This window comes from Aethalodelphis obliquidens, unplaced genomic scaffold (genome assembly GCF_003676395.1).
Source record: "Aethalodelphis obliquidens isolate GAN/ISIS:26980383/991018 unplaced genomic scaffold, ASM367639v1 scaffold56, whole genome shotgun sequence".
Lineage (NCBI taxonomy): Eukaryota > Metazoa > Chordata > Mammalia > Artiodactyla > Delphinidae > Aethalodelphis > Aethalodelphis obliquidens.
In genome coordinates this window covers 10,405,414-10,549,592 of record NW_020838000.1, presented here as the reverse complement: position 1 = coordinate 10,549,592, position 144,179 = coordinate 10,405,414, and the positions used below count along the sequence as shown (strand labels likewise).

General features: G+C 42.4%; 3 protein-coding genes, 1 long non-coding RNA gene and 1 pseudogene across 9 annotated transcripts in view; 1 reads left to right on the top strand and 4 right to left on the bottom strand.

Moving 5' to 3' along the window:
* Positions 1 to 11,458, bottom strand: part of COLQ (collagen like tail subunit of asymmetric acetylcholinesterase) — a 65,165-nt gene extending 53,707 nt beyond the window's left edge. Inside the window, exon 1 of the mRNA XM_027086584.1 lies at positions 11,263 to 11,458. Coding sequence (XP_026942385.1) covers positions 11,263 to 11,368 — 106 coding nt within the window. The 5' untranslated portion in view covers positions 11,369 to 11,458. The remainder of the gene's footprint in view (positions 1 to 11,262) is intronic.
* A 25,413-nt stretch (positions 11,459 to 36,871) lies between these two features.
* On the bottom strand, positions 36,872 to 83,772 carry HACL1 (2-hydroxyacyl-CoA lyase 1). Of its 3 annotated transcripts, none has more exons than XM_027086576.1 (17): positions 83,562 to 83,678; positions 83,304 to 83,408; positions 81,063 to 81,103; positions 79,692 to 79,772; positions 78,527 to 78,599; positions 77,149 to 77,226; positions 76,096 to 76,190; positions 74,383 to 74,495; positions 70,527 to 70,662; positions 66,539 to 66,644; positions 64,261 to 64,344; positions 63,216 to 63,317; positions 53,625 to 53,779; positions 53,050 to 53,208; positions 52,117 to 52,224; positions 51,010 to 51,196; positions 36,872 to 38,395 (listed from the first exon to the last, which is right to left on the bottom strand). In XM_027086576.1, exons 1-17 carry the CDS (start codon positions 83,649 to 83,651, stop codon positions 38,084 to 38,086), a joined length of 2,025 nt encoding a protein of 674 aa, XP_026942377.1. In that variant the 5' UTR covers positions 83,652 to 83,678; the 3' UTR covers positions 36,872 to 38,083. The 3 variants fall into 3 exon arrangements, with proteins under 3 accessions (XP_026942377.1, XP_026942379.1, XP_026942380.1); XM_027086578.1 differs by lacking the exon at positions 36,872 to 38,395 and adding an exon at positions 42,444 to 42,601 and having other exon boundaries at positions 83,562 to 83,772; XM_027086579.1 differs by lacking the exons at positions 36,872 to 38,395; positions 63,216 to 63,317 and adding an exon at positions 42,444 to 42,601.
* On the top strand, positions 83,730 to 143,921 carry BTD (biotinidase). Of its 4 annotated transcripts, none has more exons than XM_027086581.1 (4): positions 83,730 to 83,833; positions 126,402 to 126,666; positions 131,148 to 131,297; positions 139,638 to 143,921. In XM_027086581.1, exons 2-4 carry the CDS (start codon positions 126,406 to 126,408, stop codon positions 140,808 to 140,810), a joined length of 1,584 nt encoding a protein of 527 aa, XP_026942382.1. In that variant the 5' UTR covers positions 83,730 to 83,833; positions 126,402 to 126,405; the 3' UTR covers positions 140,811 to 143,921. The 4 variants fall into 4 exon arrangements, with proteins under 4 accessions (XP_026942382.1, XP_026942381.1, XP_026942383.1 ...); XM_027086580.1 differs by lacking the exon at positions 83,730 to 83,833 and adding an exon at positions 83,864 to 83,957; XM_027086582.1 differs by lacking the exon at positions 83,730 to 83,833 and adding an exon at positions 83,944 to 84,021.
* On the bottom strand, positions 107,969 to 111,292 carry LOC113609391 (zinc finger FYVE domain-containing protein 1 pseudogene; annotated as a pseudogene).
* LOC113609397 (uncharacterized) lies at positions 129,869 to 142,959 on the bottom strand. Its single transcript, XR_003428615.1, has 2 exons — positions 142,853 to 142,959; positions 129,869 to 130,077 (listed from the first exon to the last, which is right to left on the bottom strand). It is a non-coding gene; the product is annotated as an uncharacterized LOC113609397 (long non-coding RNA).
* Positions 143,922 to 144,179: the final 258 nt, after the last annotated feature.

Below are 144,179 nucleotides of genomic sequence, written 5' to 3'. Positions count from 1 at the left end.
TTCACACGTTTTAGAGCCCTATGTATTTATTCCATTTTTCCATTAGGTTGTTGGTCTTCCATTATAAATTTTTTAAAATATATTTTAAAAAGCATCATTTTATGATGACTTGCAGATATTTCCCCCAGTTTGTTTTGACCTTTTGACATTGTTTTTTTAATTGTTTTTCCCATACACAAATTTTTTCTTTTTATCTGGTAGAATCGATTGTAAAAGCCTTTTTTGATGGCTTCTGGGTTCCCCCCCCCCCCTAAAATTACCCCCCAAATCCCTCAAGGTTTCTTCTAATAATTTTATGCTTTCATATCTTATGTTTAAATCTTAATTGATTTGTGCTTAATTCTGGTATAAGATGTAAGTTTGTTTGTTTGCTTGTTTTCCAGGAGATGTTTTATCTGTGACCTAAAGCAGGAAACACAAACATTCTCTAAACTATGAAACCTGCAAACGTCAACTATCACAACACTCGGTAACATGAGTAACATGCACGGTGGGAGTGGGACTTGAACCCAGATCAACTTATCTTCACTGCTCTGTTCATTCAAATGCCAACCACCTGTGCACCCCAGATACTGCTACCGTGACCCACTTCACTTCTCATTTATTATTTCATTTGTGTGTGTGTGTGTGTGTGTGTGTGTTTGGCTACACCATGAGGCATGTGGGATCTTAGTTCCCAGACCAGGGATTGAAACTGTGCCCCCTGCATTGAGAGCGCCAAAGTCTTAACCACTGGACCACCAGGGAAGTCCCATCCATTTGTGTGATTTTAATGTCACAAACAGACTATGCGCTCCTTGTGTTAGTTTGTCTTCTGAATCTTCTTGTTCAATATAATAGTTAAGTATATAGTAGGAGGTGCAATAAAAATTGGTCATTTGATTGATGGGATGTGTATCAAAAGCTATATTTATCAAGTAATAGTCATAATTAATTTAGAGACAGAGACAGATTTAAACATGCTAATGATGAGGATGAGGATGAGGATGGTCTGAATCCATTCAAATGGATTTGATTGCCTCATGTAGGAAAAAAAAATCAAACAAAATGCCAAGTGGCAGCAGATGGGTATGCGGCCAGAAAACTGAACATCTTTGTCAAGTCAGCCACCATTTGCTGGCATTCTGTTTGACATTTTCATGTTTAATAATCTGCCTCTGATTTCCCAAGAGGACCCACACTGGCAGGCCTGGTGATTTGACATTGCTGTCCGTTTGGAAGGGCGCAAGACTGTTATTCCATGCAAGGCAGATGCCACGTGGACAGAGGGCCCCGTTCTCCTGACTCGGATGAATTGGATATGGGAAGTGACTTGTCTACCAGCTGGATCCACGCAGGGTTGCACAACTTCCAGTGGGGGGAATGCCCTCAGGCTGCAGCGCCCTGGGGGCTCCTAGTGTGCTCACCCTGTCTGGGGAGGTGAGAGCTTTCTCCCTCACAGCTCGGGGAGGCGTCTGTGGGTGGACTTTGTCCATCAGCTCAGGACTCAGTAGCTAAGGCATCATCCTCAGGTGTGAGCCCGTGCTTTCCAGATCGTGCCCTCCCATGCTTCCTCCTTTGATTCTCAGCACAGTCCCTCGAATTACTCTCTATTGTGCCCCCCTTTTCCAGATGAGGAAAACTGAGGCTCTGACAGTTAAGGTCCTATGGAGCTGGGCTTCTGAGCCCAGACCTCCGGTTCCGAAGCCCACACGCTGTGATGGTTCCCGCTCAGTGCAGGCTTTCGATGGAGACTCTGAATTCTGCAACTCTGCAGCACCAGGAGCAAACCTCTCCAGCCACTGAATAACAGCAGGTGGAATTATAGTAAAAACGAATCATCCCGGGAGAAGGCAAGCAGCCTGGATTCCAACACTCTCACTGCCATTTGGCATAATGGTTGCAACCACTGACCGAGAGCTTAACTATGTTCCAGGCACAGTGCAAAGCTCTGTACCTACTACACTGCCATCTGATGAGGCAGGTACTCTTACTAACCCCATTCTACAGAGGTGGAAACCGAGGTGCTAAGAAATCAAACCAAGACCACTTGGCCAAGATCACTCAGCTAGTGGGTCACAAGGATGTCACTCAAGTCCACAGCTGTCTGAACCTGAACCCCATGCCTTTTCCTGCCACGTCGTGAGTTCTCAGGTGCCAAGGCTCAGAAGAGAAACATGTGCTGAGACCCCTTCTTTGTGGAGGAGCTAATTCTGTAAATTAGCAAGTGACTTGCGAGCCACAAAGTCAAAGAAAGTCTACGGCTAAGAGGATTTTTGGAATCTGGTCCATCCCTTCATTTTACAGATAAGAAAAATGAGTCTCACAGACAGCAAATGGCTGGTCCAACAGTACACACGTCCTAGAGTCAGTGGCAGGTCAGAGAGAGAGCCCAGGTTTCCCGAGTTCCACCTCAGTGCCTTAGCACCGCCACTGTTTCCTCTCAGGGAACATCAGTAAACAGGCAGGTGGCCAAGCCCGCTGGCTAACCGTCCCCACGCCGCCGCCTTCTAGTTGGACCTAGGCTTGAGCAGCAGGCCCCATGCCGGTCAGGCAGGCGCCCTCTCGCTTTCCTGACTGCGCAGCAGAGGAAGCGCAGGCTGGACAGTCAACTCGGATACTGAAGGAAAAAAAAGAAAAGAAATCATTTACTCAGACACTTTGGGGAAAGCGCTGCCAGGGCCTGAATCGTCCAGACAGCCTTTCGGCCTCCCGGTGTTCACTTCGTGGGCAGCCACGGAGCGTGGAAGAGCGCCACCCAGACCCAAGGCCTTCGCTCAGGACACTCGTGCCCACCGTTGACTTTCTCCGCCACGACCTGCCCGACACAGCTCTCAGGAAGGCGGACAGGAGGGAAAGGGTTGTCCTCATTTGGAACGCCCCTAAATCCTGAACACTAACCTCAGCAGTGGAGAATCTGGTTTCTGGATGACCACAGAGGATCTGGAGGCCTTTTGGGGGCCACCCTGTGAGGTCCACCCCAATGCAGATGATCTCAGAAACCGAGCCAGTTCAGTGTGGGCAAAAAGGGCAGCCTGGTTTGAACTCTCGACAGTAATGACACACCTGGCAGGCCCCTCATACCTCCTCAAACACTTGAAGAAACCCCGAGTCACAGTAAAGTAAGAAAGCCCCAGTCCGTCAGGTAGGCCTCCACAGGTGGGATGGCCACCATCACCCATCCCCCTTCTGCCTGGGTCCCCAAGACCCCCATGCCAGGTCTCAGAAGGTCCTTCCTGGAGCATGTGTCCCAAGAGAAATCTACCAGCTGCAGCAGGAAAGCTCCAGTGCTCTCTCCAGTCTTCTCAGAAAGATACCAAGAAGACCAGGTGAGCGGTGGCAGGATGCGTGAGGAAAGGAGCAGGGAGACCCAGGAGGGGAGGAGCCTGTCCAGTTCCCATTCACAGTTCCTTCTTTTCTTTCCTCTCTTTTTTCAGACCTCAGCTGGTTCACGGTGCAAGCCCTCAGCAGCCACCAGGCCTCCTCTGCAGCTGTCGCAGCTCCCAGCACCTGCCTCCCGCTTGTGCTTATGTTGGTTGCCGTGGAGACATAAGGGCGGGCTTGAACGGAGTCGAAATCTCCGGGCTGGGCGATGGAATAGGGCCAGGTGCATTTTTAAAGCCATCTGGGAAAGCTGGTCATCATGAGAAGAGCCTCCTTCCCTGGTCAATGGGTCCCTGCTTTAGGGACTGGTTCACAAATGCAAAACGGATAAAAGCTGAGCCCCTCTTTTGGCCTTAACCCACTGGATATTTTAAGCAAAAAGTTACTGTCTGTATTGTATTTGGGACTTTTGCCTTTTGACACCAATGCACCTTAGGGGAAATCATGACCTCCCGGCATGTGTAGAGACAGCGTGGGGTCCTGAACATAATGAGAGAAAAGGTTTATACATCACATACCAGGCACTTTTTTACAGTTCTTTGTGTTCATAATTAGCCCACTTAATCTTCACAACTGCTTTGTGAGTGAAACCCTACTCTGAGCCCCGTTTTACAGGCAGGGAAACTGAGGCACATAGAAGGCACTTTGCCTGCCCAGCATCACAAAGCTAAGGGAGACACAAGATTTGAACCCAGAGGTCCCCCTTCTAATCAATAGGCTGTTCTGCCTCTGCAATAGTTTGGGGCCCAGAAGTCCTGATTTGGAAACTTGGCCCTGGCACTATGTGACCTCAGGCAAGTGACTGCATCTCTCTGAACGGTAGTTCCCTCTTTGGTAAAACTGGGGTACTAATGTCTTGTGAAATTGTTGTGAAGATTAGAAGTCAGGTACGTAAAGAGTCTAGCAAATAAGCAGTGCTCTATGCAAGGTAACTTTATTAGTGTTAGTGGGGGCTCTCTTAGCTACTGGACCCCAGTTCTGGTATCACAGCAGGGGGGTGCCGAGCTGTAACCGCCGCTGCCCAGAGGGGGCGGGTGGGCAAGCAACTGCAAAAGGGCCAGCAGGACCACAGCTGCTGGGAGATGTTGCTGCTTCCCTGCCATAGGCCTCCGCACTCGCCAGGCCCCGTGGGCTGCCAGCTCCGGTCACAAGCACCTGTACTACCTATGCCAGAAGGCTTCCCCAGTCGTGGAAGTTGCCTGGGGAAGCATGTCCGCAGGAGCTGGTGGATCAATATCCCAGTCCCCTGTCTCCCTGAGGTCCCAGGAGATCTGAGCCCCAGCTGCCCACAGCAGGAATCGGCTCGTGAACTCCCCCAGGACTGACAGCCTTCCCTTCCCTGTCTCGGTTTCCCAATGCCCTACCGGGATCACCTCCCAAGCACACCACTTGCCCCCAAATCCTTGTCTCAGGGTCGGCTCTGGAAAGGGATCCAAATGACGACAGTATTCATGCCTGTGCCTCTGATCCTGATGTCCTTAAAGAAAGCACTCGGGGGACACTTAACCCAGTGCAAAAGGCAACTGTAGGAGAATAACTGATTAATGGCCCCCAAAGAGGTCCAGACCCTAATTCCTGGAACCTGTAAAGGTTACCTTATACAACAAAAAGAACTTTGCAGGTGGGATTAAATTAAGATATTTAGGAGGGGGAGATTATCTGGGTGGGCCCTAAATGTAGTCACAAGTGTCCTTATAAGAGAGAGGCAGAAGAAGACTGACACGGAAGAAGAAGACAGTGTGACCACTGAGTGGCCATAGGAAACTAATACAGGAACTCAGGGGCAACCGTGAGCAGTGGTCCTCAAAGCGTGGCCCGTGCACCTGCAGCATCAGCAGTGCTTGAGATCTTATTAGAAGTGCAGACTCATGGGCGCCGCTCCAGACCCACTGCATCAGAAATTCTGGGGGTGGGCCCAGCAGTCTGTCTTAACAAACCTTCCTGGCAGGCCCCTCACAGAGGCCCCTCATACCTCCTCAAACACTTGAAGAAACCCCGAGTCACAGTAAAGTAAGAAAGCCACAGTCTGGGGGGGCTATAATGTTTAGGCACGGCGTTAGAATCACCTGGGGAGCTCTCAACACTCTCAGTGCCCGATCCCATGCCCTGGAGAGTCTGATGAAATTGGTCTGTTCAGCCTGGACACTGGGCTCCTGTAAAGCATCCCAGGTGATTCTCGTCTATCCAGGGCTGAGAACCAGTGCTGTAGTTTGAGAACCACCGATCCAGAACATTAAGTTTCAAACTGAGCTTTGCAGAGTTTGGGAAGTCTGGAAAAATGCCTAGACTGCTAAAGAAGGATGAGGCAGGGTCCAAACCAGCAGGGCTTCTGACCCAGATGGTCCAGATAGGCAGAGGTAACGAGGAAGGCAGCCCAGGTGTGAGACGGGCACGTGCAGTGGGGACTCGGGAGCTGCTCCATGCCAGTCGCTGTGGTGTGGGTCAGGACTGCCAGGTTGCCCTGGTTTCCAAGAGGTTTTTTGGTTTTTAAGAGTCATCAGAAATATATTTTAAAATTTTGTTCAATCACTTGAGTTTTAAATGTTAGCAACTAAGGCAATTTAAAAAAGTTTTCTCTCTTTTTTTTTTAAGTACTGCAATACGATGGCTGAGTACAGCTCCACGTGAAGACTGGACTCGGTCCTTGGGCAGCTGGTTTGCGAGCTCCAGCTCTACTGTAAGGGTCTTTCATTCACCCCTTGAGCCCAGCAGACTAGTCTTCTCAGGGTGATGACAGGAACTCCATGTGGGCAGGATGTTTTTGTCTGCTCACTGCTGCATCCCAGTTCCAGGTACCAGAGTTGGGACTTACTAAGTGTTTGTTGAATGAATAAGTGCTCATAGCAATCCTGTGAGACTACTATACCCATTTTACAGATGAGGGAGTTGGGGCTCACACCACAGTTACAGTGTGAGCGTCCCACAATCACCCAGAGGCAGGATTTAGACCCAAGGCTCCCACAGCAGGGACAACCGTGAAGAGCAAATACACTGCAGCTATGAAAAAGCTTGGCAAGATAAGGGGTTTGGGGGCACTTGGTACCAATTATAAGAGCAATGCAAGCAGTAGTTACGACGTGAACTGCGTTTCAGGAAGACGGGTCCCCAGCCTACTTTGTGACTCACACAAGTCAGAGGGGTTTCTGTTCCTTCTGGATCTGTGTTGTTTTTGTATGGTCGTGGGTCTGAGGAAGGAAGGCTTGGGTGTGGTGAGTGACAGTGTCGGTGCTTGGCCTGGATCTCTGGAGAGAAAGTCCTTATCTCTCACACCCACCCCTCTGTGAGCTGGAGAGGGGTCCACTGTTTCATTCAGAGGCTTGGGGTGGGGTGAAGTGGGCAAGCTGGGACCCCTGGAGGGCACTTTAATTTAAGAAGCCTCTCTGATTATATTATCCAGAGGAAATATGGGGAGCTAAATCGGAGGAGATGCCTGGGAAGTACATTACAGAACATTAAACAATAGCCGACCAGCATCAGACACAAATAAATGGCCCATAATCTACTGCCAAGAACATGATTGGTCCCAAGCAGTGGCCTGGCTGGCTTCCAGTCAGGGGAGTACAGGGCTGGACACCACGTACTATAGGCCACAAAACGCCTGCCCTGGTCACGTCCCAGCACCCACAGGAGAAGATTGCGGCACCCAGACAGAACTCATAAGCTTCCACAAGATCTCACCCTCCAGGACTGGAGGTGGGTCTTCTCTCCATCTTGTCCTGAGCCCTGGACCCAAACATCATCGGGAGAGTTCCTGCCTGCCTGAGAAATCCCATGTTGGAGAAGGGAAGCCACGTGTGTCTGTGGGCATAGGGTCGTTTGGCTCACACTCCTGAAGACAATGTCTGTGAAATGGGGTTCCCCTGGCTCCAGGAAGCCTCATTCCCCAAAATGAGCAGGTTTAAGCTCATCTCACTAGAGCCTTCTTTAGCTTAGATCTTTAACTCCTGTTACAATACAAGTACCTCCAAAGAAAGATAAACCAGTACCCTGGCAAGTCATGCACCCTTTAGTATGAAGTCCTTGTCTCAATCGTTTGCTGAGAGCTTCAGGCACTGATGTCCTGAAGAGAAGGCAGGAGAGTGCAGAGGATAAAGACCTGAAGCTGGGTTTTTGGAGGCTGGGGTACAGGACCTTAAAAGCTACTATCACTGTTTATCCATGGCCATAGCAGATTTGGTCTACGTTGGTAAGAGCCCTGGACTTAGAGTCAGCGGGCAGGGTTCCAGTCTCCAGCTCTCCCCACACGAGCTGTGCCATCTTGGGCAAGTCACTTAACCTCTCTGAGCCTTCATTTCTCCATCTGAAAATCGGGAGTGAGGCCACCCCCATCCTGGGTGCTGTGAGAGACTGAAGTGTGCAGAAGGCCTTTCATTCTATAAATATCACTGTCCTTGGGTCTGTGCCACCACATTCTACATCCGTGGATGGACCCTGGGGCTGAGTCAGTGCACAGACCGCAGCGAGTCCAGTCAGGCCCGCCAAACCCAGGCCAGATCAGCTGACCCTTAGCTGATCCACAGACACATGAACTTCAACAATAAACAACTGTTGCTCAGCCACTGAGTGTTAGGGTGGTGTATCGCCCGGCAGGGGTTAAAAGACATCAAAGTTAGGGCTCCTGACACTTTAAATCTTAGGGCCATGTTCAATAGAAATTAAGATATATGACACATCTCTGCCTTCTTAGGCAAAATGAAGTGAGTACAAGTCTGTCTTCACTGGGTCATTTCCGCTCTCACAGTGCAAACCAGTCAACGAGCGAGTGGTAAGTCAGTGGCGCCTTCAGGGGATACATACAGAAGGGAGGCTCTCGAAATAGTTGCAATCGGCTATCCTTTCCCCTCTCAGAACTATTCCCTGGTTCTTTGCCATTTTTCTTGCAATCAGTTTTATCAGCTGCCTTTGTTGTTCTTGTTGTCACCGTGTCTATCTTAAGCAGCAGTCCTCTCCCCAAACTACTGTGCTGCAGCTACGTCACCGCCCTCAAGAAGCCTGCTCACTGAGCTGCGAGGATGATGTCCCACTAAGAGTTCACAGGCTGGGGGTGAGGGCCTGAGCTAGTTTTCTCTGTATCCAGGGCAGGTGCTTCAGTGCTGGGATTGCTATCATCAATTTTGGTCTCTATGATGCTTTTTGCTCCCTCCTCCACTCGGGGACCCGATAGCGGAGGCTGCCAGGCAATGAACATCTGACCCAGAGAGCTGTGCTGTGTCTGGCGTTGCTGGAATCCAGTCTCTTCTGAAGAGAGTGAAGGAAAGAAGCAGCCCACAGGCCTGTAAGAGCGCTTCCTCCGTCCCAGCCCGTCTCTGGGGCCTGCGCTGCGCATCCTGCTTGTCTTTTGTCCCCTGCAGCCACTTTGCACAGTGCCAGGCGTGCAGTAGGCGCTCACTAAGCTACGGTGGGTGGGATGAAAAGACTTCCTGGTGGCACTTTTCACTATGTGCACAGGGCTGGGCTTCCTCAGAAGAGGTAAGAATCTATGAGCTTCTGAATACAGACTATTTCACATCAGATTGTGCGAAACTACTTTGAAAGGATTAAAGTTCTCCCGTGTTAAGGAACAGTTCCCGTTTCAGGGCATAAGTTTATTTCTGAACTGTGCTATCAGGAAGCCCTGGCGACAAGAAGAAGGGGACAAAGCAAAGTGAGAAGCAGGAGGAAGCAGATGTCTTTTTTGCTCTGTTGAGCGGACACCTTAGTGGTTCCCCCCAGAGCTACCCCACTGTTTTACCAAATGTTTAAAGAGCACATTCCCCACCAGAAGACCTGGATGTAGCAGTTTACCAAGAAGTGCCTATGGACAGGTGGGCTACCTCTTCTCAGTTCCCTCTCCCTTCACTCAGCCAGGGGCTGACCCCCATGACTGCATCAAGGGGCTCCCCTGCCCCGGCTTCCGGTTGGGTTTGGCCGTGAGAGGCATTGCCAAGAGGTGGTCGGATTGGAGGGGAGAGCGGTTGGGGTATTTCTTCTGCGCTTGCTCTCTGCTTTGGGTCCCTTGTGACCAAGGCTCCTCTCAGCCGCCCCTCCTCCAAGGTCCCAAATCTCCCCAGGATCCAGTTCCCCACTTGGTCCTCTTGTCTCCTCAAGCCCCGGGGTGGTAAAGGCTTCCCTCAGCTGCTCATTGCTCAACCTTCCTTCTTGGCGCCCCTAAGCCCACCCACACCCCTGAAAGCGGGCCCCTCATTCCAGTCTTTTCTTGAACCATCGGAGTTACTTCTCCTTCCTGCTGTTACCCTGACTGGAACAGTCTGTACCAAGTCTTGCCTAAGAGATGTCTAAGCTATGCCGAGGCTCTCTCGAGGGCAAGGAGCTCAAAGAAAATCAGAGGTCCTCTTCTCTCCAGCTTTCAGAACTCATTAGCCATTGTGGCTGTATCTAAATTAAGTGGTACAAAATGATGGCAGACTCCAATCTACAGATGAGAAAAGTTTTCATTCCTTCATGCACTCATCCACTCACCAACTATTTACTGGGCATCTACCCAATATTCCCCCACGTAACTAGTGATAATGGCCAAGACAGACACAGTCCCTGCCCGCGTGGTGCTTACAGTCTACCGCCAGCCACCTGCCAGAAGCCAGAGAGCCCACCAGAGGCAGGGCTGGGACCAGAAGACTGAGTTTCTTTGAGTCCTGAGCCTTTGGCAGATCCTCCAAGGAAGCTATGGCCCAAACAAGGTTAAGAACCACCAGGCAGACCAAATTAACTATGAAGCTTCCCCCCCTGAATAATGACCCACTCACTCCCAGAAGCTTGGCGCTCTCAGCCTGAACCGGGGGTGGGACATGCCGGACCATCCACCTTTTCTGCCCCCCACCTCCAACATTCTCCGCAAACTGCCTGCACTCCTCCCTCCCGTCACACGTTTATAATTAGCCCCACGCCCTCCTCTGCGTCCCTCCCTCAGGGCCCACAGATGCTGGCAGCTCCACGGGTCACTGAGCCATTCTTATGAATGGAGAGGGCTGGGGACTGCATCCAGAGCTGTGCCCTCCCTCCTGGAGAGCCTGCGCCCAGCAAAGGCGGTGGGAGTGAAACTTCTGTCTCAACTCAAGTACCTCGGAGCTGCGTGCTGGAGGGTGTGACGGAAACGGCTTTTTCTGGGGAGAGCCAGGGGTGACCGAGGAGAACTGAGGGGGGCTGTGATGGGACCGGTTGCCAAGCCTGGGGTCTGTCCGCCCCCCTCAAGCCCTCCGGAAACATCCGAGTTTCCTCAGAAAGCTTTAAAGAAGCCGTGCGGGTAACCCAATACTTCCCCGGGCAGGACAAGGGCAAAGCCTGGAGCCCTCAGGAGAGGTTGCCAGGCTGGGGCGGAAGGAGCCCTCTCCCCACCCCCAGCGCTACGCCCAGCTCCGGGTCCACCTGCCCCCTGCAGCCCTTCCACCTCCTCTCTTCGCTGAGGCCGAAGAGAAGCCCACCTCGGGGAGAAAGCCCAGCAGGAAAGCCCACGGGGCCGGAGAGACGGAGACCTTGTCCTGAGGCTGCAGGGGCCCCCGGACCCGGCACAACCAACGGGACTCCCGGTCAGCACGCTGCACAGCATCCCCTGTGGGCCGAGCCCCCCGCGAAGGGTTCAGGGGTGTATTTATCGAAATGTCTGGACGACTCACTTGCCCTCCTCTCTGCCTCTGTTAAGCTCCCCACAATTCCCGACCCAAACGCAACCCTGCAGCCAGTGAGGGGAAGAAAGAGTCTGTTCAAGGGTCTCTGGCTTTGAGCAGCTGGGCGGGGACAAGGACATAAGGGGCGTCCCAACGGGGGCTGGCCGGGTGACCAGAGGCTGCTGGGGCCGGCTCCCTCCCAGCCTCCCTCCACCCCGAGGGGAACGGCTGCGGAATAGCCCTTCTCCCTCCCCCTGCCCGACACAGGGGAGACAGGGAAGTTGTGGTCCTGCTTTACCTGCTGAAATCGGAAGCACACTGGTGAGGAAAGTGGGCTGAGACACGATGAAACGGAAGAAAAGCTGAAGATAAATTCCCAGGGTCACTGGATTCAGGACAACCATGCTGGCTGCGGTCTGGAAAGTGTCAAGTTCTCAACGAAGGGCTGCAAGGAGCCTCGCTTATCTGTGCTTTGTCTTCCCCACGCTGTTTGCCTCTCTCTCCCTCTCTCTGCCTCTCTCTCTCCGTCTCTCTCTCTCCCTCACTCTCTCTCCCTCTCTCTCCTTTTCCCCATGCCTTTACCAAGAAAGAATGCCAACCATTTCCCACTAAACCTTCTCCGTACTACACAGGGTTATATTTATCTTGAGCACTGGATCAAATGCCGTCATTAAAATTAAGATATCTGAATTTTCTTCTGTGGTGACTGAGGTAAGAGGCCATTGAAGAGGTGATTAAAAAGGCAGCCAGATCTCGAATGTCCACTAGAAGCAGTCCTCAAGGGCAGACAGATTTCCTCATTGATCATTCACCAGTGCCTATCGCCTCGCAGCTGAGGTGTCCAGCAGCATCACAGAATCCATTCAAACCTCTGGATTCAAACTGAATTTCCGTGGAGACAATTCCTTCTGCTGTCACTCTGTGACATTTTTACCCACTGGGGGACAAATGTAAAACTGACCCTGGATTTTTTTTTTCTTTAATCATCCAATAAAACGCGGAGGTGTGGGTGGGGAGATTTTATAGTTTCCAAAACAGCTTTCTCCATAAAAAGGTGTTTATCTCTCTCCAGAATTTGCAGCCTTTATCCCATGCAAAGCAGCGCATGAAAAATGAAAAGAGTCAATGGATTGCAAAGTGAATGATTATTGATCAAACTGCATTTGGGAAACAACATCATTGACTTGACCTTTGGCTAGACAAAATTCTTCAAATAAAAAGTGTCACATCCTTCGATGAATCCTCTTATGAGTTTATAAAGACTGTTATAGAGATCCTTAGGTCTCTCTATATAAATAATTAAAATAATAACCCACATTTTGCTTTGATCTACATAACATACTCCCAGGGCCTCATGGGAGCTAATTCAGAAATGGTGTGGTAGCTCCTGACTCTGGGGTCCAGTAGCTGAGCCTCACTCTGGGGGAAGGTGGGGTTGGGGGAAAGCATAGGATGAGGTGATACCCACAGCGCCAGCACCAGAGGGGCTTGACTCCAGCTCTGCTGTGACCGTGGACAAATTGCTTGATCTCTCTAAGCCTCAGTTTTCTCATACAATGGAGGCGTTCCCCTTTAAAGCCTTGTTGGAAAGGTTAAATTAGGTAACGCGGGATGACTCATACATGAATTTAAAATTGTGTATAGAGACAGCCAAAATAAAACCCGTGGAGCCATGGTAAATGGGCGGCAGATATGGCCACCAACAATCTCTCCCATCCCTGTATGTACACTCCACTCTTCCCAACAAGAGGCGGGGTCTGTTTCCCCTCCCGTCCAGTCTAGGTTGGCCTTGTGACTAGCTTTGACCAACAGAATGTGGCTGAAGTGACACTGTGCCATTTCCAGGCCTAGGCCTTAACAGATCTGGCAGCTTTTGCTTTTGCCTTTTCTTGGAAACCAGCTGCCACATTAAAAAGTCTGGACTATTGAATAGGCCACAGGGAGGGGAAGCAGCAGGCCCCTGGTTGTCTGGTCATCTCAGAAAAGGCACTAGAGAGTGAGGTCCATTTGGATCATCTGGCCTCATTCAGGTCCCCAGATGATGGCAGTCACAGAAGTGACCAGGGGAGACCAGCTGAAGAACTACACAGATGGACGCAGCCCAAATTACAGATTCATGAGCAAATGAGATGGCTGTTGTTTTTGCCTTCAGTGTCCTGAAGCCACTAGGTCTTAAGGTGATTTGTTATGCAGCAACAGCTAACTGATACAGGATTTATAAGAAAAGCATGAAGAATATACTTGAGTTACATTCAAAATTAACAGGGCAGTTTAAAGAGGGGGTACGCCATGTCACTGTTCCCAAAATTTTTAACAGAAGGATCGTGATTGTTGGCCAAATCCAACCAGGGAATTCTCAGGCTTGTTCTCATTAACTCTGGAAACCTCTGGCCCCAGCAGTGGGCTTTGGGTGGCTTGGAGAAGATGCAGGCTACGTAGGGGGAAGCTAACTTTCGAGTAACTTGGTGCCGGAATCTGAACTTTTACCGTCCAGCTCTGATTCCTCCTGTGAGAAGCAAAGGGATTTCTCCTTCTCTCAGCACACAGATTTCACCACTGACTGTGCAGTTGGCACAGATTATGTCACTATGTCCTGCCCGTGACACCTGCTGTTATTGGTTTTGAACTGCTTCTAAACCACCGTATGTTGCTATTTAACCTGTGTTAACGTCTCTAAAGATGAGAGACTGGGTCTTCCCTGGTGGTCCAGTGGCTAAGACTCCGCGCTCCCAATGCAGGGGGCCCGGGTTTGATCCCTGGTCAGGGAACTACATCCCACGTGCTGCAGCTAAGAGTTCATGTGCCACAACTAAAGATCCTGCATGCCGAAACTTAAGGCCCGGCGCAGCCAAATAAATAAATAAATATTTTTTAAAAATATATGGGGGACTGTTCCAGAGCTCTGTGCACCCCTGCAGGCCCCAGGACAGTCCTCGTCACCTAATAGATCCTCAACAATGTCAGTTAATGTGATCCAATCACACCATTGTAAGATGAAAAGAAAGTAGGAAAAGTGACATAAACTTATGCTCCAGCCGTACTAAGCTGTGGGCCAGGGCCTTGTCCAGGGAGGGCTGGGGCGAGCGTGGAGACTGTGGACAGTGGCCTGCACACAGGAGGCTGAATGTACATTCAGGCCACCGGGGGGAAGTCACTACTGATGTAAAGTTACGACGGGAACCTGTACCCTCTGGGGAGGCCCCAGCACAGAGGTATTTATAAGCCCCCAATATTTATTAAATCGTGTTTTGTAAATTTCCGTGTCCCATGGACCATGTGTTTTATGAGCCTATTTCACATCAGGTTACCTTAACTGACTGAGGCAGAAATTATTATCTCTCTTCAAACCCTTCTGGAAGGGCTCTGAATCTTTCAGAATCTAATAACACAAGCTATTAGATTTTTCCAGAAAGAAATTATCTGAGATTTGTGAAAGGCTTACACCAATAAAGCCAATCAAAGTTAGAGCCTTCCACCCCAAGCCTTGTAGGTGGGGGGGATACTAAGAAACAATCTGGGGTCCCCATCACTTAACACTTAACATGCACATGCCATTTCACCCAGAGATTCCACAGAAATACTCATTCAACTGCCCAGTGGTTTAGATGCAAGGATATTCATCACAGCCTCAGATTTGAAACAGGCTTTCACTCCATTCAGTGAAACATTATACAGTCTTTACAAAGAATAAGGTAGTCTCTGCAACAAATGATGCTGGAAAACTGGTCTTCCATATGCAAAACAAACAAGAATGAACCATAACCCTTACATTGCCCCCTACATAAAAATTAGCTCAAAGTAGATCATAGACCTAAATGTAAAAGCTAAAATCATTAAACTTTTAGAAGAAAACAGGAGAAAATCTTAGTGGCCTTGGATTAGGCAAATATTTCTCTTTTTAAAAAAATTCTATATATTTAAGGTGTAACAACATGATTTTTTTGATGTACATATACATTGTGAAATGATTACTACAGTCAAGCTAATTAACATATTCATTACCTCACATGGTTATTTATTTTCTAGTGAGAACACTTAAGAAGTACTCTCTTAGAAAATTTCAAGTGTACACTACAGTATTATTAACTATGGTCACCATGCTGTGCATTATAACTCTAGAACTTTTTCATCCTACATAACTAAAACTTTGTTCCCTTTGACCAATATCTTCCCATTCCCCCCTTCACCCCTAGTGATCATCCCTGCTTCTGTGAAAAAAGATTTCTTAAATAGGACACAAAAAGCACAAACAATAAAAGAAAAAAATTTTTCATGGACTCATCAAAATTTTTAAACTTCTGCTCTTCAAAAGACAATGTTAAATTGAAAAGACAAGCCAAAAACTAGAAGAGAACACTTGCAAAACACATATATGATAAGGGACTTGTATTCAAAATACATAAAGAACTTTTACAACTCAATAATAATGAAATGACCCAATTAAAATAAATGGGCAAAAGGTGTGAATGGATACTTTACCAAAGAAGATACATACATGGCAAACAAGCACATGAAAATATACTCATCATTAGTCATTAGGAAAATGTAAATAAAAACCATAGTGAAATACCAGTACATACTACTAGAAGGGCTAAAATTAAAAAGACTGACAATTCCAAGAGTCGGTGAGGATGTGGAGCAACTGGAACGCTCCTAGTTGCTCGTGGGAATGCAAAATGGCACAACCATTTTGGAAAACAGTTTGGCAGTTTCTTATAAAGTTAAATATATACTTACTACACTACCCAACAATTCTACTCTTTGGTATTTGTTTAAAAGAAATGAAACATATTTCCACCCAAAGACTAGTATGTATGTGCATGTTCATAACCACTTTATTTGTAATAACCAAAAGCTAGAAACAACCCAACTGGCCATTAACTGGTGACTAGATAAACAAACTGTGTACAAGGCAACCGTAGTCAGTAACATGTGATGAACTGCCGAAACGAGGGACATGGCTGAATCTCAGACGCATCATTCAAAGTGGAAGGAGCCAACACAAAACGCTAATCCTACTTAATTCCATGTACACAGCCTTCTGGGAAAGAGAAAACTCTAGGGATGGAGAACAGATCAGTGGCTGCCAGGAGTTAGGGTTGTGAGGAGAAAGTTGACTGCAAAGGGAACTTTTGGTGGTGACAGCAGTGTTCTCTATCTTGACTGGAGTGGTTGTCTCCTATGTCAAAACACAGCAAACTGTACTCTTAAAAACAGTAAGTTTTACTTTATGTAAATTTTCCCTCAGATTGGGACTTCCCTGGTGGTCCAGTGGTTGAGACTCTGCACTTCCACTGCAGGGGGCATGGGTTCGATCCCTGGTTGGGGAACTAAGATCCCACAAGCCACGTGTCACAGCCAAAAAAAAAAAAAAAAAAAATTTCCCTCTATAAACGTGACTTTAAAAAATAAGAAAAAGATAGTTCCCATTTATGCACTGACATGGAAGCTTGTCCATGTTGAGTGAAACTGGAAAGTTGCAGTGAATCTGACCAAAAAAGCAAATCTATTTATCAATTATGTATATGTGCAAAGAGAAAGGCAAAGAGAACACCTAGAACAATGTACACTACACACTTAGGGATGGAAGCATGTGGGCTAAGGGGAAAAAGAGGGAAACTTTCCTTTTCAATCTTATACAAATAACACCTTCTTAGCCTTCTATACCTTTTAAATTTTATACAAATCATATTTGTATTAGTGGAAATTTTTACAGTGAGCATTACTTACTTTGCAATTTAAAAATAAAAGGATTTTTTTCCCGAAATCGAAGTCTTGGCTATCTTAGGAGTACAGAAGAAAGAAGAAAGGGAAAAGGTGTCTTTCCTGCATGTCCAAGGTCCAAGAAGTCCCTGCCGACGTGCTGAGCGGGGCAGACAGACCATTATTGTCTGGTCCTGGCAGAGAACAGAGCTGTGAGCCTGGTCTTTCTGGCCCAGCATGAAGGATGATTCACTTACACGAAGGCCACGGCCACCCCCGCCAGCAGCTGCGCCAGCAGCAGGCAGACAAGACAGGGCAGCTGGGAAGCCCGGGAGAGCCCTTCCTCACAGCCCTGTCCCGCAGCAAAGGCTGAAGTCGGAGCCAGAACTGATGGAGCCTCGCAGCGCAATGGAAAGCTCGGCTGAGAAAGCTGCTAGTAAGTCTAAGGCGCCTAGCCGGACTCCCCCAGGCCGTGAGCCCGCTGGTCCTCTCCAGGGCAGGAGGTGTGGGTGCCCTCACTTTCAGGGAAGAGATTTGCACTGGGCGGGCCTCGAGCCACTGAATCTGGAGTGCAGTCACAGCAGTGACAATAACCTTACAACACAGCCTTCCCCCAAGCTGAGCTGGAGGTGCACCGATTCTAACTCCGTTTTTAAAAAGCAGACGAGTTTAAATAAATTGAGAAATGCGGCCTATTGTATGTCCCTCTTGGCAATGTATACTATATACTAGCATACCAAAGACCCTGGGAAGTTCTGCAGAAAAGAAACCCATTTACTTTGCTTTTTCCCCTAAAAGGACCTTGACCCCAAATCTATTTTTATTTAATTCCTATTATTTAATCCCCCCTTTTACTTCTGTTTTATACAATAAACATGTCATTGGTGTGCTAAATAAATAATTGTGATGTAGGGCTTTACTTTTTTTTTAAGTGAATATATACATGTTTCTGTAATAAATTTATTTATTATTTATTTTTGGCTGCATTGGGTCTTCGTTGCTGCCCACGGGCTTTCTCTGGTTGCGGCCAGCGGGGGCTACTCTTTGTTGTGATGCGTGGGCTTCTCATTGCAGGGACTTCTCTTGTTGCAGAGCACGGGCTCTAGACATGTGGGCTTCAGTAGTTGTGGCACGTGGGCTCAGTAGTTGTGGCTCACGGGCTCTAGAGCACAGGCTCAGTAGTTGTGGCCCACGGGCTTAGTTGCTCTGTGGCATGTGGGATCCTCAGGACCAGGGCTCGAAGCCATGACCCCTGCATTGGCAGGCGGATTCTTAACCACTGCGCCACCAGGGAAGTCCTAGGGCTTTACTTTTTATAAAATCTTGTTTAACAGTTTTTTGGTTTTGTTTTTCATTTGACGGTCACGAGCAAGGCAGCAGGACTAAAGTTAATAGTTCCTGTTTTACAGATGAGAAAATTGAGGCTTCTGTGAGGCTCCAGGGGCAGCAGCAGAGATTCAGGCCACTGTCCGGCAGGCGGAGCAATCACTGGCAAGACTGGACCTGAACCCCTCACGCTGACACCCTCTCCAGATGCCACGGTTGCTCCAAGGCCTCAGGCCAGACTTGCTCCCCAAGGGAATATCATCAGTCAACCTCGTCTCTACCAGACTCAGCTGTGGGTCCAAGAATCATTCAGCTATGAAGAGGGGAAACCACATTCTTGGTAGGGAAATGGGAAGGTCACAGCTTTAAGACAGGAAGTCAGAGAGGGCTCGAGATGCTGGAGGAGACCCCCAAATCGTCTGTGACAACCAAGGATGGATGGAGCTTGAACTGAAGCCCACAGGCAGGGAAAACATCCTGAATCCTGAGCAAAGCCAGTTTCCTGATGTTACATATTTCAAGAATCACAGAAATAAAAGAGCTCAAAAGAATTGTTAAGTCACCAATGGCTTACATGTAATAAAATACATACCTACACAACAGACCTCGGCTCCACTCTCGCAGGTGGGGTGGTGGGTCTGCCTGAGGTTTCCCAGAGGGTGAGCCCTCAAAAACATAGCTGACATTCATTTCATCGTCTACTAGCCAGACCAAATGCATGTTCCTAGTTTACTGTCTGTACTGGCCATGATATCTTTATTGCGAGAACGTTATCACTCCCGACCCCGTCACCTCCCCGACCTCATACCCCTCCCCAGCACCAATACCCTCCCACCTCGGATTCCAAGAGATTGGATGGGGTGGGGAGGAAGGCCGTGCCATAATTTGACCTGGTCCAAGGTAAAGGCAAAGCATCGGTCTCAAAGCTTGGATCTAGTCTCTGTGCAGCTGAAGGTGGAGATCGAGGGCATGGGGCTGTGCTGTTTGCTGAGGCCCTGGAACAGGACGGCTCGCTCCTAACACACTGCTAGGCCAGGGCTGCCCAGGACTCCACAGGGTGGGAAAGGAGCATGGCCCCAGCTCTGTAAAATTATGCACATGCCCACCCCTGTTGTGGGAAGGGACATCTTGGCCAATGCAAGCAATACCAGCAGCTGCTGAGGGATGTTTGAGAACCACAGACTTTAGGAAAAAATAACCTGAGAGGCAGAGCAGAACACCCACAGGCATGGCAGCCCCTCGCCGCTTTGGGGTTTGCGTTCAGTGAGGCCCTGTGGTTCGTGCAACCAGGAGGTTCCCCATCCTGCAGGCTGTGTGGGAACAAACTGCGCAAACCGGGGCCTCAGCACGTGCCGTATTTAATCCCCTCCTTAAAGTCTTAAAGTGCTTTAAAAATGCTCAGCCACAGGGAAAGGGCTAACTGCAAGGCCAAAATATATACCTACACAATCTGGGTTAAGAGAGCAGTGATTTTTTTTTTTTTTAAGCACTAGAGAGATTAAAAAAAAAATGTTCCATGCGGTTACCATGGATTATGTGATAACCTGTTTCCTTATATACAGTTACCAAATGTTTTGCAAACACACGTGTCCTTAGGACGTGGATGGACAAGGCTAAACTGGAGAAGATGGAAATGGAAAAAAAATGATTCAGGAAGGTAAGAGAGAGGTCAGAGGGTTTATTCACTCAACAAATAATTACTGAGTTCCTGCTGTGTCCCATGCAAAGATCTAAGAGTTAGGGATTTAACGTGAACTGAATATATAAAATTCCTTGCCCTCAGGAAATTGCAATCTAGTGAAAGTGTCAAGACAGCCAAGAAGCCTAGTCCAGGCGTAGTCCAGGCATTCAGCGTGATGCAGAATGGAGAGAGAACTAATCAGGGAGGGCCTCCCTGAGGAGGTGACATCTTGGCAGAGACCCGAGAGGACGTGGTGTGTCTCAGGTGCGGAAAGGAGGCCCCTGTGGCTGGAGTAGAATAAGCAGGGGTGGGTGAGGGAGAAAGGGTGGGAGAAGCCACAGGGGCCAGGTCATGTAGAGTCTGGGCTTTGTTTTAAGGTGGAAGCCAGTGGAGGGTTTTGAACAGAGGAGCAACAAGCTCTGACTCTTGTTTTAACGGGATCACCCTGGCATATAAATGGCAAGAAAGGGACTCAGAAATGGACGTGGGAGGATGCAGGAGGCCCCTTAGGAGGGTCCTGAAGGTGGAGATGAGGGAGACAGTGAGTAACGACCAGATTGGGTGTATTTCTAGGGTGGAGTGTGGCCGATTGTGTTTTCCCAAGGCAGCTGCACCAATCTGCACATGTCCTACACCTCCTCGTTACAGTGTGATGCTGCCACACCTCTGCTGAGCCCGGACCCCTAGCCTCTCCTCAGCCCTCTGGACGGCTTTATCTTTCTCACATCACACTGGCCCCAGTCAAAGGCCTCCCCACCCCCCAGGTCTTTATAAAGTTACTAGAACCGATGAAGGGCACATTTCTCACAGATGCTGGGCTGGTGTAGGACAAAGTAGAGACTGGGCAGGATAGAAAAGCCTTTCCTCGGAATCTGCAGAAGTGCTGAGGAGACTTGGAGTGACCAGGACTGTGGAACCGGGGTCAGAGGTGATCTGGGGAGGGCCCACCGCTGTCTAGATTACAGGAATTTGGCAGGAGGCGTGCCGGAGCCGATGAGGAAGGTAAGAGGTGAGATTTGACTGTAGTTCTCAGGGAGGGATTCATGGAAGACTCTGAGGCCTTTCTGATCTTAAGGGATAAAAACACTGATGCCAATCACCGGTCATCAAACACCTATTATACTTGCATGCCTGTTCTTTCTTTCTTTCTTTTTTTTTTTTTTTTTTTGCCGTACCCGGGTCTCCCACTGTTGTGGCCTCTCCTGTTGCGGAGCACAGGCTCCGGACGCGCAGGCCCAGCGGCCATGGCTCACGGGCCCAGCCGCTCTGTGGCATGTGGGATCTTCCCGGACCGGGGCACGAACCCACGTCCCCTGCATCGGCAGGTTGCCTCACAGCAACTCTGGGAGGTAGCTGTCACTCCCTGCATGTTACAGATGCAGAAACAGAGGCCAATGAAGGCAGCTTAGGTGACCTGCCCAGGGCCACAGAGCTAGAACACAAGTACCCCGAAGCCTGCATTCTATACACCACCAGCCCCAGTTCAGACACCACAGGGAATGGGGAGGCACCTGAGGGGACCGGCCCGGGCACAGGGTGGGTGTGACCATGGCCCTTCGGGGGCCAGTGGCAGGGCCTCATGGCCAGAGAGTCCTCAAAGGAAAGGGAACAAGCTAAGATGCTGGATGCAGATCTTGGTGGCCTGGAACACAGGCGGTTGCTTCCCAGTGTGAACGGCTGGGCGATGCGGGAAGATTCTCCATGTGTGCAGGGCATTCCAGCTCCTGCTGCGAGCTGCCAGCAGGGAATGCTGGCCTCACGTTTCTCTCCTATTCCACCTATTCCAGAATCCCTGCTCTCCCCTCCACTGGCAAAGGCCCCCTCCCTGCATGTCCAAATCCTCCCAGATCTCCCAAGTTTAAATGTTCCCTCCTCCATGAAAACTCTGCCAGGAGGGATGCATTTGCTCCTGGGACCATCCCCGCTTGTTCCCTCATTTTCATTCTTGCACTTAGAGGGCAGTGTGCATGGTGGCAACAGCACAACGGTTTCAAGTCAAACGGTAGCTGGTTGGAATCCCGGCTTGGCCAGTCAACAGCTGAGGAAACTTTTCAGAGCTCAGGAGAGATAACATCCCTTATGGGGCTCTGAGGAAGGGTCGGGGCTGAACCCTGAGATTCCCTGTACTAGGAACAGCCAACCTCGGGACTCACCTCTCCCCACTCAGGATCTGACTAGGGGGCTGCATGCAAGTCTCAGCACCCAAGTGGGAACTGGGGACACTTTATTAATTGTGGTAACAACCAAGATGGATTCTGGCAAAGGCTGAGCTGGGGAATGTGGGTCAGACCTGGAAGCCACAGAGGGTTCTTCTTCCTCCCCAGGGAATTGAGACGACCAGCCCTTCTTTGGGCTTCTGCTCCCCTCCCCTCCAGAGACAAGAATGAGGGGTGGGGGGGACAAGGCCAGACCTGGTGAGCAGCCCCTAGGAATTCTCAGGAGGCCACAGAGCTGATCTTTAAGGCAGAGTGAGCCCATCCATGAGCAACACGGCCCTGTGAGGATCCTGGGTTCTGACCCATCAGACCGATAACTCCTTTTTTTTGGAGGGCATGGGCACATGGCCTTAGAAGGAGTGGCCCAGGGTATAAGTGTGGGAGAGGGGTCTCCTCTTCCACACTATGGATTCAATATACCACTTCTATCCTTTTTTTTTTTTTTTTGGCCGCGCCATGCAACATGCAGGATCTTAGTTCCCCAACCAGGGATTGAACACTTGCCCCCTGCATTGGGAGCGTGGACTCTTAACCACTGGGCTGCCAGGGAAGTCCCTCAATGTACCACTTCTAAAATGCCTTATACAATGCCTTGCCATGTGGTAGGAGACATTTAAACTATTCAAAAAGAAGAATACTTATGTTCGTGTGTATGTATATGTGCTAATATAAAGGGAGTTCTACTCTGTGCTTTCAACCTTGCAATATAGTTATTTTGATACATGTCTTATTTCTCTGAGTAAATTATTAATTCCTTGAACACAAGGCCCATGACTGGTTATTCTCTTTATCCGCCCAAGTGTCAAATCTGACACACAGTAGACGTTCAATAAACATTAAATGAACTAATGAATGGATTTCCATGGTATATGCAAAATGGTAAACTACATTGCAAGATATCCAAAATCCCTAAGAGTAATTCAGCCTGGGTCAAGATTCCCCTTGCAAAGTCTCAGAACAGACTTGCCTCTTGCCAAGGGAAATGCAAGTTTGCAGCTGTAGAGGCCTTAGCTGTAAATGAAATGACATGTGTAAGGCACTTTCACACAGTCTGGCCTATAAATGTTAGGTTCCAGAGCCCCCTGTGTAAGGTGAGGGCTGGGCGAATGCATTCTCCCCCCACCTCCCCCAGGCTCTCTCCACCATGTGCCAGACACCTCCCACATCAGGCCTGCACCTAGCTGGGAACAAAACAACTAGCTCTGTCCAGCTCTGGCTTCCATGCCTCAATGCCATGTCAACAACTCCTGAAAAATAGTCTTCAGAGGAGAAGATGCTGACATATCCTCAGTTACAGTCTGTGATTCTGCACATGCTGTCTGGAAAATGCATTAGTCCAGTATATTCATTTGCTAGGGCGGCCATAACCAAAAGACCACAGATTAGGTGGTTTAAAGAACAAACGTATTTTCTCACAGTTCTGGAGGCTAGAAGTCCAAGATCAAGGTGTCTGCAGGTTTGGTTTCCTCTGAGGCCTCTCTCCTTGGCTTGTAGATGGCCACCTTCCAGCTGCATCCTCCCATGGCCTTTCCTCTGTGCATGGACATCCCTGTTGTCTATGTGTCCAAATATCCTCTCCTTATAAGGATAGCAGTCACATTGAATTAGGGCCCAGCCATAAGGCCCTATCTCCAAATACAGTCACAGTTTGAAGTACTGGGGGTTATAGCTTCAGGATATAAATTTGGGAGTGGATACAATTCAGAAGAACTGGATTCAAGTCCATTTCCTGGTTGTGTGATCATAGGCAAGTTGCTAAGCCTCTCTGAGCTTGTGCTTCCTCATTTGCAAACTGGGCTCCGGGGTTTTGCGAGAATGAAAGGAATTACCATGTGGCAAGTGCCTGGCACACAGCGGGTGCTTAAGGAATGCTGGTTTCCCTCTCAGCCTATATGTGGGAATGTTTAGACTCTTGTATATACAAAACATGTTGCTTATGGACCTGGTGGGGTGGGAGGAGAGGACTGCTCATGGCTTCTTTTAGTCCTGTACTACCCCATGAAGAAAGAAGGCTGCTACAGAGCAGATGCATTAGGACGTTTTCCGACCACTGTGATGGTGCAGGGCACAGGAAACAGATCAGGGGTCAAGCATATAAGAGAGCATCAGTAACTCTCTTTAGGTGTGGGCACCTAACACCCCTTGGTGTTTGAAATGGATGAGAGGTTGAAGTTTTGGTATAGATTGAGCTGGACTTTCTAAAGCCTGAAAATGAGAGTTGGTTTATACCTGAAACTGACAGCAAAAGCTATGATTCCTGTTTGAACTATTGCCTGGGATCTGTGAAAGGGGGATGTGATAGAGCTTGTTTAAGAACCTAAAGCTTTCTGGGACTTCCTTGGTGGTCCAGTGGTTAAGACTCTGCACTCCCAATGCAGGGGGCCTGGGTTCAATCCCTGGTCAGGGAACTAGATCCCGCATGCCACAACTAAGATCGCATATGCCGCAGCTAAGACCTGGAACAGCCAAAAACATAAATAAATATTAAAAAAAAAAAAGGAACTTAAATCTTTCAATAAACTGGTTAGGGGCTTCCCTGGTGGTGCAGTGGCTAAGACTCCACACTCCCAATGCAGGGGGCCCAGGTTCAATCCCTGGTCAGGGAACTAGATCCCATATGCATGCCCCAACCAAGAGTTCGCATGCCACAACTAAGGAGTCTGCGTGCTACAACTAAGGAGCTGGTGAGCCGCAACTAAGGAGCCCATGAGCTTCAACTAAGGAGCCCACCTGCTGCAACCTAGACCTAGCACGACCAAATAAATAAATATTAAAAAAAACTTTTTTAAAACCTGGTTATTAGCACTTGTTATTTCTTGTATCTTTGTTGTCTTGTGTCCCTTAATACCCCTCAAAGTACCAAAGATTCAGATCTTTCAACTTTTCCCGCAACACAAGAGTCAATTTAAAGCATTCTCTTAATTGAGTTTTCCCCTTTGAATAAAACATTATATCTCACTTGATTTTACCAATTTTCCACAGAAAACCTCTTACAAAGCACTTTTTAAAAAGCATGTTAAAATAAAGACCATATATGACAAGCCGACAGTTAACATCATACTAAATGGTGAAAAGCTGAAAGTTTTCCCTCTACTATCAGGAAAAAGAAAAGAGTGCCCACTGTCATCATTTCTATTCTATATACCACTAGAAGTCCTAGCCAGAGCAATTAGGCAAGAAAAAGTAATAGAAGGCATTTAAATTGGAAAAGAAGAAATAAAATTGTCTCTGTTTGCAGATTACATGATATTACATAGAGAACACCTTAAAGACTACACAAGCTATTGAAACTAATAAACACGTTCAGTAAAGTTGCAGGATGTAAAATCAACATAGAAAAATCAGTTGTCTGTTTAGAATTAACAATGAAATATCTGAAAAAGAAATTAAGAAAACAATTACATTTTCAATTGCGTAAAATAAAATAAAATACTTAGGAATAAATTTAACCAAGGAAATGAGAGATCTGTACACTGAAAACTATAAAACACTGATGAAAGAAATTGAAGAAGACACATATAAATGGAAATATATCCTGTGTTCATTGATTGGAAGAACTAATATTGTTAAAATTTCCATGCTACCCAAGGCCATCTAAAGATTCAGTGCAATCCCTATCAAGATTCCAATGGCAGTTTTAAGAGAAGTAGAAAAAACAATCCTAAAATTTATATGGAACCACAAAAGACCCTGATAACCAAAGTCATCTTGAACAGGAAGAACAAAGCTGAAGGTATTACATTACCTGATTTCAAAATATATTACAAAGCTATATTAATCAAAATAGTATGAGACTAGCATAAAAACAGACATGTAGACAAATAAAAGAGAACAGAGAGCCAAGAAATAAAATCCACACATTTATGGTCAATTGATTTCAAAAAAGTGCAACAACACACAATGGAGAAAGGACAGTTTCTTCCATAAATGGTGTTGGGAAAACTTGACAGCCACAAGCAGAAGAATAAAATTGGATCCTTATCTCACACCATATACAAAAATCAACTCAAATGGATTAAAGTCTAAAACATATGATCTGAAACTATAAAAATACTGGAAGAAAACATAGGGGAAAGGCTTCTTGACATTGGTGCGTGCAATCCTTTATTAGATAAGACTGCAAAAAGCATAGGCAATGAAAAAAAGATAGTCAAATGAGGTTGTATTAAACTAAAAAGCTTCCGTATAGCAAAGGAAACAAGAAACAGTGAAGGAACAACCTATGGGATGGGGAAAATATCTGCCAACCATACATCTGATAAGGGATTAATATCCAAAATATATAGGGAACTCAAACAACTCAAGCAAGAATACAAATAACCTGATGTTAAAAAGGGCAAGAACCTGAGTAGATATTTTTCCAAAGACACCCAAATGGTCAACAGGTATATGAAAAAGTGTTCAACATCACTAATCATCAGGGAAATGCAAATCAAACCACAATGAGATATCACACCACACCTGTCAGAATGGCTATTATCAAAATAATAAAAGTTGAAGTGCTGACGAGAAAAAACCCCTGTGCTCTGTTGGTGAGAACGTAATGTACAGCCATTGTGGAAAACAAAAACATTCAGATCACAGCAACAGATGAACCTGGAGGACATTACGCTAAATGAAATAAAAGAAGCCAGGCACAGAAAGACAAATACTACAGGACCTCACTTATATATGGAACCTAAAAAAGTCAAAATTCATAGAAGCAAGGAGTAGAATGGTGGTTTCCAGGGGGTGTGGGTGGGGTAAATGGGGAGATGTTGGTCAAAGGGAACAAAGCTGCAGAATTATGCAGGATGAATAAGTTCCAAAGACCTAATGTACAGCATGGTGACTAATATTATCAATACTGTATTGTATACTTTTTGAAATTTGCTAGGGGAGTAGATCTTAAGTGTTCTCACACCACCGCCCCCGCCTGTTCAAGTCTATATTCAGATGGCCCTAACCTGTTAATCCTGATGCATCCTCACACGGGGCTGGAGATGTGTTCCTGCTCACCACTGCCCTTCCAGCTCTGAGTACAGGCATTTTTGGTGCCGTAGTGCCAGGCAACAGGGAGGGGTCCCCTGTCATGCTCACGCGTGTATCTATTCCCACCGCTCCTCCCTCTGCCCCTGCAGGGGTGGACTGTAGTTGAAAGAGGGGGAAACACACAGAGACCCCAGTGATTTAAGGTCCTCCTCTTCTGAGGGCTCGAGTGCAAGTGTGGGTGATGAGAGGGGTAAAGGGCAGAAGCCAGGGCCATCTGAGTCACACTGTGGGGCAGGGCGGGGCGGTGCAGGGGGCCTAGTCTCTGCAGTCATCTGAAGGCCTGGCTGGAGTTGGAGGCTCTTCAGAGACCTCAGTTCCTGGCCACACAGACTTTTTCACAAGGCTTTGTGAGTGTCTTCGTGACACCTCAGCAGGCTTCCCCAAGAACGAGCGATACAAGAGTGAGAAAAAGGAAAAGGCCATAGCCTTTTGTGACCTAGTCCTGGAAGTGACACACTGTCACTGGAAGCAAGTCACTGAGTCCAGGCCACAGTCAAAGGAAGGAGAGTTAAGCTCCACCTCTTGAAGGCAGAGCACCAAAAAAACTGTGGCCATTCCCCCACTATCTGCTCTTCTTTCGTCCAGCCTGTGCTTTCCAACCTGCTCTTTCCTTCTCAGAAGGCTTCTGGGTTCCTTGTGCATCCTCGCCAGCTCTCCGCCCTGAATCTGCAGGGGGCACACAGCTGGTCCTTCTCTTGAGCTTAGCACTCTTTCTCCAACTATGTGACATTGTCGCCCAGAACCAATTCACACCCGTCTTCCCCCTCCTGACACCCTGTGTTTTGGAAATGAGGCACACCTGAATAGCAGAAAAATGGGCCAAGTTTCCTCTCTTGGATGCCTGGAACTAAAAACTTATGAATCTGGGGTAAACAGGTCTAACTTGAGCGTGCGTCAGATCACCCAGAGGACTTGTTAAAACACAGATTTCTGAGTTTCCAAGACTCAGAAGTCTTGGAAGTTGGGTGGGGATTTGCAGTTCTTATGTTTCCAGGTGCTGCTGCTGGTCCATGGACCACACTTTGAGAACCACTGGTCTAAGGGTTAAGTTAGCAAAATAAGTGTATCTTCAGTGACTGAATTATTAGGGTACACTTACTCAGATGACCGTTTTCTGCAGGGAAATTTGGATAAACTTACAACTTCCTTGGAAAATTCTACTTTGTGACAGTCTTCTTCTGGTCTCTTATCTTCTCCCTACGTTCCTGCCCTCCCTTTAAACATCACATCCACCTTAAAAGCATACATAACCGTATTTTAAGATTTCCGTTTGTAACTATATTTCAGTTCATCGGCGTACAGATTCTCAGAATTGAGGCACTCTGGAAGAGGCCTGTGGTTTGCAAATTCAAAAACATATTTTGAACTGAGGTCAATTTAAAATATATATCATTACTTCTTTTTGGCCTTTCTTACATGCTCCAAATTTCTTTTACCATCCCCCCACCCCCCGCCTTATATATCAGTTTCAATTGTCTTTATAAAAGTGAACAGCTCTTGAATTAGGAACTTCACAAACTCAAGGCAACTGATAAGTCGTAGCATCCAATATTCAAATGACATTCTAAAGTAATTTTCCTTTTTTTTTTTGCGGTACGCGGGCCTCTCACTGTTGTGGCCTCTCCCGTTGCGGAGCACAGGCTCCGGACGCGCAGGCTCAGCGGCCATGGCTCATGGGCCCAACCGCTCCACGGCATGTGGGATCTTCCCGGACCGGGGAACGAACCCGTGTCCCCTGCATTGGCAGGCTGACTCTCAACCACTGCGCCACCAGGGAAGCCCAATTTTCCATTTTTATTCCTGCCCTATTTCAGTCAGTCTGGGAGATTCCTGGAAAGAACTTGTGCTAAAAGCATTTCCATTTCCATTAGTAGGTGGCTCCATAAGTAGCCAATTTGTTTTATTTTTCTGTGGATCGTTCTCAACCCTATTTGCCCAAGTTGAGTCACACTGTCAAAGAAAGCTTAAATGGTTTCTATTCACAGAGCTCAAACTTGTTTGTCCTGGTGTGCAATTATAAACACATTTAGAGAAAAAGGAAAATAAAGCCATACCAATATATACTATTTTTCTGTCAGTGACCTCTCTTGTCTCCAGTCTATTTTTATTTAAAATGGAGTCCAGCTTTTAAAGAATAATGAATGTAAAGCGTTTATTACATAATAACTTAGAGGCAGGATCACTATGTATTAAAAGACCTACTGGGAGGCAATTTTCCAAGTTAAGGCCCCAAAGCCAAGGTCTTTGAGGAGCACTTCCTCCCCCACGTCTGCAGGTCTCATGAACGCCATGTCCTGTTCTGGTGAGTTCCTTTATACAGGAATTTGTGGAGCAGTCTCAGCTGCACACACTCAAACACGCGGCCACGCAGATTATCGCTGAGGAGCTGGATTTATCCTCAGGTGCCTGTCGCTCAGGGCCCTGAACCCTCAAACCTCAGCCCAAAGTCAGCCTGGTGGCCCCATTAGCGGCTCCAGGGCTCGAGCTGCGTCTCGTATCTTTTCTCAGATGAGGAATCCAGAGGCTCACGTTTTCCACACGCAGGGTTAGCGAAGTGAATGGTACTGTGTGATCTATTTCTTTCTCACTTTATCACAACTGTTCTCCATACTTTGCCATTATTGTCTTTAGGAATCCTGAGGTTTCCCCCCCTAAAAGCCCAGTATTTTGCAAGATAATCAAAATGGAAAAATCAAAACATTCTCATTTAAATTCACAGGCCCATTGGTTCTCTTTCAAATCTTTTTTCTTTTAAAATTGTCCCTTCAAGATAAAACCATACAATATGTGACCTTGGAAAAGTCCCTTGATTTCCCCGAGTCTGTTTCCTTATCCGTAATATGGGAATTACAGATAATCTGTAATATGGGAATAATAATAATCCCTCCTTTCAAAAGATTGCTGTGAAGATGAAATAAATTATATGTATGAAAGTTCTTAAGAGTTATGTAAACTTGATTATCATTACCTCAAATTCAGATCAAAACAATACCGATAATCAATATTAATGCCGCCTGGGAATCCCCTGGCGGTCCAGTGGTTAGGACTCAGAGCTTCCACTGCAAGGGGCCCAGGTTCGATCCCTGGTTGGGGAACTAAGATCCCACAAGCTGCAGGTTGCAGCCAAAAAAAAAAAAAAAAAAATAAAAAAAAAGAAAAAAAAAACCCTATTAATAGCTGGCTGAAACAGAACAGCCCTCACTGTTGCAGATTTCCTAGAAAAGTTATACTAAATACTTACATTTTATCTATTTTCTCTTGCACATTTTTTTCTTGTTTTCCCAAAGCCCCCCATTCCTTCAGTCAGTGGCATTCACTACCTCAGAGGATGGGTAAGTCTGCCAGGTCTGGGGAATCCCCAGCACAAGGGGCCTGAACCCCCAGGGTGTGGACCCCGACGAGAAGCCACATCCAGCATGGCACCTGGTGGTAGCATTACAAGGTCTGAGGGAGAAGCCCAGGCAGCTGGGCCTGAGAGAGGCCTGCAGAGACCCGGGCATCCCAGCACAGTGTGGGGAATGCGGCCAGAAACTCCCCATGGTCCCGGAGGGAAGCCGAAGGGACTGAGCAGAGGGCAAACTGGAAGAGCTCTGGCTGTCTGTAGAGAGTGGATGCTATCTGCAGATTAGCAGGGCCTGAGGCTGAAACACAAGGCAGATGAAGCCTAATGATGGAACGCCATGAGAAGAGAGGACAGTGGTGGCAGCTGGCCTCCGAAGATGGCCCCCAATGAACCACACCTGTGCCGTCCCCTCCCACGCTGAATCTGGGTTGGCCTCTTACTCCCTGTAACCGACAGAGTGCAGCAGAAGAAATGCTGTAACAGCTCCAGGCCTAAGTCTTAAGAAAGCCTGGCAGCTTTTACTCTAGTTTTTGTGGAAGTCAGCCACCGTGTGAGAAGCCCAGGTCCCCTGCTGGAGAGAGCAGCCCGTGGAGAGGCCCTAGAGGGGAAGACACCACTGGTGGAGAGAGGCCATGTGGAGGAGTGCCAAGGCACCAGGGTTGTCCTCCTGACAGCTTACGACTGTCAGGTACAAACTGGCCTGACAAAGCCAGGTGTATTGAGCCACTGCAAAGACAGACCACACCCCAGAGGAATCATGGGGCAACTCACCAACAAAAGTAAAGCAGAGTTAGCATAAGGTTTGGGGGAAGGGTGGGGTTTAGCGGAATACAAATGAAGCTGAGATTTTTGTTTGTTTTTAATTGAAAAACCAGTTTACTAAACTGAGGTCATCAAAGAAACTCAGTGTAAAGTGGCATTAAGAGCCAACAATTTTCCATGCCAAGGGCTTGTCTATCATTTTTAAAACTGAGATGCCGTATTCCACAGACGCAAAATTCACATACCATAAAATTCACCATTTTAGAGTATACAATTCGGCGATTATGGTACTGAATCAAAGTTTTGATAGGCTCAAAGCAAAGCAGGCTCCGTGTAAAGGATTCCACATCTGCTCAGGACTGCGAGATGGACGCCAGGGTCATGTTTCCTCAGACACTAAAGGGTTATGTTAGACGGAAAATGCCGTGTCCAGAAACTCTGCACCTGAGGAGGTGCATCTGAGGTTTGCCCAGAAACAAACCAAGGCTTTTTCTCTGTGTCCAAGTGACTTGGCTCCTCTGGGCAAAATCAGGGCGTGTCATTCTTACTGATGAAAGTTTCTGATAGTCTATGATTTTAGAAAACAAAGTTACTCAGGAATAACAAAGATGGTTGTTAGGCCTTTCCCCTTGCAGTGAGTCCCTGGATGGAATATATTCTGTCAATTCTGCATATCATTCAATCCATGTCTCATACTCCAGCCGAATGAAAGGCTGAGCAGATTTTTACATTCTTAGCCAGAGCTAATTTTTACTTTCTCAGAAAGAGAAGGCAACCCAGACCTTCCAGCTCAGCGGGGCCTCTGGGACCCAGGTGCAGCTGCTGTCAGACCGCAGCTGCTCGAGATCTCAGGTGAGATGAGAAGAATGGACTGAGCCCCATCAACCCACCAAACTGTGAGAGAGAATGTCCTGTGTTTACCCACTACATTTGGGGATGGTCTGTGATACATAAATAGATTACTGAACAGCCATGCCTGAAGCAGACCTCTCCTCTGATGGGAGACCTAGATCACCCTCAGGGAAGAAGAAGCCCGGGGAGAGGCGTGAACCTCAATTAGAGGAAGCACTTAGTCAAAGGAGACTTGAGTGTTACCCTCTGGTGATAGAAGTTAGAGCACAGTTACCTCTGGGGGATGTAGGGTTGGGTGGAAAGGGCAGGAGGGAGCCCTCTGGATTGCCGGGGGGAAGTGTTAAATATCTCAATCTGGGCAGGGCTTACATGGACGCGCACGTACATAACAATTCACTGAGCTGTACACGTAAGACAGCAAGCAGAACTGGAGCTCAGGAGCTAATTTCTATTAGAGTAACAAAGAAAAGTTAACTAGTTCTGTGAAATGTATACCTGCCGCAAACAGGCTGTACAAGTGAACACAAGGAATTATGACAGATGCATGAAGTAAATAAATATTTATGCAGGGAAAAGGTATTAATTATGAGTCTAAACACTGACTGAAAAAGATGCCAAAGAGGAACATGATTGAGAGCAGGGAATTTAAGAAGAATATAAAATTACAAAATTGCTGGAATATTCACTCACACAATTCCTATTTTATGAATTAAATTAGAAGTAGGCTGTACCCTCTTCAAGATCACTGTCACTGGAATTAGAGATGGAAGGAAGCTTTGAAATTGTCTTTTACTGGTTCTCAAACTGGTCTGCACACTGGCATCACCAGGGGAGCTTTAAAAGACACTGATGCCTGGGTCCCACCCTAGAGATTCTGATGTAATTGGGCTGGGATGTGGCCTGAGAACCAGGATCTTTAAAAGCTCCCCAGGTAAAGTAAAAAACGATCCCTTTTAAAATCGCATCAAAAAATATATGAATAAATAAAGGAAGTGAAAGACTTATATGCTAGGAACTATAAAACACTGATAAAGGAAACTGAAGATTATTCAAAGAAATGGCAAGATATCCCAGGCTCTTGGATTGGAAAAATTAACATTGTTAAGATGGCCATACTACGCAAAGCAATCTACAGATTTAATGCAATCCCTATCAAATTACCCATAACATGTTTCACAGAACTAGAACAAATAATCCTAAAATTTATATGGAACCATAAAAGGCCCAGAATTGCCAAAGCAATCCTGAGGAAAAAGAACAAAGCTGGAGGCATAACCCTCCCAGACTTCAGACAATACTACAAAGCTACAGTAATCCAAACAGTGTGGTATTGGCACAAAAACAGAGATCAAAACATAGATCAAAAACATAGATCAATGGTACAGAATCAAGAGCCCAGAAATAGACCCACACACCTACAGTCAATTAATCTTTGACAAAGGAGGCAGGAATATACAATGGAAAAAAGACAGTCTCTTCAGCAAGTGGTGTTAAGAAAGCTGGACAGCTTCATGTAAATCAATGAAGTTAGAACACACCCTCACACCATACACAAAAAATAAACTCAAAATGGCTTAAAGACTTAAACATAAGACATGACACCATAAAACTCCTAGAAGAGAACATAGGCAAAATGTTCTCTGACAGAAGTCGTACAAATGTTTTCTTAGGCCAGTCTCCCAAGGCAATAGAAGTAAAAGCAAAAATAAACAAATGGAACCTAATCAAACTTTATAAGATTTCGCACAGCAAAGGAAACCATAAACAAAATGAAAAGACAACCTACGGACTGGGAGAAAGTATTTGCAAATGATGTGACTGACAAGGGCTGAATTTCCAAAATACACAAACAGCTCATACAGCTTAATTATCAGAAAACCAAACAACCCAATCAAAAAATAAGCAGAAGACCTAAATAGACATTTCTCCAATGTCTATTTAGGCACACAGTCACTATAGGGACATGGGGACTTCTCTTATCACAGTGGGACAAAGCTAGCTCTGTGACTCCATGAGGGTTGGGGACCAGAGGCAGAGGGTTGGGGGTCAGATGGCCAACAGGCACATGAAAAGATGCTCAACATCGTTAATAACTATAGAAATACAAGTCAAAACAACAAGATATCACCTCACACTGGTTGGAATGGCCATCATTAAAAAGTCTACAAATAATACATGCTGGAGAGGGTGTGGAGAAAAGAGAACCCTCCTACACTGTTGGTGGGAATTGTAAATTGGTGCAGCCACTATGGAGAACAGTATGGAGGTTCCCCAAAAAACTAAAACTAGTGTTGCCATACGATCCAGCAATCCTACTCCTGGGCATATATCTAGAGAAAACTCTAATTCCAAAAGATACATGCACCCCTATGTTCATAGCAGCACTATTTACAATAGCCAAGACATGGAAGCAACCTAAATGTCCATCGACAGATGAATAGATAAAGAAGATGTATACACACACACACACACACACATATATACACAATGGAATACTATTCAGCTATAAAAAAGAATGAACAATGCCATCTGCAGTAACATGGATGGACCTAGAGATTATCATACTAAGTGAAGTCAGAAAGAGAAAGACAAATATCAGATGATATCACTTATATGTGGAATCTAAAATATGATACAAATGAATTTATTTACAAAACAGAAACAGACTCACAGACATAGAAAACAAACTTGTGGTTACCAAAAGGGAAGGTGGGGGAGGAATAAATTAGGAGTTTGGGATTAGCAGATACAAACTACTATATATAAAGTAGATGAACCAAGGTCCTACTGTATAGCACAGGGAACTATATTCAATATCCTGTAATAAACCATAATGGAAAAGAATATGAAAAAGAATATATATGTACATAGCTGAATCACTTTGCTGTACACCAGAAAGTAACACAACATTGTAATTACTTCAATTTAAAAAAAACTTAAAAAAAATAAAATAGAAGCTCCCCCGGTGATGGCAGTGCACTCACCACTAGGGTTGAGAACTTAGGGGTCAATTTCAACCACTTTTCACAATTTCAACCACTTTTCACTTTGCACACGGAGGTCCAGTGCAGACAAATGCTGTGAAATATGCATTAATTGGCCGTAGCCAATTTTCTCTGATGTGCCCTAACAGGAGAGAGCTGTGGCATGGATAATGCCAAAGAGTGAATAATCTAAAAATAATTTGTTTGGTTTGGGAAAGCAGCACGTGACTTCCCGGCCGCAGACTGGCCTGGCTAATTCAGTTTGGCTCAAATGAATGCGCCTTTTCCTGATTTTACACTGACAGCCCAGGCCTGTGCTGAGCTGTGGAAGGAAGGTGGCCAAATTAAAAGCTGGCTGTGGCCAGTTTCCCAATGGGAACAGACAAGCTGTCAAAGGTACACAGTCACTACAGGGACATGGGGACTTCTCTTATCACAGTGGGACAAAGCTAGCTCTGTGACTCCATGAGGGTTGGGGGCCAGAGGCAGAAGAGGGTGTGAAGGGAGAAGAGTTAATGGTGATCAAAGCACTCTTTTGTACAAGGTTTCCTGCTAAGCATTTCTGTAAACAGACATGCTCCAGGCAACTCTGAGTTAGGTGTTCTATTTCCTCCCCCCATTACAGAGATGAGGAAACTGAGGCTCGGAATGGTATAACCACCAAAGCAGAGCAGGGTGGAAATTCAGGCTTATCATCCTCTGCCCAAGAGAAGAGTCCCGGCCCAAAGCTGAAAAATGAGCTGTTGATGGACCTGGGTCAGATCCTTAGATTTTAAGTCTTGGTGAATGCACTTTGGCCCCCTTATTTTTCAGCTCTAACAGTCTTACGGCAGCAGTAGAGAGACCTCCAGAAGTGCCCTGCGGCAGCAGAACTGACAGAGAGCCCCAGTGGAGGTTCCCTGAAACCTGTCTCTGGCATCTGTGCTGAACCTGCATCACCCAGGCACCATGTGGCTCCCCTCCCATGTCTGCGTCCAGAAGGATGTGAACGGGGGGGCCCTTTCCCGGGAGACATGGATCTCGGATAGAAGCCTTGCCAAAGCTTCCTTGGACTGTGTGGCAACCAGGGTGCTCCCACCCAACCTTCCCCCTGTCCTCCTTTCCTGGGGTCCCGTCTTCATCGCGTCTGATGGCCCTCCCAGCCTTCCCAGCCCCTCCCATTTCCTCTCACACAGATGTTTCCCTTAATAAAATTCTCACGTTTAATCCCATCTTCGCATCTGCTTCTCAAAGGACCTGGACTGAAGTAATGCCTCTCCCCACTGGTGCCCCAGCCATGCACACATCACCATGGGTGGAAGAGGGAGCAAAGGAGGTCACCTTCTGCTGATTCACCTGGGGACCCTGGCCTGAGATTCTGAAGGTGCAGATGACAGAGGCAATATGTTTGCCTTCGTCACTGGTCTCAGTGCCAATGAAGGAAGGAAGTCGAAGTGGCAAGTAATTGACTAGCACTCCCATTTGCCCTAATTCAACTGCCAAGAAGTCACTTTTTGTTGCAGGTGACCACAAGCACAAACAACAGTTTGGATTTTTTCCCCATCTTGTTATGTCCCTTGGGGAAGATATTCAAGCCCTGCACCCTCAGTAACTCCTTGTGGGGAGATTTTCTTGCCATCTTTTGCTCCCTGTGAAGGAAGAGAGCACGTAAACGATATCCTGATTCTAAAACACCTAGAAGGAAGTGGTCCACGGTCATCAGTATCATTTAGCATTGTTCTGGAAGTACTAGCCAATGCCACCAGATGAGAAAAAGGAAGAAGAGGTTAGAGAGAATTCATTAAGGTACGGAATTAGTATACAAAATATGCAAACAATAGCCAAATATAAATATAGTGGAAGATAAGAACTTATTTACAATAGTGACAAAACAGAATAATGTCTACGAACAAGTTTAACAAAAGTTGTGTAGTGCCAATAGGATGAGAATTTTAAAACTCCACGGAGGAACAAATACTTTAATAAATTCAAAGATACCTTATTCTTGAATAGAAATAAAAGTTTAAGATCCAATCATCCAAATATTCATATTTAATACAATATTTAATACATATCCATTTAACGTCACTCTGTATTAACCACATCTTATTTTCTGTAATGCTGATGCTTTGACACCTGGGCCTTGCTGACCCCAGGGACTGCCCCTCCCAGGTTAGCTAGTTCCCTGTTGGCAAACAACTCTTTTTATATGCAAATCAACCCTGAGCCCATGATCCCAACCTCCCTCTTTATAGTGCTCTGTATTGGGCTCTCACATTCCAGGCCTCTTATCTCCCTGCCCTAATCACCACAGGGTCAGGTACCAGATGCCTGGGGCAGCCCCTGCACCCTGGAGCCCATGGATATTGTTCAAACTAGCCAATCCTAAACCAGCTTAATCTGCCTCACCTGTTTCTTTCCAAGGAAAGCACGGTAAAGGCTTCCGCTGTAAGTTGCCTCTTTCTCTGTGCCCGGAGACCACCCTCACCCTTTCCCCATGCAGCCCTGCACGGTGTGGGACCCTCTCCTCTCCAGAACTGTGAGTAAGAAACTATCTTTTCTAGGCAATCGTCTCCTGATCTGTTGGCCTTGCTGAATGTGAAGTCCTTCTATTAATGCACTAAATTTTAAAATGTACTCCAATGAAAATACTAGATTTTTTGTGCTACTAGAGTTAATACAGAAAAATAATCAAATGAAGATAAGCATGAAAGCTCTGAAGAAGAATGACGTAGGCAGAGTGGTGGGGAGAGGGCACAGCTGGACGGTGGGCGAAGGGCAGGGGGCGAGAATGGCACTGTGAGTTATGAAATGGAGTTAGGAGTATAGTGGATGTAAATATCAGTGCACAGCACTAAAGTGTGAAAGAAGTATTTCTCTCCAGTAACTCAACTTTACTTTTGACCTCCATTTGGAGGAGGAACTTGGCCCAGTTCCATCAGGGCCTCGAGGCCCAGACCCCACCCCTACACGGCTCTAAGGACGGTGGGGCTTGTCTAATCCAGGCACCAGGGCTGGGCATTGATCCTCCGTGGCTCACCTCTCCACGCTGCACCCTCAGAATTGTTTGCTGCGGCTTTTGTGATATAACCCCCGCCCCGGGGCCGCCACCCCTGCAAGAAAATGTCCGTGATGTATATATCACGATTCTTCAAGGGGGAGCCCACAGAGGAGCTTGCCAAGCAGCAGGAGGATGCAGGCCCTGGAAGATGAGGGGTGGGTGACATCTGGGCACACAGGCACTAGGTCGAGGTAGGAAGGGAGATGGGAATTCGATGTGCGTAGTGACGAAGGTACACGCAGGGTGCTGTAGGAGGGCTGGGAGAGAGGATAGCTTCACGGAAGAGGCGACAACATGGCTGATACCACATGGCAAACGGCGGGGAGCACACAGAGCTCAGGCTAGGGGGAAAGCAGGTCTGATTTCCTGAGCCCTCCCTGATCACTGGGGTGAGGAGGCAGTACCTGGGAACACGCTGGGACCAGGGAATGAGCCTCAGGACGAACCAGGTAGCTGTAGATGAAGCACTCCACAGAGCTGGCTCCAGTGACCCCTGGGAAGAAGATCATGGATGAGGCCATCTCTGGATATTTCCAGGCCTGAGTCAAAATTTAAAGTGTTCCCTTCAAACTTTGAAACTGGAGATCCAGGGGTTTCTAGCTGTGCCTTTTCTCTCTGCTCCCTAACTGCAGGGTTAACCACACAACCTGGATTCGCCATGGGTTCACTAACCAGCTAGCCTCTCTCCTAGAAGAAAAGGCCTTGGAGGGGAGGGACGATCCAAGATAATCCAGTGAAAACCAGAGGCTTAGGCAGCCTTGCCTGTCAGATCTGAACCCAAGGCGTACTTTAATCTGCACCTTATCTTTGGGAGGATTTCACAGGATCTTCAATTTCCTTTATCCACATTACTCCATTATTCAGATGAGCAGCAGCAAATGCAACCAGAAAACACCAGATGATTCAAACTTCATCTGTATACATTTCACTCTCCACAGCAGTCAGCAGAGTCAGTTTTACCAGTTTCTCAATCATAATTCCCATCTGGAATTTAACTGGTTTCCAACTTTCTTAGTACACTCATATGAAATTCCATCCTAGTCACTCTAAGTTTGCATGTATCAATACTTTAATAATCATGTGCCACTTCTTCATGGCAGTGCACTGCTTCCCCACTGCCTAGAGAAGTGTCTTAAAAACAGTAAAGGAAGTTGGTGCAGCCACTATGGGAAACAGTATGGAGGTTCCTCAAAAAACTAAAAATAGAACTACCATACAATCCAGCAATTCCACTTCTGGGTATTTATCCAAAGAAAATAAAAACATTAATTCAAAAAGATATATGCACCCCTATGTTCATTGCAGAATTATTTACAATAGCCAAGGTATGGAAACAACCTCAATGTCCATTCATAGATGACTGGATAAAGAAGATATGGTGTTAATATATACAATATACTACTACTCAGCCATACAAAGAATGAAATCTTGCCATTTGCAGCAACATGGATAGATCTGGAGGGTGGTATGCTAAGTAAGTCAAACAGAAAAACAAATACTGTATGATTTCGCTTACATGTGGAATCTAAAAAACAAAACAAATGAACAAACAAAATAAAACAGACTCATAGATACAGAGAATAAACTGGTGGTTGCCAGAAGGAAGGAGGGTGGAAGGATAGATGAAATAGGGGACAAGGTTTAAGAGGTAAAAACTTCCAGCTATAAAATAAATAAGTCATGAGGATGTAATGTACACATAGGGAACATAATCACTAATATTGTAACAACTTTGTATGGTGACAGATGGTAACCGGTCTTATTGTGGTGACCATTTCATAATGTATAAAAATAGCAAATCACCATGTTGTACACCTGAAACTAACACAATATTGTATGTTTCTTATAATTCAGTTAAAAGTAGTAAAGAACAAATACATTTTTGGAAGCAATATTATTTTCATTTTCCTTTGGTGTTCGAAATCCTATTATTTCTTTGTAACAGATCTGAGAACTTTTCCCTAAGGAAAACATACTCAAGTGACATAATAAGCTGAGCTACTTCAGAGGTGCATATGTGAAATAACCATAGAAAATATCCACTGAGCTATTTCCAAACATCATGAATTCTCATTCAGCTATTATCCAGTGAGCAGGTGGCTGTTTAAGGAAATAAAAACACACAGCCCCTGTCTTCCAGGAAATGACTCATTCTATTTGGGAAATAAGACCCATTTACTTGCAAAGTGAAACCACACTGCTAAACAGGACACAATTCCAGCCAACATTCTCCTCTTCTCTAAAGTTGCATCTTCCTAAAACACAATGGCATTTATGGAGTGCCTTCTATATACCAGGCACTGGGCTTCTGGATAACTTTTTGAACCCCTAGACAACCCCATGAAGTATGAAAGGTTTGGGAAAGAATATCAGTAGAGGAACTAACCTGGTAAGTCATTTCCAAGCCTGAATTCTCAGCATTCCTAAATTAAGAAAACAACCATAATCTTTCAAAGTTCAGTTTTTATGAGGCACTTGAGTATTCAACATACTAGGATCCCGTAAGAATGTTCCTTATTAAACTAGGGGATACAAAATATTTACCAGTAAACTTTGACTATCAACCAACAGCTTCATTTTAGAGGGGCTTATTCAATATCTTATCCTTCTAAGGAAAGATCCCATTTATAAAGCAGGCAGTCAGTGGACAGTGCTCCTGGACTAATCTGATCTTTGTTCAGACTGACCTCTGCTGGTCAGTCTATTAACCTGCCAACGTTTTTTCTCTCTTGAGATAACATGACTAGAGAAGGAGCCTTTTCCCCAAATTACATCTAGTATCCAGATTTATATAGTTCAACTCACAAATGTTCATCAAGCCCTCAACCTTTCAGCAAAATCTTACGTAGCACTTGGCCGCCAGAGGCCAGTGTCCACGGGCAGAGTAGGACACTGATGAGATTACATAAGCCGCCCACTCTCTGCCCTCCTTGGATCTTCCCTATGCTCTTCCGCAGCCCAGGCTCTCTAGTCTGTATCTCAGAATACATAAGAGGACCTGCCAGGGGGCCTGATCTCAAGGGCCTGTCAGGCAAAGCCACAGCTCCCTGCAAGTATCTCCTGGGTTCCCACCTCGAAGCTGGAGTCCACAACATTGTGGAGGTCACTCAGGCCCCTAACTAGCCAACGGATATAAGTCTGATATGTACGGTACAGTCAAACTAGCTGAACTTGGATATAAAGTCCTATACTCCAACTCATCTATAAAACTGCAGATAATAAACAAGAATGACTCTGAAAATAGGTGATACTTTTCCATTTCTAATATTTTCTTAAAACAATGTCTGTTTCTGGTAATACAATTACATAATTATTTTTACTTTAAAATCTTATAAAAGTAGGAAAAACATGAGGGAAATAAAAATTACTTAAATCCCATCACCAAGTTATATTAAAATTTTGGTTTATTTTGTGCCCACCTTTTTTCTCTATGTATGTATTTGTGTATGAGTAAAGATGTATATCCTGACCTGGACCCATCCATTTTTGTAGCTGTGATTATTTTTCCATTAATAAATATTCATTCTTTAACATAATTTTTATTTTATGATGTTGACAAATCATAATTTATATAACCAATGTCTTATTATTAAACATTGTGGTTGTTCCTAAATAAAACTATGCTGAATGTCCTTATATATAAATATTTGACCAAATGTTTTATTATTTCTTTAAAATACATTCTTGAAATAGGCCCACTGGGTCAAAAGTTATGGGGTATGAACATTTTATGATTGCAAATACAAGCAACGCTAGAATTCCTCTATGGAATTTGTACCAATTTCATCTTCCGCCCCAGCACAGCACTCCTCTCCTCACTTCACCCTCACCAAACACTGAAAATTATAATTTAAAAAGTGCTTTGCTAAGTGGCTGGGGTAAAAAAAAAGGTTTTTCTATTTAACTTACCTACTCATTTGTATTCATACTCATACTTTTATTGATCATTTGTGTTTTTCTGTTAATTATGCATTCATGCCCTTTCCCCATTTTTCTACTAGTGCATTAATATTTTTCTTATTTATAAGAGTTCTTTACATATTAAGGCTGTTGATTCTGTTGGTCTCAATGTGGTACACATAAACTAAGGTTGATAATCCAAATATACCCTGAAATTATTAGTTTGGGTGTGGTGTGACTTCTCCTTTGGCTTAATAAGTTCTTTCCTGAAAAAACTAAACAGAACAAAAACCCAACTCATAAGATGTAGAACAAGCCCCAGTAAATACTGGGTAGACTAAGGTTGGGTAGACTAAGGTATGAAGTGGTCAACGGATAAACTATGAAGGAGAGATAGTCTAGGTACTCCAACTTACTGAACATGCCTCTACATTGCATAGTTCTGAAGCTTTTTTCTTCGAAGATGTTATTGAAAGATATGTGACTTTAAGAATGGATTTCCTTAAAAGAATACTGATGTGTCATTCAATAAACCAGTTATGATGCTATTTAATAAACCCCTCTTTCATCTGTAAATGGTTATTTCTGTCGTAGAATACTGGTATCTTTTTATGGTTTTAATCAATTCCTGCACTATAAAATGTCATTTAGAAATGTTTTTTATTTTTCTTTGCAGAACAATTTTAACATTATAGTAATTTTGCTGTGGAAAATAAAATTCCATCTTACAGGAAAGAGATGCCAAGTCACTCATTGGCATCTTTATTTACATATTAGAGCGGGTCAGCCAGTGAAAATCCTAGAAAAAGAAAAGACAACAAACATTCAGTCAAAAGAAATAACTGTGTCAAACTATATCCTGTTTTGCTTGCTCTAAAATCTAAAAGTCCCATTATAACCACACTAGCCACAGTGGTGGTAAAGTGAAGTTTGTCTTTGGTCTAGAGCTTTTCCCAAAAAGGAGCTAAAAATCCATTAATGAATCTTGCTGTCTTGTCCTACAAAACAACCTAACATCACTTTCTGGATCTTCCCCCATTAACAATAATCAGGGCACAAAAAAACTAGAGTCTGAAAGAACCAGAAGTACATGCAAAAGAAGAGAGGAATTTACAGAACAGAAATTAGAGTCACAGATGTAGAAAAAAAACTTATGGTTACCAAAGGGGAAAAGGGGGAGAGGGATAAACTGGGAGATTGGAATTGACATATATACACACTATTATATATAAAATAGATAACTAATAAGAACCTACTGTATAGCACAGGGAACTCTACTCAATACTCTGTAATGTCCTATATGGGAATAGAATCTAAAAAAAGAGTGGATATATGTATAACTGATTCACTTTGCTGTACAGTAGAAACTAACACAACATTGTAAATCAACTATACTCCAAAAAAAATTAATAAAAAAAAAAAAGGGAGAGAGGGAATGAAGGAGGCCCAAAGAGGACCACGAGCTCCCATGTCTAAGAAGAACTTGAGGAGAAAAAGCAGTGCATGGAAGCCTTGCCCAGGACTAAAACCGTCCTACCCACGTGGCCTGGACACAGGCAACTGCAGAGATTAGGTCTTCCCTGTATTTATAGCAGGAAGCAGCCAGCTACACCATGAATTGATGACAAATGGTAACCATTTATAGTTTGTTCTCTATATCTGTGAGTCTGTTTCTCTTCTGTTATATTCATTTGTTTTATTTTAGATTCCACATATAAGTGATAATATACAGTGTTTTTCTTTCTCTGTCTGACTTACTTCACTAAGCATAATATCCTCTAGGTCCATTCGTGTTGTTGCAGATCATGAAATTTCCTTCTTTTTATGACTGAGTAGTATTCCATTGTATATCTATACCACATCTTCTTTATCCATTCCTCTGTCGATGGACACTTACGTTGCTTCCATATCTTGGCTATCGTAAATAACGTTGCTATGAACACTAGGGTGCATGTATCTTTTCAGACTCACAGATACAGACAACAAATTAGTGGTCACCAGTGGGGAGAGGGACAAGATACGGGTATGAGATTAAGAGACGCAAATTACTATGTATAAAATAAATAAGCTACAAGGATATATTGCACAGCACAGAGAATATAGCCAATATTTTATAATAACTTTATGAATAATTTTATAAAAGTATAATCTATAAAAAATATTGAATCACTATGCTGTACACCTAAAACATGATATTGCAAAATCAACTATACTTCATTTTTAAAAAATGACAAATGGTAATGGACACACAATCAATCAATGAAAAATAAACAGTTTAGAAACGATAATATATGGGGAATTCTACTGGAATGAAGATAAATAATGTTGAAGTGGTAGATGCAAAAAATACAAGGATAATCCTCATGGAATTATACAAGAGGAAATAAGAACTTGTATTCTCCAGCAATAGCCCCCAAATTCATAGAGAATTCAGAGAATAGACCATTAGAAGCAGATCATTTAGACAGGCATTAGCAGAGAAGGGACAATCAATTAGGGCCCTTCCGTGACTAACACAGGTCTCAAGTCTATTTTGTCTGTGTGTTCTGAATGTGCTTACCAAGCCCCTTGTGGCTTTAGTTTCCTTAGTGCTCTGATGCCCTGATGCCAGGAGGAGGGCATTCTGGTTGCAAAACTGACATCCCAGCTATTGAAAAGCATATACTCAGCTACAGATAAAATGACATGCGATTTTAAAACCTACCTATTGGGTGTCTAGCTTGCAGAAATCATTTCAACAAATAGTTTTTTTCTTTTTCAAGGCAATCAGTAAACCCACAAAGGTACTGAGTAGGTTCTGAAAGTTGTTAATCCTACCTGAAAACAGCCTGCCTGCTTGCTCCACATAAATCCCTGCTAATGCCACCTACGCCATCACCTTTCTGGCCTAGCCTTTCTGTGCTCACCATCCCCATCACCATGCTTCTTCTTAAGTAGCTCTTCTCTCTGCTATGAGAAGAGCCTGAGAGGCTATGCCAGAGCCTCTCTCTCTCTTTCTAAATTTTAATTGAAGTATAATAGACATACAACCTTATATTAGTTTCAGGTATACAACATAATGATTTGATATTTGTACACATCGAGAAATGATCATTACAATAAACCTAGTTAACATCCATCACCATATATAGTCACAGAAATTTTTCTTGTAATGAGAACTTTTAATATCTATTGTCTTAGTAACTTTCAAATATGCAACACAGTATTATTAACTAAAGTCACTATGCTGTGCATTACATCTCCAAAGACTTTATAACTGTAAGCTTATACATTTTGACCCCCATCACCCATTTTGCCCACTCCCCACCCCCCAACTCTGGCAACCACCAATCTGTTTTCTGTATCTATGAGCTTGGTTTTTTTGTTTGTTCTAGGTTCCATAAGAGAGATTATATGATACTTGTCTTTCTCTGTCTGACTTAAGTCATACAGCATAACGCCCTCAAGGCCCATCCACGTTGTTGTAATGCTAAGATTTCATTATTTTTTTATGGCTAAATAATAATCCATTGTGTATATATACACCACATTTTCTTTATCCAGTCATCCATTGTAGACTGTTTCATATCTTGGCTACTGTAAATAATGCTGCAATAAACAAGGAAGTGCATGTATCTTTTAGAGTTAGTGTTTTAATTTTCTTCCCATAAATACACAGAAGTGGAATTGCTGGATAACATGGTAGTTTTGCATTTAATTTTTTGAGGAAACTCCATATTGCTTTCCATAATGGCTGCATGTATTTATATTGCCACCAAGAGGGCACAAGGATTCCCTTTTTCTCTGCATCCTTGCCAACACTTATTTCTTGTCTTTTGATAACAGCCATTCTAACATGTATGAGGTGATACCTCATTGTAGTTTTGATTTGCATTTCCCTGATGATTAGTGATGCTAGCATCTTTTCATGTACCTGTTGACTATCTGTATATCTTGTTTGGAAAAATGTCAATTCATATTTTCTGCCCAGTTTTTAATTGGATTGTTCTTTGCTATTGAGCTAAATGAGTTCTTTATATTTTTTGGATATTAACCCCTTATCAGACAATATGATTTCAAATATTTTCTCCCACTCAATAGGTTGCCTTTTTGTTTTGTTGATGATTCCCTTTACTATGCAGAAGCTTTTTAGTTTGAGGTAGTCCCGCTTTATTTTTGCTTTTGTTGCCTTAGCTTTTATGTCAAATTCAAAAAATTATCTCCAAGACCAGTGTCAAGGAGCTTACTGTCAGTTTTCCTCTAAGAATTTTATTGTTTCAGGTCTTATATTCAAATCTTTCATCCATTTTAAGTTAATTATTGTGTATAGTGTAAGATCGTGGTCCAGTTTCATTCTTTTGCATGTGGCTACCTAGTTTTCTCAACACCATTTAATGAAGAGATTGTCCTTACCCCACTGTATATTCTTTTCTCCTTTGTCATAAATTAATTGATCATATATGCATGGCTTTATTTCTGGGATCTCTATTCTGTTCTATTGATCCATATATCTATTTTAATGCCAACACCATATTGTTTTGATTAATAAAATTTTGTATTATATATTTTGAAATCAAGTAATTTAATGCCTCCAGCTTTGTTCTTTCTAAGATTGCTCTATTTGAGGTCTTTTGTGGTTCCACACAAATTTTAGGATTGTTTGTTCTATTTCTGTGAAAAATGCCATTAAAATTCTGATAAGAGATTGCACTGAATCTGCATATTGTTTTGGGTAGTATGGACAGCTTAACAATATGAATTCTTCCAATCCGAGAGCATGGAATAGTTTCCATTTCTTTGTGCCTTCTTCAATTTTTTTCATTAATGTCTTATAGTTTTCAGTGTACAGATCTTTCATCTCCTTGGTTAAATTTATTCCTAGGTATTTTATTCTTTTTTTTTTTGCGGTACGTGGGCCTCTCACTGTTGTCGCCTCTCCCGTTGCGGAGCACAGGCTCCGGACGCACAGGCTCAGCAGCCATCGCTCACGGGCCCAGCCGCTCCGCGGCAAGTGGGATCTCCCCGGACCGGGGCATGAATCCGTGTCCCCTGCATCGGCAGGGGACTCTCAACCACTGCGCCACCAGGGAAGCTCTATTCTTTGTGATGCAGTTGTAAATGAAGTCGTTTTCTTAATTTCTCTGATAGTTTGTTGTTACTGTATAGAAACACAACAGAACTCTGTGTGTTAATTTTGTATCCTACAACTTTACTGAATTTATTATAATAGTTTTTCAGTGGAGTTTTTAGGGTTTTCTATATATAATGTCATACCATCTGCAAATAGTAACACTTCTACTTCTTTGCTTCCAATTTGGATGCTTTTCATACATTTTTCTTGCCTAATTGCTCTGGATAGGACCTCCAATACCATGTTGAATAAAAGTGGTAAGACTGAGCATCCTTGTCTTGGTCTTGATCTTAGAGGAAGCTCTAGCTTTTCACTGTTAAATATGATCTTAGCTGTGGGCTTGTGACACATGACCTTGATTATGTTGAGTTATGTTCCCTCTATAACCACTTTGTTGAGATTTTTTTTATCACAAATGTTGAATTTTGTCAAATGCTTTTTTCTGTATCTGTTGAGATGATCATATGATTTTTATCCTTCATTTTGTTAACGAAGTCTACCACTTTGATTGATTTGTAGTTATCGAACCATCTTTGCATACCTGGAATAAATCTCACTTGATCACAGTATATAATCCTTTTAATGTTGAATTTGGTTCGCTAATGTTTTATTAAGGATTTTTACATCTACGTTCATCAGGGATACTGGCCTGTAATTTTCTTTTCTTGTGGTATCTTTGTCTGGTCTTGGTTATCAGGGTAAGGCTGGCCTTGTAAAAATGAGTTTGGAAGTGTCCCTTCCTCCTTTAATTTTTGGAAGAATTTGAGAGGAATTGATATTAATTCTGCTTTTAATGTTTGGTAGAATTCACCAATGAAGCCATCTGGTCCTGAACTTTTGTTTGAGAGGTTCTGATTACTGATTCAATCTCCTAACTTGTAATCGGTCTGTTCATATTTTCTATTTCTTCATGACTCAGTCTTGGTAGGTTATATGTTTCTGGGAATTTATCCATTTATTCTAGGCTGTCAAATTTATTGGTATATAATTATTCATAGTAGTCTGTATGAAATTTTGTATTTCCATGGTATCAGTTGTAATGGCTCATCTTTCATTTCTGATTTTATTTATTTGAGTCCTCTCTCTTTTTTTCTTGGTGAGTCTAGCTAAAGCTTTGTCAATTTTATCTTTTTAAAGAATCAGCTCTTAGGTCCAGTGGTCTTTTCTATTGTCTTTTTAGGCTCCATGTCATTTATTTGTGCTCTGATCTTTGTTATTTCCTTCCTTCTACTAACTTTGGGCTTTGTTTTTTCCCTAGTTCCCTCAGGTGTAAAGTTAGGTTGTTTGATTTTTGTTGTTGTTGTTTTTTGAGGTAGGCTTTTACTGCTATGAACCTCCTTCTTAGAATTGCTTCTGCTGTGTCCCATAAATTTTGATATGTTGTATTTCCATTTTCATTTGTCTCAAAGACATTAAAAATTTTTTCTTTTGATTTCTTCTTCGACCCCTCAGTTGTTCAGTGGCATGCTGTTTTATCTCCACATATTTGTGAATTTTCTAGTTTTCTTCTTGTAATTCATTTCTAGTTTCACACCACTGTGGTTGGAAAAGATGCTTTTAATCTTCTTAAATATATGAAGATTTGTTTTGTGGCCTAACATATGATCTATCTTGTAGAACATTCCATGTGCACTTGAAGAATGTGTATTCTGCTGCTTTTGGATGGAATGTTCTGAATATATCTGTTAAGGTCATCTGTTCTAATGTGTCATTTAAGGCGAATGTTTCCTAACTGATTTTCTGTCTGGATGAGCTATCCATTGATGTAAGTGGGTATTAAAGTCTCCTACTATTATTGTATTGCTGTCTATTTCTCCTTTTAGATCTGTTAATATTTGCATATATATGCACTCCTATGTTGTGTGCATAAATATTTACAAATGTTATGTCCTATTGTTGGACTGACCCCTTTATCATTGTGCAATGCCCTTCTTTGTCCCTTATTACAGTCTTTGTTTTAAAGTCTATTTTATCTGATATAAGTATAGCTACCCCAGCTTTCTTTTGGTTTCTATTTGTATGAATTATCTTTTTCCATCTCTTCACTTTCAGTCTGTGTCCTTATATCTGAAGTGAGTCTCTTATAGGCAGCATATAGATATGCCTTATTTTTATGCATTCAGCCACTCTATTTATTTTGATTCAAGAATCTAATCCATTAATACTTAAAGTTATTATTGATAGGTATGTACTTATTGCCATTTTGCTGTTTTCTGGCTGTTCTGTAGTTACCCTTTCACCAACATCCTTGATATCTGTCTTATAGAAACAGAATTTCAGTAGAATTCTATATATTTCATAGTTTCCAAATTAATTTATATTTCATTGATTGTCCAGGTATCTGTTCTGCCCATTTGTCCACTGCCTTGTTCAAAAAAGAAAAAAAATCTAACAGCAGATACATGTATAAAGAACCAAGACAGAAAATACTTGAAAAAAAGTAAAACACTGAAAACAGCAGCTGATATGTAAGGTGCAGGCATGGAGGCCAGGTATGTAAGAGAAAGCAAAAGTAGCTGGATCAGAATCAGAGTACAAAGTATGAAAAGCAACTTAATCTGGGATGGGAGAGGAACATACTACACACTTTGTCATTTATTTTACTGCTACAGTCTACACCGTAGTTTTGCTTTAGAGGCCAAAGTACCTAACTCTGAATATAATTGCATAAGTTACCCTACTATAGTCTCATATCCCAATGTGCTTCCTCCTCCACTCTCTGTCTTCCAGCCACTTCGGCTTTCTTTCAATTCCTTGGACTTGCCGTGCTCCCTCCTGCCAAAGAGCCTTTGCACATCTTTTCCCTCACTTCTTTGCTGAATTTGTCCCTACTTATCCTTCAGCTCTCGGTTTAAGCATCACTTCTGAGAAGTCTTCCTTGTGACTCCAATATAAACTGAATTCCTTTGTGGGGTTTTTTTGTTTGTTTAAATTTACTTTATTGAAGTATAGTTGATTTACAATGTTGTGTTAATTTGCTATACAGCAAAGTGATTCAATTATATATGTGTGTGTGTGTATACACAAACACATTCTTTTTCATATTCTTTTCCATTATGGTTTATAATAGAATTTTGAATATAGTTTCCTGTGTTATACAGTAGGACCTTGTTGTTTACCCATTTTATATATAATAGTTTGCACCTGCTAATCCTAAACTCCCAATCCATCCCTTCCCAACTCCCTCTCCACCTTGGCAACCATAAGTTTGTTCTCTATATCTGTCTCTGTTTCGTAGATAAGTTCATTTGTCATATTTTAGATTCCACACACAAGTGATATCATATGGTATTTGTCTTTCACTTTCTTACTTCACTTAGTATGATACCATCTAGGTCCATCCATATTGCTGCAAATGGCATTATTTCATCCTTTTTTATGACTGAGTAGTATTCCACTGTGTGTATGTATGTATGTATGTGTGTGTGTGTGTGTGTGTATATATATATATATATGTATATATATATATATATATATATATATGCTACATCTTCATCTGTCATTGGACATTTAGGTTGATTCCATGTCTTGGCTGCTGTAAATAGTGCTGCAGTGAACACTGAGGTGTGTGTATCTTTTCAAATTATGGTTTTCTCCAGATATATGCCCAGCAGCGGGACTGCTAGATCATGTGGCAAATCTGTTTTTAGTTTTTTGAGGAACCTCCATACTGTTTTCCACAGTACGGAAATTTACTTTCCCATCAACAGTGTAGGAGGGTTCCCTTTCTCCACACACCTCTTGGGTTCCTTTGTTTTATGTTCATTCAGAACTGGGTTTCTTTTCTTCAGAGGAATTGCCTCACTCTACTGTGATACATTCAGTTGAGAGGTGACTGGACTGCACTCTCCTACTGGACAGTAAACTCCATGAAGTGAGGTCTGAGCCTGGTTTGCTCACTACGCTATTCTTAGCACCTGACACAGCACAACTAACACATACCTCAACAAATATTCATTGAACAAACAAATGAAAGTGACAAGCTCAGAAACAGTTTAGACAGAACTCAGTAAATGACAGGGTGTTCTATTTGGTAGATACTCTTGGGGGTGGGAGGGGAGATGCATTTCTGCTTTCTGCTTAGCAATCATCTTTACCTGAGCTTTCCGCATGGCTTGCGGCTCAATCATGATGTTGATAAGAGAGGGTTTAGTTGTGTCTGCCAGGCTCTGCCTCAGGGATTTCTGGAGTTCTTCTGGTGTTTGTACAAAATACCCTTTGCCTCCAAATGCAATCATGACATGCTCGTAATGTGAGTGTGGCAGAAGACACATTGGAGGGGCCCTGAAAAAGAAGGTCACAAGTCAATAGAAAAAATTCTCTAAAATAATTTGTGGAAAAATTTCATCTAAAATGAAAGGCATGCTTTTATATAAACTGAGATGCCAGTATATTAAACTTTCCATACATTTTTTATTGTATGTATAGCAATGTGCAACAGAACTTTCTGTGATGATGGAAATTTTTATATCTGTGCTGCCCAGTATAGTAGTTACTAGTGACCTGTTGCAGTGAGCACTTGAAATGTGACTAGTTAAAAAGAGGAAGTGAATTTTTAACTTAAACAGCCACATGTGGCTAGTGGCTGCTATACTGGGCAGTGAAGGCTACACCATCAACTATTATGAATCCCCCCTCCAAAAAAAAGAGGAGAAAAGGAATGGTTACTACAAAACAGCAAATAACAACAAAACAACAGTCAGCGAGGCATAGCAAACATACCCACAGCCTGCTCCCCTGGGGCTGACTAACAGATTCACAACCTCCTCATCCCACAGCCAGACACTATACTGTCTCAGTTTGGCTCTGTCATCAAATGACCAAGATTTAGCTAAGTGGTAAAAGGAAGGAAGACCTCTATATCATAAACAATATGTAAGCATCTATATTCCTACATGGTGTAGTAGGAATAGTAGGACTGGTAGCATTTGCAATAAGCCTTTTCATTAACAAGGCTTAGACATGAAACTCATTCACCTGAGCCTTCAGTGGCTCCCTGATCATAAACTATTCATTGAAGTGCCAGTCAAGGATGGTTGTGCAAAAAGGAACCACGCAGACAGGGTTCCTGTCCTTTAGAGCAGCTGACCATGAAAACAAGCAATACTGACACCACAGAAGCAGGTTTCCAGTATAGCAGACTTTTTAAAGAGAGATTAAAATAGTTGAGAAAACATAAATATACACTGTTCTGGGTTACTTACACTGTAGTAGCATCTCCAAATTTTAACATTTCCTTCCAAGTATCTGTATCAAAACCTTGGTAAATTCCATTATTATTCACCACCAAAAGTATGATTGGCAAGTTGTACCTAAAATTGAGAGCAAAATATAAAGGAAATCATTTTTCATTCTGAAGCAATTTCTTTTCATTGGATTGAAATTTTAACTTGAAAATGAATAGTTTTCTATAAGCTTTTTTGTAATATTACGGTAAGACCAAAAATTAAGCATTTGCTATCCTAATAAAGACTATCAAATTATTAACAGAAACATCATGGAGCAGTAGAAAGAATGCAAGGTTAGTGGTTGGCAGACCTGGTCGCACCACTATGCAGCTACGGACCTCAGGCAAATGACTGAGCTTTTCTGACCCTTGGTTTTCACAGATCTGGGAGTTAATAAGAATGACACCTTCCATACTTAATTCCCTCTGAAGCACTTGTTCCTCACAACTGTCCTATAAGGTAGGAACTAGTACGACTCCTATTCTTACCTTAGAGGAGACTTAAGTTTGGTTAAGAGACTTAACCCTAGTCACCTGGGTCTGATGTGGTCAAGCCAGTATTTAAATCCAGGCCAACTGACCCAGAGGCCGTTCTTTTAACCACCAAGCTCTGCTATCTCCCTGCAGAAAACAAGCTTTTATCAGACCAGAACTTTTCTTTCAGTGACCTAAAAACTACTCCCCAGTTTTGCAGGTTTTGGGCATATGGTAGAGAGATCATGAACATGCTGTCCTGGATGAGACAGACCCCAGGGTATTTATACTAGTATTCTCAGGACACAGCACAGTGCCATGCATGGGGCACCTGGCACATGGTGAACGCTTGGTAACTATTTGTTAGGCAAGTGGGTCTTGGGTATAATTTTTCATATTTTGGAGAAAGAAATGCTGACTCAAGATGCTGTCTTACCTGCAGATGGTTTCCACTTCCATGCCAGAAAATCCAAATGCACTGTCTCCTTCCACACAGATGACCTGCTGCCCTGGGTTTCTATCTTTAGCCACTAGAGCAGATGCAATGGCAAAACCCAAACCGACTCCCATTGTTCCAAAAGTACCAGCATCAAGCCTGTTGGGGAACAGAGCTAAAATGAAACCCTCTGGGGCATATCACAGATGGTGGGGTTGGCAAAAAATCTAGTCATTTTTACATGGCTCATGGAAAAATAAAGAACAATAAAACATTCTCCTTAATATTAAGTTTTTAGACTGTGAGGAACTAATTTGTTAAGGATAAGCAAATGAACGGGAGAAATCACTCATGATTTCTTGGAAGACTGTGAATATATCCTCTGAACACTGAGTATACAAATTACCACATGATCTCAGGACATACCAAGCATAGAAACACTACAAAACGTCACCTACGAATACTTTTATGAAGTATGTCCTTACACTGGCTGCGTATAATTTTCAAATGTTTTCTCAATCTGCTTTTTGTAGTTTCTAATTTAACACATTCCAATTCATTATAATTGCCTTTACCTGTGACGAGGAAGGTAGTTTTGAAGCACAGTGCGCCCAATATCCATAGTATTTGCTCCTTCGCTCACCACAAAACAGTCTCTGGGCAGTTGTTCTTGAATGTGGTAGAATACTGTGTAATAATTCATAGGCAGGGATTTTTTGAAAGCTAATTCCTAAAATATCAGAGGGAAATAGAATCAAATTAAATTAATATATAGTGAAAATAAACAGCATCAATAAGCTACTTTCAAACTTACTTGCAATAGCCAAAGGCTATGAAATTCCCAAATGGCCACTAGATGACGACTCTGAGAAGCTAATTGATCTGTCAACCGTCCTAGGGGACAGGCTAAGAAAAACGGGTCCCAGTCCCAATTTGGGACACGATCAAATAAGGCAGGAAATATCCCTCTTCCTGGAGATCCACAACGCACACTAGCATATTAAAGACTAAGACGTCCTATAGTAAAGATAGCTGAAGACACTGGGTTAAGCAAAACTAAACAGTCTTATTTGAGCACTTTCAGGGAAACACTGCCTTAGAAAAAGTGAAAGTTTTATTCTAGAATATTTTCATCTAAAATATGACCCTATATTTAAAATTAAAAGTGAAGTTGGGGTTTTAGAAAATCTAATCTTTCCCCACATGTACTGGAAAGAGGATATGCTTCACCCACTACTCTGGAGGGTCTCTAAATGGAGGGGAAACAGAAAGGTTATTGTCCTTGTCTAGCCAAATGCCTTTTAGAGCTTCAGCAGCAAAGCCCCACTGTCTCTTCACCTGTACTACTTTGGTCTGCTAGAGATTATACTCAAGATGGATGAGGGACCCTCCTATACTCATGCACCAGAGAAAAGAGGCAAGATCCTTCCATCTTAAACTAAGGTGATTCCTATGGAAAAGAAGGAATTAATCACTATACCATTCAGGAAAGAAAACTGAGACTGGCTCCTGATAGGAGAGAGTCATTGATTAAACTTCCAAAAAAGAAAGAATCATATAGAGACAACTCTACTTGTCTGGAAAATGCAAATTTATTCCAAGACGACTGATATATTAGGGAACAATATGAATATAGCTGGAATTTTGTATTTGCTTATGCATGATTCCATCAGTTAGAAACACTACATGAACACAGAAAACTACACCCAGCTGAACCAAGATGCAGAGGAATACACAAAACAGCAAAAAAAAAAAAAAATCAGAACAGCTGGAGAGGAACTTCAAGATGGCAGAAGAGTAAGACGTGGAGATCACCTTCCTCCCCACAAATACATCAGAAATACATCTACATGTGGATCAACCCCTACAGAACAACTACTGAACGCTGGCAGAAGACCTCAGACCTCCCAAAAGGAAAGAAACTCCCCACATACCTGGGTAGGACAAAAGAAAAAACAGAGACAAAAGAATGGGGATGGAACCTGAACCTCGGGGAAGGAGCTGTGAAGGAGGAAAGGTTTCCACACACTAGGAAGCCCCTTCGCGGGTGAAGACTGCGAGTGGCAGAGGGGGAAGCTTCGGAGCCACAGAGGAGAGCACAGCAACAGGGGTGCGGAGGGCAATTCCCGCACCGAGGATCGGTGCCGACCAGCACTCACCAGCCCGAGAGGCTTGTCTGCTCACCCGCTGAGACGGGCGGGGCTGGGAGCTGAGGCTTGGGCTTCGGTCGGATCACAGGGAGAGGACTGGGGTTGGCTGCATGAACACAGCCTGAAGGAGGCTAGTGCGCCACAGCTAGCTGGGAGGGAGTCCAGGAAAATGTCTGGAGCTACCAAAGAGGCAAGAGACTTTTTCTTGCCTCTTTGTTTCCTGGTGCGTGAGGAGAGGGGATTAAGAGCGCTGCTTAAATTAAATTAAATTAAGAGCACCAGAGACGGGCGCGAGCCGCGGCTAAAAGCGCGGTCCCCAGAGCCGGGCATGAGACGCTAAGGCTGCAGCTGCCGCCACCAAGAAACCTGTGTGCGAACACAGGTCACTATCCACACCCTCCTTCCGGGGAGCCTGTGCAGCCCGCCACTGCAAGGGTCCCGGGATCCAGGGACAACTTCCCCGGGAGAATGCACGGCGCGCCTCAGGCTGGTGCAACGTCATGATGGCCTCTGCTGCCGCAGGCTCGCCCTGCACTCCGTGCCCCTCCCTCCCCCCGGCCTGAGTGAGCCAGAGCCCCCGAATCAGCGGCTCCTTTAACCCCGTCCTGCCTGAGTGAAGAACAGATGCCCTCAGGCGACCTGCACGCAGAGGTGGGTCCAAATCCAAAGCTGAACCCCAGGAGCTGTGCGAACAAAGAAGAGAAAGGGAAATCTCTACAGGCAGTCTCAGGAGCCGCAGATCAAATCTCTACAAGCAACTTGATGTACCCTGCATCTGTGGAATACCTGAAGAGATAATGAATCATCCCAAATTGAGGAGGTGGACTTTGGGAGCAATGATATACATATTTTTTTCCCTTTTTCTCTTTTCGTGAGTGTGTATGTGTATGCTTCTGTGTGTGATATTGTCTGTATACCTTTGCTTTTACCATTTGTCCTAGGGTTCTGTCTGTCCGTTTTCTTTTTTTTTTTTTTAGCATCGTTTTTAGCACTTGTTATCATTGGTGCATTTGTTTTTTGGTTTCCTTGCTCTCTTCTTTCTCTCTTTTTTTTTATTACTTAAAAAAATTTTTTTAATAATTATTTTTTATTTTAATAATTTTACTTTTTTTAATTTTATCTTCTTCTTTCTTTTTTTTCCTCCCTTTTATTCTGAGCTGTGTGGATGACAGGCTCTTGGTGCTCCAGCCAGGCATCAAGGCTGTGCCTCTGAGGTGGGAGAGCCAAGTTCAGGACACTGGTCCACAAGAGACCTCCCAGCTCCATGTAATATCAAATGGCAAAAATCTCCCAGAGATGTCCATCTCAACAACAAGACCCAGTTCCACTCAATGACTAGCAAGCTACAGTACTGGACACCCTATGCCAAACAACTGAAAGACAGGAACACAACCCCATCCATTAGCAGAGAGGCTGCCTAAAATCATAATAAGGCCACAGACACCCCAAAACACACCACCAGATGTGGACCTGCCCACCAGAAAGACAAGATCCAGTCTCATCCACCAGAACACAGGCACAGGTCCCCTCCACCAGGAAGCCTACACAACCCACTGAACCAACCTTAGCCACTGGGGACAGACACCAAAACCAACAGGAACTACGAACATACAGCCTGTGAAAAGGAGACCCCAAACACAGTAAGTTAAGCAAAATGAGAAGACAGAGAAACACACAGCAGATGAAGGAGCAAGGTAAAAACGTACCAGACCAAACAAATGAAGAGGAAATAGGCAGTCTACCTGAAAAAGAATTCAGAGTAATGATAGTAAAGATGATCCAAAATCTTGGAAATAGAATGAAGAAGATACAAGAAACGTTTAACAAGGACCTAGAAGAACTAAAGAGCAAACAACAGTGATGAACAACACAATAAATGAAATTAAAAATTTTCTAGATGGGATCAATAGCAGAATAACTGAGGCAGAAGAACGGATAAGTGACCTGGAAGATAAAATAGTGGAAATAACTACTGCAGAGCAGAATAAAGAAAAAAGAATGAAAAGAATTGAGGACAGTCTCGGAGACCTCTGGGACAACATTAAACGCACCAACATTCGAATTATAGGGGTTCCAGAAGAAGAAGAGAAAAAGAAAAGGACTGAGAAAATATTTGAAGAGATTATAGTTGAAAACTTCCCTAATATGGGAAAGGAAATAGTTAATCAAGTCCAGGAAGCACAGAGAGTCCCATAAATCCAAGGAGAAACATGCCAAGACACATATTAATCAAACTATCAAAAACTAAATACAAAGAAAAAATATTAAAAGCAGCAAGGGAAAAACAACAAATAACACACAAGGGAATCCCCATAAGGTTAACAGCTGATCTTTCAGCAGAAACTCTGCAAGCCAGAAGGGAGTGGCAGGACATATTTAAAGTGATGAAGGAGAAAAACCCACAACCAAGATTACCCAGCAAGGATCTCATTCAGATTTGATGGAAAAATTAAAACCTTTACAGACAAGCAAAAGCTAAGAGAATTCAGCACCACCAAAACCAGCCTTACAACAAATGCTAAAGGAACTTCTCGGCAGGAAACACAAGAGAAGGAAATGACCTAAAATAACAAACCCCAAACAATTAAGAAAATGGGAATAGGAACATACATATCGATAATTACCTTAAGTGTAAATGGATTAAATGATCCAACCAAAAGAAACAGACTGGCTGAATGGATACAAAAACAAGACCTGTATATATGCTGTCTACAAGAGACCCACTTCAGACCTAGGGACACATACAGACTGAAAGTGAGGGGATGGAAAAAGATATTCCATGAAAATGGAAATCAAAAGAAAGCTGGAGTAGCAATTCTCATATCAGACAAAACAGACTTCAAAATAAAGACGATTACAAGAGACAAAGAAGGACACTACATAATGATGAAGGGATCTATCCAAGAAGAAGATATAACAATTGTAAATATTTATGCAACCAACATAGGAGCACCTCAATACACAAGGCAAATGCTAACAGCCATAATAGGGGAAATTGACAGTAACACAATAATAGTAGCAGACATAAACACCCCACTTTCACTAATGGACAGATCACCCAAAATGAAAATAAATAAGGAAACACAAGCTTTAAATGATACATTAAACACGATGGACTTAATTGATATTTATAGGACATTCCATCCAAAAACAACAGAATACACTTTCTTCTCAAGTGCTCATGGAATATTCTCCAGGATAGATCATATCTTGGGTCACAAATCAAGCTTGGTAAATTTAAGAAAACTGAGATCTTATCAAGTATCTTTTTTGACCACAACGTTATGAGAGTAGATATCAATTCCAGGAAAAAATCTGTAAAAAATACAAACACATGGAGGGTAAACAATACACTACTAAATAACCAAGAGATCATTGAAAAAATCAGAGAGAAAATTTAAAAAATACCTAGGGACAAATGACAATGAAAACACAACCATCCAAAACCTACGGGATGCAGCAAAAGCAGTTTTAAGAGGTAAGTTTACAGCAATACAATCTTACCTCAAGAAACAAGAAACATCTCAAATAAACAACCTAACCTTACACCTAAAGCAATTAGAGACAGAAGAACAGATAACCCCAAAGTTAGCAGAAGGAAAGAAATCATAAAGATCAGATCAGAAATCAAAGAAAAAAGAAATAAAGGAAATGATAGCAAAGATCAATAAAAATAAAAGCTGGTTCTTTGAGAAGATAAACAAAATTGATGAGCCATTAGCCAGACTCATGAAGAAAAAAAGGGAGAAGACTCAAATCAACAGAATTAGAAATGAAAAGGAGAAGAAACAACTGACACTGCAGAAATACAAAGGATCATGAGAGATTACTACAAGCAACTCTATGCCAATAAAATGCACAAACTGCAAGAAATGGACAAATTCTTAGAAATGCACAACCTGTGGAGACTGAACCAGGAAGAAATAGAAAATATGAGCAGACCAATCACAAGCACTGAAATTGAAACTGTGATAAAAAATCTTCCAACAAACAAAAGCCAAGGACCAGATGGCTTCACAGGCGAATTCTATCAAACATTTAGAGAAGAGCTAACACCTATTCTTCTCAAACTCTTCCAAATATAGCAGAGGGAGGAACCTCCCAAACTCATTCTACGAGGCCACCATCACCTTGATATCAAAACCAGACAAAGATTTCACAAATAAAGAAAACTACAGGCCAATATCACTGATGAACATAGATGCAAAATCCTCAACAAAATACTAGCAAACAGAATCCAACAGCACATTAAAAGGATCATACACCATGATCAAGTGGGGTTTATCCCAGGAATCTTCAATATATGCAAATCAATCAATGTGATACACCATATTAACAAATTGAAGGAGAAAAAACATATGATCATCTCAATAGATGCAGAAAAAGCTTGTGAAAAAATTCAATGCCTATTTATGATAAAAACCCTTCAGAAAGCAGGCATAGAGGGAACTTTCCTCAACATAATAAAGGCCATATATGACAAACCCACAGCCAACATCATCCTCAATGGTGAAAAACTGAAAGCATTTCCACTAAGATCAGGAACAAGACAAGGTTGCCCACTCTCACCACTATTATTCAACATATTTTGGAAGTTTTAGCCACAGCAATCAGAGAAGAAAAAGAAACAAAAGGAATCCAAATCGGAAAAGAAGAAGTAAAGCTGTCACTGTTTGCAGATGACATGATACTATACATAGAGAATCCTACAGATGCTACCAGAAAACTACTACAGCTAATCAATGAATTTGGTAAAGTAGCAGGATACAAAATTAATGCACAGAAATCTCTTGCATTCCTATACACTAATGATGAAAAATCTGAAAGTGAAATCAAGAAAACACTCCCATTTACCACTGCAACAAAAAGAATAAAATATCTAGGAATAAACCTACCTAAGGAGACAAAAGACCTATATGCAGAAAATTATAAGACACTGATGAAATAAATTAAATATGATACAAAGAGATGGAGAGATATACCACGTTCTTGGATTGGAAGAATCAACATTGTGAAAATGACTATATTACCCAAAGCAAACTACAGATTCAGTGCAATCCCTATCAAACTACCACTGGCATTTTTCACAGAACTAGAACAAAAAATTTCACAATTTGTATGGAAACACAAAAGACCTCGAATAGCCAAAGCAATCTTGAGAATAAAAAACGGAGCTGGAGGAATCAGGCTCCCTGACTTCAGACTAGACTACAAAGCTACAGTAATCAAGACAGTATGGTACTGGCACAAAAACAGAAAGATAGATCAATGGAACAGGATAGAAAGCCCAGAGATAAACCCACACACATATGGTCACCTTATCTTTGATAAAGGAGGCAGGAATGTACAGTGGAGAAAGGACAGCCTCTTCAATAAGTGGTGCTGGGAAAATTGGACAGCTACATGTAAAAGAATGAAATTAGAACACTCCCTAACACCATACACAAAAATAAGCTCAAAATGGATTAAAGACCGAAATGTAATGCCAGACACTATCAAACTCTTAGAGGAAAACATAGGCAGAACACTCTATGACATAAATCACAGCACGATCCTTTTTGACCCACCTCCTAGAGAAACGGAAATAAAAGCAAAAATAAACAAATGGGACCTAATGAAACTTAAAAGCTTTTGCACAGCAAAGGAAACCATAAACAAGAACGAAAAGACAACTTTCAGAATGGGAGAAAATATTTGCATATGAAGCAACTGACAAAGGATTAATCTCCAAAATTTACAAGCAGCTCATGCAGCTCAATATGAAAAAAGCAAACAACCCAATCCAAAAATGGGCAGAAGACCTAAACAGACATTTCTCCAAAGAAGATATACAGATTGCCAACAAACACATGAAAGAATGCTCAACATCATGAATTATTAGAGAAATGCAAATCAAAACTACAGTGAGATATCATCTCACACCGGTCAGAATAGCCACCATCCAAAAATCTACAAACAATAAATGCTGGAGAGGGTGTGGAGAAAAGGGAACCCTCTTGCACTGTTGGTGGGAATGTAAATTGATACAGCCACCATGGAGAACAGTATGGAGGTTCCTTAAAAAACTAAAAATAGAACTATCATACAACCCAGCAATCCCACTACTGGGCATATACCCTGAGGAAACCATAATTCAAAAAGAGTCATGTACCAAAATGATCATTGCAGCTCTATTTACAATAGCCATGACATGGAAGTAACCTAAGTGTCCATCAACAGATGAAGGGATAAAGAAGATGTGGCACATATATACAATGGAATATTACTCAGCCATAAAAAGAAACGAAATTGAGTTATTTGTAGTGAGGTGGTTGGACCTAGAGTCTGTCACAGAGAGTGAAGTAAGTCAGAAAGAGAAAGACAAATACCGTATGCTAACACATATACATGGAATCTAAAAAAGGAAAAAAAAATGGTCATGAAGAACCTAGGGGCAAGATGGGAATAAAGACACAAACCTACTAGAGAATGGACTTGAGGATACAGGAGGGGTAAGGTTAAGCTGGGACAAAGTGAGAGAGTGGCATGGACATATATACACTACCAAACGTAAAATAGATTGCTAGTGGGAAGCAGCTGCATAGCACGGGGAGATCAGCTCGGTGCTTTGTGACCACCTAGAGGGGTGAGATAGGGAGGGTGGCAGGGAGGGAGACACAAGAGGGAAGAGATACGGAGATATATGTATATGTATAATTGATTCACTTTGTTATAAAGAAGAAACTAACACACCACTGTAAAGCAATTATACTCCAATAAAGATGTTAAAAAAAAAATCAGGAACAACTTTCTCACAATCAAAGAGAAAACACTATCCATATACAAAGACTTTAAACAAAAATTGCCAAATCCTGCAGAAGTGGCTCATTTTAGTGCTAACAGTGGATGGTTTGGTAGTTTCATACATTACTATAAATTTCAAAGCCTTCAGCTATCAGGCAGAGCCATGAGTGCAGATAAGGAAGTTGCAAAAGAATTTCCAGCAGTGATACAAAAGTTAATTGAAAAAGAAAGCTACAAATGGTCTCACTAACATAAAATGAAATGAAATGAAATGAAATAAATGTGAGGGGATGGATGTGTTAATTAACTAGATGGGGCAAACTCTTTCACAGTGTGTTTATCAATGCACCATGATGTACCTTTAAATATCTTACAATTTTATACATCAATTACACCTCTACAGGGACTTCCCTGGTGGCTCAGTGCTTAAGAATCTGCCTGCCAGTGCAGGTAACACAGCTCTAAGCCCTGGTCCGGGAAGATCCCACATGTCGCAGAGCAGCTAAGACCGTGCATCACAACTACTGAGCCTGCGCTCTAGGGTCCGTGAGCCACAACTACTGAGCCCACGTGCCACAACTACTGAAGCCCAAGCACCTAGAGCCCTTGCTCCGCAACAAAGAGAAGCCACCACAATGAGAAGCCCGTGCACCACAACGAAGAGTAGCCCCCACTCACCGCAACTAGAGAAACCCCACGCACAGCAACAAAGACCCAACGTGGCCAAAAATAAATAAATTAATTAATTAAAAAAATTATACCTCAATAAAGTGGAAATTAAAAAAAAACGAAAAAGGTGGCTATACATTAGATCAAATTTTCAGTTTTGATGAAACATCTATTATAAATGCATGCCTTGGTGGACTTACATCTTACAGGACAAACATGCCCCAACATGCCCCAGGATTTAAAGTTCCAAAAGATCTCTTGTGATTTGGTGCCAAGGTCAAACTGAGGACAAGGAGCCACACCCATCCACACTGGCTCTTACGACTCTCTGTCCAATGTCAGATCCCCTCTTTCCACCGCTTCACGGTAACTCACGAGCTATAACCTTTCCAATGCCCACTTCCACAAGAAACTTCAGGTGCCATATTTATTGTAATACATATATGAATGTGTGTGTGTGTATCTTACACGTTATGATTTTAGGAATGCAAATGTCATGCTATGACAGAACTAACTGAACCATGGCCCTGAAGTATTCTTGAGTTTCAGTGGGTCCCATATTACCTTGGATAAAGCTTCATTGCTCTTCATTTTTTCTCTCAGAATTTTCCACCACTTGCTCTCAGGAGGATACTGCCATGGTGTTTTATCAAATTGTTCTAAAAGCTAAAAAGCAGAAACTTTTTCTTTCCTTTTTGAAAATAAATCATATTAGCATAAAAATCTCTTCTAAAAAAGACAACACAGCTACAGTAGCCTACCTTTCACATCACTCATACTCTCTTTTTCCTCTGGGCAGTAAACAACTGATAGAAGATAAATAGGTACCACGGAAAGCTTCTGCTTGGTTCAGTGACGACTTCTACCAGAAATTGGGATCCCACAAGACAAAGCAGAACTGTAACCCCCTCCATACTTCACAGGCAAGGGGGCTTGTAAGCCTTCCTCTGCCTCTGACAACAGAAGGAAAATCACCCTGCCAAAGAACCCCTGCAAGAAGACTCATAGCCCCAATACCTAGGAATTCCCATGATACAGACCAAATGCTCCAGAGAGTTTTAATATTGGGGATTACATCCTAATTTTGTATAATCATGATAATGATACCAATTTGTATCCAAAGTCATGTAACAAATGTGCCTATATTTTATCTGTCACAGTGAAATGTATAAATTATATACAAATAATAAGAATCTGGATAAGTCACTGATTACAGTTTGAAGAGTAAAAATCTCTTTATTGCCTAAAGAAATACTAAGTTAGATTTTTTCCAGTACATAAAGCCATTTCTTGGCTGTAAGTTCAGTTCCTCTGGGAGCTGTATTATAATCTTTCAGATAGCTGAAATCAGTTTGCCGACTGAATGCCTTTAAATTTTCGATCACCTTTCAAAAATGCTTAACTTACCCACATACAAATTATCTATACATAAGGAGTTGGATTTACCAAGTTCCATAGTTATATTTAAGAATAGCTTTACATCATAAATTTTATTTAAAATAGATATTAATAGACCTGTCACCAAGTGAATCAAGATTTAAACATTTTCAAGAACTGACTTCCCTAAAGACCAAGCCACATAAACTAAAACCCAGGCAAAAGCTCTCACCTGTTTAGTGACAGCATTTATGTCTCCTAGCAAGGTCACAGCAGGTCTTACATTATTCCCCAACTCTTCTGCACAGATATCAACCTAAAAAAGAGGCAAGGCTAAAGAACAAACTGTGTTTATTCTTAAAAATCTTTAAGAATTAAGACAGTAAATGGACTGTGGATGTTAAACATAAGATTAAGATTTGATATTCAAGAAGTTCCTTGATAAAAGTATAAATCCGCGGAACTATATGAGTATCATAGCTAGTATAGAAACCTCACTATCATCACTTCAAGTAAAATTGCTGTGTCAGTTAGGCTTGAACATTTAAAATTTTATTAAACCTTGTGTAATTGTTCATTAAAAAAGAAGAAACCTCACTATCTTCCTTCATTTTAAAATCTACTCCGGGGACTTTCCTGGTGGTGCAGTGGTTAAGAATCCACCTGCCAATGCAGGGGGATGTGGGTTCGAGCCCTGGTCTGGGAAGATCCCACATGCCAAGGAGCAACTAAGCCCGTGGGGCACAACTACTGATCCTGCGCTCTAGAGCCCATGAGCCACAACTACTGAGCCCACGTGCCACAACTACTGAGCCTGTGTGCCACACCTACTGAAGCCCGCGTGCCTAGAGCCTGTGCTCTGCAATGAGAAGCCACCGCAGTGAGAAGCCCGCACGCCGCAACGAAGAGTAGCCCCCGCTCGCCGCAACTACAGAAAGCCCGTGTGCAGCAACAAAGACCCAACACAGCCAAAAATAAATAAATAAAAATTAAAAAAAAAATCTACTCTGTAGAACTTTACTATTGTTCCACTATACTCACAGGAATGCATTTGACTTGATCAATTACAGTTTTGAATGTAACGAATAATAAGGTTCTATTTAATTACCCTGGAATTCTTATTCAGAGCAGGAGTTCTCAAATTTCAGCATACATCAGAACCTCCCGGTAGGCCTGTTAAGCCACGGACTGCAAGAATCCACCTCAGAGTTTCTGACCTCAAGAGGTCTGGGGTGGGGCCCAAAAATATACATTTCTAACAGGTTTCCCAGGAGGTGCTGATGCTGCTGGTCCAGGAACCACATTTTGAGACCCACTCCCAGGGAACGGCATGATTTCATCCTATTTACTCAGAAGCTCCATTTCTGGATGGCCATGGGCAAGTGAAAACAGCTTCTTGAGGAAAAGTAATTTAGGCACCCCAAAGGGGATGCACTTCATTCTGTAATCAAGAGGCAGCATCTTCCAGTACAATCCAGGTCTTGCTTGTTTGTGGTTTTAGTTTTCAATGGCCCCTATTAGAAGTTGACTTAGGAAGTAAAAGGTAAGCAGGGAGAAGACAGCAATTGCAGTGAGGCCATTAAAATACCTTTACACAATCTGTGTAGGGCAAACAGGTTTCTGGGAAGTACCTTTCACATCAGTAAGGAAACTGGTTTATAAAGAGGGGTCATAAAGATACAAGAGCTTATTCCAAACACACAGTTTTAGCACCATTGTTTAGATATTTCCATCCAAAGGGTGTTTGACGGTTTTGGAATCTAAAAGAATAACTTGATCCCTAACAATGCTGAATGTTTTGTTCTAATCTACCTCCTACTTGAACCTCTTTTGTCTACCTTTAAATATACTTGAACTATGAAGGAGAGCCAAATTATGCTTTTTAAACTATTGAAAACTTGATTTTGAAAGGTTTTCTGGTTAGCAGTAAAGTGGTACATTATGTTTCATAGGCTTGAAAAGGCAGCTTACTTTGGTACCTGTAATTATGCCAGACAATTTATAAAATTCTACTTTTGTAAAAAGAGAAACAGTTCTTTACAAAAGCCGAGAAGAAAGTGGAGCTGATAATGGCTGAGAGAACAATAAACTACACATAGCTCTGATTTTAAATCTCTCTTCTTAGGACTTCCCTGGTGGCACAGTGGTTAAGAATCTGCCTGCCAATATAGGGGACGTGGGTTTGAGCCCTGGTCCGGGAAGATCCCACATGCCAAGGAGCAACTAAGCCCATGTGCCACAACTAATGAGCCTGAGCTCTAGAGCCTGCGAGCCACAACTACTGAGCCTGCGTACAACAACTCCTGAAGCCTGTGCGCCTAGAGCCTGTGCTCCACGACAAGAGAAGCCACTGCAATGAGAAGCCCGCGCACCGCAATGAAGAGCAGCCCGTGCACTGCAATGAAGAGTAGCCCCCGCTCACCGCAACTAGAGAAAGCCCAAGTGCAGCAATGAAGACCCAACGCAGCCAAAAATCAATCAATCAATCAATTAATCTCTCCTCTGAGTACCTGGATAAACTTCACATCTGGCTGATATCTTGGAGGCAGTCCAAAATGTAAAATCCAATTTAATCTGGCACCAAGTAACACAATTACATCAGCAAATTGCAAAGCCCTATTAAAAAGAAAAATCTGATATAACAAAAGGGATATCTACATTCTTATTTGAATTATTCTAAAGTATTTGGAAAAGTCTAAATTTTGGATCTTGCACTGTTCTTGAGAATCAGCTTATATGGTAAATTTGATCTTTCAAACTGAAATAATTTATGAAGCCATTCTATTTAAATGGTAATCCAAAAGATGAAATAAGTAGAAAATACTACCATAAGACTTTATCTATACTCTATAGCATTTATTACTTTTTTATCATTAGAAAAATTAATATAAGTATACTGTAGATAATCTGGAAAAAGCAGAAAAGTATAAAGAAAAAGCCAAAATTTCCCAATAATACTATCAACTTATAAACTATTATTAATATCCTGGCATAATTTCATCTAGTCTTTTTTTCTATGCATGTGTATTTTTATATAGTTGAGCTTATACACTAAATGTCTCATGCGCTTTTGCTTATCATAAATGTTTTCCTTTATCATTAAGTTCTTCTTAAATACAAATTTTAAAGGCTACATATTTTGTTGAACACAAATTTATTTCACCTCTTCTCAAATGCTGGGTATTTTTCTTTGTTAGTAACAGTACTGGGTTGCACATCTTTATTTGAATCTTAATATATACTTCATATTGATTCCTTGAAGCAGGTATTTTTATGATGATTGATTCACTTTCCCCAACTGCTTTAAAAAAATATTACACCAAGTATATTTCTAACAGTTTTATATATCTTAGTATTTTTGTCAATATAACTTCAATTTTTTGATATTTACTTTGATATCTACTCTGATATTAATAACCCTTGCTTTCCTTTTGTTTACCGCATACATCTTTGCTTGCTTTTACACTGTATCATTTTGTTTCAGATGTGGCTCTAATGACGCATACAACTGTCATTATTATTGATCCAATTGAAATGTCATGCCTTTTTCCAGGATAATTTTTATTATAATAACTGCCGTGGGTTTTCTTTTTTCTACTTCTTGGCTATTTCCCATTTTTCTTATCTTTTGCCCAAAGAGGATCTGTTTTGTTTTTTTTTTTTTTTTTGCTTTTATCTTCTGCAGTGGCTTATGCTATTTTTCAGAGAAATTCAGTTATTATTTCAACTATATAGTCAAAAAAGCTATCCTCATATACTGTTTTGGTCCTGTGGGACCCAATTTAACTAACAGATAAAAACTGAAAATGGGGGCTTCCCTGGTGGCAGTGGTTGAGAGTCCGCCTGCCAATGCAGGGGACATGGGTTCGTGTCTCGGTCCGGGAAGATCCTACATGCTGCGGAGCGGTTGGGCCCGTGAGCCATGGCCACTGAGCCTGTGCATCCGGAGCCTGTGCTCCGCAACGGGAGAGGCCACAACAGTGAGAGGCCCACGTACCACAAAAAAAACCCCAAAAAAACAAAAAAAACCTGAAAATGGAAGGACAGATTTGCTTATAGATATTCCAAAACCCTTGAAATTGTTGATACAATTATTTACAGCCCCTTACAACCTTTTTTATATTATTAATGTCATCAATATTATCTTCTTAAAATTCAACAGGAATGAAGATAAACTTCAGCTCAACCCAAGTTAAAGTATATTAAAAGAAAAAAACAGTGTAATAATTAATTTGGCTACTGTACAATGTATACTAATATGAAAAAAGTAAACATATAATCTTATTAAAATAGCATTAAATGAGCAACATTAAAGATTGAACAGCAAACATGACATTTAAAAACCCCTCAAAATTAATTTAGTGTGTGCATGACAACATGAAAATTACCAAATGTAGAACAGTGGTAAACTGTGGAGAGGGAGGGAGGAAGTGGGATCAGGTAAGGTATGCAGGGACTACAAACAAATCTGTAATTTTTTGTTTCTTAAAAAAAAAACCTTAAAGCAACAACATACTACTTAATATTATATTTGATAAAGTTGAGTGGTGGTTACATAGTGCTCATTGAATTACTCTCTCATTTGTATATTTATAATATTTCATAATAAAGAAATTAAAAGAAAAAAATACATGGTTTATCAGAAAGTGTGTTTTAAAAATTTAAAAAGAAGAGGGGCTTCCCTGGCAGTCCAGTGGATAAGACTCCAAGCTCCCACTGCAGGGGGTGTGGGTTTGATCCCTGCTTGGGGACTAAGATGCCGCATGTGGCAGGGCAAAAAAAAAAAAAAAAACAACCGTAAAAAGAATGAGGTGAAGTCAATTAGAAAAAAAAAAATCTAAGAAGAGACTTCCAGTGCCAGCCAAGGCTGGGTAATCCCACTCCAGCCGAGCTCTCCCACTGATACAGTGGAAACTCTGAACCAAGTATAAAAAGCAACTACCTGAGGCTTCTGAAAAGTAAACAACAGTAGGTGGACTGGGAAGAGATCAAAGAAGTGACCCATGCAGGCGGTGAGTTTTTAAGGTTTTCCCCTCTTTTATCTCTTCGCTTTGATTCAGAGCAGTCCTAGTTGCAGAACTAAAGGAAAGCAAAAACTTGGAGAGAAACCGTGTCTTTTGGGCCAGAAGATCACATGCCTGAGAGCATGGGGGGAAAGCTCCAAAATTTTCTTTTTCTCTATTTCTCTCTCACAGCTGTGCTCTGAGGGCAGCGCAGCGGCATTGTGGTAAGTCCTAAGCAGCTAAAATCCCAAGAGAAACTTCATTTTTCAGGCAAGAGGAACTGGGAAAAGGGGCCCCTGTGGTCTGGAGAGTATGGGGGCATCCCCCTTATTTTTCATCTTTCTTTTTTTTCCTGCCACTTTGCCTCAAAGGCAGCACCTGTTGTGTGGTACGATAAGGTAGCAGCAAGGGCCAGGAAAAGGGACTCTGGGAAATGGGTGGGCTATGTCTTAAGAGAGAAAAGGAATCCCTAGTTCTGGATATGAACCAGCATGTTTGTATCCAGAACTGGGGCTGGGGCTCACCCCTGGGCTGGGCATGTGTGGACAGACCCAAAGGAGCATAGCAAAGGCTTTGGAAATCAACTGACCCTGGAACCATGCTCACAGTGAGTGAGTCAGAACCTGCACTCTGAATCTAACCAAGCTAACTGCTTGCTTAAAACAAACAAACAAAATCAGCATTCTACAGAGGATTTTGGTATGACCTAGAATCTCACAACACAGTATTCAAAATTCTAGGATACAATCCAAAACTACTCAAAACACAAAGAACCAGAAAAATTCCAATTTCAAAAGAGAATATAATGAATAGATGCCAATTGTACTGATGACCCAGATGTTAGAATCAGTAAACACATACTTTAAATCAGCTATTATAACTATGTTCCATAAGGTAAACAAAAATACTCTTGAAATAAATGGGAAGATAAACGTTCTCAGCAGAGAAATAGAACATATAAAGTAGACAAAAGGAGTAAAAAGAATTAAACAGTTATTCAGGGACCTATGGGAGAATATCAACATGCCTAATATTTGTGTTACTCCAGAAAGGAGAAAGAGATTGGTGTAGAAAAAAATATTTGAAGAAGTAATGGCCAGAAACTTTCCAAATTTGGTGAAAGGTATCAATGTACAGATTCAAGAAGATTAGAGAACCCCAAACAGGATAAACTAAAAGTAAACCGTGTCCAGACACATCATAATCAAACTGCTGAGAAACAAAGATAAAAAAAAATTCTGGAAGGAGCCACAGAAAGACAACTACATCGGTGGACAGAGATTCTCATGACTACAGATTTCTCATCTGAAACCATGAAAGTCAGGAGATAGAGGACAACATCTTTAAAGTGTTGAAAAGTCTGAAAAGAAACAAATGTGCTTAAAATTACGTGATTCTTTCAGAACTTCTCCTAGATTCATTAAAGTCACAAAACAATTTAAATTAGCCTGGAATCCGCCAAGCCATTGTATTTAAAATCTGGAGCGCCACGTACCTGGATCTGGCAGCACCTACACAGTTTGGATGGTTATCAGGGATAACACCCTTTCCCATGGGGGTGGGCAGAAATGGCAATTTACATTGCTCCACCAACTTCCTGATACTCTCCTCTGCACGGGCATAAGCAGCACCTACAAGAAATTGAAATGTATTGGACAAGTCAGTTAAGCTCCAGACACTGTGACCCTTAAAATAGTTCATGTGAAATTGCTTTTAGAACTTCTCAAACATTCTCCTGCTCAGGGCTTAAACTCAAAACAAATTGTGACTATGGTTTTTGTTTGTTTTTTGGCCATGCCGCGCGGCATGTGGGATCTTAGTTCTCCGACCAGGGATCAAACCTGTGCCCCTGCAGTGGAAGCACAGAGTCTTAACCACTGGACCACCAGGGAAGTCCTGTGACTATGGTTTTTATCTTTGGTATTTTAAAATGTTTAAGAAGGCAATAGTTCTAATTTCCCCCCCAAGTGATATTATCAATTATTCTGAAAGATGTCTACCCCTAAACAAAAGTTGCACTTCACATCTCTTGCTGCTCTTAATTGTCAGTTCTATGCTACCTTCCTACTGGATTACTACTCACAATTCCCTGGACACACATCTACTGGTAGGTGCAGGTAGGTGCAGGTAGGAGAGGAAGGACTCTGCCCTGACAGGGAAGAGCAACCTCACACTTTGCTCCCCACCACCAGCTAACCAGGACTGCACCGTCATCTAGTCTGTGTATGGAAATTCTAACAAGGGGTCTACATTTCTAAAGCTCTGTGGATCGCTTCATAGGCTCTATAATCCTGTGATCACAACCGGACTAACTCGAATGGGTCACATCATTTGTTTTTACAGTTGTGTGCCTGCAGAATAACCATATGCTTTATGCCCTCAATGGCACTGAAAACAACTTACTGTTTGAATATAGAAATGATTTCGAGGGAGATGCAAGAGGGAAGAGATATGGGAACATATGTATATGTATAACTGATTCACTTTGTTATAAAGCAGAAACTAACACACCATTGTAAAGCAATTATACTCCAATAAATATGTTTAAAAAAAAAGAAATGATTTCGTTTCTAATGTCATCAAGGCCATCGTTTTAGCTATTTAACTTTATGCTTTTTCTCAGGGTTAGTAGAATATTACTCCATATCCAGAAGTTATAATTCTCTACTGAGTCTCAGTAAATAGTATAGTATGTTCAGATTCAATTTAATGCTCCCCACTATAAAACTACCTTAGAATCTTTTGTCATCCATGTAGGATGAAAAATAATCCCTTTTTTTTAATCCAGAAAGTTTCCTTATATTCTCCTTCTTGCCTCAATATTTGTCCATTCAGTTCCCTCTTCCTGGAATGCGTGGGTTCTCTGTGTCCACTCAGTGACCAGTCACCCATTATTTCAAGGGGTGGCTACAGCATCATCTCTTCTGAACGGTCTTTCCACACCACCTACACAAGAACATTGTTGCTGCTTCCCCTGGGAATCCACCTCAGCTCTCTACACACACCTCACTTATTTGTGACCAGGTCTGTCTACTTATAAGTAGGAACCATTATTTCTCTATATATCCCACAAATGTTTTCTATAATCCCTGCCTTATCATAAGGACTCATTAAATGGTGGTTGAAGGAAGTACAAAAACTAGCATCCACTGAGCTCTTTCTATTATTTTGTTGTTTAATTTTAACAGTACTGTTGAGGTAGCTAATCTCTATTTTACAAGTGAGGTAACTGAGACTCAAAGCAGTTTTTGCCAAGGTCACAGAGCTAATATATCACATAGCTGTACACAACTCAGCTCTGACTTCAATTTTTTTCTGTTGTCCACCATTTTTACTAAAACTGTTTTTAATTTCTATGTAGTTACCTCCTGTAGTTGATAAATGACTAGCATGGTCATAGATGATTCATAGCCCCTTTAGGTCTAGAACATATAATGGATACTATAATAAATTGCTGACATGTGTATAAACTGGTACAATACCTTGGGAGAAAGCAATTGGACAATATGTTCCAAAGGCCTTAAAATATGAATACATTTTAATTTAATTAATTTTCTTTCTGGGAATCTATCTTATATTCTAAATATGGAAAAAGCTTTAAGTACAAACGAGTCTGTTGCAGCTATTCTAAACACAAACAAAAACTGGCAAAGATTTAAATATTTGCCAGCAAAGTATTAGTATATACATGAATGGACATTAAAAATTATATTTGGGAAGAAAATTTAACACCATGAGAACATGTTATTCTAGCATTAAATGAACTAAGTATAATACGAAACTGTCTAATAGAGTGGCCATTTGACCCAGCAATCCCACTCCTAGGTACGTACTGAAGAGAACTGAAAACATACATCCACACAAACATTTGTACATGAATGTTCATAGCAACATTTTTCACAGTAGTTCAAAAGTGGAAACATCCCGAATGTCCATCAACTATGAATGGATTAAATTAAATGTGGTATGTCCATACAATGGAATAATAACAATAGTAACTATGAATTATATTTATTATATTATATATAATTATAGTAAATATATTATCATTATTATTCAGCAATAAAAAGAAATGATGTACTGATACATGCTACAACGTGGATGAACCTTGAAAACATTACGCTAAATCAAAAACGTCAGTCACAAAGGACCATACATTATATGATTCTATTTAAAAGAAGTGTCCAAATAGGCAAATCTATAGAGACAGAAAATAGATTCACGGTCGCCTGGGGCAGAGGGCTAAGGAGGTTTGGGGTGACAGCTAAGGGATGTGGGATTTGGGAGAGGGTAATAACGATATTCTAAAATTGATTGTGGTGATGGATGCACAACTTTGTAAATATACCAAAAGATATTAGATTGTATACTTAAAAAAAACTGTCTAGGGCTTCCCTGATGGCACAGTGGTTGAGAGTCCATCTGCCGATGCAGGGGACACGGGTTCGTGTCCCGGTCCAGGAAGATCCCACATGCCGCGGAGCGGCTAGGCCTGTGAGCCATGGCCGCTGAGCCTGCGCGTCCGGAGCCTGTGCTCCACAACGGGAGAGCCCACAACAGTGAGAGGCCCGTATACCACAAAAAATAAATAAATAAAAAACTGTCTATACAGTATGATCACAAGGTATAAAATATACATGCAAAATGGAATACAAAAGTACTACATGTTAAAATGATCTTCTTTGGATGAAGGGATTTCTTCTTTCTAATCTACTGGATTTTCCAAATTTTTAATAATATTCATGTGTAATCTTCATAATGGAAAGAAACACATTTTATTCATAAGAAATGTAATAGGGACTTCCCTGGTGGTGCAGTGGTTAAGAATCCGCCTGCCAATGCAGGGGACACGGGTTCGATCCCTGGTCTGGGAAGATCCCACATGCCAAGGAGCAACTAAGCCCGTGTGCCACAACCACTTAAGCCTGTGTGCCTAGAGCCCACGAGCCACAACTACTGAGCCCACGTGCCAGAACTACTGAAGCCCATGCACCAAGAGCCCATGATCTGCAACTAGAGAAGCCACCACAATGAGAAGCCTGTACACCACAACGACCCCCGCTCGACACAACTAGAGAAAGCCCACATTCAGCAACGAAGACCCAACGCAGCCAAAAATAAATAAACTAAATAAATTTACAAAAAAAGAAAGAAATGTAATAGGTGATATTCCAGGCATTCTAGAATAATTCTGATTTCAAAACTAATAAATAATGCTAAATGAATAAAGAGAATTTTTATTCCAATTTCAAACATTAGAGCCAATGCTAATAAATAATGAAGACAATTTCTAAACAGAATCAGCATTCTTTTGAAAGCCTAGCAAGATTTAGAGTTCCATTCAATGCTACCTTTCCCGATGATAAGAAGGGGCTGTTTGGCATTCCTAATAACAGATGCTGCCATACATACAGCAGAGCTTTCTGCCATACTAACAGGAGGTGGCATGCAGCACTCCATGTACCTGGAAATAAAGAGCTCTGTTAATTAGGAGGCCAACTTTTTAACTTTTTTATTGTGAAAATATCAAATACAGAAAAAGGTAGAAAAAATAGTATAATAAACTCCATATGCCCACCCTGTAAATTCAACTACTAATATTTTACCACATTTGCCTCACACATACACGCATAAATATACATACACATTTCTTTCTAAACCATTTGACAGTAGATTACCACAGCAAGACTTAAAAATTAAAAGATAAGGACTTTCTCCCATATAACCATAATATCCTTATCATACCTGGTAAATTAATATTTATTCCCTAAGATCATTTAACAACCAAAGGAGCAATTCACTGACAGGAAATCTGAATTAATGGCTTCACACTGTGGTAGTAGTTGTTGTTGTAGTAATAATAAAAAAAAATACTAAAAGTTAATATTTCATACCTACTATGTACCATTTATCCTTATTTAATTTTCAAAATAATGAGATTAGGTATTACCATTATCTCTGTTTCACTACTGTGAAAAAAAAAACCTCAAAAAGTAGGTAACTTGCCTGGGGTCCCCAGATGGCATGTGGCAAAGACTGGATTGAAATCGGTTTTTCTGTCTCCAAAGTCCATGCTTTTAACTACCTCACTATATTTCCACTCATTGAGTAAGTCAATATTTTAGTATCACAATATGCATTAGTGAAAGAAATATTAAATATTAAAACTGTCATAGTTAAGTATTTCTAGACACCAACTCCTCAGTGTTTTAGTTCATTTATCCTAATTAATAAACATCATACTGTACAAAACTTGGGCATATAATACCAAAAAAGGACATCCAAATCTTTACAAAAATTTTAAAGAAGGCTTACAGAGTTAACTTACCTAAGGCACATCTCCCCCCAACCCCAATAATATTATTTTGATTGTCATGTTCAGGTATTATGAAGAATAGATGTCTGACTCTCCCAAATGGAAACCTCTACTTGGTATCCTGAGTGAACAGAAATGCCCACTGTCTCTCTGTAGTCACTAGGTCCATGACAGCAGGAATGCGCTAAATGGTACTCAGGGTGATGCAGTAACCCAAGTACCCATCCTTACCAGGAGTGACTTAGATACCAGTTTGTTGTACTTATTGTTCACTCAGTGTTTATTTATGGAATAGGGGAACTTGGCAAATCATAGTAACATCTGGTGTTGAAATATTTTTAAATCACAGAGACAGACTGAAATTTTTTATGCTGAGTTCTTACTAGAACTATTTGAAAATTACTATTTTTCAATAGTCACTTCATCTCTTGGTTTATACCATGAAGACTCTAAGTAACCATACTACATGAGGATTAGTTTTTTATGGTTACTGAAAGAATAATTTCAAATGAGGAGTTTGGGAAGCTCCAAGTATTTGATTTAGTAATTAAACCCCAAAATAATTCCTAAATAATGCCATTTTAATTAAGAGAATTAAGCCCTTTGGCCAGGATTCAGTTTAATTACTAAATCTTCAAAAGTTAAGACAAATTGAAGATTAACTTATAAACTGCTAGGTAAATTCTTTTTAAAAGGTAAGCATTATGGTAACACAATTAAGAAAGAACTCCAGTTAACTATTACTCACCTTATAGAGTTCACATTCACCTGGAGGTTCACAAAATCTGCAGGTATGTCAACATAGCAAGCACCTGGACGACCATAAATACTGCTTCTCACTGCCTAAGTTCATTACAAATGGAAGAAAATATTTTAAAAATCTCAATCCTTATTATCACATTCCACTCAAAGATAATTTAAAATTGTGAAATGAACACTATTTTGATTTTTCTCAACATCCTTAGTTGATGCAACATCCTTAGAAGTAACCAATTTTAATTACATTGAAATGCCCTCTATTGATTCTATATATTTTAAAAGATATTTTTGTTTAAAAGGGGAGAGATAAGAAAAAAATACACACTTAGGGCTTTAAAATTCATTTTCTATTACACTTTAGTCCTAGAAATTATCTACAAGGTTCTGCCTTCCAAGTCTTTACTTTATAACATTACTTTCACCTGCTTCCTAATCCTAATGATTTAGCAAAGGTTTCAGAAACTGTGATGTTGTAACATGTATCAAATGGTTTCTGTAACACATGGTTTTTGAAACAGCTTAAATATAACTTCACATATAAAACTAACTTATAATACGTTGTTTAATCAACTAAGAGATGGTCTTACATTAATACTAATAGAAGTACTAATTTTCAAAAACTTAAAGTAAATTTAAGTAATAATACTTAAATAATTTAAGTAATAAGTACTAATTTTCAAAAATTTAAGTAATAATACTTAATAATATAAGTATTATTTTCAAAAATAATCTTGCAAAAGTATAAGAGAAAGGGTACCCAGGGTTTCATTATATCCTTCTTTTTATTTTTCCATAATTTAAAAAAATTTTAAAAACTAAAGTAGAGGGGAAATTTTTTCCAAAATAATTTATTTTATCGGTTTCTTTAATTAAGTTAATGACAGTGAATATTAAAATGTACATAGCTATTTATCAATATCATTGCTAACTGCCTGAATATATTCCAAATTGCTACTCATTCTATGGAGAATAAAAGTAACACAGGTAATAAGCAATTGAGAAAAACCAGCTGACTTGGAGAGCTTGTAATTAAATACTGTACCTTTTCGATAATAGAGGGAATAGCTTCTATGCTACTTGGCCGGGCAGAGAACTTGCTATATAATCTACAAGCTTCAACCTATATGCGAAAAGAAAATCACTTAAAATTCAGCTCATGTATCATATTACTCTTCTGAAAGATGACAAAATGTTAAACCATTACTTTCTATTATGTTTAGAGGCAAGATGGAGAAAAATGCATTACCTAGATTGCTTCTTAAAAGCCTATTCAGGGGCTTCCCTGGTGGTGCAGTGGTTGAGAATCTGCCTGCTAATGCAGGGGACACGGGTTCGAATCCTAATCTGGGAGGATCCCACATGCCGCAGAGCAACTAGGCCTGTGAGCCACAACTACTGAGCCTGCGCGTCTGGAGCCTGTGCTCCGCAAGAAGAGAGGCCGCGATAGTGAGAGGCCCATGCACCGCAATGAAAAGTGGCCCCCGCTCACCACAACTAGAGAAAGCCCTCGCACAGAAACGAAGACCCAACACAGCCAAAAATAAATAAATAAATTAATAAACTCCTACCCCCAACATCGTCTTAAAAAAAAAAAAGCCTATTCAAAGTACAACCAAATCTCTGCCTTGGTGTGATTCAGGAAGAAAATCAAAACAAGACACAATTTTCATTTCTTAGATTGGCAAAAATAAAAAAGTTAGATAATACCCAGCATCTATCATAATACAAGAAAACAGGCACTCTCATAAACTCTGGTGAGAATATAAATAGGAAGGGAAGCTGACAAGGTCTCCTAAAAATGTAAGTAAGTATATCCTTGGACCCAGAAATTCTAAAGCCAGGAATACACAACTTCATCTATTATATCTCATTACAATAATAATCTATTTTTACATTTCTGCCAGTTTTCCTGTTATATATTTTGTTGTTATGCTGTTTGACATAAATTCAGTAGTGTTAATTTTTCACTGTTTAATGTACTTTGAAGCATTGTATATTCAATAGAAACTGTTTCTCTTAATACTTTTTGATATAAAATCTACTTAACAGTTGGTAGTCTTAGTCCCACAGGTATGAGTAGGAGTTTTCCTCTCAACTTTTCTCTTCCTCAAAGTCTGATAGTCCCAAGCCATTTTTATTCCTGCATTTTCTTGACTCTTTGAAGAGATTATTTTCAGAGTTTAAATTTCTGTCAAAAAGGTGTATTTCTTGGAAGATTGCTCCTAAACAGAGCCTAAGCTTTCTTAATAACCACACTGAGAGTTTCTTGTAGTTGAGGAAAATTACCTTTAAAATATCTCAGGTACTTTTATTTTAATTGTTTATTTTGCAGACAGGAGTTTTAATTTCTTCTCCATAAATCTTAATGGAGTATACTTACGTTACTAAAATGATAGAGGGAAGATCTTAGAGTTGGGTACCTGAGGAAACTCCTGGAAGGCCCCCATTGTTTCCTGACTTCTTTCAGAGGAACCACCAATCACAATCAAGGGCCTGAAATATTAATTTTTTTAAAAGAGAATTACAAATGAGATCAACATGTACAGTACTCAGCAAGTACCCAATAAATAATAAACACTCAATGAATGTTAAAAAAGAGAGAAAGAGAGAGAATTACATTTTCCCTTAAAAACTGCCAATTTAGAAAGATTTAGGAAACAACTTGGTGTGAGAGAACACTTCCTCAATTTTGGAAAAATCTGTAATTTGTGGTAAATATTTTTCCTCCATGCCCCTCTCTCCCTTGCCTCTTTTGGATACTGATTCTAAACCTCTGGGTGTGATGATGTAAAATGAATTGTTATGCCCTTCCTATTATTCTTGAAATTAAGAGGAGAAAAAAACTTTTGTCACACTTTCCTAAATGAGTCTATTTGGAAATGGCAGAATGACAAAAATTCCTCAGCAATAAAATTCTTATGCTTTGGGGAGAAAAAAAAAAAGATACAGCAAAGTTAAAGTTACTCAAAAATTATCAGATACTAAAGTAGATAAGAAAGAGAAAGTGTAGGAAGGACGAAAGAAAAGAAGTCAAACCCTAAAAAGTAGGAAACACATGGCAAGAAAGAAAACAATATCCTTCCCACAGGAAATTTAAACATTTTATGAACTGATCAAAACATATCCCCCTTTAACATGATCTTATGAGTAAAGAACCAGAGATGGGATTAAGGGCAAGAGCAACTAATCTACTTATAAAGCCAACTCAATAAATATAAGATTTCAATTGTCCTGCTAGTTATGCAAGACAAGGTGAAAAATTAAATACATTCTTGCATATTGAACTGGGATCTTTGATAAACAGTTCTTCACTTAAAGAGACTTATACACACATTCACACATACATATATACAGATAGATAGATATGGAATATACACATATTTATTCCAAAATATTAATAGTCTTTTTTTCTAGGTAAAAGAGCTGTTGATGGTTTTTTTCTTATTTTCTTCCTAACTCTCTTAATTTTTCACTAAGCCATTTCCTTAAGCACCTGACCCCTGGTCTTCCCACCACAGATCAGTGGTTGCTCCACTAGGTAAAATCATGCATTGAGATTTTTAAGAAAATGTTTTAAGTAATTACCAACAGTTCATGTTTGCATTTGCCATACCACCCAAAGCATGGATGAGACCTGGGCCAGAAACAACAAGGCAAACTCCCGGCCTAAAAGCAAAACAGAATTAATTTTATTAAAAGCAGGTCAAATGCAACACTTGATTCATATCACTTTAGGGTGAAATGTCACCTTCTTGAACTTCAAAGGCAGGATATATAGATCTTTACTACAATTGTAAAACAATTATTAGAATACTTTTTTAATTAGAATAAAAAAGGTTATATCAGTCTTCCTGCAAGAAATAAGGTACCTACCATCCTCACACTGTATTTCACTAACCTCTTTATACTTTGCTCCTATTATATTTGGGCTAAATCAAGTTGACTGCATACAGAAGCAAATTTTTGACTACTGAGTACATTTCTATATGGAAAAGAAGTGTTTTTAAAAATTTTCTTAACAAATATATAATGTAAATTGGTCTTTGCCAGGAAGTAATTCTGAAATGTAGTGCTCTGCCCCAATTTTTTAAATTGAACTTGAAAGCTTTACCCTAGATGACTTTCTAAGCTTAAAGCACTGAAAAAAAGGTATCTCCATATAATTCAACTTGCCATTTTCAATTTATACAGTAATTTCTTAAGAACCGCTATTTAAGACAGCCTTTAAATTGGTGCAGCCACTGTGAAAAACAGTATGGAGGTTCCTCAAAAAACTAAAAATAGAACTACCATACAATCCAGCAATTCCACTCTGGGTATTTATCAGAAGAAAACAAAAACACTAATTCCGAAAGATATATGCAGCACTATTTACAACAGCCAAGATATGGAAGCAACCTCAGTGCCCATCCATGGATGAATGGATAGAGAAGATGTGATTGATACACACACACACTGAAATATTACTCAGCCATAAAAAAGAATGAAATCTTGCCATCTGTGTCAACATGGATGGACTCGGAGGATATTATGCTTAGTGAAATAAGTTAGATAGAGAAAACCAAACACCATATGATTTCACTTATATGTGGACTCTTAAAAACAAAACAATGAATAGAAAATAAACTCAGAGACAGAGAAAAAACTGGTGGTTGCCAGAGGGGAGGTGTGTGGAGGAATGGATAAAATAGGTGAAGGGGATTAAGAGGTACAGACTGCCAGCTATAAAATACGTAAGTCATTGGGATGACATGTACAGCATAGGAACACAGTTAATAATATTTTAACAACTTTATATGGTGATAGATGGGAACTGGTCTTATGGTGGTGACCATTTCATAATGTATAAAAATACTGAATCACTATGCTGTACACCTAAAACTAATATAATACTGTATGTTAATTATAACTCAGTTTAAAAAAAGAAGTTGAGATAAAACACAGACTTGAGTTTACCTGCCTGTCAGATATCCAACCGCAGAGGCAGCATAACAAGCCTATAAAGAAAAAACACTGGGACTTAAGCATTTTGGGACTCTTATAGTATTAAATTGTATTAGATAATAAGTATTATTAAGTATTATACATGTATAAAGTATGTATATAATAATTCACTCTCAAGTAAGGGGGAATTGGAACATTTTTCATTCTAACGAGTAATGTTCTACCTGTAAATTTTAAATAATGGTTTAAACATCTAATTCTAATTTTTAGTTTTTCAAGGAATTTGTCCATATCATCTAGTTTATTCATAATATCATCTTATAATTGCTTAAACGTCTGCAGGATCAATAGGAATGTCCTCTTTTTTATTCCTAACATTGATAATTTGTATTTTTTCTCTTTTATTCTTCATCAGTCTTGCTAGGGATTTACCAAATTTATTAATCTTTTCAAAGAACCAATTTTTGGATTTGTTGATTTTTCTCTATTGTTTCTTTGTTTCCTCTTCCATTGATTTCTGCTTTTTTTAAAAAAATAAATTTATTTATTTTTGGCTGTGTTGGGTCTTCATTGCCATGCGTGGGCTTTCTCTAGTTGCGGTGAGTGGGGGCTACTCTTCCTTGCAGTGCGTGGGCTTCTCATTGTCGTGGCTTCTCTTGTTGCGGAGCACGGGCTGTAGGTACACAGGCTTCAGTAGTTGTGTCACGTGGGCTCAGTGGCTGTGGCTTGCGGGCTAGAGCTCAGGCTCAGTAGTTGTGGCACATGGGCTTACTTGCTCTGCGGCATGTGGGATCTTCCTGGGCCAGGGCTCAAACCCATGTCCCTTGCATTGGCAGGCAGATTCTTAACCACTGTTCCACCAGGGAAGCCCAATTCCTGCTTTTGTACTTATTATTTTACTACCTTCAGTTTGGGTTTACCTTGGTTTTCTTTTTCTAGCTTCTTAATATGTAAGCTTAGAGCATTGATTTTTGATCTTCTTTACTAAGTATAGATTCATTTAAAACTATTTCCTCTAAGAACTGCTTTAGCTATAGCTTACATGTTTGAGATCTCATCTTCTCATCATCATTCAATTCAAAATGTTTTCCATTTTCCATTGTGATTTCTTCTTCACCCCACTGGTTATTTAGGGTCCATGGTGACATCCCCTTTTTCACCCCTGACACTGGTAATTTGTATTTTTTCTCTTTTATTCTTAATCAGTCTGCCATGAAGGTTATTGATTTTATTAATCTTTTCAAATATTTACAAAGGATTCAAACATACTGAATTTCCAAATGTTTGGGGATTTTCTATCTTTCTGTAATTGAATTCCAGTTTATTTCCATATGGTCAGGTCACATATACTGTTTGTTTCCAATCCTTGGAGATTTGTTGAAATTTCCTTCATGGCCTTCATATGATTAGTTTTTATTTTTAAACTGCACTTCAGCTCACTATAGGAAGACAAGGAAGGTGCTAAATTAAATACAAGATAATCTGGAAAAATGCTAAATGCCCTTTAGGAAGAAATGAGACTGGGTTGGCAAAATGTCCTAACTTCCTTTCTTGTGCTTCCAAATAAGCCTCCGAGAAGGGTGGCAAGGTAATGAGGTGGAATGAGCACTGGACTGGGGCTTAGGACACCTCTGGAGTCCAATCACGGCTTTACCATTTGTGATACCTGTCACTTTGCAGAGCCACCTACTATACAACATGAGACTTGGCCTTCACCCATTCACCTTGCAGGTACTACCGGACCTCCTATCAAGTGCAGGCTCTACCTACGCACTGGGGATACAGATGTGTCAAGAAAAAATAATATCCGTGACCCCCTGAAGCTCAGAGCCTACTAGGGAAGTCAGACCGGACAAATAATACACAGACACATAATAATAGTTAGTTACAGAGTGAAGGTCAGGGGACAGGATTCAGACCAGGTAAATGTCCCTTCCAATTCTGACACTCTAGACTAGGCAGAGTACAATACTGTATACTGTAAGAGCATGGACTCCAGACCCAGAATACCTAAGTTCAAATCCTGGCTCTGCCAATACCAGCTGCCTCCTTGAGCAAGTTTCTTAACCCCTCTGGGTCTCACTTTTCTCATTTGTAACTAGGATTAACAATGGTTCTTGCCTCCTAGGATTGTTGTGATTGATACGTGTAAAGTATTAGAGGCGAGATAAGCGGCGACTGTCCGCAGTGAAAATTTGCCATTATTATTACTCATCCCCAATCTTGCATTCGGCTCTCCAAGTCCATACTTACCGCCTGCTCGTTCCTCATCCCGATGTATCTGATGCCCATCTCCTGGGCAGCAAGGGCGATTTCGGTCACCGGGATGCCTACGATGCCAAACATGTAATTCACATCCTGGGGGCCAAGAACAGAGAAATGAGGCCGCTAAAAGGAAAACCTCCAGCAAAGCTCCCCCCTGCCCTCCCCCGCCGCTCTCCCGTTTCCAAGACAACGTCTCGGCCCCGTCGGCTGCCGTAGGAGCCTTTCAATCAGGAAGGTCCAGCACACCTGTGTTTTCAGGGCCTGGGCGACGACTTTAGCACCAGACACCAGCGTCTCGCGTCCGTCGCTGCTTTCTGCCAAGTTACTTTCCGACATCTTCCACCTGAAGTTCGAGGCCCTCTCGCAGTGGACAGCAGGCTGACGCGAAGTCACCCAGCCAAACCAACGCCGGAGACACCAACTGTGGGGCCGCTTCTCTGAGTGAGGAGGAGGGCGACCCACCGCTTTAAACGGCGGAGAGGAGGAGGCGGGGCTGAAACCAGCCCGCTCGGGGTGAGGTGAGATGTAAACACACTCTCTCTCCTGCCACAACCTGGCCCTTTCCCCGGGCCCTCCATTCGCGGCCGGCAGAGTGTCAGGAGGAGGCGGGACTAGCTGGAGGCGGAGGCCTGTGCCGAGCAGGTGAGAGGTCGAACCGCGGAGGCCTGTCGCCTTAGTCCACCACCCGGAGCCATTTCGAGACTGCGTAAGGCGGGTGGTACTTACGCAGAGTCCGGGCGGAAGGGGGCTAGGGGCTTGGGCAGAAGGGGACGTGGCGCGCGCTCCCGGCCCCGCCCCTGGCCTCGGGGCTCTGGGGGCTGCGGGCTGGTTTCGCAAAGGCTGCTGGGATGCGGATGGCTGGTTGCTGCCGGTTGTACGGCGAGGTCGTGTTTGGGTTGCGTGGTCATTCTTCCGCGTCCCTTAAGTTCGAGGATTTGACTTACACGCTTTTTGATTTGTACGCTCATATTTTTGTGGCTTTGCAGTCCGTGAAGATTAATACCCGTCAGTTAAATCCGTAAGCGGATGTGTACTCTGCGTCGTGTCTTAGAGGAGGACACGGAATCTCCCAAGCGAGAGATAAAGTAACTTACCCAGAGCCATTGGACCAGACTGTGCTTCAGACTAACAATCTTGGGCTCTATTCACTGTTAAGCCCTTTGGCCACAGGAGATAAGAGGAGCCCCTTGAGCCTAGTTACTTTTGACCGTTATTTTCTCTAACCCTTGCCAATAACCCTCCACTCTTGTCTTTACAAAGTCAGGAAATGGGGGTGGGTTGTGATGCTTAAAAGTCAGTCCCTCACCACAACCAGCTCCTGCAGCTGAGAACCTTTTTTTAAAAAAAAAGTTTACTGATTAAAAAAAGAAAATCAGTAGTTGATTTACAATGTGTTAATTTCTTCTGTACAGCAAAGTGATTCAGTTATACATATATATGAATTCGTTTTCTTTTCCATATTCTTTTCCATTGTGGTTTATCACAGGACGAGAACCTTTTAAAATACATTTTTGAGTGAAAAAATGGTCTTACAATGTGTGATTTATGAGGCTATGGCCTCAGGGTCATTAGACCATCTGCTCAGTAGCAAACAAAATCGCCAATGGTAAGGAAGAATGGAACTTTAAATTTTTGACGATCTGGAGTGTTTTAAAGCAAAAAGACCAGTAATATGTGGAAAGTAAAAAAACAAGAAGAGAGAGGAGTGGGTCATGGGTAGTAAAATGAATGAAAAGCATTAGAAGTGAAAGGATTTCTAAAGACAATGGGACCTTCCAAAAAGGTTTCCCCTCAAATTTCAAGCCCTAATGCCCACCCTGGCCCCCTTGGATATGGGGACCTAGCCTAAGGTAGTCCATCTAAGAGGGGGATTTCTTTGAAGTCTCAGAGTTCATCTAGAAAATAAATGCAGATCTTGAATTGTATTCCAGAATCTATCCATATTTTAATATAAAAGTGATCTTTTTATTGAGGTAAACATACACGTAAATGTACAGATCTTAAATGAGTTTTGACAGTTGTATATACCTATGTAACCACCACCCAAAATACAAATGACATTTTAAAATATTTACCTGTCAAATAAAATTGACATTCCAGAAAGATGCACAGTGCTCTTTGTGTGGCTTTGAATAGTCCTTGGTACAGTGTCTCCTGTCCCTGTTTGAGAAGCATAGACCCTATACCTCTGTACCATGTGGGATTGTTTATATCAGTACCTGTATGACAGTTTCTATCCCCAAGCCTCAGAATCACTAGGAAAGCTTTTTAAACAAACAGTTGCTTGGGCACTACCCCACATCTTCTGAATCAGCATCTTAAGACAAATTAGGCACCTGTATTTTTTTTAAAGCTGCTACCTAAATTTGATTTGCAGCCTGACTTGAGAACCACTAGCTCTGTACTCATGCTAGAGGCATGAGTTAATAATTAAATGTGTGATTGCCTGTTACCAAAAACTGTTGCTTAATTTGGATTTATGGGTTCAAGGCTGGTTTGACATCAGTAGCACAGACCATGTAGATGGCAGTTAGTCAGTTCATGTGGACTTGTGTTCAAAGAAGAACTGTGTTCTTCTGTCCCAAAAGAATCACTGACAGAATCACTCAGTATAAAGTGAGAAAACTAAACTATGAATTGGAACAAATTCCCTGAATTCAGAATAACCAATTGTGCAAAGGGACAAATTCTCAACTGACTGGACTCTGCCCTTTAGCAGAGGGAGTCGGTGAGACTGTTGAAATTTGCTTCACCTTACAGCTTTGAGTTCAGGGCCCAACATTCCATGGTTCACTTGGGTCTGATGATTCAGCAAAAGTGCTGAGAGTCTCACCCCAAGATTTGCAGGCACTTGGAGCAACTGCTTTCAATCCAACGGCAATGACAGGATTCCAGGATTCTTTTGTAACTTACCCAAGGCCTTTTGTGCAGACATTGTAAGCGTTAACCACATTCTTTATTACTTTCATTGGTGGTAGGCATGGAATTTTATTTGTTTTGCCTTGTTTGTTTATTCGTGGAAAGAGGTCAAAGGAGGAGTAAGTCTAGGTTTCTTCTTAACAGAAAAGGCTAAAGTAATGATTACATGCTCTCCAGAGAGCATACTGGTTACTGTATTTGTGGGCTCTGGACCTGAGATTATGAGGGAGATATTTGGTGGCTTTCTTACATCTGGGCAAAGAGAACATCCAGGCAACCAGGTCATTTCCTTAGAGTTGCAAAATAATACCTGGAGAAAATATACTTGCTAAAGATTTAAAATAGGCAGCTTCTATAGTAACTTCTTAGGCCCCAGAATTATGTTTTAATGGGTAAACTAACTGCTATGAGGACATAAATGATTTATGTCAAATGGCTTAGAAGTCATAACATAGTATTTCTCCATATGCAAGTACTCCACACTCGGAGGTGGCCTGTGGCCCAGGGGTTGGTCAACCATCACATATGAAACATGGTATCAGTTTTTAAATGTTTTCTGTTTTCATTTGTTTCTTCTGTTTTGCCATCAGCTTTCATTACAGCCCCTTCCTTTAGCTTTTTTTTTTTTTAAATCTATTTATTTATTTATTGGCTGTGTTGGGTCTTTGTTGCTGCCTGAGAGCTTTCTCTAGTTATGGCAAGTGGGGGCTACTTTTCATTGCGGTGCGCGGGCTTCTCATTGCGGTGGCTTCTCTTGTTGCGGAGCATGGGCTCTAGGCACACGGGCTTCAGTAGTTGTGGCACGCGGGCTCAGTAGTTGTGGCTCATGGGCTCTAGAGCACAGGCTCAGTAGTTGTGGCGCACGGGCTTAGTTGCTCTGTGGCATGTGGGATCTTCCCAGACCAGGGCTTGAACCCATGTCCCCTCCATTGGCAGGTAGTTTCTTAACCACTGCACCACCAGGGAAGTCCCGATATTTTTTTAAATATATTTTTTATATATTTATATATACTTAAAGATGTCATTTATGACATCTTTCAGACACATGAATAAGAACAGAGATTAACACACACCCATGTGTCCAGCGCTAGCTTAAGAAACACTTAACAAATAGAACAAAACCCCTATGTTTCCTTCCCCCATCACATCTCCTGCCCTGTGCCATAGAGGTAGCCACTATCTTGAATTTGTTTATAATTCCCACTTGTGCATTCTTTAGGTGATTGGCATTTAGGTTGTTTTAAGTTTTTTAGTGTTATAAACAGTTTTCTTTGAATATTCTTGCATGTCTCCTTGTGCACGTTTTTTTTTTTTTTTTTTTTTTGCGGTACGCGGGCCTCTCACTGTTGTGGCCTCTCCCGTTGCGGGACGCGGCCATGGCTCACGGGCCCAGCCCCTCCGCGGCATGTGGGATCCTCCCGGATCGGGGCACGAGCCCGTGTCCCCTGCATCTGCAGGCGGACTCTCAACCACTGCGCCACCAGGGAAGCACATGTGTGAGTTTTTATGTATATGTATCTAGCAGTGTTATCAGAGGGTAGGTTCTTATCTCATAGCAGAAAGAATTCAGAGATGAGACAGGGAGGTCAAGAAAGCAAAGTGAGGATTTATTTAAGAGAAAGTATGCTCTCAAGGGGAGAGCAGGCAGTCTCAGGTGAGTAGCTGCACTGAGTTTCTTCAGCAAGCTGGTTTGTGGGGCATAGAAATGAAGGGGTGGAATATTCACTGGGGAGGGAAGGGGTGGGTTCATATTCCCTGATTTTCCTCCCAGCTCCACCTTCCCAAGGGGAGGAGGGATTTCTGTCCTTATTTAGCCTTGATCAGAAGTGTCATGACATTGGTGTATGATGAGTACTTCTTATCTGTGAGGCTAATTTTATTGTAATGAGGGCATAGTGAGTGAAATGTTACATTCAGACACTGGAGATTCCTGCCTTTCCCCACCTTTCTTTGTCTCCAGGACACTTATCACCCCCCAAATGTGTAGTTTCCTGTCAGTCTGGAGGTTCCTGCTTTTCTTTGTCTGCCCAAGGACCCCCATTGTTTACAAGATGTGTGGTTTCCTGCCATTTGGCCCTTGCCCCTCCTTCTCTGCTCGTATCTAGCTAACTGCCTGCTTTAACAGGGGTGGGTCATCAATTTTACTAGATATTACCAAATTGGTCTCAAAAGTTATTGTACCGGGCTTCCCTGGTGGCGCAGTGGTTGAGAGTCCGCCTGCCGATGCAGGGGACACGGGTTCGTGCCCGGGTCCGGGAAGATCCCACATGCCGCCGAGCGGCTGGGCCTGTGAGCCGTGGCCGTTCAGCCTGCGTGTCTGGAGCCTGTGCTCCACAACGGGAGAGGCCACAACAGTGAGAAGCCCGCGTACCGCAAAAAAAAAAAAAAAAAAAAAAAAAAGTTATTGTACCAATTTATACCTCTAACTTCTGTATATAAGAACTCCCCTTTCTCTGCACCCTCAATTGTGGAATTTAAAATTTTTTGCCAATTTGATGGTTGTGAAATAGATTTTCATTTCCATTTCTCTGACTACTAATGAAGATATCTAGGTATAGATTATATAGTTATATATTTGGATTTACCATTGGGATTTCTGCTGTGAATTACCTGTTTATATCTTTTGTCCTTTATTGGATTGTTTATCTTTTTCTTATTTATCTGTACATGTTCTTTATATATTCTGGATACTTATTCTTCGTCTTTTAACTTTGTTACTTTTGAGGTACAAAATTTTGTGTTTTTCCGGTGTGTGGTCACAACTGACAATTTTGTTTTTCGGCTGTGGCGTGCGGCTTGTGGGATCTTAGTTCCCCAACCAGGAATTGAACCCACGTCCCGTGCAGTGGAAGTGTAGAGTCCTAACCACTGGACCACCAGGGAATTCCCACAACTGACAATTCTTTTCCTTTATTTTATACTCTTTGTATCTTGCTTGAAAAAACTTTCCCTAAACTGAGGTTATATGGAGTTTTTTTTCTATATTTTCATTAAAAAGTTTAGTTTTTTTTAATATTTAAGCCTCTTGGTCTACCTGAAATTGATTTATATATATGATGAGAAGTAGCAATCCAAGGTTTTTTTCCATATAATATATATATCAATTAGATTTTGATGTGTAATTAACCACTCTAAAACTCAGTGACCTAAAACAACCACCATTTATTTAATTTATAATCCTGTGAGGCTGGGCTCAGCTGTGTCTGTGATCAGTTGCTAGTCAGCTAGGTCACTCTGCCACTGGAAGTTGACCCCCGGTCCCCAGCGGTGGCAGGCTTATCCCCACTGTGCCATATATCTTTCATCATTCAGCAGGCTTCCCTGGGCTTCTTTTATTGGCAGCAGGTTGCAAAAGGGGACAAATCCCATGGCAGAAGCCTTTGTGTGCCCATGTTTGCTAACATCGCATTAGCCAAAGTAAGTTATAGGTAGAGCTCAGTCTCTGAGTGGGATGGCATTAATGTTACATGATAAAGGAAAATGAACACAGAGAGAGGAATAATTGCTAGCCATTTTTGTAGTCAATTTACTAAACTACCTGTTGTCCAAGCACCTTTGATGGTATAGTTCATTCTTATCCCACTGATCCATGTTATCTATCAAGTTGCCATATATGTGTGGTCTGTCTCTGGACTCTCTGTTCTTTTCCTATCCCAACACCAGTCCTACACTATCTTAATTTCTATATTTTTAAAATAAGTCTTTATTTTAGGACAAGTCCTACTTTGTTCTTTTGAAACCATCTTATCTATTGTAATTAGTTTCCTATCACTGCTGTAAAAAATTACCACAAAATGAATGGCTTAAAACAACATAAATTTATTATTTTAACAGTTCTGTAGTTCAGAAATCTGAAATGGGGTTCACTGGGATAACAGCAAGGTGTTGGCAGGAGCACGTTCCTTTCTGGAGGCTCTAGGAGAGAATCCATGCCTTTCTCCTTCTAGCTTCTAGAGGCCTCTCAAATTCTTGACTCCATCTTCAAAGTGAGCAGTATCAGGCCAAGTCCTTCTAATGCTGCCATCCCTTCTTCTGCCTCCCTCTTTCACTCCCAAGGTTGCTGGTGATTACATTAAGTTTACCGGGATAATCTCCCTATCTCAGAGTCAGCTAATTAGCAACCTTAATTCCCCTTTACCATGTAACCTAACATACTCACAGATTCTGGGGATTAGGATGTGAACATCTTTGCGGGGCCATTATTCTGCCTCTAGGTTTATTCATAGCCTTTTTCTCTTTCGTACATATTATAGAATCAGTTTCTCGAATTCCATGAAATACTCATTGGAATTACATTGTTCATAAATTAATTTGGATAGAACAGTATCTTTATATTGAGTCTCTCTTGCCATGAGCATTATATATCTCTCCATTTATTTTACTCTTCCTTAATCTTTTAATTAAAATCTTTTCTTATGTTTATTTCTAAGTATCTTACTGTTTAGTTATTTGCATTTTCTAGTTTTGGGGAGGCCAATGTATTAGAATGCAATTAATTTTCTTATGCTGGTCTTAAATTTAACTACTGTATTTTCTTATTAATTATAATTTGCTTATAGATGCTCTTGGGTTTCTTTGTAGATAATCATATCATTAATGAAAGTTTTGTTTCTTCTTTTCCTATTCTTATATCTTTTATACTTCTTTTTCTTTTTTTAACATTCCTAAATTTATTTTATTTTTATTTTTTAAAGGTTATACTCCATTTATAGTTATTATAAAATATTGGCTATATTCCCTATGTTATACAATATATCCTTGTAGCTTACTATATACATAATAGTTTGCACCTCTTAATGCCCCTTCCCTCTTCCCTCTCCCCACTGGTAACCACTAGTTTGTCCTCTACATCTCTGAGTTTTACTTCTTTTTTGTTATATTCACTTGTTGTATATATTCATTTGTTTATTTTTTAGATTCATTTGTTGTATTTTTTAGATTCCACATATAAGTTATATCACACAGTATTTGTCTTTCTCTGACTTATTTCACTTGACATAATACTCTCCAAGTCCATCCATGTTGTTGCAAATGGCAAAACCGCATTCTTTTATATGGCTGAGTAGTATTCCATTATGTGTGTGTATGTATGTGTGTAGGCATATACACACAGACACCACATCTTCTCTACCTGTTCATCTGTTGGACGCTTAGGTTGCTTCCATATCTTAGCAACTGTAAATAGTGCTGCTGTGAACACTGGGGTGCTTGTATCTTTTTGAAATTAGCGTTTTGGGGTTTTTTTAGATACATACCCAGGAGTAGCATTGCTGGGTCATATGGTCGTTTTATTTTTATTTTTTTGAGGAACCTCCCTACTGTTTTCCACAGTGACTATACCAATTAACATTCCCGCCAACAGTATACAAGGATTCCCTTTCTCCACATCCTCACCACATTTGTTATTTGTGTTCTTTTTGATGATAGCCATTCTGACAGGTGTAAAGTGATATCTTATTGTGGTTTTGATTTGCATTTTCCTGATGATTAGTGATGTTGAGCATCCTTTCATGTGTTTGTTGGCCATCTGCATTTCTTCTTTGGATATACTTCTTTTTCTTATCTTATTGCACTGGCTAAGACCTCCAGTACAATATAGATAAGCGCTGATAAGTCACGTTTTAATTTCCTTTAATTTATTAATGTGGTGAATGAAGTTGATACACTTTCTCATATTAAATGATCCATCATTCTTGTGATAAACCCAACTTGGTCATGATGATTTTCTTCTTAGACATTGCTTAGTTAGTTTGCTTTTTTTTTTTTTTTGCTGTATGCGGGCCTCTAACTGTTGTGGCCTCTCCCGTTGCAGAGCACAGGCTCTGGACGTGCAAGCTCAGTGGCCATGGCTCACGGGCCCAGCCGCTCCACGGCATGTGGGATCCTCCTGGACCGGGGCACGAACCCATGTCCCCTGCATGGGCAGGTGGACTCTCAACCACTGCGCCACCAGGGAAGCCCCCTATTTTACTTTCTTAAACTATCCTTATCTAGCTTGGGTTTCAAGGTTATACTGTCTTTTAAAATTTTTCAGAATAGTTTGTATAAAATATGTATGTATAAAAAAGATACAGTATGTATCTTTCCCTTGAATGTTTGGGAGAATTCCACTGAAAAATATACCAGTATTGGTGCCTTTAGAGAGTCTTTGATAATTTAATTTTTCTTTTTTTTTTAAGATATATTTTTTTGATGTGGACCATTTTTTTTTTAAGTCTTTATTGAGTTTGTTACAATAGTGCTTCTGTTTTGGGTTTTTGGCCCCAAGGCATGTGGGAACTTAGCTCCCCAACCAGGGATCGAACCCGCACCCCCTGCATTGGAAGGCAAAGTCCTAACCACTGGACCACCAGGGCAGTCCTGATAATTTAATTTTTCTTGGGTAATTGGTCAACTTCATTTTTCTATCTTTTTTGGACTTAGTTTTGGTAAGTTTTATTTTCCTAGAAAATTGTGTATTTCATCCACATATCCCTTTAACATAGATTTGTTCTAGGGCATCCAATAATCAGTTCTAAAATTTTTGTTGTAATCACAGTTATGTTCCCTTTTAATTTTTTCATATTCATGTGTGTATTTGTTTACTTTTCTCCTTGATCAGTCTTGATGGAGTCTTGTTTATTTCATTAGTCTTTTCAAAGAATCGTTTTGTATGCAAGCCTTCTTGGCAAAATGGCCACTTCAGAGCTGAGCCAGGAAATGTACACAATAAGGTTGGGACATCTTTTAATGTTAGATTACAAAAAAGGTATCAGAAACTATTAGGGTAATGTAGGATGAGTTTCAATAATGATAATAATTGCAATGGAAAGAAATCCATGAAATATGTTTAAATCCATGAGTTTATAATACTTTTAAAAAATTGGTCACCTTCGGAAAATAATAGAGATACCAGTTTCGTATCTTGAAAACTGATTTTTAAAAGAAGGGGAGGGACTTCCCTGGTGGTGCAGTGGTTGGGAATCCACCTGCCAATGCAGGGGACACAGGTTTGAACCCTGGTCTGGCAAGATCCCACATGCCGCAGAGCAACTAAGCCCGTGTGCCACAACTAGTGAGCCTGCGCTCTAGAGCCTGGGGGCCACAACTACTGAGCCCACGTGCCACAACTACTGAAGCCCACATGCCTAGAGCCCGTGCTCTGCAACAAGAGAAGCCACCACAATGAGAAGCCTGTGCACCACAAGAAAGAGTAGCCCCCACTCACCGCAACTAGAAAAAGCCCGCGCGCAGCAACGAAGACCCAAGACAGCCAAAAACAAATAAATAAAAAATAAAATTAAAATAAGTAAATAAATAAAAATAAAAAGAATGGGAGAGAAGCAATCCCACTCCTAGGCATATACCCGGAGAAAACTGTAATTCGAAAAGATACATGCACCCCAAAGTTCATTGCAGCACTATTTACAATAGCCAGGACATGGAAGTAACCTAAATATCCATCAACAGAGGAATGGATAAAGAAGATGTAGAACATATATGCAATGGAATGTTACTCAGCCATAAAAAAGAACAAAATAGTGCCATTTGCAGCCACATGGATTGACCTAGAGATTGTCATACTGAGTGAAGTAAGTCAGATACAGAAACACAAATATCATAAGATATTACTTATATGTGGAATCTAAAAAAAGGGTACAGATGAACTTATTTACAAAACAGAAGTAGAGTCACAGATGTAGAAAACAAACTTATGGTTACCAGGGGATAAGGGGGCAGGGATGAATTAGGAGGTTGGGATTGACATATACACACTACTATATATAAAATAGATAACTAATAAGAACCTACTGTATAGGACAGGTAACTCTACTCAGTACTCTGTGATGTCCTGTATGGGAAAAGAATCTAAAAAAAGAATGGATATATGTGTATGTATAACTGATTCACTTTGCTGTATACCTGAAACTAATACAACATTGTAAATCAACTATACTCCAATAAAAATTAAAAAAAAAAAAGAATGGGAGAGAGAATCTAGCATTTATCCTGCCTTTCCTTTATGAACTGTACCATTAGATAACCAAATAGTAGATAAAATAAAATACCTCTTTTTGAAAAGTATTCCAATTAATGAATAAAAATGAAATGATAGAATTAGAATACCAGCATTTTGCAATCCCCAACAAATAGAAAATAGTATTAAGGGTTAATGTTTTGTACTAAGATCATAAAAAGAAAGTCAGACATAAGCCTCATGTTGAAAGAACATACTACCACCCATAGTCTTCCTAAAGGGATGGAACCTGAGTCCAGTACAATCTCTGGATTCAACTGTCGATTTGCAAGAAGTACCAAGGAAAGGGGAAAAGTTTGTATCTTACCATGTATGTGCAAGCAAAATGCATTCTATTGGAAAATCTACAGGTAAAATGACCAGGCTTCTCCAACAGGCTGATTTTAAGGAAATAAAAGGAATGGAAAAGGAACCTATAGATTAAAAGAGACTTAAAGGATATATCAATTCTTTTTAATTGGGAAGACTAAAGTATACTGCCTAAGGATATACATTAGGTGATAAAGTTTTATTTATTTTTTAAAGGAAGTGATAACTATAAAAATCAGGGTAATGGTTACTTGGCCAATTATGGGTAGAATTACCAGATTTAGAAAAACAAAATGAACAAAACAGGACACCCAGGACTCTCAGCTAAATTTGAATTTCAGGTAAATAATGAATAATTTTTCAGCGTATGTTCCAACATCCAAACTCAAACTTAACTGTGCCTCCTGTATTTTATCTGGCAAAATCTTGATTTTATTCAAGATGGTAATGCAGCTTACTCCCCAGCCTTCCTTATAGCTCGGAGTGGTCGTGAGTTCCCTTGTTGGCCAGAGGAATTTTTGTTTTTTGGGCCACGCTGCGTGGCTTGCAGGATCTTATTTCCCTGACCAGGGATGGAACCTGGGCCACGGCAGTGAAAGTGCCGAGTCCTTACCACTGGACTGCCAGGGAATTCCCTGGCCAGAGCAATTTAAATGAAGTCAGTGGGCAGGGCTTTGGGGAAAGCTGATTGAACAGATACCCTCCTACTCTTCCACGCAGCATGGCATTGGGCTTGTAGCAGTCTTCTTGTGACCACGAGGTGACCCTGAAGACGGTAGCTGCTGCATGCTGAGGACAGAGAAGCACAGAGAGGAAGATCCGGGATTCTAGATAACATCGTGGAACTTTGTTATATTTTGTTACCAGAATTTCCTCACTTCATTAGAAAAACTTTTCTTCTTTTACTATGTTCTGGTACACTGAGTAGCATTGGGATTATCTGCTCCTTTATAATTAGGAAGAATTCCTCTGGAAACTGTCTGGGCCTGCTTTGAGGGTGGAGGATGGAAAGGGAATAGTTGTATGATAACTTTGTTATTTCTTCTGTGATTGTTGGCTTGATTCAGTTTTCTCTTTTAACTGGAGTAAAATTTTTTTTTTGGCGGTACGCAGGCCTCTCACTGTTGTGGCCTCTCCCGTTGCGGAGCACAGGCTCCAGACACGCAGGCTTAGTGGCCATGGCTCACGGGCTCAGCCGCTCCGCGGCATGTGGGATCTTCCCGGACCAGGGCATGAACCCGTGTCCCCTGCATCGGGAGGCAGACTCTCAACCACTGCACCACCAGGGAATCCCACATCTGTGAATTTGAATCCTAAACCCACATAAGGCAACCTTTGTTATAACTTCTCAGGGGATACTTTTTCCCCCCTTCAAAACCCAAGATGAGATGTACCAGTTTCTATGTCAGATAGTTACTTTTGCTGGCAGGCAGGTGTTTATATGTTTGTCTGACATCATTATTGCATTATTGCACTGGGTATTGCATTATTATTTGGGTAATATCATTATTACCCAAAGTTTGTAATTTACATTAGGATTCACTTAGTGTTATATGTACGTTTTGTGGGGTTTGACAAATGTATAATGAAAGGTATCCCCCACTCTAGTATCATACAGAATGGCTTCACTGCCCTAAAAATCCTCTGTGCTCCACCTGTTTAGCCCTCCCTTCTGAACTTTTTACTGTCTCCACAGTTTTGCCTTCTCCAGAATGTCATATAGTTGAAGTCACACATATATACCCTTTTCAGATTGGCTTCTTTCACTTAGTAAAATGCATCTAAGTTTCCTCCATGTCTTTTCATGGCTTAATAGTTCCTTTCTTCTTAATGCTGAACAATATTCCATTGTTTGGATGGACCATGGTTTATCCATTCACTTACTCTCAGTTGCTTCCAAGTATTGGCACTTATGAATAAAGTGGCTGTAAACACTTACGTGCAGGTTTTTGCATGGACATAAGTTTTCAACTCATTTGGGGAAATACAGGTGTATGGCTGCTGGATCACATGGTAAGAGAACTGTGTGTTTAGGTTTTAAGGAACTACCAGTTTTTTTCCCAAAGTGGCTGTACCTTTGTATTCCCACCAGCTGTGAATGAGAGTTCATGTTGCTCCACATCCTTGCCAGCATTTGGTGTTGTCAGGGTTCTCAGTTCTCAGTTTGGGCCATTTATTAGGTGTTTAGTGGTATCTATCATTGTTTTAACTTGCAGTTTCCTAATGATACATGATGTGAAGCATCTTTTCATATGCTTATTTGTCATCTATATATCTTCTTTGGTGAGGTGATTGTTCAGATCTTTTGCCTATTTTAAATTGATTTGTTTGTTTTCTTATTGTTGAATTTAAGAGATCTTTTTATATTTTGGGTAACCATCTTTTATCTTTTGCAGATATTTTCTCCTAGTCTGTGGCTTGTCTTATTCTCTTGACATTGTCTTACACAGAGCAGAAGTTGTTGTTTTTTTTTGTTTTGTTTTGTTTTTAATTTGAGGTATAGTTGATTTACAATGTTGTGTTAATTTCTGGTATACAGCAAAGTGATTCAGTTATACATATGTATACATTCTTTTTCAATATGGTTTATTACAGGATATTGAGTATAGTTTCCTGTGCTATACAGAAGGACCTTGTTGTTTATCTATTTTATACAGAGTAGTTTGTATCTGCTAATCCCAAACTCCTAATTTATCCCTCCCCTACCCCCTTTTCCCTTTGGTATTCATAAGTTTGTTTTCTATGTCTGAGTCTGTTTCATAAATAAGTTCATTTGTGTCATATTTTAGATTCCACATACAAGCGATATCATATACTATTCATCTTTCTCTGTCTGACTTACTTCACTTAGTATGATAATCTCTAGGTCCATCCATGTTGCTGCAAACGACATTATTTCATTCTTTTTTATGGCTGAGTAGTATTCCAGTGTGTGTGTGTGTGTGTGTGTGTGTGTGTGTGTATGTTTGTATGTATGTATATATAAGACATCTTCTTTATACATTCATCTGTTGATGGACATTTAGGTTGCTTCCATGTTTGGCTGTTGTAAAAAGTGCTGCTATGAACATAGGAGTGCATGTATCTTTTTGAATTAGTGTTTTCTTTGGATCTATACCCAAGAAGGAATTGCTGGATCATATGGCAACTCTGTTTTTAGTTTTTTGTGGAATCTCCATACTGTTCTCCATAGTGGCTGCACCTATTTACATTCCCACCCACAGTGTAGGAGGGTTCCCTTTTCTCCACACCCTCTCCGGCATTTATTTTTAGACTTTTTAATGATGGGCATTCTGGCCAGCGTGAGGTGATACCTCACTGTAGTTTTGATTTGCATTTCTCTAATAATTAGCAATGTTGAGCATCTTTTCACGTGCCTGTTGGCCATCTATATGTCTTCTTTGGAGAAATGTCTATTTAGATCTTCTGCCCACTTTTTGATTGAGTTATTTGGGTTTTATTGTTATTGAGTTGCATGAGCTGTTTGTATATTTTGGAAATTAAGCCCCTGTCAGTCGCATCATTTGCAAATACTTTCTCCCCGTCCATAGGTTGTCTTTTCATTTTGTTTATGGTTTCCTTTGCTGTACAAAAGCTTATGAGTTTGATTAGGTCCTGTTTATTTTTGCTTTTATTTCTATTGCCTTGGAAGACTGACCTAAAGAAACATTGGTGTGATTCACATCAGAGAATGTTTTGCGAGAGAACTCCTATGTTCTCTTCTAGGAGTTTTGTGGTGTCATGTTTTATATTTTAGTCTTAAAAATTTTTGAGTTTATTTTTGTGTATGGTGTGATGGTATGTTGTGACTTCATTGATTTACATGCGGCTGTCCAGCTTTCTTAACACCACTTGCTGAAGAGACTGCCTTTTCTCCATTGTAAATTCTTGCCTCCTTTATCGAAGATTAATTGACCATAGGTGTGAAACTGCACACCTCAGATTGGGACTCGAACACAGCCAAAACCCAGATTGGGACTTGAACCCACTCTCTCTCTCTCTCTCTCTCTTTTTTTTTTTTTTTTTTTACATCTTTATTGGAGTATAATTGCTTTACAATGGTGTGTTATTTTCTGCTTTATAACAAAGTGAATCAGTTATACATATACATATGTTCCCATATCTCTTCCTTCTTGCGTCTCCCTCCCTCCCACCCTCCCTATCCCACCCCTCTAGGTGGTCATAGGGCACCGAGCTGATCTCCCTGTGCTATGTGGCTGCTTCCCACTAGCTATCTATTTTACGTTTGGTAGTGTGTATATGTCCATGCCACTCTCTCACTTTGTCACAGCTTACCCTTCCCCCTCCCCATATCCTCAAGTCCATTCTCTAGTAGGTCTGTGTATTTATTCCTGTCTTACCCCTAGGTTCTTCATGACTTTTTTTTCCTTAGATTCCATATATATGTGTTAGCATACGGTATTTGTCTTTCTCTTTCTGACTTACTTCACTCATATGACAGACTCTAGATCCATCCACCTCATTACAAATAGCTCAATTTCATTTCTTTTTATGGCTGAGTAATATTCCATTGTATATATGTGCCACATCTTCTTTATCCCTTCATCTGATGGATGGACACTTAGGTTGGATGGATGGATTCATCTGATGGACACTTAGGTTGTTTCCATCTCCGGGCTATTGTAAATAGGGCTGCAATGAACATTTTGGTACATGCCTCTTTTTGAATTATGGTTTTCTCAGGGTATATGCCCAGTAGTGGGATTGCTGGGTCATATGGTAGTTCTATTTGTAGTTTTTTAAAGAACCTCCATACTGTTCTCCATAGTGGCTGTACCAATTCACATTCACACCAGCAGTGCAAGAGTGTTCCCTTTTCTCCACATCCTCTCCAGCATTTGTTGTTTGTAGGTTTTTTGATGATAGCCATTCTGACCAGTGTGAGATGATATCTCATTGTAGTTTTGATTTGCATTTCTCTAATGATTAATGATGTTGAGCATTCTTTCATGTGTTTGTTGGCAGTCTGTATATCTTCTTTGGAGAAATGTCTATTTAGGTCTTCTGCCCATTTTTGGATTGGGTTGTTTGTTTTTTTGTTATTGAGCTGCATAAGCTGCTTATAAATTTGGGAGATTAATCCTTTGTCAGTTGCTTCATTTGCAAATATTTTCTCCCATTCTGAGGGTTGTCTTTTGGTCTTCTTTATGGCTTCCTTTGCTGTGCAAAAGCTTTGAAGTTTCATTGGGTCCCATTTGTTTATTTTTGTTTTTATTTCCATTTCTCTGGGAGGTGGGTCAAAAAGGACCTTGCTGTGATTTATGTCATAGAGTGTTCTGCCTATGTTTTCCTCTAAGAGTTTGATAGTTTCTGGCCTTACATTTAGGTCTTTAATCCATTTTGAGCTTATTTTTGTGTATGGTGTTAGGGAATGACCTAATCTCATACTTTTATATGTACCTGTCCAGTTTTCCCAGCACCACTTATTGAAGAGGCTGTCCTTTCTCCACTGTACATTCCTGCCTCCTTTATCAAAGATAAGGTGACCATATGTGCGTGGGTTTATCTCTGGGCTTTCTATCCTGTTCCATTGATCTATCTTTCTGTTTTTGTGCCAGTACCATACTGTCTTGATTACTGTAGCTTTGTAGTATAGTGTGAAGTCAGGGAGCCTGATTCCTCCAGCTCCGTTTTTCGTTCTCAAGATTGCTTTGGCTATTCGGGGTCTTTTGTGTTTCCATACAAATTGTGAAATTTTTTGTTCTAGTTCTGTGAAAAATGCCAGTGGTAGTTTGATAGGGATTGCATTGAATCTGTAGATTGCTTTGGGTAGTAGAGTCATTTTCACAATGTTGATTCTTCCAGTCCAAGAACATGGTATATCTCTCCATCTATTTGTATCATCTTTAATTTCTTTCATCAGTGTCTTATAATTTTCTGCATACAGGTCTTTTGTCTGCTTAGGTAGGTTTATTCCTAGATATTTTATTCTTTTTGTTGCAATGGTAAATGGGAGTGTTTTCTTGATTTCACTTTATTATTTATTATTAGTGTATAGGAATGCCAGAGATTTCTGTGCATTAATTTTGTATCCTGCTACTTTACCAAATTCATTGATTAGCTCTAGTAGTTTTCTGGTAGCATCTTTAGGATTGAACCCACTCTCTTTTAATTGCGATCACACACCTGGTCCCGGGACTTAAGCTCAGTTTCTTTATGTCTCATTGCAGAAAGAATTCAGTGAGAGACTTTCAGTGAAAGTGATAGGTAAGAAATGGATTTATTTAAAGAGATACACATTCCATAGACAGAATACGGTCCATCTCAAAAGGCGCTGGGAGAAACACACTACACAATATGTGGGCCATCTCAGAAGGCGAGAGGCCCCAAAATATGGGGTGGTTAGTTTTTTTTTTAATTATTTATTTATTTATTTATTTATTTATTTATTTTTGGCTGTGTTGGGTCTTCGTTTCTGTGCGAGGGCTTTCCCCAATTGCGGCGAGCGGGAGCCACTCCCCATCGCGGTGCACGGGCCTCTCACTGTCGTGGCCTCTCTTGTTGCGGAGCACAGGCTCCCTACGCGCAGGCTCAGTCGTTGTGGCTCACGGGCCCAGCTGCTCCGCGGCACGTGGGATCCTCCCAGTCCAGGGCTTGAACCCGTGCCCCCTGCATTAGCAGGCAGATTCTCAACCACTGTGCCACCAGGGAAGCCCTGGGGTGGTTAGTTTTTATGGGATGGGTAATTTCATAGGCTAGCAAGTGGAAGGATTACTCCAACTATTTTGGAGAAGGAGTGGGAATTTCCAGAAATTGAGCAACTGCCCGCTTTTTGACCTTATATGGTTAACCTTGGAACTGTCATGGCGCTGGTGGGTGTGTCATGTAGCTTATGCTAATGTATACAGTGAACATATAATTAGGCTCAAGGTCTCCTGGAAGTGGAATCTTCCTCCATCTTGGACCTAGTTGGTTCTAACCGGTTTATTTTTTATCCAATAGCTATGTCATTCTTTTACAGGTTGTATCCTGCCCCCTTCCCTCCTGTTTCAGGTGTGTGAGTTTATTTCTGGGCACAGGACAGAAGTTTTTAATTTTAATGAAGTCCAGCTTATCGGTTATTTCTTTCATGGATCATGCCTTTGGTGTTGTATCTAAGAAGTCATCACCATACTCAAGGTTATCTAGGTTCTCTCCCATGTTATCTTCTAGCAGTTTTGTAGTTTTACACTTTACATTTAGATCTGTGATCAATTTTGAGTTAATTTTTGTGAAGGGTGTATGTGATGAAATTTATAATAACAAATATATGTTTAGTATTCATCCCCATTTCTATCACAGGGCTCCTAAAACCCTTGGAATTTCCGAAGTGGTAAGGGCAATATGTGTCTTCTGATATTCATAACAAGCCCCTTTCAACCACACCTGAGTTTATGTTAATGTGTTAAATTTTGGAAAGCTCCTAAGTATGGGGTCTGATTGCCAGGGTAATCAACCATGTGATTGAAGGGTTGTAATTTAGCCCCTGACCTCCTGGGAGAGGGGAGGGGATGGAGTTTGAGTTCAGTCACCAATGGCCAGTGATTTAATCAAGCATACCCAAAAAGATGGGGTTCAGAGAGCTTCTGGGTTGGTGAACATTTGGAGATACAGGGAGAGGGCACCCCTTCCCATATACCTTGCTCCTATATGCCTCTTCATCTGGCTTTTTTATCTTTATCTTTTATCATGTCTTTTTAAATTAACTGTTAATGTAAATAAATGTTTCTGAGTTCTGTAAGTTGCTCTAGCAAATTACCAAACAGGAGGAGAGGGTTGTGGGAATCTCTATAACTAGTCAGTCAGAAGCACAGATAACCTGGATTTGCAATTATCATCTAAAGTGGGGAAGGAGTGAGCCCTTAGGCTGTGGGATCTGACACTACCTTTAAGTAGATAGTGTCAGAACTGAGTTAATTGTTTGGTGGTATTGGACAAAACACATAAGGGGTAAGATCTGTGTCTAGACTGATTTTCTTGCATGTAATGTCTACTTGTTCCAGCACTATTTGTTGAAAAGACTGTCTTTGCTTCAGTGTATTGCCTTTGCTTCTGTCAGAGATCAGTTGACTGTATTTATGTAGATCTGTTTCTGTGCTCTCTGTTTTATTTTTTTATTGATGTATTTGTTTATTCTTTTGCCAATACCACACTGACTTGATTACTGTAGTTTTATAGTAAGTCTTGAAGTTGGATAGTGTCAGTTCTCAGACTTTGTTCTTCTCCTTCAATAGTGTATTGGCTATTCTGGGTCTTTCGTTTCTCCATATAAACTTTTGAATCAGTTTATCGATATCCACAAAATAACTTGCTGGGATTTTATTTGGGATTGGATTCAATCTGTAGATCGAGTAGGGAAGAACTGACATCTTGACGATATTGATTCTTCCTCTCCATGAACATGGAATCCTTTCATTTCATTCATCAGAGTTTGGTGATTTCTCTTATAGATCTCTTACATATTTCATTAGATTTATACCTAAGTATTTCATTTTTGGGGTGCTAATATAAATGGTATTGTGTTTTTCATTTCAAATTCCACTTGTTAATTGCTGGTATATAGAAAAGCAATCGAGTTTTTAAAAAAAATATTTATTTATTTTATTTTTGGCTGCATCGGGTCTTAGTTGCAGCATGTGGGATCTTTTGTTGCGGTTCATGGGCTTCTCTCTAGTTGTGGCACATGGGCTGCAGAGCACGTGGGCTCTGTCGTTGTGGTGCACGGGCTCCAGAGCACATGGGTTCTGTAGTTGCAGCACGTGGGCTCACTAGTTGTGGCGTGTGGACTCAGTAGTTGCCGCGTGTGGGCTTAGTTGCCCCGTGGCATGTGGGATCCCAGTTCCCCGACCAGGGATCGAACCCACATCCCCTGCATTGGATCCCTGCATCCTCTTAACCACTGGACCACCTGGGAAGTCCCTAGGAAAGCAATAGACTTTTGTATATTAACATTTTATCCTGTAACCTTGCTATAATCACTTATTAGTTCCAGGAGGTTTATTTTTATCAGTTCTTTCAGATTTTCTACGTAGATAATCATGTCATCTGCAAAGAAAGACAGGTTTATATCTTCTTTCTCAATCTGTATGTCTTTTATTTCCTTTAATTGTCTTATTGCATTAGCTAGAACTTCTAGTACAATGTTGAAAAAGAATGGCAAGAGGGAGCATCCTTGTTTTATACCTGATCTTAATAGGAAAACTTAGTTTTTCTCACCATTAAGTATGATGCTAACTGTAGGTTTTTTGGTAGATGCTCTTGATCATGTTGAGGAAGGTCCCCCCTCTATTCCTAGTTTACTGAGAGTTTTTATCATGAAGAGTTTTGGATTTTATCAAATGCTTTTTCTTTATTTTAAATTTAATTTTATTTATTTTTTATACAGCAGATTCTATTAGTTATCTATTTTATACATATTAGTGTATTCAAATGCTTTTTCTGCATCCAATTTTTCTTTTTTAGTCCATTGTTGTGATGGATTACACGAACTGATTTTCAAATGTTGAATCAGCCTAGCATGCCTGGAATAAATCTCATTTGGTCATGGTGTATAATCCTTTTTATAAATTATTGGATTGGATTTGCTAATATTTTGTTGAGGATTTTTGCAGTTTTATTTTCTTGTAATGTCTTTATCTGGTTTTTGCATTAGGGTAATGCCAGCCTCATAGAATGAGTTTGGAAGTACAGTTGATCCTTGAACAACACGGGTTTAAATTGCATGAGTCCACTTATACGTGGATTTTTTTTTCAATAAATACTACAGTACCACACAATCTGCAGTTGGTTGAATCCACAGTTGTGGAACCTTGTGTACTGAGGGCCGGCTCTGGGACTGGAGCATCCGTGGATTTAGTATCTGCAGCAGATCCTGGAACCATGGATACCAAGGGATGACTGCATGCTCTCTGATTCTGTCTTCTAGAAGAGATTGTAAAGAATTAGTATAATTTCTTCCTTAAGTGTTTGGTAGAATTTACCAGTGAACCTATCTGGGCCTGTTTTATATGTTTTGGAAGGCCTGCTGTTGGACAGGGCTGGGTCCCAGGGTGGCTGGCTGTGTGGCCCTGGGGGATACAGGGCTGGTGCCCATCTGCTGATGGGTAGCTAAGCCCCCAGCACTAATAGGCTAGAGGGAGGACTCCGGAATGGTGCTTGCTAGCACTAGTGTCCTCGTGGTAGAACAAGTACCTCAAAATGGCCGCCATCAGTATCTATGTGCCCTGGGGGACCCCATTTGCCTCTTGCCTCTCTAGGACTCTCTAAGATCAGCAAGTAGGTCTGACCCAGGGTCCTTTCAAGTTACTGCCTCTGCCCTGGGTCTAGGAGCCTGTGAGATTTTGCTTGTGCCCTTTAAGAGCAGAGTCTGTATTTCCTTCAGCCTTCTGGCTCTCCCCTATGCAATCCCCACTGACTTTCAAAGCGAGACCTTCTGTGGACTCATCTTCTCTATGCAGGACCCCTGGGCTGGAGCCCAGTGTAGGACTCAGACCCTTCACTCCTTGGGGAGAGCCTCCACAATTGTAATTACCCTCCAGTTTGTGGGTGTTGACTAAACTGCATCTTTGCCCCTCCTACCAGTCTCCTGTGGCTCCTTCTTTATATCTTTAGTTGTGGAAAATCTTTTCTGCTAGCCTTCAGGTTGTTCTCATATAGTTGTTTTGTAAATAGGTGTAATTTTGGTGCACCCAAAATGGGAGGAGGTGAGCTCAGAGCCTTCCTACTCTACCACCTTGGTCACACCAAAGCTTAGATTATTGATCTTAGATCTCTTTTCTTTCCTAGTATATGTATTCAATACTGTTCCAAATATCCCTCTCTACACTCCTATCGCTGCATCTCACAAGTTTTCATAAGTTGTATTTTCATTTAGTTCAAAATATTTTAAACTTTCCCCTTTGACCCATGTGTCACCATAGAAGCAAGTTGTTCAATCTCCAAGTATTTGAGGGTTTCCCAGTTATCTTTCTGTTATTGATTTCTAGTTTCATTCCATTGCGGTCTCAATGCAGACATGGCATGATTTCTGTTCTTTAGAATTTGTTAAGGTATGTTTTATGGCCCATCATGTTTTCTCTCTTGATGAATACAGGATATTTCATGCAAGCTTGAGAAGAATGTGTATTCTGGTGTTATTGGATGAAGTAGTCTATAATTATATCCAATTAATTGGTGATACTATTTTTTTTGAATTTTTGAAATTTATTTAATTTATTTTTTTATACAGCAGGTTCTTATTAGTTATCCATTTTATACATATTAGTGTATACATGTCAATCCCAATCTCCCAATGCATCACACCACAACCACCCCCCCGGCCACTTTCCCCCCTTGTTGTCCATACGTTTGTTCTCTACATCTGTGTGTCTATTTCTGCCTTGCAAACCAGTTCATCTGTACCATTTTTCTAGGTTGCACATATATGCGTTAATATACGATATTTGTTTTTCTCTTTCTGACTTACTTCACTCTGTATGACAGTCTCTGGATCCATCCACGTCTCTACAAATGACTCGATTTCCTTCATTTTTGTGGCTGAGTAATATTCCATTGTATATATGTATCACATCTTCTTTATCCATTCGTCTGTTCATGGGCATTTAGGTTGCTTCCATGACCTGGCTATTGTAAATAGTGCTGCAATGAACATTGGGGTGCATGTGTCTTTTTGAATTATGGTTTTCTCAGGGTATATGCACAGTAGTGGGACTGCTGGGTCATATGGTAGTTCTATTTTTAGTTTTTTAAGGAACCTCCATACTGTTCTCCATAGTAGCAGTATTAATTTACATTCCCACCAACAGTGCAAGAGGGTTCCCTTTTCTCCACACCCTCTCCAGCATTTGTTGTTTGTGGATTTTCTGATGATGCTCATTCTAACTGGTGTGAGGTGATACCTCATTGTCATTTTGATTTGCATTTCTCTAATAATTAGTGATGTTGAGCAGCTTTTCTTGTGCTTCTTGGTCATCTGTATGTCCTCTTTGGAGAAATGTCTATTTAGGTCTTCTGCCTATTTTTGGATTGGGTTGTTTGTTTTTATAAAAATTGAGCTGCACGAGCTGTTTATATATTTTGGAGATTAATCCTTTGTCCGCTGACTCATTTGCATATCCTTTCTCCCACTCTGAGGGTTGTCTTTTTGTCTTGTTTTTAGTTTGCTTTGCAAAAGCTTTTAAGTTTCATAAGGTCCCATTTAATTTTGTTTTTATTTCCATTACTCTAGGAGGTGGATCAAAAAATATCTTGCTGTGATTTATGTCAAAGAGTGTTCTTCCTATGTTTTCCTCTAAGAGTTTTATAGTGTCTGATCTTACATTTAGGTCTCTAATCCATTTTGAGTTTATTTTTGTGTATGGTGTTAGGGAGTGTTCTAATTTCATTCTTTTACATGTAGCTGTCCAGTTTTCCCAGCACCACTTATTGAAGAGACTGTCTTTTCTCCATTGTATATCCTTGCATTTTTGTCATAGATTAGTTGACTATATGTGTATGGGTTTATCTCTGGGCTTTCTATCCTGTTCCATTGATTTATATTTCTGTTTTTGTGCCAGTACCATATTGTCTTGATTACTGTAGCTTTGTAGTATAGTCTGAAGTCAGGGAGTCTGATTCCTCCAGCTCCATTTTTTTCCCCTCAAGATTGCATTGGCTATTCAGGGTCTTTTGTGTCTCCATACAAATTTTAAGATTTTTTGTTCCAGTTCTGTAAAAAATGCCATTGGTAATTTGATAGGGATTGCGTTGACTCTGTAGATTGCTTTGGGTACTATAGTCATTTTCACAATATTGATTCTTCCAATCCAAGAACATGGTATATCTCTCCATCTGTTCGTGTCATCTTTGATTTCTTTCATCAGTGTCTTATAATTTTCTGAGTGCGGGTCTTTTACCTTCTTAGGTAGATTTATTCCTAGGTATTTTGTTCTTTTTGTTGCGATGATGAATGGAATTGTTTCCGTAATTTCTCTTTCTGACCTTTTGTTGTTAGTGTGTAGGAATGCAAGAGATTTCTGTGCATTAATTTTATATCCTGCAACTTTACCAAATTCATTGATTAGCTCTAGTAGTTTTCTGGTGGCGTCTTTAGGATTCTCTATGTATAGTATCATGTCATCTGCAAACAGTGACAGTTTTACTTCTTTTCCAATTTGTATTCCTTTTATTTCTTTTTCTTCTCTGATTGCCATGGCTAGGACTTCCAAAACTATGTTGAATAATAGTGGTGAGAGTGGACATCCTTGTCTTGTTCCTGATCTTAGAGGAAATGCTTTCAGTTTTTCACCACTGAGAATGATATTTGCTGTGGGTTTGTTGTATATGGCCTTTATTATGTTGAGGTAGGTTCCCTCTATGCCCACATTCTGGAGAGTTTTTTTTATCATAAATGGGTGTTGAATTTTGTCAGAAGCTTTTTCTGCATCTATTGAGACGATCATATGGGTTTTATTCTTCACTTTTGCGGGGGGCATTAAAGGTCACGAGGCGTTTATTGCAGTTAAAGCAGACTCGGACAGGATGGTCCCAGCCTCAAGAGGGGACAGCCCAGTGGTCATGGGAACACTCATCACAGAAGCCCTGTCTGCAGGCCCAGCAGTGGTACTTGGAAAGCTTGACGCTGAACCCCTTCTGGCAGTTGTGGTAGTGCAGGATCTCATGGTCTGGTACCCAGTACACCGGCCTGGCCGCATCCTTCACCAAACCTAGTGGTATGTCATTGGCCGTCACCACAGCTCCCAAAGTGTTCTGCACGGACTTGCCCACCTTCCGAACAATCAGCGTCCCGCCCTTATCATCCACCTGTGCCTCAGTAACTTCTAACTGAGAATTCCTGGCTTCATAGCAGTTGTCACACACCCACACGGGCACAGGGCCCTAGCCCCGCTCCAGCACTGGCCGGGTCGTGGGTGAACAGCTGTCACAGAAGCCCTCCCCCCAGGCCCGGCAGTGATGCTTGGTGTCATTATTTTTAAAGGGTATAGCACACTTGTTGCAGCTCAGGATCTGGGAGTTGGGCCTCCAGTAGGCAGGGGCGATCTGGTCTGTCAGCCAGGACGTCACAACCTTGGTGGGCCCAAGGCTAAGCTCAAACACCGACTGAGCCATGAAGTTCATCCCATCCAAGAGGCGCTGGGCAGCATTGTTGTTGTCCTTCAGAAATCCATCAGTTCCAGGCCACACATGCACAATCTCTGTCTGCACCACTGTGTCCACAGGATATTGGTTCCCAAACCAGTACCGCCGGCTACGATAGACCACGCCGCAGTTGGGACATTCGATTATGTACCCAGACCAGGCATATTTTGCGAGACCCATCCAGGGGGAGTCGGTTGAAGCAGCCGTCTTGGGCACCACGCTGACTTCATTGCCTCTCTCGTAGCAGGCCTTGCAGGTAAAAACCCGGTTGTCATACTGGTGAGAGTATCTGCAGCGGCTTTTGGCTTCATGAGGTACTCCTTCTTTCCCGTGATTCATGCTGTTCTTACATCCAGCCCCACAGCTGAGGCACAGGACGGAGCAGGTGAAGTACTCATCTGGAAAAAGGGAGCTGTGTGCCATCTCGTCATCAGGGATCTCACCGCTGAAGCGGTCGCTGAGGTCCTTCAGAGCTTTGAAGATGGTCCCCGGGTGCCGGGGAGAACGGGTGTTGTTATTCTCTAGTTGTTGCTCCAAAGCACGCCGAAGACCAGAAAAGTCTGTGGGAGGATTGTATGTCCTCGTTCCCTTGTAACGAATAGAACTGAAGGCTTCAGGGAAGTGGCCCAGCTTCTGGAACCGGTCCTGGATGAGCTTCTCGGGCACCTCGGAGGGGCGATTAGAGTCTAGCAGCTGAGTGTGCACAGGCTCGTGGAAAACGATAACAGCAGGGCCCAGGGTGGACAGGGGGACATCCAGGCCACAGCGGGCAGTGGTAGCCTTGAGCTCCTTGGTGAAGTGCTTCAGATAAGCTTCTGAGGCGTCCCCAAGGAACTTGAAGAGGTCATTGTGCAGTCGGTCTGCATGAGTTCGATAGATGACGAGGTCTGAAATGGCCAGGACCTTAAGCAGCAGCCGTGTTCTCTGGCTTAGATTCTCTGTAGCCCACAAGAGCCCTTCTGTGTCTATCACTGCTACTTTGTGGACTAGATCATATGCCGCCCACACTCCAACAGTGCAGGACTCCTGGGCAGGGGAGGTTTTGAAGACTTCCCGGCCACAAAAGAAAGTGTGGTTGAGGGTATGAGCCTTCTCATCCCCAGTATTTCCAAAAATGGAAACCACTTTCAGATACTGATAGGATTTGCAGTCCAATTTCCTAATAAAGTCCTCTTCATTCGTTACCTGAATTTCTTCATTCTCATCTACTAGGAGGAAACTCACAACCTTCTCAGTCATCTTCTTTGTCTTGGTGTCCTCATCCATCCCTTCTTCCTCCAGCAATGCCTGGACCTTAGCCACATGGTACACAGTAACAGGGTGCCTCCTTTTGTTACCCCCAGAATGAGTCCTCTCTGGCACTCCAGGCACAAGTTGATTTTACAGGTCTGGCACCTCACGTCTGCCGTCTGCTTCATACCTCGAGAGCGCCCACTGGGGTCCTTGCAGGGGTCACAGTAAGGGACGTGGCCAGCTTTGAGTCTGATCCGCTCATGGTTTCTCAGGCGCTCCTGCCGCTGGAGCTTCTCCTAGCAGCGGAGACACTGCAGGCTGCAGCACTCATCACACTCGGAGACGGCTTCATCAGTCCTGCTGCAGGTGTAACTCTCCTGGCACAACAGCCCAGGGTTCAGGCCCTTCTCTGCTGGGGAAGTCTGCGCACTCATATTCAGACTGGGAAGGAAAGCATCTACAATATAACAGTACCTGGGCTTTCCCCAGAAGTGAAGACAAAGGCGTTGAGTCTGAAGACTGAGCACAGCCTCCACAGGGCTCTGAACACCCTTAAAAAAATGTTTTTAAAAAAACATTCGATGTCCTATCAGAATTCTTCACACATTTACAAACATTCGGGTGTTTAATTTTCTGCTGCCAAGCCTCCTGGATCAGCAGCAATGTTGACTTGGCTTGATAGTTTCATCCTCCATAAAGTGCAGGCAAATATATGGTTAAAATTAACTTGAGAGGGTCTGTTATGGCTATCTGAGAGAGATCTGATGGGTTCACTGAGGTGGGCGCATGCATGGGGCCTCAGACACAAGGTTTTGGTAATGAAGGAGAGTGGTCAGGAACTTTTCAATATTATCCAGCTTAAGTCAGTATTTCAGAGGATACCTCGACGCCTCTCTCCAGCCAGGGATTCCTCACCCTTCCTTCTTTCCGGACAACACCACCACAACCCGAGGGGCAGCAGCAAGGTCTAAGAACAAAGAAGGGCACCCCAAATCCCCCCCACGCTGGCAGAAGCCAGAGCTGCATCTATTGTTTATACCAGCCCCACCACCCCCGCCTTCCTTCCGGGGGCAGAGGGAGCTCCAGGGCTATCACTCGTCCGGTGCAGGGCCATGCCCTTCCCTCCCCGACCGCAGCGTCCCGGGAACCCTACCAAGAAGCAGCTCTGCTGTGGCGAGGAAGCGTCAGGGGATCCCGGGGCCCCGGTGGAGGTGTGGGCTGTTCCTCAGGGCACCAGTGGATCCATCCTCATCTCCATTTCCATCCCCCTCCTCCTTCACTGCCTCCTAGGGTTCCTCCTCTCCTGTTGTCAGTTAGGATCAGCTGACGCGAGTGAACTTCTCCCTGCTCCCAATTTGTTAATATGGTGTATCACACTGATTGATTTGTGTATATTGATACGCAATATAAATATTTTGCATCCCTGGGATAAATCCCACTTGATTATGGTGTATGATCCTTTTAATGTGTTGTTGGATTCTGTTTGCTAGTATTTTGTTGAGGAATTTTGCATCTATATTCATCAGTGATATTGGTCTGTAATTTTCTTTTTTTGTAGTATCTTTGTCTGGTTTTGGTATCAGGGTGATGGTGGCCTCATAGAATGAGTTTGGGAGTGTTCCTTCCTCTGCAATTTTTTGGAAGAGTTTGAGAAGGATGGGTGTTAGCTTTTCTCTAAATGTTTGGTAGAAGTCACCTGTGAAGCCATCTGGTCCTGGACTTTTGTTTGTTGGAAGATTTTTAATCACGGTTTCAATTTCATCACTTGTGATTTGTCTGTTCATATTTTCTGTTTCTTTCTGGTTCAGTCTTGGAAGCTTATACCTTTCTAAGACTTTGTCCATTTCTTCCAGGTTGTCCATTTTATTGGCATACAGTTGCTTGTAGTAGTCTCTTAGGATGCTTTGTATTTCTGTGGCGTCTGTTGTAACTTCTCCTTTTTCATTTCTAATTTTATTGATTTGAGTCCTCTCCCTCTTTTTCTTGATGAGTCTGGCTAATGGTTTATCAATTTTGTTGTTTATCTTCTCAAAGAACCAGCTTTTAGTTTTATTGATCTCTTTACTGTTGTTTTCTTTGTTTCTATTTCATTTATTTCTGCTCTGATCTTTATGATTTCTCTTCTTCTACTAACTTTGGGTTTTGTTTGTTCTTCTTTCTCTAGTTCCTTTAGGTGTAAGGTTAGATTGTTTATTTGACATTTTTCTTGTTTCTTGAGGTAGGCTTGTATTGCTATAAATTTCCCTCTTAGAAATGCTTTTGCTGCATCCCATAGGTTTTGGATCATCGTGTTTTCATTGTCATTTGTCTCTTGGTATTTTTTTATTTCCTCTTTGATTTCTTCAGTGATCTCTTGGTTATTTAGTAACGTATTGTTTAACCTCCATGTGTCTGTGTTTTTTAGGTTTTTTTCCCTATAATTGATTTCTAATCTCATAGCATTGTGGTCAGAAAAGATGCTTGATATGATTTCAATTTTCTTAAATTTACTGAGGCTTAATTTGTGACCCAAGATGTGATCTATCCTGGAGAATGTTCCTTGCACACTTGAGAAGAAAGTGTAATCTGTTTTTGGATGGAGTGTCCTATAAATACCAATTAAATCTTTCTGGTCTATTGTGTCATTTAAAGCTTGTGTTTCCTTATTAATTTTCTGTTTGGATAATCTGTCCACTGGTGTAAGTGAAGTGTTAAAGTCCCCCACTATTATTGTGTTACTGTCGATTTCCTCTTTTATAGCTGTTAACAGTTGCCTTAGATATTGAGGTGCTCCTATGTTGGATGCATATATATTTATAATTGTTATATCTTCTTCTTGGATTGATCCCTTGATCATTATGTAGTGTCCTTCCTTGTCTCTTTATTTAACATTCTTTATTTTAAAGTCTATTTTTTCTGATATGAGTATTGCTACTCCAGCTTTCTTTTGATTTCCATTTGCATGGAATATCTTTTTGCACCCCCTCACTTTCAGTCTGTATGTGTCCCTAGGTCTGAAGTAGGTTTCTTGTAGACAGCATATATATGGGTCTTGTTTTTGTATCCATTCAGCGAGCCTGTGTCTTTTGGTTGGCACATTTAATCCATTCACTTTTAATGTAATTATCGATATGTATGTTCCTATTACCATTTTCTTAATTGTTATGGGTTTGTTTTTGTAGGTCCTTTTCTTCTCTTGTGTTTCCCACTTAGAGAAGTTCCTTTAGCATTTGTTGTAGAGCTGGTTTTGGGGTGCTGAATTCTCTTAGCTTTTGCTTGTCTGTAAAGCTTTTGATTTCTCCGTTGAATCTGAATGAGATCCTTGCTGGGTAGAGTAATCTTGGTTGTAGGTTCTTCCCTTTCATCACTTTAAACATATCATGCCACTCCCTTCTGGCTTACAGAGTTTCTACTGAGAAATCAGCTGTTAACCTTATGGGAGTTGCCTTTTATGTTATTTGTTGTTTTTCCCTTGTTGCTTTCAAAAATTTTTCTTTGTCTTTAATTTTTGTCAATTTGATTACTTTGTGTCTCGGCATGTTTCTCCTTGAGTTTATCCTGCCTAGGACTCTCTGTGCTTCCTGGACTTGGGTGGCTATTTCCTTTTCCACGTTAGGGAAGTTTTTGACTATAATCTCTTCAAATATTTTTGGGTCTTTTCTCTCTCTCTTCTCCTTCTAGGACCCCTGTAATGCGAATGTTGTTGCATTTAATGTTGTCCCAGAGGTCTGTTAGGCTGTCTTCATTTCTTTTCATTCTTTTTTCTTTATTCTGTTCCATGGCAGTGAATTCCACCATTGCGTCTTCCAGGTCACTTATCCGTTCTTCTGCCTCAGTTATTCTGCTATTGATTCCTTCTAGTGTATTTTTCATTTCAGTTATTGTATTGTTCATCTCTGTTTGTTTGTTCTTTAATTCTTCCAGGTGTTTTTTCTTTAATTTTTCTAGGTCTTTGTTAAACATTTCTTGCATCTTCTCGATCTTTGCCTCCATTCTTTTTCCGAGATCCTGGATCATCTTCACTATCATTATTCTGAATTCTTTTTCTGGAAGGTTTCCTATCTCCATTTCATTTAGTTGTTTTTCTGGGGTTTTATCTTTTTCCTTCATCTGGTACTTAGCCCTCTGCCTTTTCATCTTGTCTATCTTTTTGTGAATGTGGTTTTTGTTCCACAGGCTGCAGGATTGTAGTTTTTCTTGCTTCTGCTCTCTGCCCTTTGGTGGATGAGGCTATCTAAGAGGCTTGTGCAAGTTTCCTGATGGGAGGGACTGGTGGTGGGTAGAGCTGGCTGTTGCTCTGGTGGGCAGAGCTCAGTAAAACTTTAATCTGCTTATCTGCTGATGGGTGGGGCTGGGTTCCCTCCCTGTTGGTTGTTTGGCCTGAGGCGACCCAACACTGGAGCCTACCTGGCTCTTTGGTGGGGCTAATGGTGGACTCCGGGAGGGCTCACACCAAGGAGTACTTCCCAGAACTTCTGCTGCCAGTGTCCTTGTCCCCACGTTGAGACACAGCCACCCCCCACCTCTGCAGGAGACCATCCAACACTAGCAGGTAGGTCTGGTTCAGTCTCCTGTGGGGTCACTGCTCCTCCTCCTGGGTCCCAATGTGCACACTACTTTGTGTGTGCCCTGCAAGGGTGGAGTCTCTGGTTCCCCCAGTCCTGTCGAAGTCCTGCAATCAAATCCCACTAGCCTTCAAAGTCTGATTCTCTAGGAATTCCTCCTCCTGTTTCCAGACCCCCAGGTTGGGAAGGCTGACGTGGGGCTCAGAACCTTCACTCCAGCGGGTGGACTTCTGTGGTATAAGTGTTCTCCAGTTTGTGAGTCAACCACCCTGCGGTTATGGGGTTTGATTTCATTGTGATTGTGCCCCTCCTACTGTCTCCTTTGGCTTCTCCTGTGGCTTCTCCTTTGTCTTTGGTTGTGGGGTATCTTTTTTGGTGAGTTCCAGTGTTTTCCTGTCAATGATTGTTCAGCAGTTAGTTGTGATTCCGGTGCTCTCGCAAGAGGGAGTGAGCGCACATCCTTCTACTCCGCCATCTTGAACCAATCTTCACTATTTTTTTTAAATGGTAACTTTATAATATATATATATATATATATATATATATATATATATATATATATATATTCTTAATTATATTGTTTATTTTTGGCTGCACTGGGTCTTCATTGCTGCGCGCGGGCTTCCTCTAGTTGTGGCAAGCGAGGGCTGCTCTTCATTGCGGTGTGTGGGCTTCTGATAGCGGTGGCTTCTCTTGTTGTGGATCACAGGCTCTAGGTGCATGGGCTTCTGTCGTTGTGGCACACGGGGTCAGTAGTTACAGCTCATGGGCTGTAGAGTGCAGGCTCAGTAGTTGTGGCGCACGGGCTTAGTTGCTCTGTGGCATGTGGGATCTTCCCAGGCCAGGGCTCAAACCCATGTCCCCTCCATTGGCAGATGGACTCTTAACCACTGTGCCACCAGGGAAGTCCAAATCATAGTTATTTTTAATTGCTGGTCTGATCATTCCAACATGTCTGCCACTTCTGACTCTGGTTCTGTTGCTTGATGTGTCTCTTCAAATTTTTTTTTTTCCTTCTAGTATGCCTAGTAATTCTTTTTTGAAAGCTGGATATGAGACATGAGGTACTGGGTAGAGGAGCAGTAATAAACAGGCATTTAGTAGTGCTGGCCAGGTGTGGAAAGTGAGAAGTGCTCTTTTGTCCTGTGGTCTGTCTTTTAGTGAACTTGACAAGTTCACACTGCCCAGTCTAGCCCACCTCTCTGGTGGGACAGGATGGCTAGAGGGGGCTGGAGTTGGGTGTCTCCCTCTCCCTAGGTCGTTTAGGTTCTATAAAACCCCAATAGGTTCGCTGTGCTAAAAGTTTCTTTTGAGGGCAGGCCTCCTGAGGAACAGTGCACTCTGGCTGCTTTTCCGCTCTCTCTAGCCGCAGAGATTTTCTCCAGCTGTACTGCGAGGACCGGGTACAGCTCCTAGAGGAAGAACTCAGAACTGTGGGCACACCCTGCCAAAGCCGGGCTCCCCTGAAGTTCTTCACTCTTGGACCTGTCCACCCTGAGCCTCCAGCAACTGGTCAGTTACAGTTTAGCTTTTCCTGTACCGGTACTGGCTCCACTGAGGTTTCTGCTCACAGGTTTCTACTCAGTTAGGTTGTGATATTTTGTATTCACCTGTCTGTCTCTCTAAATTTTGGAGGCAGCAGTTTGCCCTGTGGTCTCAGTTCTCAGATGTATCTAAGAAGAGCTGTTGGTTTTCAGTTTGTTCACATTTTTACTTGTTAACATAGAATGGCTGCTTCCAAGCTCCTTATATGCCAGACTGGAAACCAGAAGTCTCAACCGTTTATTTTTTTCCTTATGTTTTTCATTTAGTAGAAAAGCAGTGTGACATTAAGAAAACATTTTAAATCTCCATAAGATGACCTGTCATGTTTTCAGTTATTCGCATTCTTGTCCAGTCTTTGTTCACATGCATGCATGTTTTACTTCGCTATTACCACTGTAAACAGAGAAAAGTTTTCACTATGTTTGTTGAGCATAGCTATCTTTAAAATTTTTGCTTAATATTCCACCTGGTTTGTATATCTTTTCATAGCTTTCTTCATATTGGATGTTAGATATTGTTTGTTTCCAGCTTTCATCTACTGGGACTTATTCTTCAGTTTTAGCTAGCATCCACTTATTAAACATTAAGTGCTTTACATCAGGTATTTTCACTTCCAGCTTGTAGATGAAGAAGTTGAAGCTTCGTTGTGTTAAATAACTTATCCAAGCTTATATAATGAGTAAGTATCAGAGGCAGGATTTACTTTTTTTTTTTTTGGCTGTGCCACGCAGCATGAGGAATCTTACTTCCCCAACCAGGGATCAAACCTGTACCCCCTGCAGTGGAAGTATGGAGTCCTAACCACTGGACCACCAGGGAATTCCCAGATCCAGGATTTCAAATCAGACATTTTAAAACTCAAAAGCCCGTATTCTTTACTTCCATAGTATGCTGTCATTTCAACTGACTTTTTTCTTATTTAAATGACTTCCTAAGATAAAGTCCCAGAAGAATACTGTTTGTGATTTATAATATGAATTATTAAACTTCTTTCCCAATAAGAAAGTACTATTATAATCACTTTACTAGTTTATTTTTTTTCCAAATTTAGTATTTTAAAATAGTGCAAGTTAATGTTTATTTTGTATATAAGTTCAAAGTTTTTCAAAGTGTTTGTTTATGATTTGTTTTCTTCTTTAAATCTGTTCTTGTTTATTGCCTATTTATAAGTGATGTCTTGATGTTTATATTTTGCATGTAAATTTTAATTTATCAATCTGTTTCTTCTATTATTTTAACTGCTTCAAATTTTAGAAAGTTGATTCATCAAACCCTTGCTAGCCAATTATAATTTATTCTAGTTTTCCTAACATTCAACATGTAACTCCTGATTTTGAGTTTGTTTTTGTTTATGGTGTAAGGTGTTTAATCTTATTTCCAAATTGTTGTTCAGTCATCCCAATATCACTTATTCAATCAAACTTTTCCTCTTGTTCTGAGTGTGGTGGCATACAGAGAACTACCAGTAAGGCACACAAATGATTACCAGTCTGTCCAAAGCAGAAGAAAACAAAAATGCTCAGTGCCTCTAGGAAGAGAGGCGAAAGCAGCGATACTGACCATTTCTCTGCCATTTACCATGCCCTGCATGGAGTCGGCCACGTTTGTGAGTAGGGCTAAGGTCACTCTCATTCTTGATCATGTGCTGCCCTCTAACTGCACTGTGGGTCACCTACAGCTTGCCACCATGCTTGTGTCGAGAGCATCCTCCACAGGTACTCAGGGGGACAGCATCTGGACCCATTTGCCTGCCTTTTGCTGTTTCTCTCTTGGTGAGCTTGACTGTGCCTCTCCCCAGCAGATGCTTCCTGGACCCTCCATAGGAGAAGGTGGCCTTTGGCATGTTTTCTCTAGTGCTGTGTTTGACCTTAGATTTTTTTGTTGTTTCTTTCACTCTTCCTACTATCATTCATTCTCAGTGTTTCCAGACTATCCTGTTAGGGATTGTTCTTTTGACTTGGGGACCACGGTTTCCTGGCTCTAATACCCATTCCATTGTCCTCCACGCTCTGCATGCAGGGCATCCTCACCATCTTGCTGGTCCTGTGATCTGGGTGTTTTAGTCCCGAGCACTGGCAGACAAGAGCACAGAGGTGATGGGACGTGGTGTCATGATGTTTGGCCCACCATGCCCTTAGAGATGTTGTATCCACCATACATTTAATTCACAAAGAACCTTTGCATTGCCCTCACTTCTGAGCACATCTTCCCTGAAAAATTTGACCTGTGGTTCTAGGGCATCATATTTTCCATGTGCTAATTGTGTTTCTCCATGTCCAGTCTTCAGGTCCTCATTCCCTAGAAGGTGCTTCTTCTGATGACTCTAATTGAAGGTAGTCCAACAAAGAAATGGGGATGAAATTTCCCAAGGGCTTTTTTTTTTTTTTTTTTTTTTTTTTTGTGGTACGCGGGCCTCTCACTGTTGTGGCCTCTCCCGTTGCTCCTGTTGTGGCCTCTCCCGTTGCGGAGCACCAGCTCCAGACGCGCAGGCTCAGCGGCCATGGCTCACGGGCCCAGCCGCTCCGCGGCATGTGGGATCTTCCCGGACCGGGGCACGAACCCATGTCCCCTGCATCGGCAGGCGGACTCTCAACCACTGCGCCACCAGGGAAGCCCTTCCCAAGGGCTTTGAAAGACAATTCTTTGCTGACACCCATGGAGTCTTATTTCAGAGACCCTGATGGTAGTTCTAGGGGACTGAGAAGAGCAGGGTAGCTACAAATGCTCCCACCGTTCTTCTCTCCCAAGACTGACGGACAGCGAGGAAGCCTTCTCTGAGTGCTTTCCTTGCTCCCTTGGCCAAGGTCTACGAACCACAGTTTAAGACTTACTTCCTCAGCAATTCATTTTTGGCTCCCAAAGATTTCAGATAAGCTTTTTTTTTTTTTTTTTTTTTTGCGGTACGCGGGACTCTCACTGTTGTGGCCTCTCCCATTGCGGAGCACAGGCTCAGGACGCGCAGGCTCAGCGGCCATGGCTCACGGGCCCAGCCGCTCCGAGGCACGCGGGATCCTCCCCAACCGGGGCACGAACCCGCGTCCCCTGCATAGGCAGGCAGACTCCCAACCACTGCTCCACCAGGGAAGCACCAGATAAGCTTTTGAGAAGAAATCTGATACACTTTTGCAGAATATAATTGGAAGATTTTTCAGATTACCTATAAATGTATAATTATATTTATAAATAATTATGTTAAAATTTTTAAATGAAAATTTATTTAAATTTATAAATATATTATACATTATTTACTTATTCATTTAATTCCTACATATTTCTTTATTCATCTTATGTAATTACCTAATGGAATATCTATCTCTTACCCCTGTTCTAGTCTTTTAAAATCAGGAACCTTATTTAAACAAATGAAAACCAGTAACAACCTGGTTCTACAGTGATGTTCCTGTCAAGGCAAAGACAAGCACTGAATCCTTTAACCGACCTGGACCAGATTGTTTTGGGGACTTTTTTCCCCCCAGTTTGAGTATTTAAATACTTTGCTGATCATTTCCACTAATGTGGTGGGAGCACTTTGAAATCTGCCCACATTCTCTCAGCCCTTTTGTTGGAGAATCACCTGGGAAATAAAGGTGATGGTTCTGACTCATGTCTTTCTTTGACACGAGGGGAAGATAGTGTCAGAATGTACCTGCCTTTACCCTCCAGCCCAGTGGCTCTGCAGGTGACCCCAGGCCAGGAGTATCAGCACCACCATCACCTGGGAACTCATTAGAAAATGCATATTCTAGGGCCCTACCCCAGGTCTGCTGAGTGAAAACTTCTGGGCAAGGGGTCCAGGGAACTGCACGTTCAAGCCCTTCAGGTGCCTCAGCGTCAGCGTCCCCATTTGAGAACCACTGCTCTGGTCTGACCAACCAGTCTCTCCCTTGTGAGGGTACTTTGAATTTCTGTTGAATTCTGCTGCAGCTGCAATGAAGACACCACAGTGGTCTTTGAAGGTCTGACTGATAAATTACCCCCGTCTTGAACATGTACTGGGAGGGTTGGACCAGGAGACAGGAGAGTTGCTTTCCATTCTGTTCTCACCACTAACTAGTCCTGGAGGATTCCCTCTTCATGAAAATGGAATTTTACCATCTGCTTTCATTGCTTTATGTGACAGGAAGATAAAGTCAAGCAGTGGATGTTAAAGTGGTTTGAAAACATTAACATGTAACATAAAATGCAACGTGGCAGCCATGTAACACTTTGTCCCTTTGGATCCTTTACCTCAACTAGATTTCCCTGTGAAGAGTGCTGTGCATCTACGGATGGGTTGCATTGCTTTGCACACCCACTCACATCTATGAGGTGTACTGCTGTAAGAAATCACAGCAAATTTAGAACCTGTGAATACAGAAGATGAAACAGGTCCTAGGAACATGGCAAACAAAAAAATAGCTTTCATGAGACCCAAATCTTGGAAAATCAAATGTTGTCTAGTTTTTTCACTGTAAAAGAGTTAGGTGGGGAAAAAAGAGATAGATGAGGTGTTAGGAACGGAAAGGAGGAAAAAACATCCATTTACTTCTTAAGAATGACCCACTCTTGCGGCACTTCAGCGCAAATCCCCACGTGGGTAAGTGGTACTCAGTTGGCCCACAGGGTGGCAGTAGCGGACCTGGAGGGGTCTCTTCTTTGGAGCAGAGTCTCGTGGGCACTCTTTTCTGTCTGCACAACCAAGTGGTGAAAAGAGACTTCTTCCATTAAACACCTGTGCGTTTCAGGGGGAAGTTTTGTCTTAAATAATGAAGGTAATTTCCCATTTGAGGAAAAGAAAGGTGACATATTTAGGTTCAGGTGCCACGATTGCTCATTCAGTGTTCTAAGAGAAATTACTCCCGTCACCAGAAAGGGGCCCCAGTCCAAGGCCTGGTCCACGGTTACACTTTTGTATGTCACTCGCTTCTTGGAGGTAACAGCTGGAATGTTTTATAATAGTGTTTATTTTTACTTGTTGACAGTTTGCTTTATTTATTTATTTATGGCTGTGTTGGGTCTTCGTTTTTGTGCGAGGGCTTTCTCTAGTTGTGGCAAGCAGGGGCCACTCTTCATCGCGGTGCGCGGGGCCTAGCACTATCGCGGCCTCTCTTGTTGCGGAGCACAGGCTCCAGATGCGCAGGCTCAGTAATTGTGGCTCACGGGCCCAGTTGCTCCATGGCATGTGGAATCTTCCCAGACCAGGGTTCGAACCCGTGTCCCCTGCATTGGCAGGCAGACTCTCAACCACTGGGCCACCAGGGAAGCCCCTGGAATGTTTGTAAAAGAAAAATGACAATTTAGCAGTTCAGCCAGGAGTTTCTGGTAATTTACTCACTGTTCCATGTACGTTCAGCCTTGAACCTCAGCATCACCCTCACTCAGTTGCCACCTGACACACACCCCTGAGGCATCAGAGTCTTGGTGGTGGATGGTTTGCACGAAGCTGTTCAAGCTACAACACTGGGGGGCTTTACATTGTTCCAGGGCCGGTCATGGACCAGGTCACTAGGCACAGAGGCAGAGAACAAGAGGCTTTCTGGGAAATAAAGGTCTCTTTGGGGTTTCTTTAAATTCAGATTATGTAAGTTAGATGGAGATGGGCATTTCTCCTGCTTACGTAAAAGGATTTAAACAAGGAAATCACAAAACTCATGAGAATGGGTTTAGAACTATTTGGAACTTAACAGTATTTTTCATGGCATCCTGTCAGATACACATAGAAGCGTATACTGTGCTCGCTCCTAACGACTTAGCTGGTCCCTCAGCTTTGTTCCACAGGATATGACATTTCCTCTGCCAACTTCCCAATCATGGGGCTGTCATTCTCCTTCACAAGAGTGACAAGATCTTTTATTAAAACGATCAGTATGTCTATATATAAAATTTTAAGTGTATATACCTGCCTCTGAAATTATCTTATTAAGAATACCTTCATAATAATCCTTTCATTTTATTGCAAAAGACACTATTGTAATAGCATGGCTAGGAAGGAAACACAGCTTATTTTCAAGGTGACTCATTTAGCAAGATGGAAAACAAAAGTTCCTTGTGTGTAAAAATATCTAGTGATTGACATGTTACCAAATTTCCACAAAATAGATTTCCATGTAATTTAAGACTTTGATTTTTTTCCCTCATAGATCATAAGAACCCTCCTGACCAGGATTAGTGTCAGGGGAATGTGTTTCTTTACGAACTGAGAAGCAGAGGCTTCTGTAGGGCGGTGAGAAGACCAGGATGCTTTTGCATGAAGATGTCACTCCAGCAGTGCTGTCCCCACCCCAGCAATCATTTCCTGGCTCAGCTCTCACTCTGCAGGCAGCGGGGAATTCTGAGCAGAGGAGCGTCTTGATTGACCCAGGGTTTAACCGGATCTCCACGGAGATGAGGCTGGAAGAGAGTGGGGCACTGTGGGAGCTGCCGGTTATCTCCCTCTGACTTCATTTTCTGCCGCCTTCCGTGGTCCCTGGTCCCTGGTCCCAGCCCACCGCTCTCCTTGCTGTTTCTTGAACCACCCGAAAGCTCCCACTCGGGCCTTTAGAGCGAGCAGCCTGCTGCCTGGAACCCTCTTCCCCCGGCACCCACGGGCCTCCTCTCGCACCTTCTTCGGACGCCGGCTTCTCCTGGAGCCCGTCCTGGTCTAAAACCTACCCCCACCCACGCCAGGCCCTCCCTGCCCCCTCCCCGTCTTTATGGCTCCTTCGTACTTATTGCCAAATGACACGTTAGGTGCAGTCAGTTGGCAATGACAATGGGGTTAACGTCCCAATAAACCCATCGTAAGTTGAAAATATCATGGGTCAAAAATTCATTTGATACATGCAGCCTCCCGGACATCCCAGCTCAGCCCCGCCCACCTCACACGTGCTCAGAACACTCACATTAGCCTGCACGTGGGCAGAACCCTCTAACGCAAGGCGTAGTTTATAATAAAGTGTTGACTATTTCACGGAGTTTATGGAATACTGCACTGAAAGGGAAGAACAGAATGGAGTACGGGTCGGGATGGTTGTCAGTGTATTAGTTGTTCACCCCCGTGACTGGGGGCTGCAGCTGCCCTGCCCAGGATCAGAGAGAGGGTCGTACTGCATGCCGGTCCCCCAGGGAAAGTCCACATTCTGAATTCTGAGCACGGTTTCCACTGAACGCATATGGCTTTCGCACCATCGTAAAGTCGAACCATCATGAGTAGGAGGACGATCTGTGTTGATTGTAGCAGTTTCCGCATACATGGGGAGGGTCCACTCGGAAGGGCTAGGCGCCTTCACTGCTGGGTCCCCGATGCCTGCACCTCCACAGGTATCACGTGGATGTTGAAGTGAGCGCGCTCCCGGCCCTGCCGTCTCCTGCCCCCGCCTCAGTGGAGCTCAGGAAGCAGGATGTGGGAGCACACTGTCACCTCAGTGGTGCCTTCACGCTGGGCCCTTCCTGGAGTTTAGACTCCCGTCAAATGCCTACGATGGAAGGAGGTTCGTAGCTAGCTTTTCAGACTGAGCACACATCTCCAGCCACCATTCTGTTTATGGTCCAGGCCCTGCCCTGCTCTGCAGGTGGATCTGTTGCTGGATCGCCAAGAACCTCGTGACTCCCAGGGAGACCCCGGCCCCTCAGCCACTCGGTGAGCGCGCCGTCCTGAGCCATCACCGGGCCACCTGTACCCTTGCATCCTGTCGCCTGCCAGCACCCCCTGCTGCCATCCAGGCCTTTCAAAGCCCCTGCCAGGAAGAGAGGGAAAACTAGAACACCACTCTTCAGCAAGGGTGCACTGTGGTGCCTATTTTTATTTTAATGACTCATTCTCTCCTACCTCATTAGGCTTGCTTCTTTCAAGGGGGAATACCTGGGTGAATCTGCATAACCCCTTATTATTGACCTACCTCTGTTCACGCAGAAATGATTGCCATTCACGGCTCTCCTACCAGGCTCTTTTTGTAAATAATCTAAATTTATTTTCTCAAAATAGAAAGGGGATATCTTGCTGGTTCCGCAATTTCCTTGTTTTGCTGGACTGCAAGGCCCTGAGATTTTATTTATTTATTTATTTATTTATGGCTGCCTTGGGTCTTCATTGCTGTGCGTGGGCTTCAGTAGTTGTGGCACGTGGGCTCAGTAGCTGTGGCGCACGGGCTTAGTTGCTCCAGGGCATGTGGGATCTTCCCAGACCAGGGCTCGAACTCGTGTCCCCTGCATTGGCAGGCGGACTCTCAACCACTGCGCCGCCAGGGAAGCCCAGTCCCTGAGATTTAAACGAATGTTCTTTGTCCCCACATCAGCGGCATGCAGCTCTTAGCTGAGGAAGGAGGACCCCGCAAACGCCGCTCTCAGCTCCAGGACCTCCTGACCTGCCCCCACCGGGTCCTGGTTCATGTGCTCCCCCCACCACCCGGCCTTGTTTCCCCCCTCTTAGTGAGGCCATGGCCTTATACTTTAGAAATATTGTGAATTTGACTTTGAAGATGAAAGTTTTCCCCTCAAACCACTCCCCATTATCATCATTCTGAAACCAGAGCTGGAATGGGAAACCGATTTTGAGACTTTAAAAATTATTCCCTGCTGGGACGTAGAGACTGTCATACAGAGTGAAGGAAGTCAGAAAGAGAGAAACAAATACCGTATATTAACGCATATATGTGGAACCTAGAAAAATGGTACAGATGAACCGGTTTGCAGGGCAGAAATAGAGACACAGATGTAGAGAACAAACGTATGGACACCAAGGGGGGAAAGCGGGGCTGGGGGGATGAATTGGGAGATTGGGATTGACATATATACATTAATAGGTATAAAATAGATACCTAATAAGAACCTGCTGTATAAAAAAAATAAAATAAAATTCAAAAAAAATTATTCATTGCTGGTCTTCAGAGGCAAAATTCAGATAAGAGAGCTTATCAGTTATACTTCCGTTTCTACTCAAAAGCTCATGGCCGCTCACTCAAAGCCTCTTGATCTGATCTTCCAACACCGCTTACAGTGCCCCAGACTGACGGCAGCACGCCTGGCATTTGGATGGAACATTTCTTCCCTGAGGAGAGAAGTGACAGTTTGAGACAGGGCAGGGTTGGGATGGAGAGCGCTGCTCACCCTGAGAAGTACCTGAGTTTGCGGGGATTCTGACTGAGCACCCCGAGTCCGTGGTCTGCTGCTGAAAATACTTACGGTTGCTTTTGTTTCTGGAACTTTGAGAGAAAAAGAAATTTGTGGCGGCCTGGGGGGTCTGGTTTTGAAATGCAAACACGGGGGTTCTGAGTCAGACTTTGGCAGGGTGGCATTTTGTCTTTAAAGAGCAGCAATGTGGTTCCTCGATTTGTCTCTGCTGTCTTGACATTTAGTTGGATTCCTGGGCAATTGGTTGGCCCGGGCACATCTCCACGGAGCACGGGGCCTGGCCTTGGCACTGCCTCGCAAGTCTGTGTGCTTGGGGAGGGACTGTGGCTGGGAGGCCAAGCCGATTTTCAAGGCAGAACTGTGAGTAAAAACACCCAGTGACACATAACTTTTAGAAATTAAAATGCCTATTCTTGGGGGAAAAAGGCACACAGAAGTGTCATTGAAAGTTTACTTCTAATCTCTTACAGTAGAAGCTACAAAGCTGAGTTTACTTTCTAGAAAATTCTAGTTTATTTTCTAGAAAGTTGCATTTTATTACTGCAAAGGGATTTTATTTCCAGTGAGTATGCTTTTTTTGAGCAGGAGTTTTGGAGTCCCAGAGACAGAGGTTGAGAAGGTGATGGTGTGCAATGGCAATTCTCAAGTTCAAGGAGGGGGAAAAAGTCATGCTTTGATGGGGAGACTTCTTTTTGACTGTCCATAAACTGGCATTTAAGTAGAAGTCAGCAGTTTCTCTGCACCAAGTTAAAGAATGTGGGGCTGGGTAAAGGGAGGCTTACGCTTTATATTCATCACTAACCAAAGAAAGGCAGGGAGAATTGTGATCCATCAGGTTTCTATGGCTAAGATAGCCGAGCTGTATTATTAGGACCACGACAGTCCCAGCTGGTATAGATGGCTGACCTGTAGTATGTTTGTGTGTATTGAGGGCAGGCGGTGGGGTGTGGAGTATGTCACAGAGTTTTCTAAAATAATTAGAATAGCTATTATTGCCTAAATCTGAAGTGTGCAACTAGAAGAGTCCTGCTGGGGAAGCAAATCGTGGCAAACATTGGGTCTGTTGTGGAAATGTTCTAAAACCAGACTGTTAACACAGGGAGCCATTTTAAACATAACTCACTACGTGTTTGGAGAGAAACACATACCCTCGTATTAGGAACCTGAAACTCTCTGAGCTGCAGCATCACAGCCGGTGAGTCTGATTGCCGGGATTAATCAATCACAGCAGCGCAAGTCCCAGTCTTGGTGGGATTCTGGATTCAGCTGTTTTCTCCTTGCCCCATTGCATTCTAGATTGATGGTCTGCATTATGTCTGGAGCCAGCCGTCAGCTCGCTCTTCTCCTCTGCAGCTGTTGCGTGGCTGCCCTGGGGGCCCAGGCCGAGGAGCGCTGCCCGGCTGAGCGTCACCAGGCTGCCCAGTACGTGGCTGCCGTGTACGAGCACCGGTCCATCCTGAGCCCGAACCCGCTGGCCCTCACCAGCCGCAAGCAGGCCTTGGAGCTCATGAACCAGAACCTCGACATCTATGAACAGCAAGTGACGATCGCAGCCCAAAAGGCAAGAAGTGCTCCCGGGTCAGCTTGTTTGCAGAGCAGGGCAGATTAGCCCTTGGTGTTGCGTTTCCCTCTGGGAAATCAGCCCGGCCAGTAAAGATGAGCTGAATGGGTCCGTTGGCTGGAGTCCTGCTACTGAGTGGGTGGTCTGCGTCAGCAGACCCTCCAGGGCTGGGAGGAGTGCAGAATTTGGGGCCTGCCCTAGACTTGCTGAGTCAGAAGGTACATTTTAGCAAGATTCCCCAGGTGATGTTTCCCCTCCGGCCTGGGAAGCCCAGGGCCAGGCACGTGGCAGTGCCAGAAGAATCGCTCGGGTGCTTGTAAACAAATGTGTGTGCCCGGCTCCCACGCCTGCAGAGTCAGCTGGGGAGCACGTCGGGGCACTGGGATTTTTTGAGGTTCCCCGGTGGATTCAGATGTGCAGAAACATCTGAAAGCCAGCAGGCACGACGGCCTCTCATGCTCTCAGAGGCTTTCAAGGATAACTAAAGTAATAAGCGGCCCCAGAGCTGTGTTTGCTGCCTCCCGATGACGTGGGGCTCCTTTCTGGTCCCCGCGCCAGACCCCGAAGCCTGAGAGCTCAGTCCAGACAGAACCCAGCCCAGCAGACAAAGGACGCCGGTGCCGCCTTTGTGAAGGCTTCCTGCGCGGCCCCTTTTCCGCTCCTGCCGGGAAGGGTGGGGCAGACGGGGAGGTGTGGGAGCCAGAAGTCTCTGTAGGAAAATGGCCTGCTGGGAGGGCAGTCTGGCCTTGAGCCCCGGCAGGGGTGGGGGGGGACCTGCCCGGCTGCTTGAGGAAGCCCCGCTCCGCCCTGCCCGGGCAGCAGGCGGGCTCCCTGCGAGCAGAACGGCCGTGTCTGTGAGTTAAGCGGGCAGACCTGTGGTGCCTGCAGGTCCTGCCCAAACAGCCCCTGTCTCTGTTCAGGGTGGTCAGCACTGCCTGGACAACCACTGGCCGTCGCTACCTTTTAAAATGTAGCCTGTAGTACCTATATATGTAACACACAAATGCTAGAAGGGCGCTTAAAGGCCCGGTCCAGCTGTTCTGATAGGTGACACTGCTCTTTTTTTCCCAGCCCGACGTCCAGCTTCCCCTGGACGCCTCCAGTGGCCCAGGACTCACTGTCCACTTGAGGACAGTGGGAACTTCTGGAAAGGGCTTCCTTTCCATGAACAACAGTCAGCCTCCCTGTAACTGCCACCCATCGTCCTGTCCTCCTAGCCAAACAGAACAGACTGAATCCCATCCCACACACGCCATCTTTCCCAGATCTGAGGACGGCCCCAGCATCTCTCCCAGGCTGTCTCTCCAGTCCTATCCACAGTTCCCCAAGGGTTGCGGTTCCAGCCCTGTCCCCCAAGACTTTCCGGGTTACGTCTGTGCCCTGAGCTGCACGTGGTTTTGTCGAGGGCAGGGCGGAGGAAACCTGCCACCGTTCTCATTCTACATGTTGTCCCCAGAAGGAAAGCTTTTGGCAGCCACACCTTGCTTTGGGTTCATCAGGCGCTCGCTGTCAGCCAAAGCCCCTGAGTCCTTTTCACACAGACACACACGCTGCCATGGCTGTCCTGTACTTGTAAGGTTAATTTATTTAACCCGAGAGCAAAGCCTCCCATTTGTGCCATTAAATTTCATCCTGGTGGGCTATTTGGGGATCTTCACTGACAGACATCCTGCATATCAGTTACCTTCACGTCATTCACACTTCTGGGACATACCTCATTTGTGTCTGCACCGAAGCCGGTGTAAAAACATACCAGCCCGTGCCGGCAGGCCTCCTCCTGACACAGGTCCGTTCTTTGCACGGAGGTGTTGGCTTGCAGGCAGCTGAAATGTCACCCCCTTCTTCTCCATCCTGTCCACAAGACCACGCTAAGACACTTGGCAGATGCCGTACTGAAACCCAGAGACTGTGCCTGCAGGTTTCCCCTGCATTTTAATCACCTGCCCCCAAATGAAACATATGTTTTTCTTGAACCCATGCTGCCAGCAGGCATCATTCCTTCTCTGTTTGTGGTCCAGGAGCAGGTACAAAGCTGCTGATCCAGTCATTTTTTAGGGCTTACAGACATCTCGGCTCCCCTACTTGGTTATATGTGTTAAAGTAACCTCTAACACAGGTTGATGCCATGCATGTGTCAAAGTTTTATATCAAACTTGCTATAAGGGCAGAGGTTCCTGCAGGCCAATTAAATGAGTTCTCGCTTGAGTTCTTTCATTTACAGGGAAGAAAAGGAGTTGCGCTTAAAGATATTAGGCTGGGTGGTCAGCTGGGTTGGCACCCGGAATTCCCCAGGAGTTCTTGAGCTCACTGGTCTGTCAGAAAATTGCTCAAGTCCTTTATCAGGAATGCAAATTCCTTCCTAGAATGGATGAGTAATCACATCAGACCCAAAGTTCTGTCCCGGCTCAAGTCTGAGTCCTCATTCTGGGCAGATGTATATTGAGGAAACGCAATTTAATTTGAATATTAATCTAATATGTATCCATAGCTGTTAATGTCCATAGGAAACCATTCTGTGCTTTCAAAGTTGTGTTTTTAATAAAGGAAAACATGTGTCCAAGTATAATTTTCGGAAAGTTAGAAACATGACTCTTACACATAGAGAAGAATGGACATGTGTCAAAGCTCTTATTTAACTCATTAATTAACTCAGGAACCAGCAAGATGGTAAAGCTGGTTCAAAAGATAACTTGAGGAACAGACGTGAGTGTATCCATCAGTCAAATGAATGTTGAGATGAATCTGCTAATAGATACAAAACAGGCTAATGTCGTACAGGGCAATAAAACTGTCATGTTTAGGGTGTCTTATTAAATAGCAAAGTCAAACAGTGATACATTCACTAGATGGATAATCCTCGAGTGCGCTTGTCAGTACCCTGGTATATTGTAGAAAGATATACGTATACAAAGAATGTATACATAAATTCTTCGTCTTGCTTTATTTCCAAGTTTGTGATCATTTTTCTTTCTAATGTGCAATAAGATGACCAGCCTCGTATTCTGCTGGAGGGAGTGTACATTGCTGTAAGCTTTCTGGAAAGCTACTTGGCAACGTATATTAAGAATTTAAAATTTTTCATACACTTGACTCAGTATTTTCACTTATAAGCCTTTATTCTAAAGAAATAATCAGAGCTCCAATCAAAGATTTGTGTACAACGCTCATTCAGGAAGTGTTTTGAGCACCCTGTACACAGATGGTCACCACAGTTTTTTTTATTACAAAAAGTTGGGAACAATTCAAATGCCCAATAACAGAGGATAAACTGCGGTGTCCTCTTAAATATAATCCAGCATATAATACAAGCGATATTTCTGAAGGTATCTTTGTAGTCTTGATGCTCTGTAGTGAGAGAGTCAAGGTGGAAAACCGTATGTTTATTATTGTCTCAATTATACACGCACACACCTATACAGAGAGGGGGAAAAATGAAAAGAGGCAAGATGTTAACAATAAGTATCTTCATGATATAGGATTATGAATTCTTCCTTTATGTTGTGTTTTCCAAATTTTCTACACTTAAACTTTTGAAAAATTTTTTATAACCCGGAAAAAAATTATAAGGAGTTTGCAGTGCATTCCAGAAATAGTGACTCAAATTGCCTGTGACTTTAGATTATTCATGCCTGCTCCACCATCCTCCTCCACCTTTCACTGTGGGGTGATGCTGCTCCAGGCTTAACATTTTCAGCCGAGCAAGTGCAGAGCGGCAGCCGAAGGGGCCCTGGCGCTGGGAGCTGAGGGCTGCCCTGTTTGGGTTTCCTCAGGTCGCTGCCACTGTCACAGGGAGCCTCGGGCTGTCACAGGCAAGGACCCCCAGCGTCTCCAGGTGTGGGAGAAGGCCTGTAGGGCGGTCAGGGCTCTGACGGGAGTCTCCTAACTCCCAGTGGGAGAAATGCAAGTTAGAGCAAGTCCTGGTCCCTATGCTAAAATCAATGCACTTGACTTTCACCCACCAGCCCACTGGGGCCCATTAGAATCATGTGGGGACCTGTTGCCGGGACCGCACCCACAGTTGATTGAAGCAGACTTTTTAGGGTGGGCCCAAGCATCACTGCTGAGCAAAGCTTTTGTTTTCAGAAGTCCCCTGTCTGATTTAGAAGCACAATGAAGGTTGAAAACCCCCCACCGGACTAGAGGTAGCACATCTGCTAAGCCTGATACTCAGGCCTGTTATAGTCGCCGCTCCATCTCCCATGGCACCACCACCAACTCCAAACCCATCCAAACTCACTTGTAACCTTCTTCCCTGGCCAGCCCTCGGTACAGTGCTGGTCCCTAGAAGACTTGGTCTTTCTTCCCTCAGAGTTAGGCCAAGTGAGACGGCTCCCCCAAGGCTCAGATCCCTGCCGAGCCCAGCTACCACGTCTGGACCTCTGTGGTTCCTGGTTCAGAGCAGCTGCAGGACGGCTGTCAGAGGAATGAAGGGGTGCTTCCCATTATCTGTTAACGGACTATTTCTATGTTTTGACTTGCAGGGTGTACAGATTATAGTGTTTCCAGAAGATGGCATCCATGGATTCAACTTCACAAGAACATCCATTTACCCGTTTTTGGACTTTCTGCCTCCTCCCTACTTGGTCAGGTGGAACCCATGCCTGGAGCCCCACCGATTCCATGACACGGAAGTATGTAAGGGGACCAGCCTTCCTCCTCAGGAGGTGGGAGGCTCACGGAGATGAACCAAGCCAAGGGCCAAGAGCCAGGACGTGTTGAATGAGAGTGACAGGAGCCCTTAGGGGCCTGAGAACCAAACCCGAGCTCCCTGTGCCAGTCATTCACTTAAAAATGTCTGCTATTATGAGGCATTTACTCATCTGCGGATCGTTCTCTATTTGTTGATCACACAAGAAATGCATGAATATACGCTTCTACAACAAATCAAAGTTAATAAAATGAAAGCCCACCTTCCACACCCCATCCCTCAGCCACCTCCCTTTCTAGACAAACTGCCGTCAGTGCATCCACCTATATTCTTTTCTATGCATCTCATAGATACTGACATCTTTATTTTTTAATTTTATTATTTTTACTGAAGTACAGTTGATTTACAATGTTGTGTTAATTTCTGCTGTACAGCAAAGTGATTCAGTTATACTTACATATATTCACTATTTTTTATATTCTTTTCCATTATGGTTTATCACAGGATATTGAATATGGTTCCCTGTGCTGTACTGTAGGACCTTGTTTATCTATTTTATATATAGTAGTTGGCAGCTGCTAATCCCAAACTCTCAATTCATCCCTCCCCAGCCCCACTTTGCAACCAGAAGTCTGTTCTTTATATCTGTGAGTCTCTTTCTGTTTCATAGATAAGTTCATTTGTGTATATTCCCCATATAAATGATATCAAAGGTATTTGTCTTTCTCTTTCTGACTTAACGTCACTTAGTATGATAATCTCTAAGTCCATCCATGTTGCTGCAAATGGTATTATTTCATTCTTTTTATGGTTGAGTAGCATTCCATTGTGTGTATGTATATATGTATATGTGTATATATCTATACACACATACCACATTTTCTTTATCCATTCATCTGTCGATGGACATTTAGATTGTTTCCATGTCTTGGCTACTGTGAATAGTCTGCTGTGAACACAGGGATGCATGTTTCTTTTTGAATTATAGTTTTGTCTGGTTATATTCCCAGGAATGGGGTTGCTAGATCATGTGGTAGTTCTGTTTTTAGTTTTTTGAGGAACCTCCACACTGTTTTCCACAGTGGATGCACCCATTTACATTCCCACTAACAGTGTAAGAGGGTTCCTTTTCCTCCACACTCTCTCCCGCATTTGTTATTTGTAGACTTTTTAATGATGGCCATTCTGACCGCTGTGAGGTGCTACCTCATTGTAGTCTTGATTTGCATTTCTCTAATAACTAGAAATGTTGAGCATCTTTTGATGTGCCTGTTGGCCATCTGTATGTCTTCTTTGGAGAAATGTCTGTTTAGGTCTTCTGCCCATTTTTCGATTGGGTTTTTTTTTGTTGTTGAGTTGTGTGAACTGTTTGTATATGTTGGAAATTGAGCCCTTTCAGTCGCATCATTTGCAAATATTTTATCCTCATCTGTAGGTTGTCTTCTCGTTTTGTTTATGGTTTCCTTTGCTGTAGAAAAGCTTATAAAGTTTGAATAGGTCCCATTTGTTTATTTTTGCTTTTATTTCTGTTGCCTTGAGAGATTGACCTAAGAAAACAGTGGTACAATTTCTATCAGAGAATGTTTTGCCTATGTTCTCTTTTAGGAGTTTTATGGTGTCATGTCTTATATTTAAGTCCTTAAGCCATTTTGAGTTTATTTTTGTGTATGGTGTGAGGATGTGTTCGAACTTCATTGATTTACATGTGGCTGTCCAGCTTTCCTAACACCACTTGCTGAAGAGACTGTCTTTTCTCCATTGTATATTCTTGCCTCCATTGTTGAAGATTAACTCACTGTAGATGTGTGGGTTTATTACTGGGCTCCCTGTTCTGTCCCATTGATCCATATGTTTGTTTTTGTGCCAAGACCACACTGTTTTGATTACTGTGGCTTTGTAGTATTGTCTGAAGTCTGGGAGGGTTATGCCTCCAGCTTTGTTCTTTTTCCTCAGGATTGCTTTGGCAATTCTGGGTCTTTTATGGTTCTATATAAATTTTAGGCTTATCTGTTCTAGTTCTGTGAAAAAATGTCATGGGTAATTTGATAGGGATTGCATTAAATCTGTAGATTGCTTTGGGTGGTATGGCCATTTTAACAATATTAATTCTTCCAATCCAAGAGCATGGGATATCTTTCCATTTCTTTATTTTTTTAAATTATTTTTTAAAAATTATTTATTTTTGGCTGTGTTTGGTCTTCGTTGCTGCACATGGGCTTTCTCTAGTTATGGCGAGCGGGGGCTACTCTTCGTTGTGCACGGGCTTCTCATTGTAGTGGCTTCTCTTGTTGCAGAGCAAGGGCTCTAGGCGTGCAGGCTTCAGTAGTTGCAGCTCATGGGCTCAGTAGCTGTGGCTTGCAGGCTCTAGAGCGCAGGCTCAGTAGTTATGACTCACGGGCTTAGTTGCTCCGCAGCGTGTGGGATCTTCCCAGACCAGGGCTCGAACCCATGTCCCCTGCATTGGCAGGTGGATTCTTAACCACTGTGCCACCTGGGAAGTCCCTCCATTTCTTTAAATCATCTTCAATTTCCTTTATTAATATTTTATAGTTCTCAGCATATAAGTCTTTCACCTCCTTGGTCAGGTTTATTCCTAAGTTTTTTTTTTTTTTTTGATGCACTTTTTAAAGGGATTGTTTTTTTTTTACATTCCCTTTCTGATAATTTTTTTTTAGTGTACAGAAATGCAACTGATTTCTGTATGTTAATCTTGTATACTGCTACCTGGCTGAATTCATTTATCAGTTCTAGTAGTTTTTGTGTGGAGTCTTTAGTGTTACTATAGACTATATATATATATAGTATGTCATCTGCACATAATGACAGTTTTACCTCTTACCTTCCAATTCGGATACTTTTTATTTCTTTTTCCTGTCTGATTGCTGTGGCTAGGACTTCCAGTACTATGTTGACTACAGGTGGTGAGAGTGGGCATCCCTGTCTTGTTCCAGATTTTAGCGGGAAGGCTTTCAGCTTTTCACCTTTGAGTATTATATTGGCTGTGGGTTTGTCATAAAAAGCTTTTATTATGTTGAGATATATTCCCTCTATACCAACTTTAGTGAGAGTTTTTTTCATGAATGGATGTTGAATGTTATCAAATGCTTTATCTGCATCTATTGAGATGACCATGTGTTTTGTTGATGTGATGTATCACATTGATTTGTGTATACTGAACCATCCTTGTGACCCTGGGATGAAGCCAACTTGGTTGTGGTGCATGATCTTTTTTATGTGTTGTTGGATTCAGTTTGCTAATAATTTGTTGAGAATTTTTGCATCTATATTCCTCAAAGATAATGGCCGTAATTTTCTTACTTGGTAGTGGCTTCGTCTGGTTTTGGTATCAGGGTGATGGCGGCTTCATAGAATGTCTTTGTGAGTGGCCCCTCCTCTTCAATCTTTTGGAAGAGTTTGAGAAGGATCAGTAATAGGTTATTTTTTGTATGTTTGGCAGAATTCCCCAGTGAAGCCATCTGGTCCTGGACTTTTGTTTGTAGGAAGTTTTCTTTTCTTTTTTTTTTATTACACATTCTATTTCACTTGTTGTGATCAGTCTGTTCAAATTATCTATTTCTTCTTGATTCAGTTTTGGTGGCCTGTATGATTCTAGAAACTTGTCCATTTCTTCTAAGTTGTCCAATTTGTTGGCGTATAATTGTTCATAGTATTCTCTTATGGTTTTCTGTATTTCAGCCGTATTGATTGTTATTTCTCCTTTTTCATTTCATATTTTGTTTATTTGGGTCCCCTCTCTTTTCTTCTTGGTGAGCCTGAGCAGAGGTTTGTTGATTTTGTTTACCCTTTCAAAGAACCAGCTCTTGGTTTTATTGATTTTTTTCTAATCTCCATTTTATTCATTTTCCTCTCTGATCTTTACTATTTCCTTCCTTCTGCTGACTTTAGGTTTTGTTTGCCCTTCTCTTCCTAATTCTTTTAGGTGGTAGGTTAGGTTGTTTGTTTGAGATTTTTCTTGTTTTTTGAGGAAGGCCTGTATCACTATGAACTTCCCTTTAAGAACTGCTTTTGCTGCATCCCATAGATTTTTTTTTTTTTTTTTTTTTTTTTTGCGGTACGCAGGCCTCTCACTGTTGTGGCCTCTCCCGTTGTGGAGCACAGGCTCCGGATGCACAGGCTCAGTGGCCATGGCTCACGGGCCCAGCCGCTCCACGGCATGTGGGATCTTCCCAGACTGGGGTACGAACCTGTGTCCCCTGCATCGGCAGGCGGACTCTCAACTGCTGCGCCACCAGGGAAGCCCATCCCATAGATTTTGTATGGTTGTGTTTTCATTGTCATTTGCCTCAAGGTATTTTTTAATTTCTTCTTTGATTTCATTGTTGACCCATTGGCTTTTTAGTAGCAGGTTGTTTAGTCTCCATGTAATTGTCTTTTCTCATTTTTTTTTTCTGGGGTTGATTTCTAGTTTCATGCCATTGTGGTCAGAAAAGATGCTTGAAATAATTTCTGTCCTCTTAAATTTGCTGAGGCTTATTTTGTGCCCTAGTATGGTGTCAATCCTAGAGAGAGTTCCATGTGCACTTGAAAAGAATGCATTTTTAAAAAATTTAATGTCCTGAAAATATCAATTAAGTCCAACTTTTCGATTGTTATCATTTAGGATCTCTGTTGCCATATTGATTTTCTGTCTAGAAGATCTGTCCATTGATGTGAGTGGGGTGTTAAAGTCTCCTATTATTGTGCTCCTGTCAGTTTCTCCCTTTATGTCTGTATTTGTTTTATGTATTTGGCTGCTCCTGTATTGGGTGCATATATGTTGATGAGTGTAGTATCTTCTTCTTGTATTGATCCTTTTGTCATTATATAGAGTCCTTCTTTATCTTTCTTTATGGCCCTTGTTTTAAAATCTGTTTTGTCTGATATGAGTATTGTGAACCTTGTTTTCCTGTCATTTCTGTCTGCATGAAATATTTTTCCACCCCCTCACACTTTCAACCTGTGTGTCCTTTGCCCTAAAGTGAGTCTCTTGTAAGCAGCATATTGTAGGCTCTTGTTTTTTAACCCAATCTTCCACTCTGTGTCTTTTGATTGGAGCATTTAGTCCACTGACATTTAAGGTAATTATTGATAGATATGTATTTATTGCCACTTTAGAACTTGTTTTCTACTTGATTTTTTAATTTCTTCTTTGTTCCTTCTTCTTTTCCCTTTTGCAGTTTGATGATTTTTTTTGTGTGTGTTATGCTTATGTTCTCTTCTTTTTGTTTTTTTCGAATATATTGTATGTTTTTGATTTGTGGTTACCCTGTATTTCAAGCACATTAACCCCTTCCTATATCTAATTGCTTTAGACTGGTAGTCATATAGACTGAAACACGTTCTAGAAAAATAATCTACGTTTTCATGCTCTTCTCTTTCACATTTTATGATTTTAATTATTTTATGATTTTACACTTCATATTCATCTGTTTGCTGTTCATTGTGGTTATCATTTTTATTTTAATCTGTGTACTGGCTTATTTAAGTGATTTATTTTCCAATTGCGATTTTCCTCTTTCCTATAGATTCCTTCTTCTTTTCTATTTAGAGAAGACCTTTCAATATTTCCCTTTGGATAGGTTTACTACTGCTGTATTCTTTTAGCTTTTGCTTGTCTGGGAAAGTCTTTCTCTCTCCTTCTATTCTAAATGATAATCTTGCTAGGTAGAGTATCCTAGGTTGCAGCTTGCCACTCCCTTCTGGCCTGCAGCTTTTCTGTAGAGAAATCAGCTGGTAGCCTTTTAGGGGTTCCCTTGTAAGGAACTCTGTTTTTCTCTTGCTGCCTTTAGAATCCTCTGTCTTTGACTTTTGCCTTTTTACTTATAGTATGTCTTGGTGTAGGTCTGTTTTGGTTCACCTTGTTTGGGACCCTCTGTGCTTCCTGTGCCTGGATATCTGTTTCTTTCTTTAGGTTTGGGAAGTTTTCAGCCGTAATTTCTTCAAATACATTTTCGATCCCCTTTTCTCTTTCTTTTCCTCTAGACTCCCTATTATGTGTAGATTGGCATGTTTTACATTATCCCATAGGTCTTTTATATTGCTTTCATTTTTTCTAATCTGGCTTTCTGTCTGCTGTTCTGATTGGGTGATTTCCATTATTCTACCTTCTGGATCATTTATTTGTTCTTCTGCATTATTCAATCTGCTGTTCATTGCCTTTAGCTCAGCTTTTGTCTGGGCAAATGAGTTTTCTAATTTTTCTTAGCTCCTCTTTATTGTTTCTAGTTCCTTTTTACAGTAATCTGCATTTCTATCAATAGTCCTTCTTAATTCCTTTAGTATTTTCATTATCTCCTTTTTGAACCTGGTGTCTGTTAAAGAGATCTGTTTCATTGTTTGTTCTTTCAGGGGAATTCTCTTGATCTTTTAATTGGGAGTGGCTCCTCTGCTTCTTTATTTTACTTATGTTTCTCTTACTCTGTGAGTTTGGGAGAAACAATTATCTACTGTGGTCCTGGAAGGCTATTTTTATGTGGGAGTGTCCCTGTGTAGCCTGTGTGGGTTTAATATTTTTTGGTATGAGGGCTGTTTTCACTATGAATGCCTGCGACCTCTTTTCCTCAGTGTGTGCTGGCCGTTATGCCCTTGACAGGAGGTGTGGTGGTGTTGTGGTGACCAGAGCCTGCACTGGGTATTGAGCAGGGTCTTCTCCCTAGTTGTTGGAGTAGAAGCCCCTAGGATCCATTTCTGAGCTGGGGTATGAAGTAGGCAGGATTGGAGCGCTCCCACTGGGAGAGGACCCACTGAATATTCCTCTGCCAGAGCTGTTCACCCGTAAGGGTGCTCTGTGGTGTCACCTATTGTATGCTTACAAAGTACACTGTTGTTGGCACTGCCTTCAGCCCCATCTCAACCTTGGGAATGCTGGCAGTCAGCCCTGATGTCCCTCAGGCATTGTTTTCACAAGGCTACCAGTGCAAATCCATTGAAGTCAGGTACCAAGACTGCAGTAGTCACACACCTGGACCTGCTGTGGGAGCTATGGAAGCAGCCCAGACCCTGGCCCAGCCTCTATGTACATGCACCCACAAAGCCCACAGATGCTAAGGCCAGTCCTGTTCCTGCCACGGGAACACCCACTGTCCACTTGGGTGTCCCTCAGGCACTGAGTTTACAAAGCAGGCCCCAGTAGGGTAAATCTGCACAGCCACAGAGAGAGGGCTCAGATTTCAGCCCTACCTCTGCATGTGGGCAACCCACTAGCACGCTCCCAGAGCTCGTAGAGGAGCGCATGGAGAAAGAGGCTGCTGTGGTGGGCCCCATCCCTCGCTTTGCTGACGTGTGTTGACGATGGGGTTTCAGTGGCGGCGCACACCTGCCATGAGCATGCCGAAAGTGAGGCTACTGTGGCAGGCTCGCCCCTCCCTTCCGCGCTCCTTAACAAAGGCCCTTTGCTTCTATGGAGGGCCCGGGCTTCCTCCATGTATACCGCTGGTTGCAGCCCGTACCACACTCCAGCCCCTTCAGGCTGTCTCTGCAGCCAACCGCAGTGCTCTCCCCAGGTCTGTCCTCTGAAGCCTGAGTTTCAGCACCCAGCCCCAGCACATACCAGTGGATGCACGTCTCAGGCTGAGGAGTGCAGGGCAGTGGCCTGGCTGATTCTCCTCTCCAGTGAAGGGGCTTCCCAGAGTGTGGGAACCTTTTCTCTTTCACAACTACCTCCCGGGGGCACAAGTCCTGTCCCAATTCCCTTTTTTTTTTTTCCGCTCTACCCAGTTGTGTGGAGATCCTTCTTGCGATTTTGGGTGTTGGAGATATTCTGCCAGGGTTCAGTAGGTATTTTGTGAGAATTGTTCCAGATGTAGATGTATTTTTGCTGTATTTGTGGGAGGAGGTAAGCTCCATGTCCTTCTGCTCCACCATATTGATTGGAGCCCCCCAAGATAAGCACTTTTAAAAATTATTTTTTAAAGAGCCCCAAGTTTTCCCTTTAAAAGATTTTGATTGCACTTTGCATCCCCAGTAATAGTGCATGAGTGCCTGTTTGCCCATCCTTTGGTCAATGCAAGATAGAATAGTCTTTTTAATTTTTGCCAATCTTATAGAGGTGAAAAATGATATCTCATTATCATTTTAATTTGTATCTCCTTACTACTAATGAGACTGAGCATCTTGTCAATGTTTGTTGGCCATTTGTATTTGTTCATCTGTGAACCACCTGTTCATATCCTTTGCACGCTTTCAGTAGGGGTTACTTTTTTCTTATTGATTTATGATAGCTATTTATATATTATCAATACAATACAGGTACTATTTTAAAATTGTAAGAAAAAGGCAGGGTTTAAAAATTTCCTTTATTTACACTTTTATTTTTTCCCTCTAGGTCCTCCAGCGCCTGAGTTGTATGGCTGTCAAGGGAGAGATGTTCCTGGTGGCCAATCTTGGGACAAAGCAGCCTTGTCATAGCAGTGACCCAGGGTGCCCAAATGATGGCAGATACCAGTATAACACGAACGTGGTGTTCAGCAGTAATGGAACCCTGGTTGACAGCTACCGCAAACAAAACCTCTACTTTGAAGCAGCGTTCAATACCCCCCTGGAAGTGGATCGCATCACCTTTGATACCCCCTTTGCTGGCAAGTTTGGCATCTTCACTTGCTTTGACATATTGTTCTTCGACCCTGCTGTCAGGCTCCTCAGAGACTCGGAGGTGAAGCATGTCGTGTATCCAACCGCCTGGATGAACCAGCTCCCACTCTTGGCGGCCATTCAGATTCAGAGGGGTTTCGCCATCGCCTTCGGCGTCAACTTTCTGGCTGCAAACATCCACCATCCATCTCTGGGGATGACGGGAAGTGGCATACACGCCCCTCTGAAGTCCTTTTGGCACCATGACATGGAAAGCCCCGAAGGTCACCTTATAATTGCCCAGGTAGCCAAAAATCCACAGGGTCTCATTGGCACAGGGAATGCCACAGGGAAAATGGACCCATCCCACAGTAAGTTTTTAAAAATCCTGGCAGGGGATCCGTACTCTGAGAAGGATGCTCAGGACGTCCACTGTGATGGAGCCCCCAAATGGAACACAGATGCCCCTCCCACGTTTCACTCTGAGATGATGTACGACAATTTCACCCTGGTTCCCGTGTGGGGCAAGGAAGGCTACCTCCAAGTCTGTGCAAATAGCCTTTGCTGTCATTTGCTTTACCAGAGGCCCACTCTGTCCAAGGAGCTGTATGCCCTGGGGGTCTTTGACGGCCTTCACACTGTGCACGGCACTTACTACGTTCAAGTCTGTGCCCTGGTCAAGTGTGGCGGTCTTGGCTTTGAAACCTGTGGGCAGGAGGTTACAGAGGCTGCGGGGATATTTGAGTTTCACCTGTGGGGGAACTTCAGTACCTCCTATATCTTTCCAATGCTTCTGACCTCAGGGATGACCCTGGAAACCCCTGACCAGCTGGGCTGGGAGAATGATCACTATTTCCTGAGGAAGAGCGAACTGTCCTCCGGCCTGGTGACGGCAGCTCTCTACGGGCGGTTGTATGAGAAGGACTAGGGGGTGTGGGGTGGGCTCCTCCTGCACTGGCACAGGCCAAAACTCACAGCACCGGGACCACTTCTTTGCTCCAGAGCCCATCCTGGGAGCCATGGGAAGAGGTAGGGAGACAGATTTCGCCAGTGTCTTTTCCTCTTAAGCACAAATTCGTGAGACATTTTCTGGTATTTTCTACTCACATTTCTATTATTCAAGCCACGTCTTCTTCCAGCAGATCTTCCATTACACAGTTGTTTTAAGAGCACAAAAATAAATGTCAGTTTATATTTTACATGTCCACAAAACAGCAGGTTTCGTGTGTGTTCTTGCTGTTGATCAAGTGACACCCAGGATATACAGGTATTTCAGAAGCCGCAAACATTTTCTAGGGTAAGAAACAAACTCTCAAAGCAAAAGCCGTGTTAGAAATGGCTGCCATGGGGACTTTTCCATTCTGGTTGGCCAGAATTCATCCCCCAGGACTGATCGTGCCAGAGCCGCCAGCAGCATCAGCAATGTGGATCCTGAGGCAGCTTTTAAAAATAGAAGGGAAGCTTTTCTCACACATGCCTTTCTGTCAGTGATTGGAATGTGTCAGGCAGGACTCAGAATAACTGGAAAGAAAGAGTGCAGTGCGCCGGAGAGAGAGGCTGGAAAAAAGTGCTGAAGAGAGGGTAGCGATGGGAACAGATGAGTCATAGGGTTCTTGTGCACAGCGTATCTCATCCAGGGATTCCAGGCACCTTAATAAATCACGCTAGCTCTGGGCAAGAGCCTTCCGGCTGCCCAGCTGTGCAGGGTGGAACAATGCTGGGAATTCATTCCCAGTCCGCTGGCAGGGCCTTCTCTTTGCAGACGGGTTGCAGGAACGGTGTGGGGTTTGGCCCGCTTAGTCTTTATTCAGTCACTCAGCAGGTGTCTTTGGAAAGCCCACCAGGTACAGAGCGAGGACCTCCCAAAATATGAACTGCACGTGCAAAATCATATTCAGTGTGTGAAGACATTCTTTAGGCCACTGGTCTGTATTATTTGTATCCAACATTTCAAAGTCACTTTGACTCTATGCCTAGTAACTGTTTCAGATCATTTTTAAGGTGGAAAATCTGCAGCTTTTAAAGAAAATGGAGAGTTAGCGTTCCGTGATTTGCCTCTTCAATGTGTGGCTATATTTAGTTTCATCTCCTTTATAAATCAGGTTTTTAAAAACAGTATTTGCATATATCTATACATAATTACATGAAGTAAAAAATGGAATTCTTTCCCCATTCCCCCCCCAGTGTGGCTTTCCAGACCCCTTCCTGGCTTTTAGGCAGGATACTGAAGAGCATAGATCCTAGGGTCAGACTGACCAGCTTTACTTTCTTGGCCTCCCTGTTTGCTCTTCACTACGTAGACCTCGACTATTTATTTGAACCTTGGCTGTGCCCCAGTTTTCTCATTTGTGGGATGTGTATTGAATCATCCATGTGGGAAAGAAGCAAAGACCTGCTGACTCACTGCCCGCTTGCAAAGGCCTAGAATGAGTCAGGCAGGCCTTCAGGGAATTTGCAGGAACAGCTCAGGATTCCTGAGGAAACCCAGGAGGTCCCCCCGGAACGGGACGGGGACCTCTCCCACCAGATGCTGGCGCAGACCCGGGAGGGGCGAGCTGGAGGGGGCACACGGCTCCGGATGTGGCCGCCCCTGCTCCAGGGAAACAGAAATCATCTCAGAAATGCATATTGTTGCTTCCTGCCAAGATGATTCAAATCATCCAGAGAGAGGCAGAGGCCAGGCCAAAATACAGGCTTGGTGGAGCTCCTTCACCCAGCACACATTTCTGAAGCACCTACCGGACGCACATTTTGCTCTTCTGAGCAGAGTACTGAAAGCTTTCCCCGAGTTACTATCTACTGACAATTTAGAACTAACTAACTGCTCATGAAGTAGAAATGAGGGGGACAAGAAATTATGATTTTTTACGATAAAATGTAGTTGCCAGATGGCAGAACGAAGTGGAGGGTAGGGGGGAAATGAATAAAATAAATCATTTTCAGGAAAAAAAAAAGGCACATATGACTCACGGTTGTGATACGCTTCTGTCAGCTGTGATCCTGAAACTCAGGAAGCAGATGGCGATCTTGACCATAACACAGGGGCAGACACCCAGTGTATTTTTGGTGGAATGAGGCCTGGGGGAAGCGACTGTCCATGTGGTTTCTCCTGGGGGTGCAGCTGCGCCTCTCTGTGGTCTTCTGCGCAGAGGGAGTGAGAGACAACGATGGGCTTAAAAAGTCCTGTTCTTAGAGAAGGTAAAGCCACGGCCTGCTGGCAGCCTGTCCGCCCCAGTGCCCACCATGGGCTCTCGAGAGGAGGGCCTGCCCACAGCCCTGCTGAGGGAAACCCACCTGGGCCAGTGCTGACCCACAGGCAGCCGGCTCAGTGCCCTCACCCCCTAAAGAAACCCTGTACCCACGAGCAGTCATGTCCATTCTCCCTCCCCCCATCCCATGGCAACTACTAATACACTTTCTATCTCTATGGATTTGCCCATTCTGAACATTTTATATAAATGGAGTCATACACTATGTGGCCTTTCGTTCCTGCCTTCTTCCACTTAGTGTAATGTTCTCAAGGTTTATCCTTGTGTAGTATGTATAAGTTCTCCCTTCTTATGGTTGAATAGTATTTCATTGTATAGATATACCACATTTGTTTATCCTTTAAGTTAGTGGACTTTGCGGTGTTTCCACTTTTTGGCTATTAGGAATAATGCTGCCATGAATATTCATGTACAAGTTTATATGTGAATATATGTTTTTTAATTCCTTGGGTATATATCTAGGAGTGTAATTGCTGGGTCATACCAGTCAATGTTTAATTATTTGAGGAACTGTCAGACAGACTGTTTTCCAAAGGGGCTGCATCATTTTGCATCCCTATTAGCAATGTATACATTTCTCCACATCCTTGCTAATGCTTGTTATTGTTTGTTTGTTAAAATCACAGCCATCTCGGTGGTTGTGGTTTCTCATCGTGGTTGTGATTTCATTGCCCTAGTTGCTAATAACGCTGAACATCTTTCCAAGTGCTTATTGGCCACCATATATCTTCTTTGAAGAAATTATTAAAATCTTACACCCATTTAAAAAATTGGATTGTCTTTTTATTATTTAGTTGTAAGAGTTCTTTGTCTATTTTGGATATTAGACCCTTATCAGATAAGTGATCTGCAAATATTTTCTCCATTTGTTGGTTGTCTTTCACTTTTTGATACCGTTTTTTGGTACACAAAAGTTTTTAATTTTGTGATGAAATTTTTAATTTTAAGATGAAGTCGAATTTATCTTCTTTCTTTGGTTGCTTGTGCTTTAGGTGTCATACCTAATTAAAGGTCATAGGCTTACAGCT

Excerpts from the sequence above, each read along its gene's own strand:
- HACL1 (XM_027086576.1), bottom strand. The coding sequence starts at position 83,651 with ATGTCGGAAAGTAACTTGGCAGAAAGCAGCGACGGACGCGAGACGCTG. Across the intron at positions 76,191-77,148 it reads TTCCCTCTATTATCGAAAAG|GCAGTGAGAAGCAGTATTTA; the intron begins GTACAGTATTTA and ends TAATGAACTTAG. Across the intron at positions 63,318-64,260 it reads TAAATGCTGTCACTAAACAG|CTTTTAGAACAATTTGATAA; the intron begins GTGAGAGCTTTT and ends TCTGCTTTTTAG.
- BTD (XM_027086583.1), top strand. The coding sequence starts at position 121,976 with ATGGCTAGGAAGGAAACACAGCTTATTTTCAAGGTGACTCATTTAGCA. Across the intron at positions 126,667-131,147 it reads TGACGATCGCAGCCCAAAAG|GGTGTACAGATTATAGTGTT; the intron begins GCAAGAAGTGCT and ends TTTGACTTGCAG. Across the intron at positions 131,298-139,637 it reads ACCGATTCCATGACACGGAA|GTCCTCCAGCGCCTGAGTTG; the intron begins GTATGTAAGGGG and ends TTTTCCCTCTAG.